This window comes from Labrus bergylta, chromosome 3 (genome assembly GCF_963930695.1).
Source record: "Labrus bergylta chromosome 3, fLabBer1.1, whole genome shotgun sequence".
Taxonomy (NCBI): domain Eukaryota; kingdom Metazoa; phylum Chordata; class Actinopteri; order Labriformes; family Labridae; genus Labrus; species Labrus bergylta.
In genome coordinates this window covers 13,874,094-14,015,784 of record NC_089197.1, presented here as the reverse complement: position 1 = coordinate 14,015,784, position 141,691 = coordinate 13,874,094, and the positions used below count along the sequence as shown (strand labels likewise).

At 39.1% G+C, this 141,691-nt stretch overlaps 3 protein-coding genes across 9 annotated transcripts in view; all 3 read right to left on the bottom strand.

Moving 5' to 3' along the window:
• LOC109986829 (E3 SUMO-protein ligase PIAS1-like) overlaps window positions 1-40,274 on the bottom strand; it is a 52,953-nt gene extending 12,679 nt beyond the window's left edge. The window contains 6 exon segments of the mRNA XM_020637657.3: window positions 88-193; window positions 1,293-1,427; window positions 1,548-1,686; window positions 1,799-1,883; window positions 15,192-15,687; window positions 40,182-40,274. Of these exon segments, the coding sequence (XP_020493313.2) occupies window positions 88-193; window positions 1,293-1,427; window positions 1,548-1,686; window positions 1,799-1,883; window positions 15,192-15,687; window positions 40,182-40,205 (985 nt within the window). The 5' untranslated portion in view covers window positions 40,206-40,274.
• Window positions 40,275-46,707: 6,433 nt separating this feature from the next.
• Window positions 46,708-56,295, bottom strand: skor1a (SKI family transcriptional corepressor 1a). Of its 7 annotated transcripts, none has more exons than XM_065952747.1 (9): window positions 56,006-56,295; window positions 53,059-54,826; window positions 52,371-52,461; window positions 52,202-52,273; window positions 51,949-52,011; window positions 50,876-50,962; window positions 50,646-50,720; window positions 49,997-50,062; window positions 46,708-47,922 (listed from the first exon to the last, which is right to left on the bottom strand). In XM_065952747.1, exons 2-9 carry the CDS (start codon window positions 54,814-54,816, stop codon window positions 47,825-47,827), a joined length of 2,310 nt encoding a protein of 769 aa, XP_065808819.1. In that variant the 5' UTR covers window positions 54,817-54,826; window positions 56,006-56,295; the 3' UTR covers window positions 46,708-47,824. The 7 variants fall into 7 exon arrangements, with proteins under 7 accessions (XP_065808819.1, XP_065808820.1, XP_065808821.1 ...); XM_065952748.1 differs by having other exon boundaries at window positions 46,708-47,919; XM_065952749.1 differs by having other exon boundaries at window positions 50,888-50,962; window positions 56,006-56,294.
• Window positions 56,296-67,425: 11,130 nt separating this feature from the next.
• map2k5 (mitogen-activated protein kinase kinase 5) lies at window positions 67,426-123,850 on the bottom strand. The gene is made up of 22 exons (XM_065952746.1): window positions 123,438-123,850; window positions 122,466-122,514; window positions 120,283-120,350; window positions 115,036-115,105; window positions 114,275-114,315; window positions 112,798-112,865; window positions 112,616-112,664; window positions 110,895-110,959; window positions 103,292-103,331; window positions 103,104-103,172; window positions 101,960-102,041; window positions 100,878-100,939; window positions 99,030-99,078; window positions 98,847-98,920; window positions 97,663-97,704; window positions 97,448-97,519; window positions 95,594-95,623; window positions 90,832-90,858; window positions 90,456-90,488; window positions 84,793-84,854; window positions 83,864-83,909; window positions 67,426-70,987 (listed from the first exon to the last, which is right to left on the bottom strand). The coding sequence occupies exons 1-22, from the start codon at window positions 123,567-123,569 to the stop codon at window positions 70,877-70,879; spliced, it is 1,341 nt and encodes a 446-aa protein (XP_065808818.1). The 5' UTR covers window positions 123,570-123,850; the 3' UTR covers window positions 67,426-70,876.
• Between the last annotated feature and the right edge of the window lie 17,841 nt (window positions 123,851-141,691).

Below are 141,691 nucleotides of genomic sequence, written 5' to 3'. Positions count from 1 at the left end.
ACTTGACTGCGAAATAAGGTCAACATTTATAATGAAATTGATGCAGCGGTTTGGATTTCTGAAAAAGAAGAACTTGGCAGTCCTTACTGAGAGCTCTGGAGTGGTCTGGGTTTCTGATGCCTTTAGCCCGTAGTCTCTGTAAGAGCACTGTGGAGGACTGCTGCTTCACCAAGTACACCGCCATGGAGTAACTCTGTGGACACACAAGACCCCATCAAGAAATGTCATAATAATAATGTGAAAACAAATACTTTAAACTCCACATAGACACACAAACTGTCCTGGGCCAAACATAGAGAGCGTCATCAAAGAAGCTTATTATTCAAGGTGACTTAAGTTAGCAGACCCTCCTGCTCTGGTTTGCATTAACAAAATATCTATTTAAAATAGAAGTACTGTATGTATGCTTATTAAGAAATAGGTCATACATGTATTTTTATTGTTATTCTAGATAGATTAAAGCATTTATTAAAACAAAGGGAACAAATACTCCTTGTGTATGAGCCAAAAGTTATTACACACAAAAAAACTATACGGTAATTGGACCATTTTAAATGTCTGTATAACATTTCATAAACCAAAACAACCACAACAACAGTGTATGAGGTCAAGAAAGAGGAAAAACAAGCCCATTGTTAGATCACAGAAAATTTAAAGAAGCAAGTGTTTCGAGATCTTACTCTGAAGAGACAACGTTTTGGACAGGAATCTGTTTCCTTTTTCAGCATCGCAGTATCATAAGTACAACATATTTAACGAGGACAGTTTTGATTTGAGTCAGAAATGACTTCAGTCTAATGTGGTGTATGTTAAGAGGCACACATGTCTTGAACAAAGGAATGTATCAGGGATTGTGACAACTACTCAACCTTTGAAAATAAAATTAATCATTGGTTCAAACAAACCAATCAAATTATCTGTCTCTGTTCCTCGGGGCTTCTGGCTCTTCTTGCATTTAACCTGCTCACCATATGTGGGTCTTTTATTTGTAATAAATCAAACGTGTCCATTTGTAAGTAAAACTGTTCGTGAGCTTCCTGAGTGTTTCGTCTGGTGGACTGTCCTTTGAGGTGTTCTCTAATTGTTAAAGTTGTTTTAATGTCTTTTTATTATGGAGGAAATTTAGCAATCGTGCTAATTCCAACAGATTTACATCAACGCATGTTGATTAAAGTGCACTGTCATGATTCAATAAATAGAATAAATAAATAGAATAATAATAATATTACATAATTACATTATCAGTCATGTTCAATATCCGCTGTCAGAAACGGTGAAACTTTGGTTCTTACCCGTCCAATCTCAGCGGTCCACGACACCACAATGGTATTAGGAACTGTGGTGGACAATCTGACCAGTGAGGTAATGTTGATGGGCCGGCTGGGCCGCTTCGGCTCGACGCCATTTTTGGTTGGAGGAAGATAACCCTAGATGAAAGACAAGAATAAAAAAAAAATGTTCCTTCTTGTTTTTTAATTCTTTCACTCTTCAAGGAAAACACAAACATGCTGGATGGCTGTCAATGTTGTAAAAGCAGAGCTCCTCACCGGCAGGTTACACGGCTTTCCGTTAACTTTCACACACAGATTGGGTGGGAAATGGTCTTCCTGAGGACAGCTTGTCTCCGACAGGCAAAACCGCAACTGGACTTGAACTGAGAAGTCACATTTGTTCCCCGAGATGTCCCTTTGAGCACAGAAACAAATTGGTCACCACACATCGACAGAAACCATGTACAGTCGTGAATAATTCATGAATGATACAGAGTCCAGCATTGATGGAGCAGTGTGCATCTTACATCGAGCTGCTAATCTGCTGGACTTGCTGTGGCGTTAATGCAAAGGCGAAACACGTCTCCTGAAATCTCTGGCTGTTGTCTGATGCTGCAGAGAGACAGGAACAGAGGGGGAGGGCAGAAATGTTTAATGACTGGGAGACTTGGGCATGCACCAACTTTAAACTGTAGCAGAAGTTGGCTTATACAAAAGAGTCTGTGACTCACAGACAATGATGTAGACACAAAAAACAGTCAAATAAAATCACAGTGAATCAGTTTAAAATTACAGACAAAGCATCTGCATGAAACAAAAAAAGAACGGTGAAGAAATGTGTGCACAGCAGAGTATCAGTGGGTGTCCAGGGGAGAGCTTGCAGACAAATTACAAATAAACTAAAGAACACCTGGATGTCAAAACCAGACCATCTCACATAGGGGTGAAGAAGTAGAACAAAATGAACGTGTGTGTGTGTGTGTGTGTGTGTGTGTGTGTGTGTGTGTGTGTGTGTGTGTTCTATTTTTAGGCCCACAGAGAGGTGCTGGAAATAACTGGTACTACTAACCCAGCCTGTATTAAAGAGACAGCAGATTCGCAAAGACAAGAAAAAGTTTGTGTGTGCACGTTAGAGTGATGTAAGAAATAAAGAAGAATCTGTGAGCGGTGTACAGTCCTGTGTTCTCATTTGACTTTAATTGAAAACTCTGGTAAACTATTTCTTGATGAACTGTTTATAATTTTACAAAAACAGTCTTTGCGAGTTCAAGAACAAACCTCATGACTACTCCATGTGATTACGAAGTTGTACTGCATGACATAATAAATTTATAATAAAGAATAAAGTTCAATACTGTTAATTGTCTTTTGAAAAATAAAATAAAACGTGTGTGTGTGTGTGTGTGTGTGTGTGTGTGTGTGTGTGTGTGTGTGTGTGTGTGTGTGTGTGTGTGTGTGTGTGTGTGTGTGTGTGAGAGAGAGAGAGAGAGTCTGGAATCTGCTTAAAATGATCAAGAATTAAATGGAATGTTAAACAAAGACCTATCACACTTATAGACACCATTATTTTCAACTGAATCACTTCGTTGCTAAACTTGTACAGACTTAACTTTAACTGAAAATGCTATCTATTTATTCCAACTCTGAATGAGGGATACATTCACCTTGTTTCTATTCTTATGGGGGGTAAGGCGATGAGAGGAACAACAACTAAGTACTAACCAGAGGAAAGAAGGCTGGAGACTGGGAATAAACCAAAAATGGAACCATTAATTAACAGACTAAGTAAAAAACAGCTCAGTCCCTGCAGGAAATTGTTCAATTACAAAAATGGAACTAATTAAACTGTTCACCACTGAGTGAAAGCTTTTAGCCTTCATCACAAGAGTGAGCAGAGCACCTTGAGTGTGCATTAGCAGTATAACTATTCTTAAAATAGTAAGAGTGTCTCTTTGTGTATGCACACCACATTTTGTGAAACCTAATTGCTGAATCTCATTGGAAATCTTTTGGCCTGAAGGCTGAGTAAGTGAGGGGGATGATGAGATTCAGAATTACCTGTCATGTATTGTGACTGTTGCTTTAATCAGGCTGAACTGTCAGTGAGTGACAGCTTACAACACCGCCGAGGATCTGTGTGCATGCATGATCACAGCCCTAAACACACACACACACAAACACACGCACGCATGCACACACACACACACACAGTTTCTCTCCATGTAGGGCACTGAGGGAGGTGAATGATTACTGGACCAATCACATCCCTCCTCTCATCAGCCTTTCAAACAGCCATTTATTTTCACAGTTATGACCCATCTAACCACCCACATGGTGTATAATTTGTACAGCATGTATATATAGCATGTTTCTATTCATGCATCTTTTAAGAGGCAGCCTGTACACTGCAGAACAAAATCATAGGCACTGAGTGTGCTTTCGAACAACAGTCTTCCTCCTCTCCGGGCTCACGCGCTATAAATAGAAAGTGCTCTCTCACTCTCTCACTTTGTCCTCTCCTGCTCTCCTCTCACTATCTCTCTCTCTCTTACTCCCCCTCTTCATCTCTCCATCGCTCCATAACTCACTCTCTCTCTCTCTGGTTCTGTCTCTGGTGGTTGGAGTGTTTCTGGGGTTTTCGTGTGTGTGGTGAGGAGAGATATGAGACTGTTGGAAATGAGCTTTGATGGATGTCTTCCTCTCTCTCTCTCTCTCTCACACCCCCACACAAACTTTTTTTTTACCCCTACCAACACCAACCCACTGTGGCTTCTTTAGCGCTTTTATTTTAAGATGCAACTGAAGGTCTAATATCACATTCAGGATGTTTGACAAACTGGGATGATAAAACAAAAGTCGTTTTCCAGAATGTAATTCTAATGACCAATCAGCTATGTGACCTCAGTGGCCAAGACCAATATTTAAGTGCTTCTGGTGTAGCCAATGAATATCTAGATGATTATATGTCTGGGTCAAGTCCTTTTTCCAACTCAAACGGAAAAAGAGCAACAACAACATTTTGTAGTTTATATTTTCAATTACAGGTAGTTTATATTTAATTACACTAAATTCATGCAACACCTAAAATGTTTAAGAATTAAGCCATTATAAGGAATTAAATATGCTGAATCAATGCAGAATTTAGTTTTTATCAAATGAGTCTTTTCAACTTTACTGAAATAAAACTCAAAATTAATGATGCTTTTGGGCAGAGCTATTACTGATATTAAGTACAATTCTGCCACTGCAAGTTATCAACTTCTGCTTCACGATGACTGTGAGAATGTGAACGTGAATAAACACTTTTATACCTACATCGAGACATTGTCAGACACAAAAAAACAAGAGTTTGTTCCGTCTGAACATCAAAGCTGAAACAAGCTCACTTTCTGCAGCCGTTAAAGGGGTGGAGCACAGCTTGTGATGAACTGTGTGTGTGCTGTCACGCTATACATTCATTGCAATGCCATGAAGTAATCGGTCAGAAGTCTAGTGAAATGTGAAAGCTCTGACAAAGAGCTCTGGTACAGCAACTGTATGCCCTGAAAAGCTGAACGACCCCCGATGCACAGACAACTATTGACATTGTCTTATAGTGTGTGAAATGTGTGTGTTGGAGAGACAGATGGTGGGCAGAGTGACAGATGGGAAAATGACCTTCAATGGGATGATGTTTACGATGGAGAGAAATAACCCAAAACAGTCAACTCCCGGTCTATGGTGTTATCTATACTGAGGGGTATATGTATGATTTTGTCCAGTTACTGTTGGCTTAATCAAAAGGGTAATGATAATATCCCCTAGTTGAAGTCCTGGTTTGTATTGATTTTGAATTTTAATGGTTCAATTGGCATAGTTTTTATTTAATTATTTTTTTTATCCTAGGAAAGGGGATGAAAAGCATTTTAAACATCTCAGTAAAAGAAAACACAACATGCATCTACAGTAATCACATAATCACAAAGGAAGCTGTTTTTGACAATGACAACTTTCATGAGACTATTACCAATTTCATTAGACTACTAGTTTTAGCTCGGATGGCAACTGAGAGTGAATTACATATTGTGAAACGAGGCACACTTGAATTAAGTAAGGACGTAAAAAAAGGTGTGACAACTGCACGCATCCTGTTTAGAAGCACGCATATTATATATTATTAAGAGGTAAAAACTTGTTACATACCAGCGGAAAGCAGCAGTGAAGAATAAAAAATAGAGACTTGCAAAGACATTTGCAAACTTAATGTTTGTGGTTTAGAGGATTTGTCGTCATCCTCGCTAGTCGTCATCAGAAGTACTAGTCGCAGTTTAACTGATTATCAATATAATCTATATGTAGGCCCAAGACAGTTAAATATTCTGTCTAAGCCGTATCGCAGCCACTCACCATTCGACAGGACAGCAGCTCCGGATAATGGGCCTGATCTCCCTGCTCTACTGCCAGGATGTAAACCAGCACAGTGGACAAAGGAGCAGCGCAGGTACACTGGCATATAACCACTCAACTGGTGCAATGCATAACCACATTCAGCACAGGTCTATAGACTTAAAGCTGCAAGGAGCATAGAAGGCTGGTGATGCTACCACTGCAAACCAATTTCACAGCATTTACCGATAAGAGTAAGAAACACGTCGCAAAGTGACACACATTTCAGCAAAGTCAGACTTGAACGTGGACAGTCCACTGAGATGACTTTAACCTCCGTACAACGACTTACCACTTGGTCATCTGCGTCCAGTGTTTTCTAACCTTTTAGACTAGACGACTACTCTTTAAATTTCCGTTTAATTGACGGGGAAATCGGTTGCTAGAAACAACCCTAGTAACAATCAATCAAGCACCGCAGTTTAGTATAACTGTAGGGTACTTGTGCTTTATTACTCCACTACATTTTACAAACATATTCCAATTTACAGGAGCAATACGTAACTCATGTAGCCTTTAAAATGGGTACTGCACTCAAAATTCAAAACATTGGAGCCCCCCCCTCCATTTTCAAAAGCACCTTGAATATTTATCCTAGTTTTACCACGTTTCTAGTCGTGAAGCTTTGAAAAATACATTTATGAACTGAAAAATAAATAATGTTCTCATGTGTGCTCTTCAGCCTCACTAAAACCTAGCTCTCTGTATTGTATTTGTATGGGTGATCTTTCAAAAAGCATGGCGAGCATGAGTATTCTCACTATTCAGAACTTACACTCATTGACAGAACTAGAGAACTTGTGGCTCTGGGTTAAGTTCTGGTTTGAAGAGAAAAAGTGTGAGCTAAGTTACAGAGAATGTGCTCAGCTCTATAGTCGAGTCCTCAGCACAACAAAGACCAGCTGGAGTTTATTAACTTGTTAGTGGCTTTGCTACTTTTTCTCTGCCTGGTACACCACAGGCACACGTATGCACATCAACACACTAACACACAAAAACAAGAGCAGCCACTTGTACATGCACAAACAAAAGCACACACACTATTGTTCAAAGGCAGAACAAAAACATACGTCACTCAAATTGAAAACTATGACGCTAAAAGGATCCGCAACAAAAGGTCAGATCTGCATGCTACGCCCACATTCAGGGACAATTGAAAACTTTCCAGAAGTGTAACTTCCTCTCCTCTCACTCTAACAGCAATGATTCCATGTTATTATCTGCATGAGGGTGTTGCACACTTATACATTGACAGGGCTCATTAAGGCATTCCAGTGTGCTTACAGGACAGCCACAACATGCTGCCATTACGTTCTCTCATTTTGGCAGCTGGCCCTGCTATCCCCATTAACTTATATACTTTAGCAGCCATTTCACAATGTCTGAAGAGCTTGGCTTTATGTCACGTACGCCTTGCTTTAGTCTTCAAGAAACAAACTAAAAGCAACAATCATATGGTAGAAAGAACCATGATGCCTATGTGTGACAGCAGCTACAAGAGTGAGAAATGTTAAACGTTAAATCAGGATTTGGTTTGTCAAATCAGGAGACTCTTTAGGATGATGAAAAACCAGCCCAGGCTGAGAAAATAACGCTGCTTTTACGCTATTTCAGAGGAGTGGGAAGCCATTTTGTGCTGTGTGTTTATGGTTCGGAGGAGCCAGGGGCTCCTTTGTTGATATTCATTTGTTGTGAGGAGGCAGACTTGTTTACAGTGAGATAAGGATTTTGCTCGGTACCACGAAGAGCTTTTATGAGTACGAGAATCTCAGGTTGTGTTTTTGCAGGGCGAGTGAAGAGGAGGTGCCTTATTGCTTTCTGTGCGGTGGATGTTTGGGAACATTACCACCCTGACCTGTTGCATAAAGCTGATAATATATGTGATTACTATGTTTACTTATTCCCCGAGCAGACATGTATCTGCTGGCTAATCCGGGGTCAAAACAAGACGCACACAAACACTGATTTATAGTGATACAGCGTGCTTGCTCAAGGACACTACAGCAGGGTGGATAACAGCTCTCCTGGGAACTTGGACTTAGGATTCAGGTTGTTTTGATTTCTCTCTCTCTCTCTCTCTCTCTCTCTCTCTTTCTCTCTCTCTCTCTGTCAACCTGAACTGATTCTTATTTTTGCTGCAGGATAGAGTTGTAGCAAAGACCAATTTAACTGAGATAGAACAGTTTGAGACTAAGGCAGGACCAAAACCACATCAACCCTCCCAGTATCATGACAGAGGCAAGTGACACAAGTTCTGGTGGACCATGTCTTTATATTCTGTCACAAGCGCTCTGGTTTCCATTTTTTATTCAAACCGGAGCATTGTCTAAGTGATGTTTCAGCAGACTTTGATTGTATGCAGTAAAAACAATCTGATTGGAGAGAAAAAGAGGCAGAACACACTCTGCTGTAATGCAGTCCTGGATCCAATTAGCTGTAACCTCTGATGTTAAAGCTCCGGTGAGGAACTTTCGGTTGGTGTCTATTTTGGCAAGCCCTGTGGACAAAGCGGTGCCTCTGATCTCTGATTTTGTCCTGTACATGTGTAGGTAGGGTTTTTTAAGAAAGTCCTACAGAAACATTTCTGAGGGAAATATATAATGATTAAAAAGGCTGTTTGCAGCTAAATGCTGCATCTGACACATACCAGGGAATATACAGCCTCCTGTAAAATAAAGAGTCTATCTATCTATATATAGCCTCCTGCCTCTAAAATTGTAGCCCATGGGTGAAGAGATTGTCAGCCATAGCATAAAAGATCTGAAAACCCCGAAATAGTCAAACTTCATAAATCAGCTGCCAGTGGCTTTCTGCTCGTTTCCCAAACCCCAACTGAGGAATAAGATTTGTTCTCTGCAGCCAGAGCCCACAATCTCTGATCAGACAGAACTCAAAAAGTTTTGCTGAATTTATAAAATTTCCATTCTGAACATTTTGATTTATTCAACTCTAGTTTTATTTTTTCACATCTTTCTCACAGCACTAACAACAGCATTGTGTTACAAGAGCTCATTATTATAACTTATTATATATATATAACACACCTTAATCTTCAAATGCTGACATTTCTCCTTTCCAGTGTTTATTTATCTGTGATTGGCTGAATATTTACTGTTGCCATGGTGATATTAGATAAGTGAGGGATGGCATGGTTGATTGGATCTATTTATTGAACGTCATGTAAAATCTCACATCCTGGTCCGATCTACAACATGCATCATTAGTTACATATTGATTATATGTTACAATATTTGTCTTCTGCTTGCAGTGAATCCCAGCTCATCCCTTAATGGGGAGAGAAGAAGGTGTTTCTGCTCCTGAGAGTGTTTCAGTGTGAAATAACAAATCAGCAAATTAACACCGTGAAGGGAAGCAGATCAGTAAAACAGAAAGTGTTTGCTTTACTGTAAACAGGATCAAATATGTCAAACATTTATGCTTTTTTTGGTCACGAATGGAAAGTAATTTTACATGTTTTATCATTCTGGTGTGGACTATTTGTATGACAAAATAAGCGAAGCGAAATTGAATGATCAACTATTCTAAAAATAAACCTGCAGATTCATTGTTGTACATTTCTATATTGCTGCATTCATCAAAAACACGTGTAGAGAGGAAACATGTTCCTAGAAGGTATCCTAGTTTGATAAGTTATTTTGTTTGCGATGTATCAGACAATATTTAAAACTAAAATGAATTATTCACATCCTGCCATTAAAATTTGCCAACACACACAAACAAGAAATATTCTGTCTATAGTACAGTATATTTAATTTGTCATTTTCCAAGCAGAATGATCAACAGCTGATGATTCCACTGATAAGGATTTCTGCTTCTGTTTTCTACTTGTTTTTATGGTATAAAGAGTGTTTGGGATTTGGCTTTACTTTGGACCAAATAAGAAACATGAAGACTCCACTTTTGGCTCAAGGAAATTGTGATTCAAGATCTTTCTATATGAAAACTAAAATAACCATAACTTGCAGTCCTACTTGGGACAAAAGCAAACTGTATTTCAAGCTTCAGCGGCCTTTAAAAATAAACTGTAGACAATTAAATGACCTACTGGCCTAAATATGCAGTAAAACAATGGAACTCAGACATCTAGATTAGCTTTGTCCAAGATAATATATACCAAAATATCCTCATGGTGGGCTGACTCATCCATGCTCCAAACTCTTGATTAGACTTGGATTTTTTTTTGAATGTGATTCCCTCCATTGTATGAATAGCGGAGCAATCTTCTCATGAAACAAGCCATTATGCACGAAACGCTCATCAAACTAGGAATGGGCTTGCATCCTTTTACCGGAGATGTGGTGATTAAATCATGTATAATGCATGCGAGCCACAGTGAAATCCATAATGAGTACAGAGGCATAGTTCTCAATGGCGGACTGAAAATGACGGAGATGAGACTGGCGTTCGAGCAGCGAGGTCACCATGGTAATAAAGGAGTAGTTGTTGATCAGTTTGGACTGGCGGGGCTAAACTGTGGGCTCACCTTTATCCTAGGAACTGAGCAGACTGAGCAGAGAGCACAAGGCTGTACGGGAGGGAGGGAGGGAGGGAGGGAGGGAAGACGAGGAGGAATAATGACAGGGAGACAGAGAGGGAGGATGGTGTGAGATAGATAATGACTATATTCCCATACACGCAAGAAACCAGGCTACAGTGAGAAATCAGGTACAGGCAGGAAATCTGAATTTACATGCATTTAAATTCCTTATTTAAACATGAATGTAGATGCAGCTGGTCAGAAAACACTTTTTTTCTTATGTCTGGTTTATGATGGCGATGTATGCTACTGCAGCTTGAGGAGTTTGCAGAACTTGGACTGATGTCGCATTGAGGAGGCTCTCTATTGACGGAGCACAGGCTTTAATTATTACTGAGTGATGCTTTCATAAATCCATCTACAACATCCTTATATCTTTATATTACATGTTTCATTGTGTGAAGTGCTAATATTAAAGAAAACCATTTTTCCAATTCAGAAAATATGAAGAACGAAATAAACCACCGCCAATAAAACTAAAGGCTCTAACACTTGGTTGAATAATAGAATAGCACAGATCGAGTATAAAGTAAAACGAAACACAGCATGAGAGCATCCTAAAGTTGCTTACATTGATGGATTTCCAGCAGAAGAGAAATATGCTGTTTTTTTATTCGATTGAAGTTCTGATTTTATATAACAGATGCAGTAGGGAGCTGTTGTGCAAAAGTCTTGGAAGTGTTCATGTCTAAGGATGACCTTATAAACACAGTATTGTATCAGTAGAGTGTAATTTGGAGATATTTAATGGTTACTCTATTCTAAAAATAGCAGCTTCAAACAGCTGCAGCTTCAGCCTACACATTTACAATCAATAAATCTTTAATCTACTCGCATGTTTCGACCTTCAGCTTGTCTGTGGGTTGATCAGCTTTAAAATCCTGCAATTGCTGTAACTCATTCTCTCTTTTCATCCTTCACAATTTTGGTCTTTCATGCTTTTCACATTGCAATGCTTCTGCGTTCCAGGAGTGTGTGTAAAAATGTGCTTTGTTAACATCACATTTTAAGGTTTATCACTTCATGCTCCTCTCTATGATGATGCACATTATTTGTGCTCTGTTACATTTATTTGTCTTGTAGACTTTTGGAGGTCGTGACCTTTTCTCTCTCTCTCTTTTGCATCAAAATACTTTTATGCACCAAAATTATCATACTGCTGCAACCATGCACCCCCTTTTAAAAGCCTTTAAGAAATGTTGAGGACAGACATTGAATAAATGGGCTATCTCCTGCAAAAATAAAATGAATCTCACAAACCAAGAGAGCAAGCCAGCAAGTGGGGGAAGGGAGCCAGTTAACAAAAAAAAAAAAGAGAAAGTGAGAGATAAAGAAATTTGAGGCAACAGGAGGGGCAGCAACAACGGGGGAGAAGAAGAAGAGAGAGGAGGAGAGGGATTGAGCTGTAATCAGAAGATCAGAGAGAAGTAAACATGCAGAGAAGACCGACTGTGGTAGAAACTGAGACCAAAGCTGCTTCAAGTAAGAGATAAAAAAAATATCCCCCAGTCTACCCACAAGCTGAGACATGTAATTAATTAAGTGGATTCATTACTGGCCTTCATTATTATTACCATAAAGAGGGTCGTCACCTCCAAAATGAGTTTCATATAGAAGAATACAATTCCAGCTGAGTTAAACAATGTGCCCCAGTTTCCTCACAGACATCATTTTTCGCGCTCTCTGCTTCTCTGGGAACAATACGATCAGCGTGCATTATTTATTGGAAAGAATGTGTGTGGTTTGAACGGACAGTATATGCAAATGTGTGTGTGTGTGTGTGTGTGTGTGTGAGTGAGAGAGAGAGAGAGAGAGAGAGAGAGAGAGAGAGAGAGAGAGAGAGAGAGAGAGAGAGAGAGAGAGAGAATGAGAGAGAGAATGAGAGAGAGAGAGAGAGAGAATGAGAGATGTGAACATGCGATTCAGATTCAAATGAGAGGAGGGTGTGTTCTGCAGGCACAGGTGTATGCCTGTGGGATTTCATCACTTTGCATGCAAATTTCAACCGAGGATGGCCACGAGACACAGAGTGAGCGTGGAGGAAGATGGAGGGACACCGAAAGGGATGGAACAAGCAGGAAATGGACGGAGTGTGGAAGGGAGAGGGAAAAAGGAGAAAGATGGTGTGATGACAGAGCTGCAGGCTCTGTGTTTGTACACGCGTCTGCAGGCAAATTAATCATGAGATGGTCTCTCTAACTCCATTAAAATGCTAATGTAGGAAAATGTAGACATTTACATATATTTGCAATACAGTCCAGAGCCCAAAGAGAGTTATTATGCTAAATGCAGGCTGGCTGCTGGATGCACAACTGAACACAATCTAATCAAGATAAAGTGAAGATTAAAAGTCTCCAAAGTAGTGAGTAAGAGTGACGACTGGATACAAGACAGGGTGCTTGCTTAAACACTGAAATGTAAACTTATTAGAGCCATGTACAACAATTTTCTCAATCAGTCTTCGTGCGAGAGGGGATCTTACACGAACACCACTTTTGTGTTGTGCTCATTTTATGTGTTAGACTTGTGCATTAGTCTCACTGATTCTAAATGACTTTTTATAACATTTGAATTCAAAATGAATCTCTTAATCTTTGGTGGATCATTCGATAAGTGCCAGTGTCTTTAGCATTTTATCAACACACAGTCAGGTAGTTCTGAAGTAGTACATTAGCAGACATTTAACTACAAACATATGAATCAATAAAAAAGTCTGTTTCATGATAAGAATGTAAACATTTTCAAGATTTGAAACCATGTTTTCAGGTTCTTGACAAAGTTTTAATCAAACATTAAAAATACTTTAACTGTTGCACTCAAGTACAAAGTAAATATTTATCTCTAGTTTTTATTTCATTTCCTTGTTTGACATGACATTATGACGGTTTCTCTTGATGTTTAGTCATGCAATTCAAGTTATTATGGTAATCCTCCAATTACTGTAGGTTTTTTCTGCTGGAGTTGTATAGTAATGAAAACATTTTTTGTACTTGTGATGTCTATGCATAGGTCCTGTGGTCCTTTAAATATTTGCACAACTTATATTGTATATTGATCTTGGTTTTATATCACATGCATGTTGTGTGTGTGTGTGTGTGTGTGTGTGTGTGTGTGTGTGTGTGTGTATATATATGTATATGTGTGTGTGTGTGTGTGTGTGTGTGTGTGTGTGTGTGTGTGTGTGTGTCCATTTCACTTGTTCATGTCTGATAAAGGGCGAGGGTCGGAAATGTTACAGGTAGTAATTTGTCTATTAAATTTAATTTAATCGGAGCAGCTTCTGGAGTGCGGGCTATTCTTTCTACTTTAAAAAATATCTTTTGTACATACAGTAGAATAAGGTGCTGTGCATTACACAAAGTGGTAAACATTGAAATTTAATTTGACGCTTAGATTATAATTAAGAGTTGCCACATGTGGAGTTTAGCTTTGTTCAGTAGCACATGGTTTCATTCAGAGCTATAGCAGAACTGTTCCCTCTGCAGAGCTACAGGATGACGGTTATACTGCCTGAACTGTCATTGCACACTATATATAGTTTCCTCTAGGACATGTGACCCTATGTTAAGATAAATGCAATACACTCAATGTATGTAGCTGATGATCCACATGCAGCCTTTCATTGATATTCAGAGCCCTCACATAGCTGTAAAAACATTCTCACAGCTTGATATATAACATACAGTGAAAGAATAATGACAATTCATCATGGGGGAGGGGGCACTCAATGCTCATACTCAATGTTCAGGCCCACACTGAACAAACTCCAGCAAAGCAATCCATACAAATATGCAAATAGGAGTGATTATTTACCTACAATGCATTCAGAGGCTGAATGTCACTATTAGAGATGGTTAAAGCACCAACTTAATATTTTTTACTATAACGTCTTGGTAACATTTGGGGCCTTCGTCGACTCTCTCTGTCTTTTGGGGGAAATATGCCATTGTATTTCTGAAGTAACAATTCTGTGTCGTGTTATTACGTTAGCAGGCGGCCACAGCATCAGCTCTGTAGACTGCTCTCCAAAGTAAAAGAAGACACAAATGTCAAAGACAGTTTTTAATTTAACTGGATTACTCGTCGTCAGATAGGGGTTAAATATAAACATGATAAAACGTGTTATCTGTGACTGTCATGGTGTAAATAGTTAAGAGATACTGAAAAGATCGCGTTTGACCTTTCTTGTTGTTTTTAAATTCACTGGATTGTTGAAGATACAGATAAGAAACATATGGCGGGGAGAGAGGAGATGACGCGTACAAAACCTCCATGGTTACTATAAATGGTGTGTGTCTTAACCACCTCCACAACCTTCTATGCAGCGTGTATTTTTACATTTCTACATATAGAATTTGGCTGCTGTATACATTCTGTTCTGTATGAAACAACAAACATATTTAATACATTTTTCAGAGGCTTTGTGGAAGCGTCGCTGTTTTCTGACTCGCATAGCTTTTCAGTAGCTTAGCTGTTGCAGTGGTAACATACCAGCCAAGCTACATTTCACCCACAAGAAAGTTGAAGCGCAGCAGAACGCTACTTCTGTATGACAGTGACATCAACTGTCTATTCCTCAATGCCTCCTACTACTACCACAACTACTACTCGTAATAATAATAATAAAGCTTGTTTCATTTCTCCGAGGTGTAGCTTTGGTGTAGTGAAGCTTAATATTAAATGGAGTATGCAGTAGAAGCTTAGCTCACTACATTATACGTGGCTTGCCCAACACGGCTATTCTTGTATACTTAAACCAAATTTGACTCTTCCATATCACTAAACACCAAACTCTTGCTATCAGCTTATCTGACAGACATGCCATAAATCATCCAAACGTGTGTATTTTACCCTTTATTATGTATTTAGCAAAAGGTTGTGCGTCAATGTGTCCATCTACCAACTCTCACACTAAAAACACTCACACCTGTTCTCACCTAGACTGGTGGGCTTGATGAGCTCGTCCAGCATGTCATAGAAGGGCAGCCTCTGCAGTTTGACGTCTGGATGGACCGGATGCAGCGTGGTAGAGTTGGACAGGTGGTGTGTCAGCCCGGTCAATTCGTGTTTCCCTGGCCCGAGCAGTGAGAGGGGCAATAAGGCGGCAGGCGAAGGGGCTCCTCCATTACCGGCATGGCCCTCATATGCCAGCTGTGTCAGGCCAGCGGGCAGGGCAGCGCCGCCCCCTCCGACCATTCCCGCTGAGGCTGGGTGGTGTGGCCCGGGCATGGTGAGCTCTGAGTGGGATATCATTTTTGCGGGGAAGCGTCGTCGGTAGAGCTCTTTCACCTTCATGTGTACTGCAGGGCTGCAGCCGACCTTTAGCAGGTGCAGCGCCTTCGTCAGCAGCTCGTGCTTGCGTCCGTGCTTGTTGCGGCCGGCGTAGCCCAGCAGTACCTGCAGCTCCGACACCCGCAGGCTCATCACCATTTGCTGTAATGGGGGAGATAAAGAGAAAGAGGACGAGAAATTAACTTTTGAGAAGCAACACCAACAGCAAATTAAGGGAGATGTACAAAAGGTATTGATACACGGCCAATATCGTGTTGACATGATACTCAAACCAGTGAGGCTGTTGGCCTCCATTACTTCTTAAAAAAAGCTCATCAGCCAACCAAAGAGTCAACTGGTTTTGTTTATATTATCGTTGACCACAATGAATGACAACAGTGTGACCTGTGACGTTAGAAGAGAGTGTAGTGTTAGTCAAAGGTAGCCCAATTGTCAATAATCAGTGTTAGTCAAATATTGTGTGAAAAAAATGGTATTGGAGCAGATCTAATACAAGAACCTCCTCACCCTACAATCAACAATTATTAATGAGTAAAATCTAAAAGTCGATTTATCATTTTTAAGGTATACTGACATATTTCAAATGAGATATAGGGTACATCAATATACTTGTCTTCAATAGAGCCACCAATTCACCTGTTTCTTTTATCCATTTAGCATTCTCAAATTGATCCTCCTTGATGGGAATGCATATTTTAAGCAGCACCTGGGGCAACAACACCGTATGAAACTTGTATGAAACAGTTTTTCTCTTGAGGCTAAAACTCAAGAGGGTTGAGTAAAGGGCACAGTAATTCAGGGGAATATCTGATACAAACCTCTGCAGGATGAGAAACTATTTTTAGTTTAGTTTTAGATGCTTTTTTTTTAAAATGAGGTGTCCTGTGTGGGTAAGACCGAAAGATCTCAGGACCGAGCCAGGACAAAAAGGTACTGTAGGGACATGTCATACATACAGACTACGAGCTTGTGAAAAGAGACCTGGATATAAAGTCTGCTGCTGCCTGCAGAGCTGTGCAGAGATTTTAAAAAGGCACACAGCAGCATTACAGGGGAAAAGTTGAAAAAGCTGAACTTGATGCAAATTTCCTCTGGTGCAATGTGAGCTTCAATCAGGTGAGAGCAAATCACGCTCGGTTTGATTTCTTCAGAGTAACTACACTGCTGAGTTGGCAGAGAGAGAGTGATGGTCCTTTCCATCACACATGCAAATACGCAATATCGCTCATCTTTGCCCTCCTGTTATCATTATGTCATTCAAAACATTCATAAAGAGCCAAAACAGACACTAAATTTGACCCTGATACTATTTTGTAGAAGCAAACAAACTGCAGCATAAAATTATCAACTTCCTCCAGTTTAACGGCTTTGTCAGAAAACAATCCTTCCTGTCAGAGCACAGTATGTAGTATGGTAATTATGTGCTCATGCAACACGCACAACAGTGTATAGGAGGCCAGAGATTTCCTGCCACTCGTTTTCTGCACTCCCTCCCTCCTCTGCTAACCTATAGGTGTAAAAATACATAGCTGGGTTGAATTTCAAAAGATCTGCACCCGTGGTCTGTCTTTATCTGGCTTGGTTTTTGTATGTTGTACAACCCTTTTTTAAATAATGTGTATTCCATTAAAGTCATAGTTTTAGAAAAGGTTAATCTCCTGATCAGTTTAGTCGAACCTGTCTGCTGGATCAGCACCTTTCCACACAAAACTGGAGGCAGTGCAGACTGGAGCTGCTGCAGCAAGTAGTGTATATGGTAATAAGGCAGCATCCACTGACTTCTGGTACAGGTTCAGGTTTAAGGGAACTGTGCAAATGTATATGTGCCCTCCTTCAGGTGAAACTTAACAAAGAGAAGACAAGGTTACAACCTCAGTGAGTGTAATGCAGCACTTCCTGTAGCTGTAAAAGATTGAGTTCAATAATAAACACATGAAGCCGCTCCCTGCAAGTTGCTGACATTCCTCGGCTGAAGTAATCAAAAAACAAACGCTTAATAGACACCCAGCTTGGATTTCTAAAACTAAACATCACAGTTCATTATTATTGAGGGTTTTCTTAAGATAACTTTTGACACAGCACATCACAGGTTTAAGTTCAATGTGAACCAGAACACTGCTGTTATGACACATTTAAAGTCTTAAAACCTCACTTAAGTCAGGCTGGCTTTGAAGGGAAGAATGTAAGACCAGGAGGAAGTATTAGAAAAGTTCATACTTAAATTCTACCAGAAATAAACACCACGGTAGAACTGAAAGTAGTTCCACTTCCTTTACATAAAAAGGTGATTTTTATTTTATTTTCTGAGAATGAGAACAGTGGCACTGTTGTTTCTTATGATCACCTCTCTACAGCAACGAAAGCAAGAACTGTACAAGTTATAATTAAAGATCCTGACTTTCAGCTAGTAATGACAGATTAACAAGCATCAATGAAGGCAATCTACACTGTTTATGTACGATCAGCTGTGTGTTTCTTCGAGCTAAAACGCACGCACACACACACACACACACACACAGTTAGATACTGCCTGTAAGACTGTCTTTGACAAACCTCCTCCCTTCATCTCTTTTAATGACAGAGCAGGGATAAAAAAAAAAAAGCACAAAGGCACCAACACACATGGCTTCAAAGACAAAGCATGCAGGCTGTCAGTGCTCATTGTGCTGCTTTCATAATCAGTTATTGTAACGCACACTTTTATTGTTATTTACAGCATTTTTGTGCTGTTGTGTCCGTACAAAGGACTAAACCTAAAAGCCTTTGAATATGATTTGTTTCGTCGTCTTCTAATAATAAGACACATTGTTGTAAGCTTTCTCTGGAGTTTTTGCATGTAATTGACATTTACAAAGACATATATGAGCGCTGGGGGCTTTGTTTCCTGACCTCACCATAGCAGTGGCATTTTGATCTGGGTGGGGGGGGGTTTGCATACACATAACAATAGTATAGCATTTCTAATATCTGCAACAGAATTCATGAATGCAAGAATTATCCTTATATGGCCTATTAATTAATGATTAACTGTAAAAAAAAAAAAAAAAAAAAAAGATTTTCTCTTGAGTAAAACAAAAGGATAATGTTACTAGAATGCATATCATATTTGTTTAAAGAACTTACCGAATACATTAAAGAGAAATACTCCTTACCTCACTCTTTAACTTTTGTTACACTTCCATTATTTTACAGAAATGTGACAAAGATGCGAGTGACGTAGATGACCAGACTGAATCTTATTTTACCACTTTCAAACGTTGCTACAAGTCAAAAAAGTGAAACATTGAAGAACCTAAAAACTTTCATTTTGAAGCCTTGGTGTGAACTGTGAAGAAAACCCTCTCACTCTGATGAGTGAGACCAACCACAGAGCTGTACTGTATCATTATGACCGACGCATTGACAACAGGGGGGAAAGGAAGTGAAACTCTCCAAGTCATGCACTTTACTGTAAAGCATGTTCCACTTTTACACTTCTAACTTTCAGTGCCTGCATAGTGCAGAACACCACAATATACTACAAATAAAAGAACTACATTTAATACATCTAAAAATAAAGAAAACATCAATATCAACGAGTGGAAAATGTGCTGCATTTTATTTCCCATTCGATATCTCTAAAAAAAAAAGAATGATCAAGCATGATCAGAAGTCCTAGCAACAAATGGCCCTACAAGATTTCTTATTTGTGGATCCTGACAAAAAACACTACAACTTTATTAGGCCTGCTTATTGCTTAGACTTTACCAAAACACTATTATTCTGACAGATGACACAAAGATTTTAATTTGATCAATTGCAACTAGTTAACTAACTAACTATCCATCATGTTGGGAAATCATCACCTTTTCTATATGCTCAGTTCTTTAAATGGGTTAGACTTAAGGTACATCAACACATAGAAACACAATGTGGAAAGACAATTCCTACAATCTATAAAGCTGGTAAAATGTAATAAAACATGCCTGTGTGATGTCTCCATTATTAGTTGCTGACAATATGTCAGAAAAGAGAAGACAAATTTATGAACTTCCAAAAACCAAGGTGACATCTTTCAACTTCCTGTTTTACCTGGAGCTCAAATACATTCAGGAAAAAGACGAAAAGAAAGCAACCAAATATCTGCATTGAGCTGCTCTAACCACTGATTCATTTATATTTTGATATTTTGCTTAAAATGGGACAATATTGATTCCTATATTATTGTGAATTAATTCTCTGTGAAATCAACTGATGGATGGATGGATTTTTTTTAAGTAGAGGTTAAAAGGCTCACTGTAGTATGTGGTTTTTGGGTTCCTGCATTGAGAGAACCGTTTTGCACCATCTGGGCTAAACCCACGCTCCACACTGCTAAAAGTGACAGAGCAGAGGCTTCTGTTTACAGACCAAACACTGCATCCTGTGTACAGCTGCCACATATGCAGAGCAATGCATACACACACACACAAACCCAAAGAGTCTGATGTATACAACATCAAGACAGAATTACGAGTCAGGACGTAGACCGATTCTTGTCGTTTGTCACTTTAGACAACCTGTAAGCGCACGTATGTATTTATCAAAAAGGAAGCAGACCCAAACTCGTGACTGTGATGTTGATGCCTTCAGTCTGAATCTGAACCACACTGCAGATAAAAAAAAAAAAAAAAAGACATCAGTCCAACACAGGCGGCTCTTCCTGCAGCACGAGGAGCACTGCCACAGGTGCTGCAAACAGCCAGCTGCTGTCCGGTGTGATTTTTGACATTTAGAGATATTCATTGACTGAACAAACATTTAAATAATTCAATCATATTCAGCCTGCACTCTGACAACACACAGGGGGAAAAACACACACACACACACACACACACACACACACACACACACACAGTGGGGTGGCTTGGCCAAGAAACCCTCCTGCTGGCGACATAATGACCGCTTCCATGAAATATGCATGTGGTGGAGAAGACGGGTGTGTGAAAAAATGATGACACTGGCCGCCCACCATTTCTCTCTATCACGCACACAGGGACACACACACACACACACACACACACACACACACACACACACACACACACACACACACACACACACACACACACACACACACACACACACACACACACACACACACACACACACACACACACACACACACACACACACACACACACACACACACACACACACACACACACACACACACACACACACACACACACACACACACACACACACACACACACACACACACACACACACACACACACACACACACACACACACACACACACGGTATCGGCTAGTTTTATCGTAGATATGTATATATAAGGCTCGATTTATTCACCAGTCAAATAGCCTTTCATTTGAGTTTCATTGTATTAAACTAGCAGTTCTCTTTCACACATCTTCCAATAATCGAAAAGACACAAGTAAGACATTGTGCTGGTCGAGTGACTCGTGTTGAATATTGAACATTTGGCGACTGACCAAGCTGATGTACTTGACATATTATGAGTGATTACACGCTGTTATGATGTTGGGCAAACAGTAGCTATGGCCACACGGACACAATAATTGGTTTTAAAAGCTTGATTACAATAAAACATGGTTCTTGTAAACATGTAAATCAGAGGATTATAATCATCATTTGAAGCAAATTGTCATTCCCAACGAGAGAGGTGGCTCATGCCGATCGTTATTCCTATCAATATCAACGTACTCACTTGTTCTGATCGTGTCTTCCTGCATTTCTGTCTCTCTCTTTAACTGTAAATATCTAAAGGTCCTTCTGCAGACATGCACTGTCCCTGTGTTTATCAACTGCAGGACAAGTAGGCTATGTATGAACTGCTGAGCTTGCAGCTTAAGTGGGGAAAACAGCAAAAAAATAAATGCATGAAGAGTTAGCACAAGCTGGCTTAATGATTATTTAAATCAAGTCTTTTAACCATATAACTTTAAATTGACCCATTTTGGTTGTTGGCTCTGAAAGCACAAAAGTCACTCCGTTACCTATTTGACTACAGATAAAGCCAGGTGTGACCAAAGCATGCCTGTGTGAGAATGTGCTCCATTGTACTGTCTTAGTGAAACAACTTGACGTGTAGGTGCAAAGGGAGGCTGAAAGAGGCGAGAAAGGATACAACACGAAGAGAGAGGCTGGTGGTAACAGCTCGCTCTCTCTCTCTCTCTCACACACACACACACGGTTTCTAAAGCCAGTGAGGATGTTTTTGCATTACATTTATCAGCCTATGACATTTTGCACTTTCATACAGATATATCAAAATGTGACATTTGTGGAACCTGAGAAAGAACGAGGATTCAATGTGTGCACCACAGAAATTCCAAAAGACACATTTTAACCAACCACTCGACACTCACTGAAACCCACAAAAACACAGAATGACGACATTTCCTTGTGCAAGTCAACCAAAATAATTTAGAAAAAAAACACTATGAGAAGTGTCCAGATAAAGATAGCATCACACTGCACGACAGAGCAGCAGAAAGCTCCAATGAAAATGTAAAGACACCTTATGATAAGCATAAGTCTACATATTAAGAGGTTCGAGCGGAGATTTCATGTTAAGATGTTAAAAAACTCTAATTATGGCGCTGCACTGACTGCACCGTGTACTCTCCTCATTATTTATTTAGTGCATCTATTCAAACAAATGTTTACATCCTGTAGTCCTAAAGTTAAAGTTGGTAAATGCAAATATTCAAAAATAGAACAAGATAGAAAGTAAGGGATGCATGTTGCCTCAGACTCTTTTTTTAAGACCCAACCTTTTGAGGAACTTGGTGATTTAATCTGCATTTCCCCCGCCGCTTCAGTTTTGGTTCCTAAGCTTGTACTCCCTGATGCCTCAGGAATCATCAAGAAGTTTGACCCTCGGGCTGAGTGCTAAAATACAATTTTCACAAAAGCTAAAAGCTCAACAGAATTTCAGGCTGCAAGCAAGCACTCATCACTACCTTCTGAACCACTTATGAACAACTATACTTGGGACGAGGGTTTTAACCCTTTATAAATATCTTGATTAGAAGTTTGAGCAGAGATATGAGAGCTAGATTAACACACATGAACAACATCAATCCCTGGATTGATACAAACAGGGGATGCTGCAGGGCTTATTTGGCATTTTAACCCATAACTCATGGGCACACACTGAATTAAGACTTTTAACAGAGTTCACTTATTTTTGTTTGCCTAGATAGATATAAGAGAAAGTTTAATAAATATATTCCTAAATTAGAGTCTTGTTTGCATTTTTCCTACCTGTATCAAATGTCTCTTAATAGCTTGGCATGAGAAAGATTAAATAAAACATTATATTTGGGCTTCCTGCAGAAGTCAACTTGTTGATCAGAGGAGCAGGTGCTTTTTGAAACATGGAGGTATATGAAAGCTCCAAATGTTGAATTTCTTATCAAAAGTCAGCGCATCATAACCTTTCCAAAAAGTTCTGAGATCATGTTAACAGACGGAGGGATGAACAGATTGAAGAGGATGCAAATAAAACCTCTGTTCCGTTGGCAGAGCAGTAAACATTTGAACATGAGCTGGTTCTTGCCAAGCATCATTTCTCACAAAGACCAGCGACATATTTCAGAAACAAATTGACTGAACATAAACTTTACATCTTTGTGTGGCAGGCAGATTTATAAAAGGACTTCAAATGATGATTTGTCTTTGTGTTTCTGCCTCATGCTGATTCTCTCTTGATGCTTGCTCAGACACGTTGCTGCTTCCTTTTCCCAGAACATCTGCTCTGCTTCACAAAGTCTTAAAGTGACCCCTCTTCATCCCAAGATTTTAACCAATAGAGATTATCCACCAAAACAGGTTTAATCTTAAAAATCTAAACAAAAAACAAGTTATTTTGATGTCAAAATGACTGGAAACTTCAATTGAGAAGAAATTGAAGTTACCTACAAATGTTTCCAGCAGTTAGACTGTGTTCAGAGAAAATAATCACTCAGGCAGGTCTGCATGTCACTCTCAGGGACGCTAATACATCGGATTTATCCAAATGGAAATATTCATAACAGTCAAATATTCAGCTGAACAGCCAAACCTGATTCGCCCCAAATCAATAAATAAAAAAAGAATCAAGATGTTGTGTTGGTCTAGTCTTATTTTTAGTTGGAATATTGTATACTCATATTTCTAACACCATCTAAATATCCATACAGAGGGACCAAAGATAGATCTTTTTCCAAAGCTTGTTGTCTCCTGTCCCATAATAAGCCGGCATTGCGGCAACCTAAAACAGTGGTGCCCTACCTTGTTTACTTTCCGGACCCAAAGAAGGAAAGCGATCGATGTCCTAGATGTTAGTTTTGGTTCAAACCTTTCGGTGGATAATGTTATGAATAATGGTGGATAATAAGTGATAATGTTGTCATGTCCGTTATATCTCAGAACAGATTGTGAGTCTCTCTCTCTTTCAAACCACATTTCAAATGTCACAACAGCTGATATCAGTAATGTGCTACTTTTCTGTGATAAACAGAACAGAATCATTTTATATACATGCTTCATTGTTTGACAACAGAAACAAAAACATAAATATTGTGAGCTCAGCTGTAATAAAAAGCAGCACAGAGGATAACAAAGGTCAAAATGGGGAGAAAAAAAAAAGTAAATTGGTCGTTTTTGCACTTAAATAAAAATAAAATGGTTTAACAAGCTGAGTCACAACAGAGTCGATCTCACGCTTCATCAGGAAGAGGAAGAAGATAGCTATCTGTCCTGTTTTCTGAGTGTTTCAGTCTGGATATAGATCTTTTAAAAAGTGAACGTGAAATTAAAGTTAATGTCCTTCCTAAACATTGTGTCCAATATTTATCTGGTATACTGTGGACATGGTTTCACTGTTCACTTTGAGCTCGACTTGATTGATGGTAACTACAGTCTCATCTCCTCTCTGTGTTTGGTAGATTCTTGTCAGACTGGAGACTAGTTTGTGTGTGTGTGTGTGTGTGTGTGTGTGTGTGTGTGTGTGTGTGTGTGTGTGTGTGTGTGTGTGTGTGTGTGTGGTAGGGGGTAATAATTTGCTGTGTCCAGAGCTGGTGAGATGACTGATGGAGGGATGAAGAGGAGGGGGATGGGAAGAGAGAAAGAGAGCAGCTGAGCCTCCGAACCAAATGTAATTCTCCACAGCTCAAGTGAAACACAGGAGGGAGGGGGCGTTCAAGATGTAAGGACATTATTAACCATTCAGTTTTATTCCAGTGACACACTGTTCCTCGTCATAGAAACACACGAGTATCTATCATGTACAAACTATTTTAAATTTGAGTTTGGTTTAACTTTGCTCTCCACATACAAACATGGAACATTTGACATTAAAGAAAGGAGTACTGCAGATACAAACACATATTTTCTGTGTTTTCCTCAGTCTATCGTCGGACATTGAAGGGAGACATGAATTTGATCAGCTCATAAATACTAAACCAGCAGTCACTGATATGTTGTTGAGCTGTGGAAGAAGTCATTATCTTATCACAACGTTGTCTGATAAAATGAACAAAAAAGCAGTTTAGCGATGAGATCAGCTGGACAGAATCTGAGATGACGGCTCACAGAGGAACTTGTATATAATGACAGTAAACAGGCAGCAGGTAGGCCTCTTTGAAGAGGAGGGACAGGTTGGAACTGGCGAGTGGCCGAGTCGCTATGAATGTTCCTTTTATCTGTAAGGAGAAACACCGGCCTACACACACACAAACACACACACACGCACACGCACACGCACACAGGCTTACAATGAGATCTAGTTTCTGAGAAAATCTGAATAAGCGCAGGTAACCAAGCCCACTCTCCATTTCACATCTGATATCAGTGTTTCCCCTACCATTATATTAGGGGCGCGGCCCGCCCCCCTTGAAGGCCAAGTTGATTAGAATTTTTTTCATTTTTATTTTTATTTTTTAGATTTACTTTTGGGCTTTTTGTGCCTTTATTGTAGAGATAGAATAGTGGATAGAGTCGGAAATCAGGGAAAGAAGTCATATAAGGATACCTGTCCGAAAGAACAGGACAGCTGTCATTAAAAGTAACGCATGAACACCAAGATTCCTTCAAGTGTTTGTGTCGGCGTCCGTCTCCCCGCATCATGTCATGTTTTGACACCTTTATTTATTGACATTGTTAAAGTATGTAATGTTGTCTTGCAGTATCTCATGGCAGTGCGAGGCAGTTAAGATAAATACATGTTTCATTACTTTCTTAAATTATTCCTTTATTTCCAGAATGTCAAAATATACTCAGTAAAAACAACAACTGTTTTTGTCGGTGCACCTACATTTTCACAACTCCCAACCAGTTGTTCTAAAGGGGTCATGACTGTAAACAAGTGCTAAGAGGGTATTTACTGGTATACAATCTCTCTTCCCACATATGCACCATGCACCAAATATTTCACAGTTATATTATCATGCGAGGTGCTTCAGTTCAGCTGAGCTCACACGCGGGGGGCCATCACAAACACTGAACATGCATGCTAAGACCTGACCCACTAAGAGTTTGCATGCAAAGGGGGGACATGTTCACACACATAAAGCATTAGGACGCATTAGGACGGACGCGCACACACACACACACACACACACACACACACAGCAAAGTAAAAACCCACAAAAGACTGACAGACACGCATGTGTGAGAAACCTCAAATGCACCGTTCAGTCCCATGATTATCATACGACATGCACACAATCACACTTCCTGCCTTAGTGAGTGACTAAATCTGCATGGAGGCTTCATACGTTCCTCTTCACAACAGAGATGCGAGATTAAAGATGTCTAATGATAATGATTAACTCCACCTGACATTGGAAATGTCAAAATGGTCGGGTGGAAAGACAAATTTAGGGTAGTTTTTTTTTTCCATTGCCAGAGGCCACACAGTACTCCATAAATATTTTCTCGCCTCATGACGACATTGAGATGTAATGCATGGAAACAGGAGTCACTAGACCACACCTAGATTCTGACTCTTTCTTGCAATCTTTAGCAATATCAGGATTTTACACTTTAGTTAAAAAAAAAAAAAAATGGTCAAAAAGACATCTTGAGGGTCACTGAACCCGCTATGTTTCTATCACTGATTGAGTACTTCTGGTTCAGGCACAAATAGCTAACAATCAAAATCACATGTAACTTTTAGTCCAACTGCAATTTCTGGCCACTAAATAAACTTAATAAGATTGTCAGTAACACAGTCATAATCAGGAACTTTCAAGGAAGCAAAAATCCAAGAGCACTGAAGCTGTCTTGCATTTTGTATGTACTGGTCATGCCCTTACCTTTACAAATATTGGATGGTGGTATTTCACACACCATGTCCCAGATAATAAACGTAAAGTTAAAACCCAACCCTCTTGTTTGGGGTCACTAGAGGTGCAGCTATCTGCCCAAACACGAGACCTTGTCCTCTGCTTCTCTTTTGGCCAGGTATGATGTCTGCCAAACATGACGCATTACTGCTTAGATGGAGAGACGCTGCCCTGCCCACTAATGTGCAATGGTTGGCAGACCTTATGTCCTGCTTAAAGCTAAAGAACATCAGGCATTCACTCCAAACATTCAAATGAGAGACTTTTCTGAACTGTTTTCTGAAACCTTGATTCAAATGCAGCTTGCCCATATCTTTCTTTAATGTGACTGGGGAAAAGTCTACTCATGTCAACGCTGCTAGTGACTGGGTAAGGATTGTTTTGCAGTGTGTTTGGTTTTATTTGTAATTTTATTATTCTTAAAGGTAAACAAGAACACAGGCTGTTAGTGTAGGTTCATGAGTAACTTCCTTATCATGTGCGTTTTTTGCCTCTGTCTTTTTCTGTTTCTCTATTCTCCGTGTGTGTTGGAGAGATTGTAAACTGCTGCTGGTGTTTATCAAAACTCAGCTTCCTTTGTCAAAGAAAAGTCAGTCAGGAATTTATTACTTCACATAAGCACATACACATTAAATGTAACTTTACATAATGTTGGTGAAAATCCATTTAAGGAACTGATACCAAAACTATTTATGCTTCCTTTATCTGTGGAATGTAAACTATTTCTTCAGAAGACCCAAAGCCAGACTTCTTAAATACCAGGTGTGGACTCCACTAAAGTGCTGTGCATGAGCCCCCCAATATAACATGGTCTGTCTGGTGACATTACTATGTGAATCAAGTACTGAAAATCAGATTTGATACCAGCTTTTAATGGTACTTCATAGTTTTTAGTAACCTGTGTTGGTATGAATACATTTGAAGCTTAAGCACAGATGTACTGACACTTCAAGAACAGCATCCTTCACAGACAAGCACAGACACAATATTTGACATACAGGGGAGGTTTGCCCTGCTTATAAAACACAACCGCTAAGCTTTGGCTGCTAGCTGTGACCGTATAAAGCATTACATGATTTATTTGGTCATGTCAGGACAGACAACTTCTGTATGAATATATTGTGCTGCGATTGCCCACACTTTACCTATGTCACTGGATGATGCTTTGCAATTCTAACACAACAGATACAGGCGGCACACATGTAGAAGAATGACTGGACTAAACTGACCAGCCGAGACAAAAATATCAGCCCTCCAAATGTAGGTTTGGTCTGAACTTGTTTTGACTTTCAAAGTTTGGCATTGACCAGAAAACCAGACTTTTAAATGTATTCAGCTCCCCACAACTGACTTTAACATCACAAACCACTTGTTACCACCTCTTTCTTACTTCAAATCTCAACATGACTTAATTTAAATGCCTGTCCAAAACAGAAATGTGATGTTCACTGAAGGCTGGTAGAGTCTGACCGAAGTTAATTTCAGGTTGAAATCATTGTTATAAACTTCTGTCAGATAACAAATGCTGGCCCAATCAGATCATTTTCACAGCGTTCGAGCTGAAAGGGGATAGAAGAAGTATAAAAATCTTTGCTAGTCTTTCCTCAAGGCAGTGCTGGACAATTAAATCAAACCAAACCAAAGTGTCTGCTTTCAGCGACCGACATGGTTTCTCCTTGAGTTACCAATGTTTGTAAGCAGAGTTTATAAAAATCTGCTGCACTTCATTTGGTTTTGAGGAGGTGAACAGTAATGCAGTTCTATGGAGTCTCAGGAGACCAGGAGATGGTGAGGCTAATAATGTTGTGCCAAGCAGTTTCTGCAAAGGCTCTGCAGGATGTGTATGTTTGTGTGTGTGCAGAGGTTGTGTGTAGGAGGATGAAGGGGGGAGCGCACACACTACCTGGCCATTATATAAAGCTCCCACTCTCGGCTAGAGGTCTCTGTACTGAGTGCCAGCTCCCTCCCGATCCTCCTCCCCTCTCTGTCCTCCCATCCCATCCCCCCACCTCTTAGCCTTCCAGCGACTCTGACTCAGGCTTAACTCTCTGCCTGTTGTTTTCTCTCCCTCCTGCCTCTATGGTATCACAATCTCAGCACGCATTGTGGATCAAACAATAGACGGCGTCTGACACTAAAAAATGGATCAGGCCGTTCCTGTCCCAGAGCAGCTCATGCTTTCAGTTGGACCGAGTTTAGAACGAGTTGTCTTTCAACCATTAGTGCAGGTAATATAGTGCCACCACACCTGAGGCGAAAGAGGTCTAGTCCCAGCTCACCACAGGCACCTAGTGAACCTAAATCTCACCCCCTTCAGCACTCAAAAGGTATAATGCTGCAATAATGGCAAGGTGGTGAAGGTGACGCTGCTGGTAGCAGCAAAACAACGCTGGTTTGATTGCATGTATGAGGATAAAGAAAGCTGGCAAGAAGAACTCTCAACAAATGGGTGTGATGGCAAAGGAAAACATCAACCAAATCCCGGTGTAGAAAGGGAACATGAAAGGCTGAGAAAGCACCTTGTTTGCTATTAACTTCCTAAGCTTTTTATTGAAGCGTAAATAATTCACTATTGTTTCTATCTTGTAACTGTAATTTATAAATGATTAAGTGAATTTCATAACACTATTTTCTTACACACAACAGCATAGTTAAAGGAAATACAAAAACAATTCCTTTGGACAAGAATGTTGCACTCAAATGTGCTGCAAGTGTGCCAGGGTATGCATTTTGTTCTTCACTTAGATCAAAGCCTTGATAAGAAGAAGAAGAACCTTCCTGGAAACTTCATGAAAGAGTTTTAAGAAGAAGTTACTTAAGAAAAACGTTCGGCGACTGAAGCCCAAAGACAATGAACGATAAAACCAATTGCACTGGTCTGGTAGGAAAAGGAAGAGGAGAAGGAAGAGGAGAAGGAAAACTCCAATGAGCTGAACTCGCCCCCTGCACTCTTTCAATCCTGTAGAGTTGGCGGAGCTCAGTTAGATGAAGGAGAATAGCAGGGACAGAAGCCTGAGACTTCTGGCTCTGCAGTAAACATGTTGCTGGTAAAGAAGAGAGCACAGGCGCCTTTTTACTACCAGCGTGTCCTCTCTCTGATGTGGAGCTCAGGACCGCCTGGGAAGTGCAATTACATTAGTACAGTCTTGTCCTGATCTTCATTCAGAGACAGAAGGCATGGGGCGTTCTGTGCTGAATGAAGCCTCTTCAAATTCAATTTATACTCTGCATCCCATCTCACTACAGCGGAGTGATGAAGTCATGTTTAAACATCTGAAAGTGTCACAAATCATTATCTGCAGGTTTACCTAAAATGACATGTTATTTTATTGAGTTATCACCTATGTAAGCTTAAGAGGTATTAAATGACACTGTAGTTAATATTGAATCTTTTCATACTACTTGATGCAGATACAGAACCTGTACTGTATTCCTGAACCTTTATTTCCAATTAAAGAAATGCTTATGAATCTATATTTGACAAGGGATGTGTTTAGACAGAAAGAATATTGAATTTCAATCTTCATGAATTCCTTATTGAAGACTTTTTCCCACATGCACTACTGAAAAATTCTGGCAAAAGGAAGGTGAGAACGTCGTAGGAGCGAGGACATGATGTACAAAAGGACGAGGCAGAACTGGCGGACAAAACAGCAGAGTCCGACGCCATATGACAGTTCTTTGCTTTCATATCAACGCAAGTGTAACTGAATGTTTTCAAGGTATCACGCAGTGGAAAAGAACACAGTGGCGAGCAGAAAACAAGATGAAGCAGCTTCATTATGTACACAACATCGCAGCGGTTGACCACAGGTCGCGGGGGGGGCGTAAACACCTTCAAGTTTGTGTGCTTGCTCGCTGTGAATCTTCCAGAATATTTCCTGCTGTGTTCACACATCGATTAACCTTGATTTCCTGCAGGTATGATTGTACTGGAGGCTGGCTGAAAAGAGTCGGATTGAAAAACTCAGCTGTTTACGTTCACACTTATAATTTTTGCATGTATGAAAACAGCTCGAGTCTTTTAATCTAGTTGGTCTGGCAGGACACAAATAAATGTGTGCAGGAGCTTGATGACAGAAACACATATACTACGATACCTCAGCATCTAAGCCAAGAAGAATCGACTGTGCTGAAAGGCTGTACGGCCACATATTTCAACACATATGTTATCACACCTCTGTGATATCCATTAACCCTGTCCTACCTCACTTCTCCTTTTGCTGGGAGGAAAAACATAATTTCCTTCTCACTGAGGGCTGTGTCAAGAGCAAAGGATACCAAAGTAACACAAAGCACTAAGTGAAACAGTATTCTTTCATTCAGTTCATATAACCTAACATTTCTGTCTGCATGGCATCCTATGCACATCATGTTTTGTGGGGGCTTTTATAACTCTGGTACTGTCAGATGGCAAAGCACTCGCACTCTTATCAAGAATGCCTCAAGTTCCAACTTTTATATGATGGATGGTCGATAAATATTTTACTCCTAAAATGCTGCATGAGGCAAAGGGGATTAGTGTTACAGAGATTGTTGATGAAAGATTCAAAAAGGGATTCCTTTGGCTCAGCAGCTCGATGAGTTTGGGGATTTTATTAACTTGGAACTAGATCAAAAATGGAACCAGCAATGAAAGGTATCCATTCATTTGACATAAGGTGATGTAAATATCTGTTCCACATATTTAGTACATGTAAACCATGTGCAAAACATTATAGCAAGTGACTGATATTTATTTAGTAGAATAAGCCTCTTTACATGTACCCTCCATTTTCATGGGGGTCCCAAAAAAAAAGACAATTCACAACATGATGTGAAAATTGACAACAATTACAAAAGAGGGGAAAAAAGATTAATGATGAGAATCTATCCAGAATTTAGTAAACATACTTACATAGCAATACTCAAAAAAAGAATATATTTGAAACACTTTTTAGTTTACGATTTCTTCTAAACACACCGATCTTCTTTGGTGTACCACTATATTGTCTTAAATTAAATAACATCACATCACTAAAGCCCTATTTCTGTCCACTTGCACAAACTGAACCAAACACTAAATAAGTAGATCAGAAAATAAACTTTGGATTTCTTTCAGTCGGGACATCATTTCTATAACAGGCACTTAAGCTTGTAGAAATATTCCCTCACGGGGACTCAACTAATAATGGTGTGTTGTGTTCCCTTCTTCCCTATAGAAACAATCACATCTAGTTATTTAAAAAATGTCTCCAGAGGTAGGAGGTGACCCGCTGTATCGTCACATTTTCATTTAATTTTATCCTTCAAAGCAAAGTGCACAAAGGATGTTTTCTTTATGAGGCAGGGGGCCTTTCCGCTCACAGCAGGCTGCTTCCCAGAGTACGAAGAGTGTTGGAGAATTAGTGTCTAAAGCTGCAGTCCTTCCGTGTCAAAGGTCATTGGAGAGGTTAAGGCATCTCACGTCTATAATTAGAATGAACCCTTCAAGCTGAATGTTCAGGGCTCAACAGACACATCCTTACCGGGCTGCAGGAGCCACCATCACTTCATCTCCTGAGACGAAAGTCTGCAGGGCTGCAGGTGTCACCGTTTGGCATTTAACAAATATAAGGAAGGATGGTATTTGCCCTGAAGAGGAAACAGCTGGGTATATGCAAGTGACTCCACATTTGTCTTCATTGATGTCAGTCTGATAACAGTTATAATTCTCCTTCATCTTCAGATGCAAGAAAAAAAAAAAACATGATCTAATGTTCATGTGTTCCTCTGCCCAGTCAAGAAGACGCAGTGTACATCCAACAGAGTGAAAGACTGAAAGTGGCAGCGAGGAAGATATAATTGTACATCAAAAATATTTAAAGGTTGGCCATATTTCAAGAATGAGATTGTGAGATTGTAATGAATGCAAAAAGAATCGTTGCCATGAAATGCAATAATAAGAATATTTTGAGAAATCCTGGTTACAAACCTCTCAAACATTACTAAGTAAAGAACATTTTAAATCCCTCTTATGAAACCTGGGGTCAGATTTATCTACAAATACACAACAACATTACCCATCCTGACACTAACCTCTCTTATTTTTCTCTCACATCTTAGCTTCATGATGACTAGATGTACAGATTACTGTTTTGGTTGTTCAGAGACATTTGATTTAACTTGAATATGACGCCTACAGTATGTGTACATATCAACTAATTCTTTCTTATGTATGACTAAGAGTGTGTAAGTATGGGCAGATGTTCAACGGTATAACAGCATTTGATGATCTATGTCTTTGAACATGAATAAGCATAATTTCTATCTTTTTCCCCTCCCTTGTCCACCGCTTGTCCATAAGACTGGTGTAAATCAGTGTAGTGATGAAAGATACAACAGAAAACTCAAAGTACTTGGTCTTTTTCGATTCTCTGATTTTTTTTTAAATTTTCTAAATCCAAAACAAAAACAGCCAACCAGAATTTACATTTTTAGACACTTCAAATCCATTATTACCCCTTTTTCCTTCCCTAAATGCTTTTATAAAAACAGTTGTACTTAACCATCTTATCTTTTCTTTATGTTACTCTTTATGTAAAAAAATAAATAATTCAAACAATGGTAGTAAGTTTTCATTGTACACCAAAGTTGGCACCACAGTCGTCTACAGGAGGGACATAAGAGTGGATAGGTCACTAATGAAAGCTCATGATTTTCTTGCTCTCTCGAATAAATTTAAGAACAGAAACAGAAATCATTAAGGACCCTCAGATGTTGCTGCGATATTTGACGGTGGCCTTTGACCACAAAAATTAAATCAATTCATCCAAATTTGTGCAGAAGGCATTAAAAATTCCTTTTGAGTGTTGCTGACTCATCAAGTCCACTAAAACGAGAGCAGTGTGAGGTCACAGTATGAGGTCACAGTGTGAGGTCACAGTGACCCTCACCTTTGAATGGAAGGATCTAATTTCTAAAAGGAACAACTAAAAGGTGGTAAAAGATTTTTCGTAGGTTTATCTTCAATTCAGAAAATGTTTCCAAAAGTTCATATTGATGTTCCCATTGAATGCAGCTACTTTAAATATACTGTATATGAAGAAAATACAAGTTTTCAAATGCATGTAAGAGGGAGAACCAAATTATTTTCACGTAATATTTTCTTTTTGAGTCATCTGTGGTGCAGCTGCTGTCACTTGTTCTAAACGACATGACAGAATATCCTGCACTGAGGTAGCAGGACATAAAACTCGGGCTTAAGATTGATTAGAAAATGGTTCTAATCTTTATGCATGTCATACACCAAAGCAGCTCACGACACTCTGCTCCAAGTTTTAAGTGAATTATGAGTCACAACTAACTCAAGTGACAGTAAAATTAAAACTCTGCATGCAAGTTACACAAAGCTGCGGGCCTCGGGTGGAGAGATTTAAGAGCTACACGGCGAGGGTCTGACAGAGACACCAGACTGCTGCAGCAGCAGGACATCGAGATTCTCTTAGTTTGAAGACTTTTCATGAGACGCTTTTAATTAATTTATCGCTCCTGATTCACAACAACAATCTCTCGTGATTTTTTTTCCAATATTTTAAAATCTGCAAGGAGGTTGGCAATGGAATCGAAGTCCAGACTGCTACCTACCAATGTCGATCTCAAATGTGACATGTTACCACGGCAACAGGGCCATGTAACAAAATCACCACAGGAGTTAAGAAAAGCTCCGTCTCGCCGGAGCCTTACAGAAGTCGATGGCTGCCGACATTCTGTGCTCTCATGAGGCAAGATAATAGTGGAGAGCTAAAATGTTTGCTTTACTGGACTGAACATAAACATAAACTAAATATGAAGAAGAAGGGTGAATGCGTATGTGGCAGTGATAGACTCCAGTTGATGCTGAGGAAAAGAAAGAAGGCGATAAAGTCCCTGTAAGAGTTTGTTCCAGCTGGGTGAGATACCACTGACTTCTTTTTACCAGATGTGACATGAAACATCCGTAGCATGCTTCACACTGTTAGCTTAAGACTTTGTGCAGTTCACTTGAAAGCAGCTTAAATCCACCTATCTTCATTCAGCATTTACATTTCTTTTGCTCATGCGATAAGACGCTGTGAAATGCCAAAAAAACCTGAGCTGGAAACACCCTCAAATCATCTGCACATGCATTGTAATCTTTAAATACACTCAGAGCTATCATTCACTGTGCTCATTTCCATCCGAACGTCGAGTTCTCCTTCCACTGATAATTAACTGCTGCGATAATGACAATGACAATAAGAGAAAAAGGCAGGTGTTGAAAGGATGTAGGGGAGCAGAGTAGCAGGCCTGTATCATTAGGGATTAACCTAGCCACAGGCTCTACAAATAGACTGTCTCCATCTATAAGCCGCCAGCGCACAGACACTTATTTGTATTGCCAGGTTGCCGCTGCAGCAGCACCACAGAAGAGAGAGAAGACAGTTCAAAGAAGCCGAGGCAGATCGGAGCTCCTGTGAAACAAAATGCGATGCAACAGGACACATTTGGAGGCCTGGCAACATCAGAGGATTTCACACGCACAGATTTTGGCTCCCATCACAGATGTGTGCTCAGATTGCGGTTACACAGCCTGAGGCAACATGAGGCGGACGTGCAGCACCGCAGAACAAACCAAATGTAAAACACAGATAAAGGATTAGCTCAATAATTGATTAGTCAACTGACGGAAAATTTACATGAAACTATTTTGATATGCGATTAATCATCTTGATATTTTTCCAGCAGATAACCGAAATATATATATTTTTTTTGCTGTTTAACCTCAAACTATGGAAAACTGAGTCATTTGGGGTTTTGGACCTTTTGTCAGATGGAACAATCAACTTTCAAGACATCACCTCAGAAACTTCTAGCAAAGACGAGTGTTTGGATTAGTCATTTAAATAAGAAAAATAATCACCAGTCCTGCCAATTTAAATAACTATAGGTAAGATCTCAGAACGTGTTGAATAAGATCATTTTACCCATCGACTGCGCCGTTGGAGGAAACCTGTCAGAATAACACGGCAGGTGACGCCATACGATCATTATCCAGAGCTTCTTATTAGGGATTAGATCGTCTCAAACTTTTGATAACTGATCAACCATTTTAGTAAATGTTCAGCTTCCCATATGAAAGAATCAGCTGCCTTTATAAAATCATAGATTGAATGACCGAACAGCCTAAGAGAGAGACGCATTCATTAAAATAACACATATTTCTATCTCAGGAGTAAACATGCAGCTCAATGTCATGAGGTAGCATAGAAAGTCAAGATTCATTCAAGAGAAACAATATCCTACAGCTGTCTAGTCACTACCATAAAATGATTCATGTTTCTATCTGTTCATCTTAGTAACACAGGAAACTCTGACATTCTGCTTTCAGAATGTGGTTTTTTTTGCATTTTGCATTTTGCACAACTATAGTTCACTAAAAACAAAGATGTGTTGAATATATGACTAACTTTGTTTTAAACAAGGTGAAGTGGCTGCAGGATGTTTTAATGCTTTATAAGCAGATTTTTGATGATTAACAGGATCAATTCTCAGCTTTGCCCAGACATGAAGTTTTAATACTGTCTGAAGCGCACTTTAAAACATAATTCTATGTTCTCATAGCCATGATGGGAAAAAAAGGTGGCATAACAACCTGAGCAGCGTTATTCAAATTTAAAAGCCCGGACAACACTAGACTAGAGAAGTGATGTCACGGAAACCAGACTTTCAAACTTAGATATGATACTAATAAAACTCAAACAATATCGCTACCTGTTTACAAATCCACAGCAACAAAAACAGAAATCCTATTGGGTCATTTCTTTTTTTTCCCAGGCAAACTCGTGAACATCATCTTATTGCACAAATACACTGGTAACATTACAGTACTGAAAGCATTGTATTTGTGAAAAAAAAAGACACGGGTCTCTTTCTGTCACCCTCTACAGATTTTGGTTTAAAATATGACTGAAGATCTGAAGTTTTTCAAAAGATTTGGTTCAAACTATTAATCATTAAAATAACAGGGATTGTATCGTCTCAAAAACTGTGGCATCCAAAACTATGGAACATTTTGATAACTTTACCAGACAGATTCTTCGCTGAGTGTACTGCAAAGTAAAACCAATTAACACAACCATTGAAAAAATGATGTGACTCCCACTGTTGTGGCCCTCTCCTCGTTCTTCTATGTTTTGGTATAAAAGACTAATCCTCTGCTGAGATATTCTATCAGCTCAAGAGTGACAGATTTCCACCTACAACTGAGAGGAAGCCATGTTGCTGTTGACTCATTGAATTCCCAAGAGATGAAAGCTCAGCAACAGCGTTTCAGGTTTCCTGTCTTCTTTTATATAGCTCTCTCACCTGAGCAAAAGTTCAACAGAGGACAGAAAGCATGACAACAACAAGCAAAGAACTATACCAAAGAACAACAAACTAAAACATACAACGAGAATAAAATAACACCACAAAAATCCATTAGCAACAAAGTGTTCACAAGTGTTCTTCTTTTTCAAACACTCACAGCTGTCCGGGATTTTCTAAATGGAATTTCTGAATCAGACAAATTTCCAAAACGATGCCTTTCTTATGAAAGTTTCATCAACATAAATCATCAGTGATTAACACTTTAAATGACACTAAAAGCATGTTATGGTGGGGCGCTGGTGGCACAGTGGTTGGTGCGCGCGCCCCATGTATGGAGGCTGTCGTCTCAAGCGGGCCGCCCGGGTTCACATCCCACCTGTGGCTTCTTTCCCGCATGTCATCCCCCACTCTCTCTCTCCCTGATTTCCGACTCTATCCACTGTCCTATCTCTCCATTAAAAAGGCACAAAAAGCCCAAAAATAAATCTTTAAAAAAAAAAGCATGTTATGGTCATTCACAACAGTTTCTGGATATTTCCAGCAAAAGCCCTCAAATCAGAAGAAAATCTAGACGAGATCTGAGACTTTAGAGATCTGATATTGTTCTGGGATTTTTCCGAGTGAAGTAATGTGTGACCTCCATTCACCAACCACTCATGCTCTGTTCAAACAACAACATCTTTACAGCTCTACAATTCATTTAGCAGACGAATTTGTCAAAAGCAGCGTACATCTGAGAGTAAGTACAACACAAGCAAGCATGTTGACATGTAATGGTGAAAAACACAGCAATCTAATGACTTTAAATGGCATTGAGTCTGTAAGCACCATTAGCAAGTAACAAATCAATTAACAGGAAATCTCTACAGACAAACCTCACCAGAGTCTCCTGGTTGGTTTGTCAGATCCCGCCGCCCCTGTTCACTGTACACATGATGCGTGATGCAGTGAGTGTTAAACTGAAATAAAATAAAGCCTCATTGTCGGACTATGATGAGTGTCATGAGGGGTTCATCCTTAAAGTACAGCACGGCGTGAGGTCAACCTCCTAAAGACCTCCTTTATGTCTGTGCAAAGAAGAAACCTCCACGTCTTTCATTTGAGCTTTTGCACTCAATGAAACAACATCCGTCCTCCTCTCCAGATTCACCGATTTATTGTTACTCAGTCAATGTACTGCATGTCATCTTTTGACCTACAGGAAAATAATCTCACTCAACACAGAAACAATATGTTGTTTAATTGCTTGACAAACAAACTATTTGTACAGTTTTTAAGATCCAGCCACTTGTAAGGTGAGAAAATGCCAGATTCTTTAGCTCTCCCACGAGGTTGTGAAATTTGATATTTGATACTCTCAATACCACGTGTTTTAAAACGTTAAAATGTGTCATTGTAAAGATGATAACTGAAATAACTGAAGTCAGATCGTTAATCATATTTGAATCCAAAAGCTCTACCGTAAGAAAATGACAGTAGAGAAAGAAAGAGAGAATTAGAGAGAGCATTGTATAAATTGTGTATGCTGCATATTTCTCCCAAATACACACAAATTGGCCAATGCAATGTATTTGTGCAATTAAGGGTACAGGAGTTTGCTTACAATTGTTGGTAATTAAAAACCAGAAATGACAGGGGGCCTCCTGGGACTTCTTTTTTATTTTTTTTATTGCTGTTGTATCGAAACAAGCATTGAAATTGTTGGATTTTTAGAATGAAGTTTAAAATAATGGTTTCATGACCGCCCTTGATCATCAATTGTAAGGATTTGCTGCCTTTCTTAATTCCAGTTTAGTTTTCAGGCTGTTATTCTTCTGTCAAAACAATTCATTTGTTCTCAGTACTGGCCTCTTGTATACTCTTAATTGACAATAATTGGCTGACTTGATCAACCATAAAACGAATCAAGAGTTGCAGCCCCCATGAATTAAAATGTAATAAAACAAGAGAGACTCAAACAGATCGTGATGTAGAAGGTGTAGCAGTCTAACTCACAAGGGGCTCTGTAGCAGGACCACATCTGGCTGTTCAAAGAGGCAAGGGAGGGGGGGGGGGGGGTGAAGCTAAACAAAACTGTTCATCATATAGAGTGGGACTGAGCAGCAGCTCACACAAAGGAGCACGCACAGACCCACAGATCACGAGCAGGCGGTGGGCACACCGAAAGGGCTAAAAATAGCGACTAAGACTCAGATCAATAACTGCAAGTTCAATTCAAGCAGCAGCTTTCAGGTCAGACACCAAACAAGAAGGGGAACTTCATGAAAAGCAAAGTCAGTGATAGAAAAAAAACAAAAACTCTGAAGAGTCAGCGTCCCGTTATACGAGGCGAGGTGTGTTTTTTTTTTATTATGTATCAACAGGTAAAAGGGAGTCCCAGCAGGTACTGAGGAACAGGCCAGGTAACGTTACTCCGGCTGCATGCAGACTCAGTCTATGATGCATCATGTAAGACACCGTTATTCACGATTATATCCACACATGTGCACAATCATGGGATTTTGAAAAAGCAGACCCAGCGCGCAGGACGCCGCTGTCATGTTCAAAGTGTCTGACAGGCTGCAGGCGACACGTTTAAATATCAGACAACAAATCACACAGAGGCGGCTATTAAAACAAAAAGAACCAGGAACATTTATGTTTAAAAATAAAAATAAATAAAAAGCACAGAGTATCATAAAAAAGAGCCGCTCTGCCAGCAGCTGGTGTGCTGGTGGAAATGGTCCGTTCAGCCAAACCAGCGCGTCTCAATATCAACATAAACATGCCCGCGCAGCTTTGGCGCTTCAGGATTCAATAAAGTTCCTGTTGTGTTTGGACGCAAAAAACAACCCGCCTGACACCATGTCATCCCCGCGAGGTTTAAATAAGTGACACGCTGTCCCAACTGAATATCAAACGCTCCGGTTACCGAGTAAATTTGTAATGATTTCAGTGCTGCGCCTTACCTTCAGTTCCGCACTCTCCGCCATCTTGTATTTGTTTGCGCAGGCGTGGTGAAGTGTTGTCACATGACTGGGACGCGCAGAGCTGGCTGCGTGAACGCGCACTCAAGCGACAGAGAGAGGTGCGTTCAGGAGCACAAAATGATTGTCGGGGAAAAAAGGCTGCAAAGGTGTGACGGATGACACAGGAGCTTAAATACATTTAAAAAAAAGGGGATAGCGTGCACTTTATGTTATTCATTATTTATTTATAAAAAAACAATCTTACTGTTTGATTATTTTTTACATTACTGTTATTGTGAATACTGTCAACATTTTTTGGATGAATTCTGTATTTATGCAGTTTTTTTCCCCCTTTAAACTTAATGTAAATAAAGCCCTTTAAAGAAATAGAAATATGAAGAGCTGGAGACTGAGATGCAGGCCGGCCTGGGTTCGGGCTCAACCACTGGCTCCTTTCCCACATGTCTCTCAGTACCAGATTTCAGACTCTGTCCACTGTCCTATATCTATAATAAAGGCATGAAAACCTGTTTCTTATTTACATATCTTTCAAACAGACTGACAGTCTGGTGGTGGGTTAAGTTTGCTGAATAATATGCTGAGAAAACTACACTGACTGCTGAGGATCAGGGAGGTTTAATAGAAAGCTCCAGAAAAATAAGTGGCCCTTGACTTTTTCTTTCTTTGTGAAGCAACTTCTTGGAAGGTTATTGAAGGTCACTTTCACGCTGAACTAGTTTAAAATTACAGTAGACATCTGCATAAAAACAGCCAGCATGCAGGTTACTCACATTCAGTTTCTTTACTCAATGAATTAACATTACATTTTAAATGACGCATTGACATCAGTGACCTGTATTTCTATACTGTTATTGATGCTTTTTTTTTAAACACCCACAGTGTATCAGGTGAGTTTTCTTTTAGAATTGAGCTTAAAATATAAAATGCATGTAATGTTATATTTGTGTAGCTCGACTTGCAGCACTTGCTCTTTCATCCGTCTTTAATCCTGCTGTGTTTGTTGTTCTTATCTTATGCCAAGGAGATGTGAAAATCTGTTCAACAATTCACCTTGTTCTGACTCTTTACCTGTTAAAAAATATGATACAAATGATGCAAATCAATTGAGAATTAAGTGCAACCTGATAGGAAATACTTCATTAATCACACAGGCACAGGGGGGGCACTGAGGGGTGAGGACCCTCATACCAGACAAATCAGGAAAATAGGAAAAAGAGGTACTCACATCTCTAAGCAATACTTTGAAAAAGGAGGAGAGCCCTACGCTGTCGTTGTGTAAACTTACTGTCACTGTTCGAGTATATGTTAGTGGATATATATGACACATCAATCCTAAAATTACCACAATCCAAAACACAAACACTGAGTTAGTGATCCACGCCTGAGCTTATCCTCCCTGTCAACACTGACAGCAATAATAACGTTCATTTAAAGTATCAGTAAACAATCATGTGAAATTATTTAATCAACTTATGTTCCTTCAATTCAATTTATTTCACACCTTTGCACAGTATCTAAAACCAACTTAGTTTTTCTGATTCTTCTCCACTGAGGTGTTTCATATTAAATGTCAACATTGACACTTTAAAACGTGTATCATTTCTGAGCATGGTGACCAGACGAGCTTATGCGTAGATGTCCTTCAGTTGTCTGATTAAGATGTCAACTCTTCCAGACACCGTTAGATCTGTTTAAGTCAGTACTTACTTTGTAGCTGAAAATAACAAGGGGGTAAACATGCCCTGGGAAATATGACAGGGTTTTAATGTCTTGAAATATTAACCACAAACAAGCATTAAACCAGCGACATGATTAGTCTTTTTATTGGTACAATAAGGCCAGTTTATTACCTATACTTTCTATAAGGCAATTCAAAGTGCATAGAGTCGCCTGAACATTTAAATCCAGGTAATTATCACCATGATATCTTGAATATTTTTTCAAAAGTGAATCACTGAACACGTTTACCAACAATTGGAGAATTGTCTCCTACGACTATTTTTCTTTTTCTTCTGTACTTTATATTACACACATCAATGTCAGTTCACTGTTGTATTACATCAACACAGGCTCCATATCAGAGAGCATACCAAGGAATCAGCACTTTTTTTTTTTTTTTACAAAATAAACATTTGTTTCTAGTCCTCATGTCAGCTTCAAGGGGACGAGGATCCAGTGTTTCTGAAAGTGTGACCCTTTCTATACTTTTAAAGTCAGATTTAAACCACAGAGGCTGAGATTGTCTGTGTCTTACAAGTCTGTCAGCTTTATGAAGAGGAATATAGAAATGCTGCAGTGCAACTAAAACTAAACCTCTGTTTTAACCAGCCTGTGTGATAATGAGTGTGCAGCTTTAAGTCGATGTGTGAATGTTACTTTTAAGAGGACAGGTGGAGATCTGATCCCTCAGAATACACTTCCAGGTCTAAAGTTTAAGTCTGATTGTTCATGTACAACACAGATGTAAGAGGACATAATCCAGTACTGTCTGTGATTTGTGACATTTTCATTATGTTTAAAGGTAATTAGCTCTTTGATTTGTAAAATGTTTGACAAATGTCAGACATTAAAATAAATAAATCAGGACTGTATTCTGAACAAGATAAAAATCATTTTTAAAAAAGGGCTGAATGCCTTAAACTTAGACTCCTTGCTTCCACAGTGGGGAAATATCTTATTTCAGATGTTTTATTTAATTATAAAAGCACATTTAATTGTACTGGAGTTTCATATGTCAATCTTACACTAATTTATTTTTGTATTTCAATTTGTTTTCAACATTTAGCTCTGATACGAGAATTTGACTTGATGTTTTGGTGCAACACTTTTAAGATAAGCATCTTAGTAAGACTCTATAAACAAAACACAACATGGCTCCTGCTGTCAACTTACATAGAATAAGATGCACTGGAGGCTCTGTGCAGCTGTGCAGGTATGTGCATGATTTACAGTCCAGTGTGTGTTAAAGTGACGCATATAGGTTCAGTTTCAGCCTTCACATGACTGCTCTCTGACTGTGGGGCTGGATGAGAGGCTGTGTTGTGAGGGAGGAGGGAGGGCAGGCATGGTTGTAATATCTTGTAATTATAACTTCATTAGGTTCAATATATTGAATTGTCAAAAAGATTGAATGGATTAATGACATCAGAAATATACTTTAGCCATGTTTTGTAAATCACTGGAAAGAGGTTCCGCAGCCTCCGAAGCAGAACTTCTAGGTTCTGTAACAGCTTCTTCCCACAGGCCATAAGACTTTTGAACACGAAAAAATAATCCCTCCATTCCCCCTCAAACCCCCACACAGGACTACCTCAATGGACTGTAAAATACAATATAACGTGCAATATATTTATCTGTATAGTAATTTTACTCATAGTTTTTCTTTTTATATCTATTTATATCTGCACCTTATTTTTATTTTTTATATGTAAATACATGCTGCTGTTTTTTATCCTGCACTACAACGAGCCAAATGCAACGAAATTTCGTTCTTATCTGCACTGTAAAGTACAAGTTTGAATGACAATAAAGAAAGTCTAAGTCTAAAAAGTCTGTACCTTTAAGAAAATTTGGGGGTCTTTAACAGGATTTCTAAAAGGGGAAAAGTCTGTAGAGGCCTGTCTGCCTTGATAATTTGTAAATTATATAATTGATGTGTTTTTTCTTCTTTATTATGTTGATGTCCTTAACAAATCTAACTTGTATTTTCTTATGGTTTGCTGTATTTCCCTGTCAAAACCTGGCATAGTGCCCTGTGGTGAATGTTCTTAAGTGCACCTTAAGAGTTTGTTCGTCTGATTATCTGTGTTTCTTTGTTATACTGAAATTCTAATGTTAAAAACAAAATCAATAACATCTTGAATAAATATTTGCTCCGTGGATAATGGCTTGAAACAGCAGTCAGATATTTGTACTGGAAAGTGAAACATGGAGAAAATGTATCCCACCTGTAAGTACTGAACATAAAGTAACTTCAAATCATAAAGGACATGTGAATGCTGTGTGAAACAAGCCTTTCATTTTCAATTAAACCATGCATTTCTTTGTGATTATTTGATACTGTTGCATTTTATTGAAAAAAATCAGACGCATGAAAGGGGAACGAAACTGACAGGACAAACTCAAAGGCAGGTTATGAGCGTGTACAGCCAGTAGGTGGCGCCCTTTCATTTCTAATGAAGCTGAATCCAAACCAACATGAAGGATAAATCTTTTGCCTGCTCAGACTATTTGTTCCTGTGCAATCACCTCTATGCTCAGTATAATGGTTTCATACTGAACTAAAAAAAAAAAATCACTATAACATCAAACACATTAAGCTTTATGTCCATTAAAATCCGAGGACGATCGTTCCCTCTGGGTTCATACAAAGAACCTTTAGTAAAAGACTCTCTGCGGCGAGTTTCATACAGAGAGTATCACAGAGGTTTTATTCTATCTTTATGTTTCTCTGCCATCTGTTGTATTGTTGACGGACAGGTGTCCTCTGACCACACGTGTTTATACAAGCAAACAAAGAAGCAGACTGTAAATACTGTGAGACAATATGTCACTGAGGAGGATAAAACATGAGGCTTCTTTAAAATGTTTGGTATTACAGTCAGTGTGTGAAGTTAATGTTGGTCTGTGTTCATACACGCAGAGTGGACTGAACCTGCTGACCCTGAGGGCATGAAGAACAATGAGCCAATGAGCAGAGAGCAATACAATCACTCACAACTGTAAACTATATTTAACTAACATGAAGAATACTGTCATACACATTGGAGGAACATTTACTGTACTTGAGATTTTTAAAATTCTGCTCCTTTCTACGACAAGTGCACTTTCTCCTTTTCTCCAGCACATTCAGTTTACATCTTAAGTTACTTTTTGTTTTACAGATCAACATTCAACACAAACATTACGACTAAAATATTTCTCTATTCCAGATTAACTCACATTAAAGATATGTTTAAAAGGATCTCTACCTCCACCAGCTACAGCTTTAAAATGCTGCTTAAATGTGTTTAAGGATCCTAAACACCTGATTGACTATCAAATACAGGAGACACTACCGTATGAGAAGTTTTTCTACTTTCAGATTATTTGTTGCCAGTATGTCTCTTATTTTAAGTCACATTGAAATGCTCAACTTTGACCTGTTTCTAAATTCACTTCTTCATCCAGCAAAGTAAACGGATTAGAAAATTGTAACAACATCCAATAGTGACACAAAGCCTTCATGGAGATCCACATTTTATACAAAGTAAGTAATCAAGTTACCCGGCCGTAAACACAACACACTCTATGTAAAAATGTGTTTTTGTTTCTGTTATTTTTACTTTGTAATGTGTTATACTGTGTGTACTTTACTCTTTTTTTATGTATTACCGATGCATAACATCCATGCATCAAAAACCATTGAGGGGAAAAAGGTAACATTTTGATGAGTGCCTGGCGTTTGTAGTTTCATAATCATTGCATTTAAATGAAATCATTTTTCATGCAAGTGTTACAGCAGCTTTTAGGCCTCCTGGTTATTCACAGATTCAATTTATAAATCAACATCTAAGAGCTTTTCTTTATCCGGGTCTCCTGGAACAGGTCCTAGGCTGTCACCTCAAAGAGGCACTATTATAGCTTTATATTTTTAAATGCCTACAAAAATTGCTAAAACAACGAGATGCAAAACAACTACATTTTGAGGTCATTCAGAATCTTTGAGAGGACATTTTTGTCTCTCAGTGATCATTTTACACCCTGAGTGGCTGTTCTGTATTTTTGTGTTCCTTCGTAGTGTTTTCTCCTATGGGGATGTAATGTTCGCTTTGTTTTTCTTTTTGTGGTTGTCTTTACTAAGTAGTTGTTTTTTTTTTTGCCTCCTTGCATTTTGTTTTTGAGGTTTCTGTTGTAATTTAACAAAATTTGTGAGGTGCTTTGAGTGTTTTTGTGGCCCAAGATGATTCTAAATCCCCCAACAGTTTGAGGAGTCATTTATATGTCACATCACCCCTCACTGCTTGTCACCACATTTCTATGTCAGGCAGTTTTTCCCGATGTTAAACAGCTAAATAGAAAACACAGTAAAGCAGCCGATCATTCCCTCAGTGGATCAGTTGTGTTCAGGTCTTGTTAGTATTCAAAGAGAACCAGCTTTGCCACGGAGGGCAATTACGCTCAGAGAAAATTAACATTCATTATGTGTCAGTGACATTATGTGAGTATCTGTCTCAGTATGAAGCATCCAGGGAGCGAGAGCCATGTAATCAATATCTATTAGCTGTCCCATCAGAAGAATTAGATTTCACTATTAGATCAGCCTGCTCCCCTGATCTCCGTCAAACATTATAAGTGGACTGGACTTGTCATACGCTGATGAAACTGCCTAATGAAAGAGATCATGTTGAGCTCAAATACAATAAGAAGTAATATGATCTATCAGATGGGGAGTTATTCTGCCTATCTGCCAGCAGGGGGCAGGATCACACCGGTGACAGAGAAAACGAGGCTGTAACGCAGACAGTGGCTTCCACATTTTATTAATATTGACATGGGTACATACATAAATGGGAAACTGAAGGACAGATTGTGTCAGAAACCAGGATTTATTTATTTTTTAAGCTGCTCTGTGTTTTTCTTTTTACCAAACCAAATATAACAAACGAAAGAATAAAGAAATGCAGCCGTGTGTTTTTCATACAGTGTCTCTGTTGTGTTTTATTAAAAAAGACCATCAGATAACAAGAAACATTTTGGTTTTTCTGTAGTGACTCCCAGATAAATTAAGTGACAGAAGGGGGAAAAACAGAAATGATTGAAGGATTGATTCTTCAGTTTAAACTGTACATGAAATCAATAAACTGCAATAAATAACAATAAAGAACTAGTTCAAAGAAAATCATTGAGTGTTAGACGTCAAACCTGTACAGCTGTTGAAGTAAGTGCTCGTAATAATGTGCTCTATTTGAAACATAAAGATCCTCATAGTTTAAGAAATGAATTTGGTATAGGACGGCATGTTCAGATTCAGAAAAAGTTGCCCATTTAAAGTGCTTAACAACATGTACAGTGTTACAAACGCTCTAAACAATAATTTAATGGAAGAAAGACATGTGCAAACTCAAGGGTTTCAAACAAGCAACAAAAGCTTAATTATGAGATGCACTTTGAACTGAATATCACAATTATACAAGCCATTGCACATCGTCACGTGATATATATATGTATGTATATGTTTATAGTGTTTTTTTTTCTTTCAGAGTAGCTATAGATCCATTCAGAGACACTCCTTGGTTTGAGCTCCAGATCAACAATCCTCGAAATTCACAACAAAAACTGAACTTTAAAAAAAAATCCCGATCTCTTTTAGTTGAGAGTTCAGGTTGGTTGTTTTTTTTTGTTTTTTTTTGCAGGAGATGAGGTCGCTGCTGAAATCTTCTGCAAGTCTCAACATTTTCACTCAAGTGCTAAAATCAGAAGTGTGTCTATACAGCAGGGTGGTGATCCTTGAATAACAGGACCTGTGTGTGTGAGTGTGTGTGTGTGTGTGTGTGTGTGTGTGTGTGTGTGTGTGTGTGTGGTGGAGTGAATCTTTTCTATTTTTTGGCTGTGCTGGGGTCGGGTGAGGGCAACGCCGGGCCCTATGGGGGCAGCAGCGGGGGTTTGAAGGTGCAGGCTCCGGTACACTGGCGAGGGGTGAGCATCTTACACGAGAAATGATGAAGGGCGTCGTGAGCTTCTGGGGAGGAACGAGTCCATCAGTGAGAACATGAAGACAAATACAATACTCTCACAAGCTGTGACATTTAAAGGTACCAGTATGTTTTTGTTGTTGTTTTTATACCTACGGATTCACTTTGGGTTTTTTTTTCCCAAGTCTGTCTTCAAACAATCCTCAGATGTCAACATGTTCACTGACACAGTGTTTGGTTGTTGTAATTGTTCCTTCTGTCCGTTAAAGAAAATCTGCTCTCAATGTGAACTGAATGTCAGGAGTCTTTGTGCTGAGCAAAATAACTTGTTAAGTTTGGTTCAAGCTAACTTAAGGCTTTTGTAGTTTGATGTATCCAGTGGGAATCTTTCAGTGATTTATACATTTAAAAAAATCCTATATGAGATTTCATAAGCCAGATTTCCATCCAAATGTAATCACAAATTTAACAAAATTATCAGAAAAATAGTTCAAAAGGAGAATATTTGTGACTATCCATGTACTGAAGCTAAAGGAAGACATGCTCGCACACTAATTCAATGCCACAAAAAGGTTACAGACTTCTTCAGGTGATCCTTTTTTGAAAAATGGCGGCCACACCCTTACACTGTATAGAGTATTAAACTTAAACTTAAAAACCATCCTTCAGTTTCAAAAATGGATCTCTGAAATGATGTCAGCCATACGAATGGAAAAACTCAGGTTCCTGAGGACAAGTTCGAGAAAGCAATTCCTGGACAATCTGGGACCCGTTTCTTGCCCATTTGGACAAAGCTGATGTGGGTTGAAAACTCACCTTGCTAACACAACGGACCTGTTCTTGAGAGACTTAATAAACAGCCTATTTGGGTTTACTGAGTGACTGGCAGCTATGCAAGAAATTTCTGTTCACTTTTCACTTTTTCACCTAATTTTTTAATGTACATGTCTGAGCCGTGTTTGTTTGTTTGTTTGAGTTCCTGTATGTCCTTGTATCATTTGTATTATGCACAAAAGATAAAAACTACAAATAAAATATTGAAAAAAAAAAATCCTTCAGAATTCAAATGTAACTACAAGGAATAGTGAGAGTAAAGTTTGCTGAGTAAATAGTGTTGCACCAGCATGATGTGTTAACTTCCCTCTTCTATCTAAGAGTCAAACGTTTGTTCAGACAGCTGGTGATGTCATTCTCCAGTGTGGTGCTGTTACACTACTGCAGGTAAACTGGCTGCAACCAAGGCCGCTAGTCCAACCTCAAATACAGAAACAAAATGGAAATATTGTTTTTGTTTGTATTCTATGAAGTCGTTTGAAGAAGAATACTGTCTCATGTTGTATGACACTATTTTTAGTCGCCTTAGTTGGCGTTTAAGTCTCATGATTAATTCACTTAGAAGATTCCATTACACGTGGTTGCTTCTTATTTTTGATGAAACACCAACTTCTCCACCTTTGGGCAAGTGAACAAACATTTTGTTTGGTATTTTGCCCCCCCCACCCACCCTCTAAAAAAACGTCAGCCTTTCCCATGTAGAAAGAGACAGATTTAAAGTCAGTGTCCAGCAGACTGAGGGGTTTGTGGAGGGTTTATAATCAAACAAGGATTTTTTTATTCTTTGAATTTGTGTCTCCAACACTTCAGATTCCTTTTTTTAAATTCACTCTCCAGATTCCCCTGACATCTTAAAAAAAAAACATCTTGAGACACATTTTTTTAAACTGGCTTTAGTCTATGTGATGTCATTTTGAACAGTAATAGTTTTCTGTGATATTAGTTCATTTATTTCCTTTAGACTAAAATGTGCTTTATATATATTTTTAACAGAACTGTGCATTTTCTTTTGACTTACTTTTGAAATAGTATGAAAAAGGGATCTATTTAAACCCAATAAGAACAGGAAGAACAAATGAAGTGACCCAGAGTATTTTGATAGTACATTTGTGCATGTGAGGATTGCTTTCAAACAGACTTACAGATCAGTAAATCCATCCTGCTGTGGTGTCCAAATGTTAAAATACATCACACTGACCAATGGAGATGTTTAAAAAAAAAAGTAGCACTTGCATATTTATGTTTGTATGTGTGCATTCCTGTCCCTCTCTTAGACCACAAAATTACCTTTTAGCTTCTGCTGTATTGCATAACGAGCGTTTCTCTCTTGGTCCAACTCGCTGCACAAAGTGTCTATCCAAAAATAAAATGAATCAAGTATGAAACAATGGGTCGAAAAAGGGGAAAAAATATATGAGTTGCTGTGCAGTGTGTGGTGAAGGAGTGTAATGTTTGCCGTTTGCCCCTATGGTATTTAGAGTGACCCCTGTGTGTACTTGAACCCTGTATTTAAACTACTGTAACATTAAACCAATCCTTTAATGCTGGCTTTAGTTGCTGTCTACTGCATGTAACCGATACCGCACTACATAATGATCTGTCTTTTCAATTTTCCAGAGCATGATTTAGGAGAAAATAACCTTTCAAAACAAAACAATATGGTTTCAGTTTCACCTTGTGATATCTTATAATTAAACAAACAGCAGGAGAAATTTGTTTTCTTCAATTTACAGTAAAAAGGTTGCAGATAAATTGCCAATTTTTCAATATGCAAGTGTCACTTTTCATTTCTTTTTCACTTTACATGTTCTGATTGATTTGATGTTACTCAAATATTCCTTTGTGGCAGATTTTTCCCATGAAGTTAAAGAGCACTGATCTACGTCTGCTTTACATTCATAATGTATGGAGGCACAAAGTAAAGAGAGACACCAACCTCGAACAATCTGCAACTGTTGGACCATTTCCTCTCTGTAGGACAGCTCACGCTTCATTTGATCCTGAAAATTATCTGAAGAGTACAGGGCCACGTCAGATGGAAACTTTTAAAGAAACACTACTAGATTCAAATAAGAAAATAACTTATTATCTTCTAACATCTATAAGCGCACGGTTTAATATCCTAAATGCCACTGTGGCTAATTTGTTATATATAATCAGACTTACTTTTTGTCCTACCTTTTAAATGCTGAAATTCTCTCTCCAACTTTTTCCTCAGCTCTACTTGTTCCACAAGCTGCTTCTGTAATTCCTCTGCAAAAACAGAAATGCATCACAAAATGGCACGTCTAAACATTAAGCTATAGCAAAGATAATATCTTTATCAACCCAAAATGACTTCAAACACAATCCTAAAGTGACAGTGCTTCTGAATAAAAAAGCAGGAAAGTGGTGCATTAAAAAAATCATTCACCATAATGACAATAAAAAAACACGGAAATCAGCACAAAAATCTTACAAAAGCATCTACCTCACATCAGTTGTGTCCCACTTATTATTATATATTTTGAATTTGTGCACATAAAGATTAATGTCAGCCCAGTAAAGCGACTTCAGGTGCGTTCACGTCCTCGGTTGCAGCCCTCTGTGCGCTTTGCTGTGCTGACTGCCACAGTAATTGCCGCGCACTGCCTGGAGCCTGAGACGATAATAATGGAGTCCCGGGGTTTTTCCAAGCGTTGTAAAATAATTAGCTGCCGTGCCTCGGGGTTATGGCTCTGTTCGTTAAAATATTAATAGCCTCTAAACGATTTTCCTTTTTACAATAATAAGTCAAAACTCCCACATCTCGTGATTAAGTGGTTAACAACTATGGAAACACTTTAGGCCCACCAAAATGTAAATTCACATTAAGGTTCTGGCACGTCATCGTTAGCAGGCCACGGGCATTTATCTGCATGTAAAATGAGCTCAAATCAATGTTTAACATTAATATAACACACAGTCTTTAATAATTAAACTGCATCGTTTCATTTGGTTCTATATAAAACTGATATTCAAAGTCATTACCAAATTACTAACTCTGTTTAATTAAATGTAATGTCCTACATTTAAAAATAAATATTAGTGTTGATTGAATGTGATGACCTGCTGTAAATCTTTCTTTTTTTCTTCTGATAGCTGGTGATACATGAACCCCAATAACAATCTAAATGGCGTTAATTGTGGATGATAATTAGCATCATCTGCTACATCCATCTCTCTTTTGTTTCCTTTTGATCGTGAAAACAGCCTCTTACCTTTGGCCATGTTCTCCAGATCTCTCTCGTGCACACTGATGTCGATGCGTAAAGCTCCATCGGCTGCACAAAAACAACAAAAGTCATTATTTATCCTAAAAAAAACAAAAAAAAGGAAAACTATGATTCTAATGTTTCGTACAAGGGGTCGTGCACAATAAAATAAAGAATTTAAAAAGATTATACCAGCAGGATTTTTCATTCAAAATAAATAAAACCAATAATAATAATAATAATAATAATAATGAAATACCTTGTCTGTCCTTCTGCTCCTGATATGTTGTATTACGCTGGTTCTGTGTTTCAGACGTGTGATGATGAACACCTGAACAGAAGGACACAGATCTTTCATAAAAACAGGGGAACAAAAACACAATTTGCATCAAAAAAAAAAAAAAAACATTAATTGGTTTAATGATCACCGTTGGATCTGCGGGGGCTGCTCGATTGTTTGGACCCAAACGATGGAGGCTCGTTGAGGAGCACGTGGCCGTCTTTGCCATGAGCGTACACCTGTAAAAGAAAGCACACACTTATGTTTAATAACGTACACCAATTATACGTCATTTAATGCTATTTTTCATGATAATCTAAAAAAAACCCCAAAAAAACAGGAGTCTCATTCGTTGAGAAGATGTTAAAATCGTTCCATAAAGATGGTTTCACTTAAAACACTAATTTGGAGGTGAAAAATGATTAAATAAAGAAAAAAGGCATATTAATAGGAAATAAAGTGTTTTACACTATTTATCAGTTTGAAAACAGAAAAGACATATAAATGCTTCTAAATAAATCTGTCTGCTTGTGATCTTTTTGTTTCATTTGCTTTCAGACATTTAAGAGGTAATCTTCGGCCTTTCTGCCTTGCTCACTGGCACATCAACAGGGCAGTTTCTCCACAAGTGTCAGTCATCCTTTTACTTGGAGTTATATTCATAAAATATACCGATAATAATAAAAACATTAGATTTTTAAATCGTTGTCAATTGATCTTGATGACATCGTATCGGCCTCTTCTCCTCTATAAACTTCTCATCACCAATGTTCTCTATTGTGACAATTCAGCTCACCCTGCGGGGATCATTAAAGTTTCATTTAATCTAATCTTACTTCATGAAGAGGAGAGCCATTACGCATCCGTCTGTCCTCCTCTGATGACCCGGTGTGAACTGAGTCCTCCGGTGATGTTGCTGCTGCTCCGGGGCTGGAGGCGTCAGGCTGCTCCTGACTCTCCTCAGCACCAGATGACACCCTGTCCAGCACGGGGGAGTGACGGTGCACCCCTCCAGGTGAGATCTGAATCGCCTCGTCCTCGTCTTGCCCTCGGTTTGACTCCACATCCACGTCCGGGTCTTCGTCTTCATCACCCACACTTTCTCTGTCCGGGGAGATGGATCTGTAACTAGAGCTCTCGCTGATAAAATCCGGGGACAGGTAGCCAGAGGGACGCGCGCCATAGCCTTCCCGGTTGCCGTAAAGTTTAGCGATGGTCTCCGCGTCTTTGACCACAGGTCTGAAGGCCGAAATGTAGCTGATTTTCCTCTGGTGGGTCTCGTCCCCGGATTTATCCTCATCAGTCCGGGTGGAGGAGGACTGGGAACTGGAGCAGCGCTCTCCGTCCTGTTGATGGAGAGGCTGAAGATTGGTGTCTTTGGGTCTGTGTGTGCCCCGGTCGCTTTGGTCAGATAAGTCGAGCTCGCTCTGTCGGACGCCTGGCAGCTCTGGGGGAGGTTTGGGTGGAGATCCCGGGTAAGGTGGCAAGGGGAGGCCTCCAGCTGTAGGCCAGAACATGGGGAACGCAGGGTAGAGGGTGTCCTTTGCGCCGGGCCAAAACACACCAGACACGTTGGTTTTGCTCGCGTCAGACACTCCGTCGCTCTTCTTCTGACACAGGCCGTAGCTCGGGAAGCCATAGGGGTGGTGGGGGAACAGAGGTGGGGGGATTTTCTGGAGCATGCCAAAGCTCTTGCTGGGCACAGGGATGACCGGGTAGGTCCGCGCGCCGCTCGTCAAACTCAGGTTATTGCTCCCCTGATCGTCGTCGCAGCGTAAACTTTTGTGTGGGACCTCAGGGGAGCTTCTTTGGGCCAGGCTGGACGAGGCCTGAGATTTCATTGAAGAGGACATTCCCGAGCCACTCATTGGCAGAGTCCTCTTTCTGCTCCCTCCATTGAACATGGCCTTTACATCCTCCCACGCGTGGTTAACGTCTTCAGCCTTTTTGTCCGTCAGTTTCAGGTGGCGTCTCCACGAGTTGAAGTTGGCCGCGTCAGGCTGCAGGTATTTGGACTCTGTGGTGCGGTGGGAGTGGAAGATGAATTTATTTGGGGAGAAATACATGTTGCAGAAGCTGCACTTGATGCACTTCGCTCTGGAGCTATTGTATCTGGCGGGGATAAAACTGCCTCTGCAGCCCCACGCGCACTCATGAGTAACATCAAATGCAAAATTCTCCGGAAGCTTCGGGGGGCTGTGCGCTCCCAGGAAGGACTTGCAGAGCCTCTCGGCCTCCCGCTTGGTTATCATGCCGCAGCGCCTGGAGGAGATAGGCATGGCCCCCGCACGCCGCAGGAGTTCTAGCTGCACGGGGGTGCACTGCACACAGGTGATGCCCAAAGCGACCCTGCGGTTGTGGATCTCGTTGTAGCTGTAGTTCTTCAACAGGGTGTTAGAAATCTGCGCCAAGCACAGCCTCTCCTTCCCGTCTATGACCAGACATACGATGGGCACCCCGTACAGGGAGGTCTCGCTCACTTGGTTGGGTCTGAGGGAGCTCGAGCTGGAGAAGCTCTGTGCGTCCTGCTTTGAACTGGGGGGTGAGCTGGCGTCTCGTCCCGCGTCTCGAAGCTGTCCGGGCGTCGACTCCATCCCTGGAAATCTGTCAATCAAACAAACAGCTGGAGTGAGCCTGGGGGTGTTTGACAGCGGTGTGCAAAAGCATTATTATGTTCAATGCATCTTCTTAAAGTTACTCCGATTATTTGTTTATTTTAAACTGATACGCAAAAATAAACACATTCAGACATAAATATCTCCAAGAAATACAGTGTTATTCATAAAATGTGAAACATAGAAAATAAACTTTTTTGACGTGTAAAATTGTGTCGTTTCTGTTCACCTTAGAAATGGAAAGCAAATATACTACAAATGATTAATTAAAATAAAAAATATTATCGTTATTTGATCATCTCTGTATAATTAGCCTAAGTATTAAGCAGCTGTGTCGTTGGTGGGCCTATACATGCCAACCCAATGGGGCATTAGAAGCACGTATAGAACAGTGATTATTGATATTTATACCAACGAAAATATTTTAAATATCACGAAAATAACATAATACGTAAATCATTTAACATAGCTGAACAACTAACAGGCTTTTGCAGGAGTTCATTTGTAAAAGTGAAATCATCGAGACTTCTTGTTTATTATTTCTATCTCGTCATTCCACCATGTGCTCGGCCTCCTCTCTCAGGTAATCCGGGTTCCTGTGCGGAGGTGGATCTGCTGCTGCTCTTATCTCCAAAATCGGCTCAGCACTTACTCGGCAACTGCTTAAGAGTCACATAAGATCCTTACGCGCGGATAAGGACAGAAGGAAAATGCAGCCTGAGCTGCGCCAATGCGCTTAGCAGAGAGGAAAAGAACAATTGTAAGCTGCTTTCCTGGTAATTACACAGATCCACGAGCGCGTCCTGGCATTGTTAATAAAAGACTAGCCCTATATATAATTAAAGCTTCTGCGCAGATCAACCTCGGCCAGTTGTTCGATATGTAGGTGAAGCAGGCCTGTCCCACGGTCACCTGTGCGTACAGACTTTATGCATCATGCTCCTGACTTCACGGAGGCCGATACAAAACTTAACACCTGCAGCGACTTTAATTATAATAATAATAAAAATAATAAATGTATAAAAACAGCTGACATTAATAATTTTTTTTTAATTTGACAGATTAATCCATATTTTAGGAGTAAACCTGCAAATATACAAGAAAAAAAATCCAAGAACAAATGCAAAATGATCACGATTAATAGCAAAATTCTTAATAAAATACATACCTTTCTCTCGTAAAAAGACGACACACTCCAACAGGGTTTGGGGTGAAAAAGTGATGGTAAATATGAATAAATAAGTGGAAATACAGGCCCAGAGAGTCCAGAGAGGGGCAGTCTCACAGACAAGGAGGTCTGTCAGTATAACTTTGAGCTGGAGTCTTTATTTCAGTTTATTTGCGTGCAGCAGCAGACGCAAACAGGACCTCCATCGCGCTGGATCCCAGGGAGGTGAATGGCGTGTAGACAGGAAGCACATGGCACCTCCCTCTCTCTCCCTCTCTCTTTCTCTCTCTCTCTCCCCTCCCTCCCTCAAACATACTCTCTCTCCTGTCATGCTGATGTGTAATAGCTCCCCTCCTCTCTCGCCCTCTCGTTCTTTCTCCCAAAGACGTGCTGAGTGACTACACTACCGTTTTGATAATTCACAATTTTACTGCTCTGACGCACAAAACAGAAACAGGGACAATATCACGCACAATTAGACCCCTGCTGACCCCAAATGGAGGGAAATTTCGGTCCTTAGTCTCATTTATATGAATATCTTTGAATTGTTAATAATTAATAGCGCGCTGCATTGCCTTGGAAACATCTAGGCCATGTAAAGACGCAAACATAGTGAAATTATAACTGTGATAATTGTGACCCCTGGCCCCAGTCAAAGACCCTCGAGGGGCCCTCCGGACTCAGTATTGGAAAACCATTTGCCGGCCCATCTGATCATGCACAGTCTTTAAGCATGAGATCGGTCATCAAGATGCTGTATTATTTCCACCGCAGTGGGAGCGAGCTGGGAAACAAGAGGCAGGGCGCGTGGCAGTCTGGAAGGCAACAAGAATGACAAAAGGCCCGCGCGCGTTTATCAAGTTACACGACCATCTGTTAGGCTTCCACGGCCGCCACGCAAATCAATCTGAGGCCTGGGTGAGAAAAGTGACGTACGAATTGGAGAAATGATGGACACAAGAAGATAACATCGGCTACTTTTTTGAATTTAGAGGCTTTGTTCGCGCGTGGAATCGTTTTGTTGTTCTGCAAATAAAGTGAAATGAAATGAGACGATTATGAGGATGCCTAAGGCAGGACCCCCCTCCCCCCCCCCCTCTCTCTCTTTCTCTCTCTCTCTCTCTCAGACACACACTCACGCACAAACAAAACGTAAATTGAAAAATCTGAAAAAAATTACAGAAATGTCAAAAGTGTCTGTGATGTAATTGGCAACAATCAATCCAATCGGCTGCCCTTAACCCCTTAATTTATTATTAATAACCTGATCGATGGCTGATCGGTTAACCACGCTGATGTCCTGTACAGAGTGGAGAGTCGATACCTGGCGCAGGTGGACGCACGTGCAGAGGGACAGAGTCTGAAAATGACAAGAAGGAAATGTGTTAAGTGAAGAGAGGAAATGTAGAATTATCAAGAATGGAGAAACAATCTGACAAACAGCCATACCTTCACACAAGATCCCACCCTGACCAAATGGATTGTATTATTAAACCCTAAAATAAGTATTTAGCCCCTTCAGTGTTGTCCAGAAGTGTGCCGATAAATCAGGTCAATAAGCTAATTACTGATGCGTGTCGTTGTGGGTCAGCCAATCAGAAGCATTGGTACAAGAAGGAAAGAGAGATCAGAGAGCATGTATAAATTTGCAACTTCAAAATGTACTAATCAGATAATCAGAGTTCCTACAAAAAGAAGACCACCCCCTTAAAAAACGTCCTATATTACATGTTACTGTTAAAATACATTAATCTCACATTAAACTCTAAATAAAGGGTACAATGGCAGCAGTTAAGAGCAATAGTCGTGTGAAATATCAGATTACCCCTGGCTGTAAAAAAGAAAAGAAAAGTAAAATCACCAAAGACTATATCACTGAGAATGATGTCTGTCTCCTGCGAGTTTATGACAGAAACATTGCTTTTAGTGCTCATGTTGTGATGGAGTTGGACATTTTCTTTGAATGGTTTTATTCTCCTTTATACCTGTGTCTGAGATGTGCTTTGATGAGTCAATATTCAGTCTGAGTCACGTTATCTAAAAATTAGAGGCTAAAGCTGGTGATGATTTTCTTATTGTCATTTCTCAATAAATGATAAAAACTGACAAGGAATGCTACTTACAAGTGTTGAATCTTATACTTCCATATGGCTCAAATTGTTTTTCACAATACAAGTAAAGGAGCAAAAAAAAGAGCTCAAACTTCACGCTGACATATTCCTTTACTGAGCAGGCACCCTGAACTTATATTGAGTCATTAACCAAATGCACTGTTGATCTCAGGAAACAGTCTAAAGAACGCATCATGCATGTCTGCATCATTCAATTTTAATAAACACTACAGCACCCAAATTATGAATGATTTACAAAATATGTTTTATTTCTTTTTTTTGATTTCCCCTTTCCATGACACCACATAGATCCATTGAGCACCACATCAGGGTAATATGGAGATACAAAAAGCTCTTCAGTTTTGGGTCTTTTTGTGGGGTTTGATGATAATTAGTAAAGACCAAAAAAAACAAAACAAGCAGAGACTTATTAAATTAAAAAGAATGGAGCTTGTAACTGTGTGTATTTGGCAGGTGGTGAGTTTAGGGGGGGTTCATTGGCCACAGTGGGCCCTATACATTTTCAGACCGGCCCTGCTTCCAAACTAGCATAGAACTGGTAAATATTGTTGTGGAAAAATACTGTTTTCTCCGGCCAAAAATGACTTTTAAAAACAAGCAAATAAATATTTTGAGAAGGGCAGCCAGGAGGAAACAATCAACGCGTTAATAGGCCTACGTTTTTAGGACAGTTAATGGTGAAGGCAGATAAACTAACCACAACACGCTCGGGTTAGTGAGAGAGTGTGATGCATCAGCAACCTTGTGTGTGTGTGTGTGTGTGTGTGTGTGTGTGTGTGTGTGTGTGTGCAGCCTGAGATCGCCAGTTTTACCTCCCTGCAATATTGATGCTGAACCCGATCCTAAGCGCCTGCTCTCCTCTTTCAGCATCAGAGGCTTCCCCCTGCAGCCCCCAACAATAATTACAATTTTATACTGTAATTATTCCTCTCTTTTTAATTATTTACACCGCAGACCTGAATGCAGCCTTTGTCGCTGCTTATTCCGGGGAAACGTGAGCTGACGTGTGCGGATCAGCAGCGAGGAGGTTTTAATTAGACATTTCAGCGGTAATTTTAGGCGAGCTCTTTATTGTTACTGTTGGACACAAATGACTCGGCCCTCATTCATATGCGCTCAATTGTTGAAAAAAAAAAAAAAAACTTTAACCTGAAACGTCCAGGCGGTTCAGGTTTAAGTCATCAGGAGTCCACACTCACCAGGTGAACCAGACCTGATGGATTATTTAACACCATGGTGGATGGGACATTTATGTGAAGGATAAGGAATCCTTCACATAAAGGATGAAGGATCAGGAATACGGTTAATAAGCGTTTGATTTACAACACGTTACATGTATAGCCTACGTGTTTCTGCTGCAAGGAACTGTTAGGACATCTGTGACTTAATTTCCCTTCACAAAAGTTAGTTCAAAATACTATAATCCTTAAATGCTAACATTTCAAATAGGGTATAGACCCATGTATCATTTTCTGCCCCCTGCTTTAAGGCTGCTTTTAATAGACACATTTTCTCTTTCATTTTAGACCATCCTTTTCCCTCGTGCAAAAACAGATAAATAAATTGCCTCTGAATGTTTTACGGATGCTATCAATAGCCTTCTTATTTATATTTACCCAGTTTCACAAACTATTAGTCTGATAAGTAGCACAGGAGTGAAACAAAACGTTACATTGTTGCACAGATTGTTGCTTTTAGAGGGAATAGTCACTTTTTTTTTTTGTCCTGGAGATTATGATATTAATATTTTATTAACTGCCTTATCGGCCTCTGAGGATTAAGTTCAAACCTCTCGACTGTCACATTACAGTCCAATGCAAACATGTATCCTATAAAAAAAAGGGGAGAAATTGTGTTTATTGGCTATTTTCAAAAGTGCAGAACACTCAGGTATCTAAAAACTGAGTCCATTTTAGATTAGGGAGCTTGGAAACGCACAATAACAACTCCAGATGCCACCGATCATTGATTCAAGTCAAAAAGCCCTGCACGTGGCGGTGCAGCTGGATAGTAATGGCTCAGGTTTCATGTTATAATTAGAGATGTATTTCCATTCAGCTATTGCATTTTTGTCATATAAAGAGATAAATCAAGCTTGCTCAATCAGGACAGGTTTAATAACAGCGGCAATTGAGGCCAAATGTTTTATAATTAACAGTTGTATCAGCAGCCTATAAAAGCATGACCCCTATAAATCCCATTTTAGAGAGCGATCAATCCTCCTCGCGGACTAAAGGGCCTATTGATCCCTCACTGCTCGCCTCACCTAAACGCTTTCTCCGCATCCCTTTTTTTTTTTCTTGTTTCCAGTGAAAAGAGCGTTTCGATTGCACTTTTTATTGGAGGAAAAGATTCCGCCGAGAGGAAAGCGATGGCTCGAAAATTAAACGGTGACATTTTAATTACAGGACATTGATAAAGAGATGTGGGTAATGGCTGTGTACAGGGAGGACACTCATTGTCCCGCCTGATGTGCTAATCAAGTGGGACTGCTGTGGGGAAAAAGGTCACCGGCCGATACAAAGCGGAGACGCAATGCTCGCTGGGAATTTGGGAATATGAAGGTCCCGGAGTGGCAGAAATGAAGACGCATCTCCAAACAAAGCGCGGTCAATATCCCGCACAGAGGCCCGCCAGATGAGATCATGGAGCGTCCACATCCTCATCGCAAGACACATTATCACTATAGGTCAGAGCGAGCACAGCCATGGATCATCCGATGACAACATTTACATGCAGCAGGAATCAACTGTGGCAGGAGGAGCTGTCACAACACTGCTGCTCTGACTGATCATCATCTGTGCTCCCAGCAGGCCGCAGGTTGCTTAGAGAAACCCATCTGATCGGCAGGTGTGTTTAAAAAAAAAAAAGCAGGTGATCATTAACACAGACTCACGACGTAATGCAATAATCTTAATATAATTCAGTTTCTAAGCAAGGATTTTAACAATGCCTCACCCAAACCTCCAATCTCCAAGAAGAAATGATTTAAACATTAACCTTTTAGTCAGTCAGCATTCAATTATTTTCTTAAACTATAAGTCCTTTAACCTTTACAGTGTTTTAATTAAGGTGAGGCACGATGCAAATGAGAGGAATTAAAGAAAATCGACTTCATTCCTGTGGTCTAAAACTGGTACTGGGAGTTAAAGAAGTGTCAAACACCCGTTTATAACCCGTGTAACATCCAACTGTAACATATAAACTACATCAGGCCTGAGCTGCTGGCCTCTATTAAAGATTAGGGAGCCATTTTTTGTGAGCTTGTCCACTGGAGACAAGCCCATATGTCATTGTTCCACCTTCTTCATCCAGTCTGTAAAGAAGTCCTTCCTCAGGTTTAGGAGACAGGGCCAGTCTTTTGGTAAATCTGGGATGTTGATCTCATCTCTACAGATAGATTCTCTATAATGCAGAGTCTGTCTGTAGATGACACAGCTTTTGGTGTTTTGGTCTTGTTTGCAGTCTGAATAGTATAATTCACAAGTGTTCCACCTCATACAGTAATCACCTAGATTCTAACAATGATTTAGCGCAAACTCTCTGTAAACAGATAGCCTATATTTATGAAAGTTCAGCAAACAATCCCTTCTTAGACAACAGCACCCGCTCCATCCTCTCTTCTAATCTAAATAAGCGCTGGTTACTCCGGAAGCCCTGGAAATGTGGCCGTTGCTCTCAGAGGTTATGGCATTGTGGTTAGACCGTATAGTTTCTGAGATATGAGTCAGTCAAATCATTGGAGTTCCTTTCAGAGTCACAATTGTAAAGTTACCTCTTTCCCATTGGAAGGTGTTTCCCAGCAGAGCTACAGTGGCGAGATTGTCCACATATTTCACTCAGAATCACCAAGCAGGAACCTGTTGGAGGAGAAGACATTTTTTTTATGTATCTGCTGGTGAACATGAACGTCTGAACTAAATCTTTTTTGCTATGCATTGAACAATTGTTATGGTATCAAAAAAGTAAGGGTGGTGACACCTCCTGAAATCTGAGTTTGAGGGTTTCCTTGGAGAGCGGCAATTACAGACATTCAATCATAAGGAAACTGTTTTGTCACAGCATGCCGATGTTTGCCCTAAATGATTACTGACTGAAAGAGCCTCAAGAAATTAGCATGCTTTAAAACTCGAGCTGTTTTAAAATAAGTGGACAGCTAAGTGACTGTTTGTGGACATCACACAGGTTTGTATTTAGCTGTGATTCAGTGCAAAATACTGCCATAACCTGCAGGTTGACAAACTTGTACTGTACACTGTTAGTCAAGCTATCAGGGTTGATCTCGGGAAGTGACTGTCTGCGCCTAAAGTTTCATCACTTCAGTCCAGACTGAAATATTTCAAATATTGGATTAATGTTCTTTGCCCTAAGAGCAGGAATTATCTTGTACTTGGTGATCATCAAGCAGCAACCTCTGATGTTGAAAAATGAAGCCCATGCAAAAACTGCAGTTCCTTGAGTGTCCACTTGAAGTGGGCTCCAAAATCCTCGGAATCTCAATTAGGTCCTAATTTCAAATGCTATTTTATTTTTTACAGCAGAAATAAACATGTTTACAGCCTGTTTCAAAAATGTTTTGGTCTCGGGCTAGATCGGTATGTTTCAGCAACAAAGATATATATTCAGCCCACCTCAGCTCCACCTATTTGCCTGCTTCTCACTTAGATGGCGTCAGCATTTCTGACGCAGGGACGCCTCTTCAGAAACCAACTGATGACGTCACAGAGACTATGTCCATGTTTTATACAGTCTTGGGTGATCCCATGACTTTGCTTTTAGTTCCATCATGAGCGTTACAATAGTGGCCTTCAGTGAAAAGTCTCAAAAATTCCAAAATTTTAAAATAACCACACCAGACAAGTTTGTAAAATAGTGCCAAGACTCAAGTATTGTCAGTTTGAGAAAGACATAAAAATGTTCAAATGTTTCCTCAAGTGCTATTCAAACCTCTCGAGAGTCTTTCAGTGTTGGCATGCAGACTTTTTAAGATTTGGACTTCAATAAAAAAACATCTAATGAATGATAAATGTATAAAAAAAGCTAAATCATTTCTTCAGTACTCAGTGAAGGTCTGGATAGATGCTGTTTGTGCACTATAGAGTCAACCCTGCTCTTATTGACCTCTTAATCTACTTTCTCACAGATCAAACACGTTATCCTACCCACTGGAGATTTTTGTTTGAAAATATCTTTACAAGGACCAGCAGCATTCTGGGTCTTGGTTGGGTCTTTGTTGTATTTCTGCCTTTGGTGTCCCTCAGAAGGATAATTGGCACTCTGACTGCAGCGTGAAAGAGGTCAAATATCAGAGAAAGTATTTAGTCTTAAGTATTTAGCTTAAACTGGCTTTCATTTAAAGATCAAATAACCAAGAGGAATGAATTCATTTATGATCACATAAGAAAAAACAGCTTGATATAAAATAATTAGTCCTTCTGCTCTCCGAGGCTCCTTTCAAAGAGTTTTTAATTCAGATAATACAACACATTTCCGCCTCTTTACATACTGCTTAGTTGTGTGTCAGGGTCCTCGAATGCCTCATGGCTCCTCTGCTATACAAACAGCTGCATTTTATCAAAACGAGACTGCTCTGCTCTACTGTACATGTCAAGCTGCTCTGAGACTTAAACGTGTATATATAACATGGCCACAAGGTCCCTTTTAAAAAAACAGAGTATGACTAACAGTTATTACCAAAACGAAGATGTGGATGCTGTACAGAAGCCCAGAGGGAACATTTGCTTCTTTGAGATTTGTGTATTTAATTTGAAAGCGAGAGAACATTTTTCAGTGATCTTCACAAAAGTTTGTTTTCTGAACCCACGCCGACCAATAAATGAGAGATTATTAACGAACTGCAGAGAAAACATCTTTCCTTTTGTTAAGACCTCATTGGTTGTGTAACATACATACAGTATATGAGCCGATGGGCTTCTAAAAGTTATGTAGGCTTAAGTACAAAGTCAGTTTTTTATTGATTTATGAAGTTTCACCTTCATATATGAACTTTTCCTAAACTGTGTAAAGGCTTAGGAATCCCTTAACAGCTTTACAATGACATTTTCATTTCAATGACTTTGACAATTGCGTCTTTTTCCAAGGACACCAATTTCAGCTCCTCCAAGAAAGTTAAGCTTGTTTTAAAGCCACTCTCCATGCTCAACAAGCTGTCACATTTTATTTGGGATAACTTTCTGATACAGTCTAAAAGTAAACGTACTTCATTAACATACACGATGACTTTATATCTGGGAGAGCGTCTCTCCATGTTGAATTTATTCACAACACTTCCTATCAAAGAGTGACTGCCATATTTGCAAGTTTGGGCGTACAGTACACAGGGATTAGCTTAGCATAGGTGTAGATGCTTTTGGATGAAGCTGGCATGTCTCTGCAAAGATAATAATATATGACAGAGTTAATATTCTTCTGTTGCTACTGATGCATATTTCTATTACACGTTTACATTTTTCTGCTGTGTTGCCATTGAACAGCAGCTTACACGCAGCAGTCATACAGACACCTCCGCAGTCTTGATGTTCTCATGTTTGTTGTTTGGTTTATCATTGGCTGTTATGTTCACTAGTTTTCTTAGCTCCTGGTCTGTTCATATTTGGCTTTATATCTTTTATCTCAATGAATGAAAATTGAGTAGATGTTACGGCTCGAGCCACACAACTTCTCCTGCGTGTGTGACTGACCTCTGTTTGTGAGTGTTTGTGTGTGTGTCTGTGTGTGTGTGTGTTTGTGTGTGTTAGTGAGTGCATCTTCCAGACCTGATTTCATTCACCTGTGCTGCTGTTGCAGGAGAAGCTTGATTGGTGCACAGGAGTGAAACAATCAACCAATCAGAGGACATCACCCTCCACATCACACTCCTAAGAAGCTTGGACAGCTCGACAGCCCTCGTGCAGCTTCATTTGTTTTCAGCTGCGACTGTGCCTCTCGTCGTCTTTGGTCTATATTTGTAAATGTTCTGAAAAGAACTCGTCTTATGTCTTCAGTTTTTCTCTTCAGCTTTTTAACATTCTCATTAAGAATTCATGTTTGCGTTTCCTCAGTCCCTCAGTACCTGTTTTGATCTAGTTTGTTCTTACCTTGTTTATGGATTGTGTGGGAGGTGGGGGTCATGTCATTCCTGCTTGATTTATGTTTATGTAAAGCACTTTGTGCTTCATCTCTGTATGGAAGGTGTTATACAAATAAAGTTGAATTGATTCGCTGTTCTGAGGAACTGGTCATGTGTTGGACTGGGCCAGGATGTTTATTTTATTAAACACACACATTAGGATCTGTCTTTGTTCAGAACTCTAGGTTTAGGGGTGCTGGTCTTTTCTTGTTTGGTTTGGGTCAGCTTCACCAATTACAAAGTATTTTAAAACCCTACTTTAGAGTCCTTCTGTGTTACCTTGTTATTGATTGAAGCAGCAGTCGTCAGCCCTTTCAGTTCTCCTCACTTTTTTGTTGTTGTATCAAAATGTTTCTTCTGTTTTGATAAATAACTTAATCTACTAAAATCCCCTGGTTACTTTAGTTTCCCCCCAAAAGCCGGGTTGTAACAGTAGATTTGAGTGTGACCCTGAGCAGGTTTGAAGTGTGCCGCAGTCTTTAACAGTTCAGGACATTGGCATGCAGACATTATTTGTCACAAAAATCAGTGGCGATATCTCCACATTCCTAACACTGAACGACTAAATTAACTTATTCAACCTGAAATGATGGCTCAATTTGATAGTTAATTATTGAAAATAATAAACATATCTTCCATTTGGCATTGTGAACTAAAGTTCTCCATGTGAAGCTGCTGAGGGGAAGAAATGTGTGTTGGATTGATGCATGCAAATAACCGCTTGTTGTTAAGCTAAATTCAATATCTGTGCTTTGATAAAGTGACAGTAACATTTATTTACTTACCATTTAGAGGTAATGAGGTTCAACATAAGGCGCTGAAGGTTTTGTACTGATTCATGTTCAGAGTTTTAAAAGACATTTCACGTTCAAGTGTATCAACCTGTGGAGAAAGACATCATGGGATGTTCTTCATGCATTCAGGTAAATACCATATCTCCTTATTGGCCAACATTTTCACAGGTTAATGTTAAAATTAATATACAAGAATGAGGCTGTTGTTAATTAAAGGTTGACTGAGATTAATTATAAAATGCTAATTTGAAGTGAACTGTGGTAGCAAGGTGCTGACAGGTTTGGGTCAAATCACACCAAGACATTAAAAAGTCACATAATTGATGAAGAGACCATCAGTGTTTTTTTGTTTTTACGTCATTAAAGCCTTGTGAGGAGTTTAAATCATGTCCTGAAGGTGTCTTACATCAAGTTAATGAAAAGAGCGGCCGGATGTGTTTTACACCCAGTTTACAATTTATCCACACAAAGGTAAAACAAACGCAGTCTGATACAACAACTTAAAATAAATCCTACCATGTGGTGATGATGTTCACTTTGCTTTAACCTGTTTTAGAAAGAAACCGACTCAACTGTATGAACAGTCTGAGGGGCTTCAGTTAAACTGTTTGGTATAAAACTCAAATGTTTGTCCACACTGATATTAACTGAGGACGGATTAGAGTGAGACGTGAGCTTGTGTTTGATTTTCATGTTCATGTAATTGTCTGGCTTCATCTTTAAAATGTTGCACTGCATTGCTCGAATAAACTATCGTTATAATCTAAGAAATTTAGTATTCATACTTACAGTATACTTAAGTATGTTAGGTTGAAATATACTTAAAAATGGTAGATTTTTAATGTTGTATGTATTCATAACTGTATATTTTGTTTAATGCAATGACAGCCCAACTACGCTCTATACTATGATCGTCAACTTAAAAACATTTGTTGTATTCGATTGCAGTAGTTTGAGCTTGATGTCCCAGTTTATCATTTGCAGTGTGCAGTTTGAGGTGAAGCGGTTTGGAAGGATGTTGCACTTCTCTCATTAGCTCAAAACGTCCTGATATTCAAGCTGATGAATCAAACGAGTGCTTTTAAATGAATTAACACATGAACAACAAATACATCTTTTTCTTCTAGATGCACACAAGTGTTCATTGTTTAGAGGATTTTTACCTTCAGGCTTCTTCTCCTCACCGACCACACACTCCTCTGCAGATGAACACCCAAACGTCAGATGTTTGTCTTTTTGAAAGCAATGAAGTCCCTTTCAAAATAAACTAATCAAGATGTGGATTGAGAAAGTCATTGAATATACTTCAAGATGTAAAGACAAGAATGCTAATGTTATAAGAAAATCTCAAACTTACCCAACGTATTCTGTTTAAATACTTATATTTTATTATGGCTGGAATATGTGCCAACACAGATAATTACAGAAAAAGACCCAAATCAGTGAGTAATATTACAGCACTAAACATAACTGCTGAGTCCCATCATCACTGACTTAATGCTTCATGGTTTAGGATAAAAAAAGACAAAAAAAACAAAACAGACAAGAAACACAGGATGTGAACTCTGTTAGAAAACAAAAGAAAAGGTAAAAAGAAAGAAAGAAAAAGAACAAGCTATTTCCACTCATTCTGCAGATGCATAGTTAAAATCACAGTCAGTGAGTTCATTTCCATCCATAAAAGATGTGTCTGACATTTCAGTTCATCATAAGAAAAAAAATGGTTGTCTTTTTTGGTTTCATTTAAGTCATTGGACATGTCAGCATTTGAAGTGAGTTCATCAGGAGCCATGACAAACTATTCTCACTGCAGGCTGTTTTTTGTTTTTTTTATAGCTTCAGTTATATTTAAGGCCAACTTAATGTAAGGTTGATATCAAACAGATAAATGAACAGTAAAGTAAAAATGATACACACTCAAAATGACAGCAACACGACTATATTTCACAATTATCATGCAGAGAACATCTTCATTCATTGTGCAACTTTTGGCAAACCACGTTGAAGTTATCCTGTGACTGAAACATCTTATTTTTTGTTCTGATTTGAACAATCACCAGAGTAATATTTCTGACATTTTGCACAGACATCCTCCCAGGGTATTTTCTGTAAACACAAAGGAAATAACTGTTTCTAATTTTCAGGTTTCTGAGGCGAGAAGTGGCCTCAAATGATCTCTTAAAGACTCAACTGATAAATTGCACATTGTCACCTATATCCCAGTTTGTTTAAGATTAAGACATCTTTGTACTTAAAGCTGGGGTATGTTGTTTTTGTGGGAAAAGCCCCCCCTCCCTAAGACTGCCTTAATGGAATTATATACGGACCAACCACCACAAAGCATTTCAATATTAAAGGTAAAGGGAGTTTCCAGCTAACCTGTACGCATGGTTAAGTCTCTGATATGCTTTTATTGTGAAAGTTTTTTTTTATTGCACATTGTTGCCTCTTTTTTAAGCTCTATTATCGATACGTCCATCAAATGTCATTGGATTGCTTTGTGTAGGCAAATGTTGCCAATGCTGGGATACATTTTTGAGAAGGAATCTCTGCCTTAAAATCAGGATATGACTTTTACAAGCAGAAGGTACCAGCATGTGAATAAACATTCATCAAACACAGCCAATACAGATGTTGTCTCTGAAAGCAAATGAAGACCGAGAAGTCTTGACTTGTCTCAGAACACTTGAACTAGAAAGGATAATAGAGAATTATTGCCCAGAAAAAACTGCCTGTGACCATTTTTGACAGATTTCGACACTGATTGAACTGCTACATAAACATAAATATTCAGAATTATCAATAGTGTCTAAATGTTTGCCCAAAGAGAAAATGTTCATCAATGAGCTTGTTATTTAACAAACATGCAGCTCACTAGTCTTCATCAAACAGTTCAGTTGGTCTTCCAAGTTTCACAGAAAGTCGATAAAGATGAAAAAGTTGTAAAGTTGGGATTTTTAGACTTTTGTTTTGAAGATTTTTCCAGTGCCACCATAAAGCTGCCTGTAATCATTTTAAAACCTTGACCTGTTGAAACACGGGGTCAGCCGACATGACTTTATTCTTTGGGAATAATCTAGCAAATTTCAATTGGTTGCCAGCATTCTTATTGTATGACGTTTTCAATTCATACACAAGTGAACTTTATAAATAAAAAACCCTGCTTATAATTGATATGGACTTGAGACCTAGGTCATTGTTTCCCTGCACATATGGTAATATGTCGGTATGTAACACTCAATCAAAGCTTAATGAATAGTCTATTCTGAAAATTATAATAAGCGTTCTAATCAGATTGATGAAAACAATTCCTCTGCAGGCCTCGCCATAAAAAATATAAAAACCTTTTTTCCTAAGTGAAATGATGCAGTAAATGTGATTTATAGTCAAAGGACACTGAGAAATATATCAACCTTACATGAAATGTGTCATTGCTGAAGAGGACAAAAGCTAATTTAATGGTGACCTTTAGAAACAAACTCATCATATAGAGAATAAACCGATGCGTTTTGTAGCGCCGATGTACTGCTCTTACATTTGTGTTTGCACTATACAAACCATGCCGCTGATGTCACCTCGCCTTTGTGGCATTTAATTGCACTTAAACGCCACACATTTTCAAAAACTGCACACACAGTCTGTGAGGCAATTAATTTTTTGTGTCACATCCTCATCCAGAGGAAAACTACATTATTCAATATAGCCATCGTCAATCCTCTCTGTGCACTGCATTTATGTTTCCCCTCTTAAGTCCCGCATATCATCTGATTTCTTTTGGCAATGCACTAAAATATATTTCTGTATAGGACATGACACATATATATATATATATATTTCCAAAGTTATGATCTACAGGTAAGAAAGTGGATAAAAAACAACAACTTTACATTCAAAAGTTAGCTTCTAAAAGCTGGTGGAGAAAAGCTACAGCACAGTCTGCTTTTCAGAAGTTGTGGGGTTCAGATTCGGGCATGTCTGTGCAAACAGAAAAACGTTTATCTGAGTTAACGACCTTTTTAAGTGGAGGGAAAGCCTCGTTCCTGGCGACGACTTTGAACAACAAATAATTTGGGAAGTAACCTTCAGAACAGAAAAAAGATGATTGTTGATCCTTCCACTCTGTGACATTGCAGGGCTGCTTCTCACTGATACTGCAGGCTTGTTGTTCACTATATTACCTCAGAAAGAGATTTGTATGAAGCTCACATGGACAAGGCAATAACTGGGTACAAGTACATTTTTTTCTGGGTGGGGGGGGGTTTCATATTTTAAGGACAACCTATGATTGCTGAGGTAATCAAGTGCAACACTGGGACAAAAACAGGCACACACATGGGAAGTTATTCACAGGCTTAAACCTTAACATTCAGTAGACGTCTGTCCACAGTAAAGCACGAGCTGGTATTTGAGATACCATCCTAGCAACAGAAAAAGTCTGCACAGGTACTGCAGTCTTAGGCTTTGAGTTTTTTTTATTGTCCCATTAAATCAGGACTTTTTATGTCAGTTCATCCGAACATACATCTTCATTCTCTATACTCACAAGAATTGTGTGAACTGTGCTGCTGAATGGAGATCATGTGCTGAAGAAAGTGCTGATGTCTCAGCTCACACTGGATGCAGAGTTCAAAAGAAGTGAGCTCCTCAATGTCACATATAAATACTTCATGTGATAGTTACTCACAACAGTATTCAACATCTCGTCCACTTGTACGGTGCCATATGGATGTACTTGACCCTGAAGCCTTTAGTAAGTGTTTTAAGGTTTTGGGGATCAAAACATCTGGGTCCATCATGGGTGGGCGACAAGAGGACGTCAGACGCATCCTTGAGCCTGCTGAGCTCGTCTCTCCTCCAGACAGCGACAGACCCACATGGACACCACCTCAGCGTTTCCATCATTATACTGTGTGATGAAGTAATGTTCCTACAAAGACAGAAAAAAGGAGAAAGACGTGTCAATTGTTTCTATTAAAAAAAGCATCATGCCGTGTAAATTTGAGTTCATAGTGCAGCAAAATAGGCTGATTCAATGTTGTTTCTTAACTGGTGATACTGGTAATAATGGTCTTATTTGTTTTGTTATATTATTATGTAGCTCATTATTGTTGCTGTAATACCTTTTTAATTATTTTCAACTCAAATTAAAAGACGAATGTGCAACTTTTCGATCCAGTAGATGTTGCCGTTGAGCACCAGCATGAAACCAAAACGAACTGCTGTTTTGTAACACCTCCGCTATCCTGAAGCCTCCGCTCTCCTCCAGCGACACACCTCCAACCCCTCTCCACTGGCGTTCGCACGAAGGAGTTATCAATTAGAAAGCATCGTCATTAAGCACCATTACGTACAATGGTACGTAACTCATCGCTTCACATTTCACATACATTGACAAAGAATGACCGAGATCTAAAGACACTTAAATGACATCCAAATAAGCCGTGAGTATGTTATTCTTCTTTTCTCTACTCCTTGGCTTTACACACAAGGCCGTCCTGTCTGTGTAAACATGATGTAAACACAGCTCCGAAAACAACACAGCCAGCAGGATTCACGCTTCTCACTCATTGTAGACAGTCATGACTCAGAGAGACATTTACAGAAGATATTTCTGCTGTATTTATGTGTAAAATGTCGCACATTATTCAAGGTATTGAGCACATTATGATAGCTAAGCGATCACCATTATGACTTACTTGCTTGTTTATGTGCAATGAGAGAATGGTAAACAATGTGTACCTTAATATAAAGAGTTTACATCAGACAACAGATTTAAAGAGGTCATATTATGCCCTTTTTGGGGTTCGTACCTACTAAAGTATGTTCACAATAGCTAAAGCTAATAAAAAGTGTCTGTTTTCATGTACTGCCGCTCCATGCATCGACTCTCTCTCTAAGGCTCTGAAGTGCCCACGTTCAGAGTCCCCACGTGTGCCAAGTCTGATCTGATTGGTCGGCCTGTCGGCTCTGCCGTAATTGGTCAGTTGCGCAGTACGGTTCTCGGAAATGTCACACCCTTTTACCATATTGGGAATGCAGCCGCTTTGGCTCCAAGGAGAGTAAAAACATTAGCACCTTAGCACTACTGTGCTACCACAGGCTGCGGCATATCGTGGGCGTGCTACAGAAGTTAACGGGCGTGCAACATGAGCTGCTGGGCTTGCCACAACGAGCCAATGGGCTTAAATCAGTGATCTCACACTGATGAGACGTCACACTGGCAATTTTTTTTCGAGGGGGGCTAGAACCGAGCGTTACATGCAGCTAATGCTACAGCTAACAGGAGGACGTAGGAGAAGCTGCGTTTCCGTGGACTTTGAATTTTTGCACATAGATGTGCCTAAACATGCACAGGACACATGGAAAACACACTAAAGAGCATATAAAACCAGAAAAAGCATAAGATGACCCCTTTAAGTGTGTACAGCACTGAGAAGCCAAATTAGAAGTCGTATACAAAGGACAATCCTTTCTTTTCTTTTCTTGAAACAAGTCATTACATGCATCTCATACTGTAGTGGAAAAAAAAATCTTTAATTTCTATAACACTTCTTCAAACATCTTTGTCTACTTTACAATTTAACATCACATTTTGATAAAAAAAACAAACCATTTTGCACTTAAAACCCACATCTGCCTTCACTACTTGTAGTCCCACACAACAACTTTAAAATATGGCTTGTGTCCTTTCTCAGGGTCCTCCACAGCTTCTTCACTATTTCTATACAAACATATGACCTTCAGAAGAATGATCATCCACAAGCACCTAACTTCGCCATGACAACAGAAAAAATGACACACTCACATCAAAACCAAAAATGTTTATACCTATTGAGAAATATTATTTTTTTTATTATCCGGCAGATTGGAGCCAGAAAACATAATTACATGTTTATGTGAAGCCGTGGTTTAGTTTGACTTGCATAATTATTCTTAATCACGAATCCTGAAATAATAATAAAATAGAAATAAACAAAAAGAGGAGCATCGTTAAAGCCTCTTAAATATTTATGTCCGACAGATTTGGTTTTAAATGCAAAACATTTCTCTGATGGCTCATCAAGGCATTTTAAAGTAATGTCTTTTATGACGGACATTAATCATCACAGGTTGTAAAATCAGAGACGCAAACCATCTCTGTCAATTATTAGAAATTACTTCAGCAATGCTCTTACATGGATTTAATTTTTTTTTTTTTTTTTTTTTTACAAAGAAATGTCCTGATAGATTTTCATCAACAGCTCCAATAAAGCTGAAACAGACAAACATTCGACCGCTCTTTGTTGATTGGAAGCTCTTTAGATCTGCTAAATGCTGTCAGTCTTAATTGTCACCGCTGCTGGACTGAAACGGAGATGTCACATGTGATATCTCAATGACAACAGTCCCAATCACCAGCCTCATCTGTGGGGACGAGAGCCAGAGGTCAGAGAGGTCACAGCAGGGTCAGAGGTTAAAGGGGAGGACGTTGTAAATGAGACACTTCAACACAGACTGACCATGAGTTTTATTTGCCGTGTCTAGATGTCCAATTAGCCAATCGAGGCTGTGGTCGGTCAGTTTAAATTAACTTGTCAACACTGATTTCAATGATATCTGTCCTTAACAACAACACACTGTCCCTGTTTATAGGAGTTCAGTTCCAACTTGATCTGAGCAGACACAGACATTTTATTTATTAATCTGGTACATTTTGTTAACTCACAGTGCACGCTTTAAATCGACCTCTGCACAAGCACAACCTGAGATTTTAGGCTCTCTCTGTGAGGATCTATTGACAGCTAAGAGATGGAGAACACATTTTACCCTGGTCTGTTAAACAGCTTAAAAAAAAAAGGAAAAAGATGTCATTCACAGTTTTGTTAAAAAAAGAGAAGAAGAGAAGAGAGAAGAATGATTTTTTGGGCAGTTCTACTATGAATGGAAAGTAAAGAAGAAAGAAAAAACACAGTGAGATGTCTGGAAGCCGTGTATATCACAGCAGACAGAGAAGAAGTTGTAGACAATGGAACATTCATTTTGTGATTTTATCTTTTCTAATTGGGGTCTCATTAACATCTAAACTTTTTTATTTAGAGGCATTGTTGATATGAAATTATCAGAGTGAACATACTGTGATTGTTAGCCAAAAAGTGTAAAGAAAGAGCTAAACAGATTTACCATGTTTACATTGAATCAGTATTATGGAGGCCAGAGTATAATGGCCGTGCTTTAAGACCATTTTGATGCAGTCAGATGAAATTTAAATTCAAGCTTTCAGGTACTCTCAGAATAATGGCGATCAATTAAGTGGTGAAAAAATGTCTTTGTCCCAAATACAACTATTGTGACTTAAATTACTAAAAGTCCATTAGAGAACTATATTAAGTTTATTTTAAACAGTAAAATGTCACTCAGTGATCATCTTTCTAATAAATTATATTATTATTATATTATTATTATTATTATTATTATATTATCAGATATTGAACCATCTCCATATTAATGTTCAGATTTCTTGAAATAGTCAAATGCATCATTTCAGGCTCAAAAATCGACCAAACATTGGTCTGGCTTTAGTCACAAGTAATCTTTAAAGCTAGAACAAAGACACACAGCAAATGTTTCACCAACATTCATGAAATCATGAGGAAAGGGCTGAAAGTATGGATGTGAAGAGACAGACATTTCTACATTGGCTCAGATTTGACACTTATCAATTCTAAAGTAAATCTTGTTGATGTCAGCTGTTTTTTTCTGGGGTGGCAGGACATTAAATACCCCCCAGCAACATCCAAACTGGTGCAAGGATGTAAGATTAGGAACAAAGTAGGACAGACTGGTGGTGATGGTCCACTTTGTTCCTCCTGGGAGCCTACTTGTCTATTTGTGGTTACACTGAGATATATATTAAACTGAAGATGATGTATGAAAAAGGAGATTAAAGTCACATAAAGGGTGAATGAAGTCATTTCTTATAGTAAATCAGTTCCTTTATTACAATTACTTAAATCTATTTTTGTGCTTTCTTTTAGACTGTCTTTACTCAGGAGTAATACTTATGACTGTGAACATTACGTTACACATGTGTGTGCAGGTTTATATGTTAAAGTCACACATTCCTGTGTGCCTTAATCCGGCACAAACTGTAGAGATGGTGAAGGACTGGGGGGAAACCCATCAATCCTGTTGTCCTTCTAATGGGCAGCTGGGGTTAACACAGTCTGAGGTTAATTACTCTAATATCAGTGTGAGTGTGAGTATAAGTGTGTGTGTGTGTCAGTATGAGACGGGTGGAGTGGACGCTCCTGGGCGCTCCAATGTGCTGGACACTCATCTCATCAATCATTCTTCTTTGCCTCAGTAGAGAGGGAGTGATACAGAAATAAAAGAGGAAGTCTAGGGTGAGGTTTTTAAAATCCAGCCCTCCACCTCTGCTCCAGAAATTAACCCTGACAGGTCAGAGACATCTGCAGGAATTTGACCTAGATGAAGGTGTGTGACTTGTCACTTCGCTCACACATACACCATTACATGCACACAAACCTAGACACTGTGGAAACTATGATTAACTCGTGCAAAAGCCAAAATGTGAAATGATTCGTCCCAAATGATTTTTCAGTCCTGATCAGACTCTGCATGTTCATTGGAGGTCAAAAAGAGTGAGAGAAGCCGCTCTCACACACTCTCAAAAATATCTAGAAAATTTCAGTTGGACTGCTCCGGATATTCTCCTGACCTGTGTGTTCACATATGCACCGCACAGTGGGAGACTACCCCTGTCAAACAGGGGGGGGGGGGGGGGGGGGGGGTCTCTCCTGAGGTAAGATGTGACTTAAATGAAGTATCAAACCTGTAAAGTAAGTCAAAACTACAGAGTGGATAACCGCTCCTTGGCTGGGTCATTGAAGGTGTTTTGACTTGCTGTTGCCGTGCGTGGACAGAGGAGAGCTTTTTGGGGGAGGGGGCGACGACTCGTTTAAAAGTCACATTAATCACCGCCAGGCCACATCAAAACGGGATAATCACCTGCAACTGCTCTGCTCAAACAGAAGCGGCCTAAACCCAGGGGAAATACTACCTTACTCTTTAATTGTTTGAAGCCTTTGAAGGCTCTGTTTAATCTAAGATTAATTTATGCGATTTTAAATAACTCAATGTATGATTAATACGCTCAGAAGAAATTAAACTGAGTTTGAGGCAATTATAACAAGAGAGTGGTCACCACCTCATTAGAGAAGTGTTAAGAGAAACCGTGAGTTTGCCGGTGAGTGGCTGTGTGTGTGTGTGAGAGAACAGAAAGAAGGCTGAAGAGGTAGATAGAATAACAAGGTCTTTACGGATTTGCTTTTATTTCACTTGACCCATTTGGAAGCTGTCCCTGCTTTGGTTGGCGTCAGTATGAATCAGCGAGTGGGAAAACTTTTGTTGATGTCAGTGCAAAGGGGATGTAAGTGAACTTTGTTAAGGGGTGTTAAAATGCTTCTACCACTAAAACTTAGTGATCCATCATCTGGATATACAACATATCGTCATGCCTCAATGCTAAATGTTAGTCACCCAAAGAGAAGAACATGCGTCATTTCAGGAAAAAAAAAAAGAAAAAAAAATTCTAAGCGGAAATTTCCAAATGGCCACATCAAATGTTCAAGATGTGCATCACAAAAACTAAACAAAAATCATGGCTGGCTGCTTTATCTTTAGTGAGAGTAAACAGAGAAACTCTGAGAAGAATTAAAAATGAGGAGTGGTACAGGAGATCATTTTAATGCAGAGAAGAATCACTGAAGTGTAACCATCTGCTCCCTGACATTCGCCAGGTATCCATGTTATGAATTCATGTGCAGAAGACGTTTAACGCTTTGCCTGTTGGTTAGTAGACGGCCATTTTAAAGCCTTGATTCAGACTTGTGGTTGCCACCATGATGGTATTTCAGAGTAAGGAGTGACCATAGTTGGTCAAAAGGGTGAAGCTGGAGTGGAGCAAAAAGTTAGTAAATGTTAAGGTAGCAAAGCTAAACAATCTATGGCTTTTACTTATTTGCTGGATTATCAGATAGTTAATCCAAGTGTTTGACAAAGAGTGAGACTCTGCTTCTTATGGTGGATATTAGGCGTTGTTTTACATAAAAAAAGCTAAGGGGTATGGAACATGGTGAACTTGCTGCTTACACTCACAAATCTTCATGTAGAGGGGAAGAAGTTCGATCGTAGGAAGATATGATGGCAATATGTGTTTATGTGTTTTTCAGGAGATACATGTAATTTTGACTCTGGCTTTCATTCAAAATGACGTGACTGAAGAGTCCTGTAGCAGGACCACACAGCTGTCCCAGAATGTGCGAATGGATTTTGTGTCAGGGAAGACCCCAGGGGGGAAATGTGAAAACATTTTGGCAGTGAAGGTGCTGACAGAAAAGTTCAGGGAGGAGACATCAGTGATTTAGAACAACTCTGACAAGATACAAAAAGCCCAAAGAGGGGCAAAAGTACGCAAACGAAGCATGTGAAAATCCTTTTCGCACATGTAGAGATGTAAACATTAAAACACCTTTTTTCTTGGGACACTTAAACTTCCTTGAAGTTTGAAGAACAGGATACAAAATAACAGGATGAATGCACATAAAGCACTACCTAAGAGAGCTCATAAAGTGGAATGAAGGTACATGAGTGACTTTGAAACTTTGTAGAACCAACAGGGGAACCCGCAGCGGCGAATCATGAATGAACTCTGCAGCTTTTGAGGCTGCTAAACCTGCACAAATGAGACAAAAGAAATTCTCTACCTCTCAAAGCACCTGCAAAAGGTGAAGTGCACCTACAAATGTGGTATAATGTCATTTAGAGTATTGGAGCTTGAGTGACATATTTATTTTAGAATGCATTTGAGGCAAATTTGACCAATTTCTATATAAGATACTGATTGCAAAAAAAAGAAAATCACAACACACAGTGATTTATTAGTGTTAACAGCTGGAAAGGTGGCAGAAAAAAATCCCTAAATGCTAACCAGAGGCTGTACTAAAGGTGCACCTAAGCTGATCTGTGGAGTCTGAGGCAATAAATAATATCTTTATACTTAAAATATCTTCTTTAAGAGTCTAATTGTGTGCGTTCAAAAACATCAACTGCACAGATTTAGTTCAGGTGATTGATGTTGAATCACAAATGTGGCCTCTTACTGTCATGGTTCAATACTTTGCCTGACGTTTTTAGGAATACATCTGGTACTCAATCGCAAGGACCAAAAAATTATTTGACTCTTGCATTGTAGTGCCAACTGTGTTCTCAGCTTCTTCTTGCAGTCAAACATAAAGTGTGAATTTAACTATTCTGTTAATGTCCAGAAAATACTTGGACATCCTGTGACCTCAAGGCTACTGCATGCCTCATCTTATAAATGTGTGTCTCAAAAACGGGTTGCCATGATGTCGGTACATAAGTGAAAACATCAGTGTGTCTTGATAAGCTTTCTCAGCACTCTGATGGTGCTAATCAAAGAACAAAGCAACAAACAGCCATGCAGGGAAAACAGAAACGTATTTGAAATGTAACTTAAATGAGAGTTTGAGAACATTTTGTCAGTGTGGGTTGTTTATCCATGTGGTGTCTCTACTGAGTGTAGAGAGCGGATCAATTTTGTCAGAGACTTGCCTTGTTTATTCATATCTTAAAGGGTGTTTTGATATTGGGGATATTAGTGGCCAAAACTTGAAGCTACTTATTTTCCATACGTGTGTGCGTGTTTGTGTGTCTCTCAAAAGCTAGCTTTGAGGACAGTCAGAGGCTGGGGAGGGTCTTTTGTGGAACCGAGGGGCTCATCTGGTGTCTCTGGGGTGGTAAGGGGGGCACAAAAATTTGTGTGAGCGCCTATGAATAGAAAAGCAGAATAGGAGGGCTGCATTGACAAGGGTGCTAAAAGGCTGTGTGAAGGCTGCTGGCTGGGGAATGAGGGGTGATGAGGGAGAGGGGGGAGGGAGGAATGAAATGTCCATCAAATCACAATCAAAGAATATAAGGGGGAAGTAAGGGGGGGGCTCATCGGTTTGGTCTTTTTCCTCTCCCATACACACGTTTAATACATGCCAGATGAAAAAGCACATAGACACACATCTTTATGTTGAATTATTTGCATTTGGTAAACTAAATGTAATTAGGCGGTGTACTAATAAATGTAATGTAAACCCCGCTATCTGTTCTGTCTTTCTTGACCTGAAGCTTGATAAATGGGTCAATAGTTGTTACACACAGACGAGCTGTTGTTCAGAGAGAAGGGCAGGTGAAAGATTAAAAATCAAGAAACCTCAGACAGGACAGGTTGTCACTAAGAACCTGCAACCAACAGCCTGGGAGCCAGCCAATGGAGCGTCTCCTCAACTGACCGACGTCTTTAGCTAATGATGACAGGATAGGGTGTCCACAATGAAAGATGCATAGTATAAGGAGGAGAAAAACACGCTCACCCTCCTCTCTGATGGCTCATCATCTCATCACGAGTCACCGTGTAAACCATCTGGGCTCAGATCATCTCAAGGATTCCATGGTTGTTTCAGCTTTTTGGCGAGGTATCAAAATACGAACCAGTGATTTACTTCTTACATAATATATATCACTATAACCCCACAGAGAAAGGACAGCAATGGGCAACTTTAACAGCTAAATACATTATAATGCAGAGCATTTGAAAATGCTTATTTACTCAGATGGTCACTTTAATGTGACTGTCATGATTACATATCATTCATACTGTTTGTGTTGTACAATATGGTGGGAAATGAATTAGTGCAAAAGCATATATTTGTTTCACTGTGTTTGGCTTCAGTTAAAGACTGAAGAAGCCAGTTGAGTTTTACACAGTTGTAATCACAGTTGTGTAATGTGAACAAACGCAAACCAGAGCGTACACATGCCTACGCTTATTCCACATTAAATTGCAAAAAAGGAAGTAAAGACAAGAATAGCAGGCAGTGCATATTTCTGTTTGTCAAGTCGCAAACATATCTGTGTTGTTTGGACACTAAATGTAAAAACAACCCGAGTGTATAAAAAATGAATCCGGTTTATATGTGTTTGAAAGATTTGATGGATTTCAAAAACAAATTTCCTGGGTGTTTGAGGTTGATCATTAAGACTTGTACTTTACAGATTTGAACTATTCACTGAGACATTAGTCAGGAGAACTGTTTCAAAAGTAGGACTGAATAGGATAAAATATTAATACAATGAGTCAAACACCCAGAACAAGTAGTTATAGCACACTGTGTAAAGCTTCAGGGACAGAACCCATCAAGAGCAGGGATGCAATCAAACAGCAGCCCTTTAAAAACCTCTAATAGGATAAAATCCCAGAGAAAATAACGTCAGGAGAAGTTATACCAGTGATTAGAGAAACCACATGCTGAAACCAGATGATCAAACTAGAGCGACTAGGTGAGAATGAATGGTCATAAAACAACATTATTTGCTCAGTGTTTGCACTATTATGTGATTCCCCGCATTATCTTCCAGGAGAAATGAGTTGCAGAGAAAAAAAAAACTGAAGCAAATGGTGGCACTTTTTCTTTACAGCAGAGAGAGAGAGAGAGAGAGAGAGAGAGAGAGAGAGAGAGAGAGAGAGAGAGAGAGGAGAACAGGGGAGCTGTGGGTTGGTGCATTAACATACAGATAGAATAGGTAAAGAGTTTTAATGTACTCAGGAGGCTGTGGGAACAAGGGGGTAGAGCGAGAGGTGGGGAGAAAGAGGGAATGAGAAAAAGGAGAGAAAGACAATCAGCAGGCAGGAGCCACAAAGGCAGGCATCCATGACCTTACATCTCAGTTCATCGAGGCAGAGGAAGAAATCAAAGTCCTACAGGAAAATATAGGTAAAGGAAAAATAAGACCGATGCAAAAAATAAAAAAATAAGTGAGAGAAGAAAAAAAGGGGAGAACTGCGGACATTTGGCACAGCGATCATGATGAATGTGAAGGAAGTGGGTCAAAGTAGGAATGTGGAGGAAATGAAGAGAAAGGAAAGATTTATAGGAACAGTTTTAGTAAATATAATTACACACACCAGCCCACTGATACACTGACTTTTTAAAAATCAAAATACTTTAAGAGGCAGCAAACAAAATTGTCTGTTTAGCATGAATAGAGAGGCTTGTTATTTCTATAACAATGGTTTTTGTTTGATAACGACGACTTTTAAGCTGGTTTCTAGAATAAGAGCTCTCAAGAACTGCCGTCAATGTTGTGCTTTGAGTCCAATCGGACTCAAAGCTGATCGTTTGCACTTACTCACATCGTTTCTTTGACTACAAGCGTCTGCTAAATGAATTGTAGAATTCTTAATTATATCGTTGTAACCATTGACCTTGCATTAGTTGTGTTATAACAAAGCGGTAACCTCCGGTGTTGAAAACTTAAGCCAATGCAGAAGTGCAAAGAACTGCAGTGTCCACTTGAGGCTGGTTGCCAAAGTCAAGGAATGACATTTGGTCCCATATTACAGTAAAATGCCAGTTTTAACTGCAGAAATAAACATGTTTACATAAATAAAAACATTTTTGGTCTCTGTAGCTAATTTCTTAACTTGTAAAAACCGTGTGGGGGTTAATTTTGTATTAATACTCATTCATTTGAATTATAATAATAAGAAAAGTTTAGCATATATTTGCATAATCAGGGGTGCAGCTGATTTTACTGACAGGTAGACATGGTAGCTGTTTTCAAGGAGACTGACAATCCGCCTCAACTCCACCTCTTTGTCTGTCATTAGTTCGACTGAAAGTTAAGAGTCAGCACTTCCAATAAGGTGCCGTTCAACATTCAGAAACCAATAGGTGACGTCACTGAGACTACATCCATGTTTTGTACAGTCCATGGACTTTTGACTAGAAGCAGCATAAACATAAATAAAAATAAATTCATCATATTGTCTCCGACAACCAGTAGAAAAGATACTATTTTACAAAGAACTAGAAAAATCAATAAGTCAGACTAAGACATGGAAGTATAAATATTTGGAGTCAAAGGAAACCCTGAACAAAATGTTTTTAAGTTCAGTTCAAAGCAGCACATCACCAATACAACAAGCCACATGTCCCAGAACTCTTCAGTGCACGGTCTCTACCTCAAGAGAAACACTTTTGTCTGGAGGCACAAATTCCCAGTGAGTGTCTAGACAACATTTCTCTTTACTCCTCCTTTCTGGTGTGAGACTGAGAACATACAATCTGTTAGCAGCTCTGCATTTACACCCTCCAGCCCTCCGTCCCCACAACACAAACCTTCACCACTCCTCTCCCAGTGGACCTCCCTGTCGCTGTCCTTGGTCCTAACAGAAACCGGAGCGTGTTGCAACTCTTAAAAGGCAGTTTGTGCAAACTGCTGGGGCCATGTGTGCTAATGCTAGAACAGATCAAATCATCGTCTACATTAGAGGGGAAGCAGGTAAGTTTTGAATTTACTAATGTAAATAGTGAAGTCCTGCTTTGAATCTAACATAACCTCTCTGTACCACAAACATACTTTGGCATTTTAAAAATGCGTCGTGGGGTAAGTCAAGATTTGTCTTATCTTAATCAACTTGGCGTCTAGCATGATCCGTAGCTATTTCTTTAATGGTTTCCAAAACTAAAAAGGCAGCTAACTTAAACATACAACTGGATGTAATGTTCATGTTCTAGTCACTGAGAAACTGAGAATATAATGGCAAGTTTCAAAGAAAGGCAGCTAGTCTAAGCCTGCCTATTGTATTTATGCAACACCATTTTAGTTTTTTGGTACAGCTTGTTATTCTTAAAACCACTGACTGAGGGAGAATTGAGAAATACAGTTTGTGAAAGTTAAGCATAATAAATGTTATCTTTGGTTTTAAGATTTGACTTTGCTTATTTACCTTATTGACATTTTGAACAATATTACAACTTCATGCCATAATTTGCCACACCGCCTTGTTTGGCTCACAGATGACTGGAGTAGATCATGAAGTATGTACTAATTCAAAAATTGATTTTTGAATCCATGACTCCAGAATCGTTTTGAATCGAAAACAGATTCTCAATCGAATCGTGACCTCAAGAATAAAAATCGAATCGAATTGTGAGACACCCAAAGATTCTCAGCTCTACTTGGCCGTGGTTTTGTATAAATTGAAAAATAACAGTTAACAATAAAAGAGGATTCATAACAAATGGTCAAAGAACCATGCGATGTACATTTCAGATTTTAAAAAAGCAAGGCTCTCTCCCTGTCAGATTAGTATTGAGGTCACTATTGGAGCAAACTTTGAGCATTTTAATGAAATTAATTAATTTGAGTACAAGGAGGGGTGAAAATAAAGAGACTACATGGTGTTGGGCACACATTATTCACATGCACAAATAGAGACAGGCACACACAAGCACTTTAAATAATTTCCTTTTGTCCCTCAATCAAATTTCCATTAGGCTATAAAACTTAATTTTTTAGTCAAATAGAATTCTGAGTCTCTTGTACAACAGCTAGGCGTGAAGCATTTATGCTGGCTCCATTGCAGTGAATTGAACAAATTATCACTGAAGTATGTTTAATTTCCAACTCAAGGTCTTCTTTCTGACACCTTTCATAGCATAAAGTTCATTACTGTTGTTCCCACACAGCAGTACAAACTTCAAGGGTCCTTGACCCAAAACACCCCAATCATTGCCAAAATACAATTGTATACTTCAAAACCTACAAAGATCTTAAAATGATGTTTAATTGAATTTTTATTGGAATTTATGAATATGATTATCCTCTGTGTGCAGTTATTCCAAACGTTTAAGTCCTTGAAGCTGGTTAAAGGGGAGGTTTAACTTACCATGAGGTTATTGGGTGCAGGCCGCTCTTTCGGTTGCCGCCGCATACTGAGAAAGAAAGAAAAAGAGTCAATACCCAGGCTCTTCTCAAACTGTGTTTGAGTGTGCGAGATTGTTTTTGTTCTAACTTCAATTTAAATTACTTAATTTCCAAATAAAAATGAATATGTAAGTGGAGAATTGGAACATGAACTTTCATGCCACAGCAATGAAAACGAAGGTCTTGATAGACAATCAACATTCATTTCAAATAGTGATTTAATTAATATTTCTTATTTTAATAACATTACTTTTTAATCAGAATATCAACATTGGTTCAGTGGATCGATGTAGCTGTCCTCCATGGTATGTAGACGTACACAATCTGTCAAAATGGCCCATATTGGGGACTTTGAGGAATTAGGGCAGGGTCTGAAGTTAGTCATGTCATGTGTTTATTTATCACAATGAATCGGCCCTCAAAACTAGCCTGGGAGAAGATAGTGCCAGTGTTGCAACAAAGCAGGTCAGGACATCATTACCTCAGTATGTCCTGAGAGAGAGGTGCCTTGTTTGAGTAAATAAAGCTGGCGGGTGTTGGGGGGGGCAACAGCTGGTAAAGCAGGCTAGTGAGTGCTGCACGCACACACAAACTACTTGCATGTGGTTTAGGTGTGTATGTTTATGTTTGCTTAACTGTAAAGGCTTCAAGAGGCTAATGAATCAGAGGCAAAGGCAGGGTAAACTTTGGCTTTGTCCAACTGCATTAGACAAAGCAGCCATTCCTTAAAAATAAAAAGATCACTTAAGCCATTTACACCACAATGCATCAAAATACACAAGCTTTTGAAAACAAACACAATTCTATTCAAATCTGAGGTTATCGTTAAATCAATTATGTGTCTGTGTTTCTTAAATCAATTCATATGATGAACAACAGTAAGTGACTCACCACTGAGTGATGAAGTGAACAAACTTTTCACTGAACTGGCTGACTGGAAGAACTGGAGGATCCTGTGAAGAGAGAAAAAAACAATTGAGACAACAAGAAAAATGCATCATCCTGGATAGAAATAAGGATGGATTACAGCAGCATACATTACACTGAGTGTAAAAAAGGCACAGCAATGTGTTGTTAACTGAATGACTACTGAAACATTTCTCAGTAATGCTCCTTAACAGATCCTTGAAATGCTTTTCGCCCTTTTGTACCTGCATCGCAAACATTTATGGAGTTACACATCAACATACCAATTTTTTTCTGAGGTAGGCTATTGTGAAAGGAAGGCAAGAAAAATGTCTTTCTTGAAATAGAGCTAAGGAAACAACAGGATGGTGGAAAAAGTGCATGAGAATTGTAACAACAGGGCTTGGTAGGAGATGGTGGTTATGTGGCTCGTCTTTACTTACAGCATAATGCTGCGCAGGGAGATAGTGTGTGTGCGTTAAAAAACTACAAATCTGAAGTCATGCTTTAGGGTGCACCTCAATAAATATGTGGGGGTGGTTAAAATGTTCAAACCTATGTTGAGTGATTCAGATGAAGGTTACATGTCTGATTGTTGCTAATCATGTATTAAACTTCTTAAATATTGTTAATTTATTAACATCATGTTTTCTCTCTCAGGACAGGACAAAGACCATCTCTTTTTCACTCTTAACAATCATAGGACTCTGTGTAGTCTGCTTTACTGTGTCAGAGGAACATTTTTCGATTAGCACAAGTGGTATTTTTTCATTTGCTGCAGATTTTATCCTTCTTTAAGGTTTGGATTTCGTTCTCTTGAGCTGTGAGTTTGACCAAACTGTGAACCAACCACCTCTTAACGTACAGTGTTTGGAAGGAACCTCTCTGACCAAATGTGATTAAACATGCTTTTCATCCAAAATAATAATAAAAAATTAGCTGCAAATACATAAACAAGTAAGGGGCGTGTATGTGTCAGTCAATGGAGGTGCAATGAGGTGTGTCATGTAGAACAGCTGCTCCCGACTGACCCTCTTTAACTGGCCCTCGCCTCCTTTTAATCCCGACTGTCTCCGCTTGCTCCACTACATTCGACTGTTGGCATTAAAGCTTTTAATAATTATTCTTATTTCTACCTTTAATATCCTTAGGAGGAAGGATAGGGGGGAAATGAGTAACAGGATACAGGATTCAAATCTCCTCTTTCTAGTATATTTACTAAAAAAAACAGTACAAATAAATATTGACTTCATCTTGAACCACAAACAACAGGCAGGTTTCAATAATACGATTATTAGGGTAACTAACAAAATTAAAGCTATGTATCAAAAAAATTTATATATTGAGGAAATGTTTTTCATTTGAAAATAATGTGTATATATAGAGTATACAGGCCAATTTCTTACAAGTGATATCTCGAATATGAAGGATTGTTAAACTCAAAAGCATAAGACACTATCAGAAAATATCAAAAGTAAAAAGATCAGGAGGTAAAAATGCAAGTCCTACACAATTTAAAACATGCCCAGTGACATCCAATGATATCAACAAAGACAATAACACCAATACTTCTATGTGTACAAATATCCCAAAGCTGAGGTACACACCCGGGTATTTATTCTAATGCAGGGAATTACACCTTTCTGCATCTGAAGCCCTGCTGTGCCATTAAAAACACCTCTGGGCAGTGTTCGCCATTCCTTAATGCTCTGATCGGCAGGCTCCCGCAAAGCATGATGCATGAACCCATTTAAATTAACAAAGGAATGGGTTCCCTTCTAATCTCACTGCACTTCACAGTACCGCCGCTGCTTGGATGAGCAATATATCATAGCCCATACACATACACACACAGGCATGCACAAACAAATGCCCTTGAGCACTACACACGGCAAGCCTGAGTGTTCACTCCGTTTAGAGGGAGAGTACCAAATAATTTGCAACCACTGTACTATGGTACACACACACACACACACACACACACACACACACACACACACACACACACACACACACACACACACACACACACACACACACACACACACACACACACACACACACACACACACACACACACACACACACACACACACACACACACACACACACACACACACACACACACACACACACACACACACACACACCCCGCAAAAGTGTTGACTACACAACCAATCCATGTGTTGTGTAAGCTAAATCTGAATGAAATCTCTCTATGCACTTTCCCCACATATTTGCATGCACATGCACCTTTTTGCAGAAATAAACAAACACACATATATACACATACACACACACACACACACACACACACACACACACGCACACATATTAATGCATGTATTCATATCTCCAGCTGAGAGGAACACCGCTGCAGCTTTGATGTGGCAGCAGGCGATGGCACAAAAGACAAGCAGGCTGATGAAAGTGGCTAGTGTGAGTGAATTATTCCTCTGGTTGTCAACGGGCTCCACTATGAGACAGAACACACACTAGGAGGGTACAAGGGTACAAGTAAATATACATGTGATTGCCATGAAGCAATTATTAGGCAAAATTAGATCAGTAATTACAGGCTTGAAAATAAAGTGGGAGTTCTTTATTAGTGGAGCCACTTGCTATTCAACAAATAGAGGAGAGAGGCACATTAATGAGGGTGGACAGCTAACAGATGGTAGGAACGACTACAGAGAGAAAGACACAGGCTCAATAACATGAGCATGTTCGTGTGAGCAACACAAGAACTAGTTTTAGATGATGCACAGGGTAATTTCTAAAGAGGCAAGTTCAAAAGCATACAGTCAAATTGAGTTGAGGTAAATGAAAATAAATGATACATACAGGAGGTAGCTAATAAGCGGTGGCAACACTGTTTATCTTAGAGAAATCTTAATCACCTCTTGGCTGTCTAACTGCTCTAATACAGGTGAAACTGTCATCACAAACTGAGCCCTGGCCCTCTTATTCATAACAAATATTACTTCTCAAATCCCCCCCCAAAAATTCAGTACAAGTTGAAGTTTCTATTACAAGATCGCAGTTATTTTCGTGAGTTTCAAGGCCACTCTCCTTTCAATATGAAAAGTTATTACAGAATCTGTATAGAATCTTTTCACACGTGCAGCCACCTTTGTATTTGAGATGAACTACGATGAATGCCACAGCCTTTTTTCGAAACAGTTTAACCAGCCCTTTTGAACATCTGAATTTAACTTTAATCCATGATTTTATTTGGTCCAAATTCCAAGCCTTAGAATACATTAATCTTTTAGTTTAGTCTTTCTTAGCCATACCTCACTGGGTGTTTATGTGAAACAGAAAAGGAAAGAAAAAAAAGAGAGGCAGACTGACATACTTCATCCCCCACTGAAAACATGCTTGTAGCTACAATAATATAAACGATCCATTCACAAGAGCCTATTTTTCATTCAGTCATTGAAGCAACTTTGCCCAGTGGATTAGTTATACACAAAACCAAAACACCACAACCTAAGAAAATTTAGAGCATTTCGAGCAAATCTGCAATTTACTTACTCAATGTCAGTGAGTAAGGTCAAATTGATCAAACCTGCCTGTATTTTTAAGTCATGTGTTCAGCCCAGTTTCAGGAATCTAAGCATTAAATTAAAAACTTCACAGGACCTTATAGATTCATTCATACCCGTTTTTTTTTTACAAAGGACAGATTAAAAGGTCTAACAGGGCCCGCAATGCATCCTAGTTCAGTTGTACAAGCCTTTACAGATCAAAATCTGACAGTTAACTGTCATAAAAAAAAAAAAAAGCCGTCAGGGCCCTGCCGGAGAGCCTGAGGACATGCGATGGCTACTCCCCTTTTAGGGGACATGCGACTCCCATAAAAGGGGAGTATCTGGTAGCTTAACAGTTACGAGCTTGGAAAGATAATCAGTAGAATCTTAAAATCAAATCTAAAACCTTACTGGTTACTAGTGAAGGAAGCAAAGACAGGGCTGATATGTTATATTTAGGGATTTTTTAGATAGTATTGAGCCTTGTTTGTTATCAGCTAAATGTCTTGGATACTTTTTGCCACCCAGCATATTGAGATCTACAAATCTAAAAACAATATATATAATGTAAGTGACCGGATTGAAAGTAAAAAGACTGGATTTGAGATGCTCCTCATCAGATTAAACATTTTTTAAACATCTTTAGTATCTTGTTTTTCAATTGAAAATTCACTGTAAAATCTTACTCCCTGCTTTCTGGCTGAAAAGACAAGATGTTTTTGTAAAATGGAAATAAACTTTGGAGCACCATCAAGAATTATTAAAAATGTGTTTCAATTTAACTGGAGAAAGTTTTGGAAAATTCAGCACCAATAACGAATGTATCAACTTTTGTACCTTTTTTCTTGTGGCAAGATGCAAACACAGAATGACAAGGGGCCATGAATGGAGCCTTGGGAGACACCACAGGTCAAAAAAGGCCATAATTCTTACTGACATGTATCATTTATATAATCAAGTATCTACGCCTTTCAATAAAAGATTAAAAAAAAAAAACCCCTGATGGTTAAGGCTAAGTCTCATGCAAAGTTAGTGATTTTCTGCTTGCATTGAGAAAGGGAGGAACGAAGCTTCTGGATAAAAGAGCTTTTTCAATGGATGACATGTTTGCTGTTAAAAACGTCCTATAGATTTCTGACAGGCATCTCTGCACAAGAGAACAATGAGCCTTAATGTGACTGACTAAGGCAGAGGGGTTGCAGTGTTCTAGGAATAGAATTGACAAAAAACTAGGAGCATGACGATGAAGCGAATTCTGTAGGTAATCTACTATACGGTTATCCTTTAATTTTCTTTTTACAACTTGATCTATCCACAGACTTCTTATATTCTTGTGTCTTTCTCAATAAAACTGCATTGGCTGGGACAGTGAGGCAGTGCTGGGTCGCTAGGGACCAAAGAAAAATGCTCTCTTGCCTTGAGGGGAGGGACAGGACAAGGCACAGAAAAAAACTAGTTTGAATGATGCCTCCGTCTCGCTGACTAATGAACAGTTCAGCCTGGGTCAATCCATTACAACCAAAAGCATTTAATTATTAATTAAGGCCTATCTATAGGCAGTTAAGGACAAGTGACATTGTATGCTTAATGTGTGATATGGCTGGTTTAGGCTATAGAGCGGACGTTGTGTTTTTGCTCATAGTGTACTATAGTGGTAGTGGTATGGTGTGATATCTGCTTTTATGCTCATTTTTTCTAAATTTTGCTTGTAAATAGTAACATTTAAAAAAGATGCAAGTTTATATATCACTATTAACTAATGTACCATTATCAGACTTTTTATTTGTGTTTTGCCTTTCTATATAGGATTGTAAATACCCATTTAGCTGGGAGAACAGCACTGGTTAAACATACCCTCGCCTGCTCTGGTATTGTCACTGTTGTGTACAAAATTCAAAGCTGTGTTGCTGTGTGTGTCACTCATGACAGGTCCAACCTCTGCAGTAATGTGCGGGTGCATATGTGTATTGCCTGAGGCAGTTGCATAGGGTGAAGGGCTGAGTGAGTGGGGAGCAAAGCCGCCTGAGTGGTTTGCTTCATTAGGAAACAAAATATAAGCTTTCCGGGCCATTAGGACTGACTTTAGATGCAAAAGCACATAAGACGGCGACTCACCTCATCAACGATGCATTGCAGTAACTGGAGAGGCTGGAAGTAGAGAGACACAGATGAAAAAAAAATGTTAGCCTACATGAAATTTCCTGGCAATGAGGAAAATCAATAGTGTGATAAAAAGTATCTACTTAGATTAATCAAATGCAGTGAGCTCAGGCAAAGCCATCCTTCAGCTCCTTAAAGGTTTTTATTATTCCATAATGGCACCTAATGTAATACCAGCAGTTTAAGCATGATCTAATATTTCATCGCAGAAATGCAATTTGAGTCGTTTTTTTCTTCTTCTTTTTTTAAATGAGAAAGCCAACCAAGAGTAACAGACTATAGTGTGGGAGACCTATTTTCTTTTCTGCTACTCTAATGCAATAAAACTTACCATTAAAGATCCTTGGTTTTTCTGAATCTGTAGGGCAAGAAAGAGAAGACGGGACCAGGCAATATGTAATTAGCGTGTCATAATCAAGATGATGCACTTGGACACATTATGATCACTAGGAGAAAATTATTGCTTTCCTGTTGGCAATTTGTGAGTATGCGTTAACACCATTTACATAATGAAAACACACAAATGTTAATGGCCTTGCTCTCATTTGTGGAGAATGGGGGTAAAATCTACTAATGCTTATTTTCAGAGTACTACTTTATTACTGCCCCTGCAGGTTATCCCGATGTGCCGGGCTGTACAATGACGGTTCCAAACAATATGAACAAGCTTTTAATAAACATGCTCAACACCATAGGTCCAAAAATGACAAAAGACAGGTCATACATGATAAGCTACCAAACATTAAACATAAATTAATAACAATTGGACTTTTTAAGTCAGCACTTATATGGTGAAAGCCAAGTCCATAAAAAATTTCTAAAATAGGAACTTTTAAATGAATAAAAATGACCGAGTTTAACAATTAAAAGTGTTTAGGTTTCCCATTTGAAACCTCGAGACCAAATTCCTGATGAAAACCAGTTTAAAACTAAGGAGCCAAATTTATGAGAGAATCATACAGACGATTTAAGGCCTGGAACTCAGGCTCAGCTAAAAGTCTAATAATGTTGGTAAATAAATTGCTCGTTTCTCCACGTCTTTTGACAGTGCATTAGAGCACTTATTGATTCACTCAATTAAATACAGGTTTTCACACTCTGCAAATACCAAGAGGCTCCTAAACTGCCTCTATATCCAGTTTTGCCTGATTCAGACACATTAAAGGCAACTATGGAAAACTAATTTGTTCAGAAATAATTACTAGGACAAAATTGCGTGCTGCTCCAGGGGTTGAAATTGGATAGTGGGAGACAAACTTATTCAAGCATTATTGAGCACTTATTCTTCTTGTACTAGGTAGCTTGACCACATATCAGAAAGACAGGTTTGGTTCTCCCTCCTTATATGTCCCTCTTAAAGGAGTCTCATCACAGTGGGCTGATTATCTGCATGCCTGTGTGCATACCCAATTATTTATTTCATTAAGCCATCTTCTGACACCTGATCTAAGGACAACTAACGAATTGAAGTTTGATGAGCTTCAGAACCATGTTAATAAGAGTCACAACGGCCCTTCAGTCACTATTTGAAAACATTACAGAATGGAAATTAAAAGTCACAAATTTCATTTTGGATGTCTTTAAAGAGCAACTCAATAAACACTTCTAAACCATCAGAGGGCTTTTTCCCTCCACCAATGGGAGTTCAGTATAAGATGAGAGAAAATCAGGCGGTTGTTTTCTCTGTTGTTAGCTTCAGTGCTAGCCATTATAGACAGCTAAAATAAAAATATGATAACTGCAGCTCTAACCTCCTCCAAACTGACACCTTTCATTTTCAGCCAAAAAGCTTCAATATGGCCCAACAAAGATACACTTCAGGTGATCAAACCAACTCTATCATCTACAACTAACAAAGGAAAGCCAACGACAAGGTTCTGAAGACTTGGTAAAAGTTTAGAAGATAATAATTAGCATGGTAAAATAAAGTTGAGATGTAGTGATTTAGTTTCTTGTGATTGAGCAGGATGGGCCAATATTTTTCATGTGCATTTAAAGCAATGTAAGGACTAAATGGGAACCCAATAGACTTTAATAGACCATTTAATAAAGGAGGACATGGAATTAAAAAAGTCTATGATTGGAGCTGGTGTATTTTGCTGTGAAGTTCCAGAAAACCCATACATACGATGCATAGTAGCACAAAACCACTTCATTTCATTTGAAAGGAAAAAAAACAAACAAAGTGAAAGCATCTATTCTGTTTGTGATGGATGCGGTGATGAATAATGGAAGCTCCTGAAACATTCACACGAGAACTGACATGATATTTCATCCAGAGATGAATTCAAATTTGAGAAAATATGACAAAATCAAGAGAAACAAAAACAACTATGGAACAAACAAGAGACAACAAATCAATCAGAAACAATATAGCTAGCGGCTGTATACACATCAAATCAGGTCTGGTGTCTTCAAAGACTTTCAGAGCGAGCCGTGCAAAAAACTCCATTAACTCCTGACAAAGGACGCAAATGAATCCCGACATGTGGTGAAGTGGAATTAAACACACCATCTCTAGTCATGACAAAGAAGAGATGATTCCACTGTGCACGCATACAAACACAAAAAAGAGTGAATGAGATAATGCATCAACTACACACACACAAATACAAACCACAGACAAGCACTGACTCCTACATGATGATAAGATGAACCAAAGACACTAAAAAATGTTTAAATTGTCTTTTTTAAAGTAAAAACACCTTATCCTGTATCTTCCACTATTGGTTGTCGGAACAATACTGTTGTCATTCGATAAACAAGTGGATGATCCCTCCTTACTCCTCTCCTCATCTTCCTGTTCATGACAATTACAAGCTCTACTGAGAAACACACTTATAACAATCCCCTTTCAAATGCACCTGTTGTTGTGATACCTCTCCTGTTTAATGAAGATCTACTTAAACTGTTAGTTTGTAAGTTCAGTAGGTTTGTGCTAATCATCAGTAATAACATCCCCATGCTGTTTTCCACTGTTTTGAAATGCTACACAGTATATGGCTTATCCATCTACTGGTGTGGAAAAAAAAGAATCAATGATGTAAAAATATTAAAAGTAAGCAACTTCATCAAATTTACTGCAGAGGAAAAAAGCCCCTTTGGACACATGGGAAACTAGCATGCCACTGATTTTCTCATATTTTCTCTCATCTCTTCCAACTTCTCCCTCAGTCTGTACTAAAATGTTCTCTGTTAAGTGTAGCAGAGATTTTTTTTGCACGGACAGCTGTGCCAGCGTCTGCAAAAATGACAGCTTAGGCCCGAGGACTTTGGCTGGCTGCGCCTGACGAGCTGGATCCAAGCGCTCTCGCCACACCACTCTGCTACAGCCTGCAGGTGAACTGTCTGCAGTACCATATGGAGTTAGGGGAAAATTAACACCCAGATGAGGAGAGCTGCTGCGTGACAGTGGAGAGCCTAATCTATAAACTAAGAGACGTTTCCAATATTTTGTCTGCCCTATTTATATCACTAAGAGCAGAGTGAATTACCACTCATTTTCAAAATACAGCCACAATTAACATGATAATGGAGGCATTCAATTAAAGAAGCATACTCAGAAATCAGCCACGCCCCAGGCTGTCGTCACACACATGTCGAATAACAGATTGATCATGGTGTGACATTTACATCACTATGTAATGGGAGGGCTGTAGAAACACACCTTTGCTCCCATTCACAAAGGTTTTCAATAGGTTTAGATCGTGGCTCAAGAATCAGTGATCAACATATAAAAAATACATCACGACTCTTGTCACCGTCACAGATGGCTTTTCAGGACAGAAACCAGCTTCTGAATGAATTCTTGAAACAATCATGGGCGTTTCTCCCAGCATCATATTTATAACATTAACAGGAGAATGTTGTAACACACAGGTAATTGACAATAACACCTATGATGTTGTGGAGATTTTAAAAGTCTGTGTGACATCCAGCTCAACTGTTTCATTGACGGGTCCCCTTATTTGTTCCGCCTTGCAAAAAGTAACGCACACAATACCTCACAAGAAAGATAAATGATTACATCCCACTATGCTTCTTCAATCAGCTGCCATCTTGATTTGACTAATGGAGGGACAAACCATAAAAACATGTTTTAACCATATACAAGTTGTATAGTCTATCAGGGGCTTACTACAAATAAAAATGAACCACCTTTGAATCACTTACTGACAGTTTTCAAAGCATGATTGTGACACAATGGCGGTTTAGTTAGAGTACAAACTCTTCAGGAGTTGAAATGCGTGCCTTCACATTTAGTAAAGCAGGGCGGCCAGGAGGTAAACTGAGGTAACCAGATTTAGATGGCTCATCTTGGGATTAGTGAGATAAACCCATCTTAAAAGGGCTAATTAAGACTTGATGGGATTGTGAAGTCACTTCTGTGTTCGGCAATTACATTTGAGCAGGATTCTTACTTAGTGTAATGAGGGGAAAAAATGAATCCAAACAGTACAGTTCCACATTTAAAGGTGTTCATAGTACTGAACATTTAATCAAGGGAGTAATATAGATGAGTGAAAATCATATTTTTAGTTAGACGTCTTTGTCTCATAATGGCCTTGACATGTTAGTGCCTCATGTAACAGAAAAGCTTTTCTAAGAACTGTTACAAGGATTGTTGGACCAATTTGGAATCATTGGAAAATCCTCGTCAATGAAATTATACTATAGACGTATTTTAGTCCAGTGAAAACGTTTTTTTTAAATATAGATAAATCCTTATCCATGATTAATTGTGAAAAAACCCCTCTTTTGCTGCATTAGCTGTATATTTCTAATGGAGAAAGTCTTCACTATAGTCACACAGTTCTCTGCAGCTGGAAACACAACGAGCAAGAAAACGGTTCAGACTGGAAGAGAGCCTGTTTTTCTGCATCTGCTTTATCGTGGTATGGGTTATTTTTGACCTAAGATGTGTCCCCCTCAAAAATGTGATTTACAAAAAAAAAAAATAGACAAAACATTCAAACAAAACAAACTGATAATAAAACCAGTCTATTGAGAGAAACTAATCTGCCTCTGAAGTAACACATTTCTGGAATTCAATCTAAAGAGGTTGAGAAAAAAAGAGAGAGAAAATAACTCACCTGTGGATACGGGAACATGCCTAACGCCAACTGTGTAAAGAAAACAGATTTTTCTTGAGACATTTAAAACTGGTTCATCGAGCAGTCCAGGGAATCCTGATAATATCTAAGAACACTATGATGCACAATGCTTACACTCAGCTATTAAAGAAATACTTGTCTTTTATTTTACTCAAACATTTTGATGGATACCTTGAGTGTACGTGTGTGTGTGTGTGTGTGTGTGTGTGCGTGTAGAAAATATATATCATTAACAATATAAAGAAGTCCATGATGACACAAGAAGAAACTCAATGTTGCAACAATACTTCGACAGATCTGATGCTTCATGAAAGAACATTTTGTAAAGATGCTGAATTTGTCTCCCGTGCAGAGACATCATAAATCAAACATTGTACACATGTATAAATATATATATACTGTTTAATTGCTAGTGCCTTAATGTGATTAAATGTAAGTGTAGAAACGGAAGGACTATTCCGATAAAGCAACTGAAGCATGCAGAGACTTTCTGTCTTTGAGGTGAGCTTACTACCACCTGCTGATAACATTTAGTCATCAAACAACACCAACTATTAGTTAATAACCCCCTATGACTACCACCTGCAAAGAACAAAGTAGGGGAAAAAAGAGAAGGACGAGCGGACTGGGGGACTGTGTTATGTCATGTGTAAATGTGTTATTTTGGTTGACAGCTCTCCCTGACATTTGGAAATTTACTTTGGGTGGGCATTTTTCATCCTGCTCAAGGGCAGCTGCCCAGTTTATTGACAGCATTTCATTATTAAAACGTCAAATCACCACGGTCCCTTTCTTTGACATAAACAGACAAACAAGTAGGCTTAAGATCAATCCAAATTTAAAGGGACTGCAAAGCCATTCCATTTAGCTTAATGCACACATCAACAGCTAAAAATAAAGAGGACAGGCCGGGGGGCTCTGCTGCTATAAAACTTTATCTCTATCATGCAGAGATGATGTCAATAATTCTGACAGCTCTTCTTCCATGTGATGTCATCAATTATGGTTATCATTGAAATGATATTAAACATCATTGACAAACAATGGAGAGGCAGAGAGCCAAATCATTTGTTATACTGCAGAGGGAGAGCGGTAGAAAGAAACAGATGGAGAATCAATAACGTAGGCAGAAGGACAAAAGGGGAGGGTTAGACTGAAATTAAAACCTTATTTGTAATTGTAGGCTGTCAGTCAAGCACTCACTTCATGCTTTGGGAAGAGATGAACAGATATATACTGATGCTTAATTCAAATGTACACACAAACACATGAGCACCTGACACTCTTCACTCTCTGATTTTAAAAGAAACATTTGAATATGTACATCAGTCATGTAGATGTTTTTTTGTTACGCGTTCAGGTAGTTTAGTCCCAAAGACACAACTGAAAAGCAACAACAACATGTGTGCATAAAGACTCTCACAAGTGGGGAATGTCATTAGAAATTGTGAAGAGATGAGGCATTTTTTTGTACAATTACAGATGCACTCTAAATATGTGTAACATTACGATAGATTGACTTAGCATCTAATAAGAGAATTACTGCTGTGGCGTCAGCTTTCAGAAAATGTCCGGTTATGAGGTAGTGAGAACTGCATGAGGGGATTGTTCATACAGACTACGCCGTTCAAGGAAAATAAGACCCTATTTGAAGGCAGCAAATGAGCAACAAGCAGAAATAAAATACAATATAACCCATGTGAGGTGCATGATAGCTAACTTCAAAAAGACACATTTAGTTTGAATTCAGCATCGTTTCCATGAATGAACCTCACTTCTCACTGTAGAAAATGTGTCATTTTCAAGCACTGAGCACGTTGTAAATTGTTGTACCTCCATGAAAGAGATTCCCACACTCCAGACATCTGCATGGATCCCGTACTGTTCCCCTGATATCCTCTCTGGCTGTGAATCAAAAACATAAACATATCTTTAAAGATGTACAGTAATTTACAGTTATATACCGTACTTAATAGTAACACATTATTTCACAAGCGTCCGAACTAAAGGGGTCACTCACCGCCATGTATGCGTTAGTTCCCACGTACGTTGTTAGTTCCCACGTACGTTTTGGCAATGGAATTCACTAACTGTAAGACAGATGAATAAAACATGTACAATAATTATTAAGCATATCAAGGCAAATCAACTGACAATGACACAGCACTTTAAAAGAAATAAATTACTTCAGGAGTCACTACGTCATTGCCCAGCATTTAAGGATGAATAAGACAGGAAGCTAAATTATATTTTTTTCAGGTATCGATATGTCAGGTTGATATTTTAGGCTGCTCTCAACCCTCACAGGGGGACACAAGAGAGACAAGGAGGCATTAGTGTGTCTGTGGATACAATGGCACATGCCGTCAATGAGAGGGCTGTGATAATGAGTGTCTGTTCCCTTATGGTTTTTTTAAGCACAACATGAGAGGGGAAGGGAGTGTGTTTGTGTGAAACAGGGGTAAACAGAAAAATAGAGTTACAAAAACAAAGGGCGAGTCAGTGTGTGTTAAAAGTGTTACACATTCAGGGTGTCAAATTCACCTTGGAGCTTCCGGGAAGTGGAGGTTAAAAATGAATAACAATTTACCACAGAAGGGAAGGTGTGTGTGTGTGTGTGTGTGGGGGTGTAGAGGGGACAGAGTCCTCAGGGTTGATGTTTTGGGGAGCGTTGAAGGTCTGTCCCTGATGATTACATTACAAACACACTCTGTGACACACACACAGTCACACAATGACTGGGCTATTGTCTGCCACCCACGCTTTCCCCACATCCACTGAATACATATCAATGAGGCTTTGCAGTTGTGTGTGCGGGTCATAATTATAACAAGTGATTTTTTTCGGAGGCTGCAGAACAATGGAGGTGGGGTGGGGGGGGAGTTAATGTGAGAGGAAGACCCCTGGGATAGTGCTGATGTGAGTCGAAAATGAATGAAGTGATTGACAGGTTGACCATTTGCGCACACACACACACACACAGAGAGAGAGAGAGATTGCACAGGTCTGTAGTGATGTGTCTCTCCTCTCTCTCTCCCTCTCTCCTCTCTCTCTCTCTCTCTCTCTCCTCTCTCTCTCTCTCTCTCTCTCTCTCTCTCTCTCTCTCTCTCTCTCTCTCTCTCTCTCTTCTCTCTCTCTCTCTCTCTCTCTCTCTCTCTCTCTCTCTCTCTCTCTCTCTCCTCTCTCTCTCTCTCTCTCTCTCATCCTCGCACAAACAAACAAATCAGTGTACCTGTGTACTGACACCAAAGTCACAGAGCTTGACTTGTCCCCGGGTGTTCACCAGCATATTGGAGGGCTTGACGTCTGTGGAGACAAACTGCTTGATAGAACTGCAACTTCAGCACTGTGTGTCCTGTCTTCATCAACTCTGATTTTTTTAAATAACAAATAGCCAGCTAACAACTTTACTCACCTCTGTGAAGTATCTTCAGGCTCCACAGATACGTCAGGCCTTTGACTACCTGGAGACACACGCAGAACAAAATAAGTTGTATTACTTCAGAGACAAGGCAAGGAGTCACCAGCAGAAGTGACTGAATAACTCATCTCATTAATAACTCATTAACGCCCACTGGACTTTAAAAATGTATCTTCCTTACATGCACTCTGTGAGTATGTCCACTGTACAGCTCCTACATTGCACCTTTTGTACATTTTGTGTTTTTTCTTTTTAATATTTAGTATTTTTAAATTATATTTTATATATTGTATAATATATAATATATATATATATACATACATACAGGTACAACAACCCTGTTTACACTTCACAACGCGATTTTTGTTTACATGTCATTGAGGTGGTCAGCGCTTAAATGCTGACAAGTTTGGTTCCTGCTACTGTATGCAGTCAGGGTGGTTCCTGCGTCTCTCTTGATATTATATTGATGTCACTTTTTGAGTTGTAAACCTAGTTCGTTAATCTTTTTTTTTTAAAACGAGGACCAAAGGTTGTGACCACTTCCCGTCATTAATCGTTTTCTTCCTAGCTGGTAAGTTTTTTTTTTGTCCATTTTAAAAACCTTACATTTAGGTGTTCCAGCATAGATAGATATGTACCTGGGTGTGCTCAGATCGCCCAGTTTTCCACATACAGCCTAATTACTGAGGCACTGATTAAGTATTCCGTTATCTTGGACTGCCAACAATACAATGTCATTTTTTCCATTTATGCATTCAGTTTTTTCTCTATTCTGCTGATGGCCTACAATTTGACAACAAACAAATATCCACCATTTATTTATTTGTATTAGTAAAGTATTCCCTCAATCAGAGGATGCAGATGAATTGTCACAAACTTAATAAGACTGCAGACACAAACAACCCAGAGTACTGAAAGAACTCATTGAGTTTGCCAGAGCAAGAAATAAGGGTGTCTTTCTGACTCTCCTGAGAGCTGTTGTGTGTAACACTGAGTGAGAGGAGTCAAGGGGAGTGGCTTCTTGTAACTCTATTGTCAGTTGTACTCATAAGATTCCATTTTGAAGCTGTATTCATACACCAACCAAATAAATAATTTTTCACATTACAAACAGTTGCAATGTGGTGATTTATTTTTTCATTTTTATGGGATATCAAAGCTGATTGTTGTTCCTAGGCTCCTGTCATACATCTCTGAAGAACCACATGCTCTAGAGATAAAATAAGGAAGAAAAAAGCTCTCTGAAGTCCAGCGGCCTCAAAAGGTTGCGGGAAGAGTGTTACAACTGCAAAGTGCAGCTTCACTCACACCCTCTTGGGTGCTTTGCTTTCTGAGATAATTAACAACTGTGACAGTGGAAAAGAGGGAAAGCTGTGAATTACAATTAACACTGACTAAATAGCTGTCATTGTTTGATTACGGACAAAGTTAAAGGGGGGAGACAGACGGAAGGAGGTGGAGACGGGAAGGTTGATGAGTGTGGAAAAGAGACGTACATTTATCAACATCAAGGCCATTTCTTATCAAATTCTAGTTTAAACAGGTAGTAGAAACAGAGAAAGAAAGAGTAAAACATTACTGAGTGTGTCACTTCACCAAGAAGAGGCTAATTGAAAAATTCACACCTGTGATTCTTTTATCTGAATGTCATGACTAAAATAAATACGTTTACTCTTTAGAGCTGCTCAGTATTTAACAAACAAAAACAGTTCAAACGGAAACTGTAATTTATTAAATTACACACATAAATACATTTTCAATAAAACCCCAAGGCACACAAAAGCTTTGTTTAATCTGCAATCCAATAACGGGGACATTTTGAGATGGTTAAATACTCACAGCGACTGCGATCCTCCCCAGCACATGCTCTGGAATTATTTTGTACACATCAAGGGAACCGCCTGCAAAAGAAAAATAACTTATCATTACAGACACATAACATATTTTGAAAAATGAATTTGACTAAAAGGGTGAATGACCTTTGTGCACAACCCAAAGCCACTTGCATGTTGGCCACACAAGTTGTAAAACTACAATATCAGAACAGAAATGTTGCTAGAAATTCTTTCTGGGTCCCAGCTTTTCCCATGAGCCTGTCATTCTCTTCAACAGTAAATTCTCACTATTGTTTAAATAGTTTATAGTTTGAAAGAAAGCCCCCTGGATGCTGCAGAGGAACTTCCAACCACAGAAACAAGCAAACAAATTCAAAGTCTAAATATCTAATCCTAAAACAATTAAAAATATATACAGGCAGAAAAATGTGAATTTGTACATTACCAAAAGGGTGTGCAATATGTTTCAGGAATTATTTAATGTCTTGTTTTGAAAACTCATTCCATGTATTTTAAAACATATCACATTCAACATATTAAATGTTTTTATTATTCCACTACGAGACTTGAATAATTAGACTTGAATTTGTCGAATCAATGAATCAAAACGACAAAGTCTTTGTTGTCTCTGATGCTGTCAAACATGGGCACTTCTTGTTTGCAATAATCGAGTACAAGCGGCCCTGACTGGTCCAAGAAAAGTTTTATGAAGTAAAGAGTGCTGAGAGGTTGGACGGACTTTGATGACAAATGTGTGAAACAGGGGATTCACTGCATTACCACACACATGGACAAACACACACACCTTAAAAAACATAGATAGTCCCTCATCTCACACCATTCCAGATACACACATATACAAACGCATCTACAAATGCACTTAAGTCAAGATTTATCACACCCTTGTAGCTTTTAGCACACGAGGCATGCTAAGCAGCTCACAGCGATAAGCCGCTCTTTTGATCTGCAGAAGTGTAAATGGGTACACAGCAGAGAGACGGAGGACAGTTCCCTAAAGTCTCTCCTGAACAGCTGTGGAGAACAAAGTCAACGCAAATTATGAGCTTTAGCCATGGAGATACTCACCGTCCATAAACTCTGTGCATATGGATATCCTGTTCTCTACAAAAAAGGCACTGAAGAAAGTAATGATGTAAGGTGAATCACACTGAAATCAAGAGAAGAAAGAATGTGATCAACAGAGAGAATTTACGAAGCCATCTGCGATTCAAAACAATTTCTGCAACCATCATCTGCATTAGGAATTTAAAGAAAGGCTTTGCACATTTTAGGGATTCAATTTTTTGTGAGATTTGCTCAAAATATCTTCACACCTCAACAGCTAGAAATACATGAAATGATTTGTTGCACAAGAACAACAAAGAAATCATTTTATTTGAACCAATTAAAATAATTACAAGGCCTACTTTGCCTTCACTACGCTTGAACTATCAAGAAAGTCACACAAAAATGGCGGGGAAAGGTAGTTTGAAATGTTTATCCAATTACAGTGGTGCGCTACTCTTTGTATGCGAACACTCTTTTGTGGACTCATCCTGCACCAAATAAATTAAAGCAAGTTCATGTGTTTTTTTAAGTGGGAGGATTTGACGTTTTGTGGTCGGACACTTCCAAAATCTATCTTTTTCTTGCTGGGGGGGTTTTTCAGTAAGTTGCATGATATATTATACAGCCAAAAGTGATTACATTACCATGCGTTAAGTCATGCTCAAGTGATTTTTGTCAGTGCTCAAGTCCATTCATTGTTTGAGTTTGGAAAGACACATTGACTTGTGATTTCATTCCACACACGCGGCATTGGAAGAAGGCTAGCTGAGTAAAACAGGGCCATGGGCCAACGCATTAATACACACAGCACTCAGGTTACTTGATTTTTCTTCCCTTTCAGGGTCATTAGCTTTTTTCCCCCTAATGTTCAGAATCAAGACACTTACGCTAAGTCTGGGTAGGTATACATTCTCCCATTTAATCAACATTAGCGTGGAAACAAACTCAGACAGTGATCAGTTACCTCACATGGCCGGTCCATGTGTATGTTGTTCAAGTGTCTATGTATCGCTGATCCGACCTCGGCTTAAATTGTAAGACCAGAGGCGATAAATGACACTTCTTTGGTCAGACTCTTGGTTTATTAACAGTGAGGATCAGGGAGGACATCGACATTCAGTAAAGCAGAGATAAATGTCTTTGCTAAAAGGCGCAAACTCACCTTATAGAGAATTTCTAGTTCTGACATGATCTGCTTCTGTAACTCCACTGTGATATCCAGAGGAATGACCTGCAATCAAACATGAGGGGGGGAAATGTGAACAAGTTCTGTTGATATGTGATGGGTTGGACAAGATTGTGTGACACTTATTGAAGAATAAATATCATCATTATGTTAGGAGTTCTTACCTTCACAGCTAAAACCCTCTTGCCAAGAAGATGATACGCTCTGGGGGGGAAAGACACATAATATAAATTAAAACTGTAGTTAGATGTTACTCTTTGCTGCTTAATTTCCCTTTTCAATTGCATCCTGAACATTTGGCTTTTGATTTTCAAAAATCCTCAAAGCTTGGAGCTCTAATATAATTTAAAGTACTGCATATCCCTTCATCAAGAACAGCCACACACTGTAACACACTAAATCACCAAAAAAGATGTCATGTCCCTATTCTGACATGAGCAGTAAATGAATAGGCTTTTAATCAACATGCTCAAACTGTTAGTGTAACAAAGCATGCAAAAAAAACATTGTGATGAAGGTCAATGTAAAGGCAAAGAAAGAATACTACTAACAATGCAGTTAAAGCCCCACAAGTGTCTTAATCTTGTGAGTTCAAGCAGCATCTACTTGTACACAACAACAAAAATATTTCTCCTAGAGGTCAGACGTCACCACCTAAAACCAGAACAAGTTATCCTTATCTCCGTTTGTTCCAGACAGAGTTTTGAGTTGCACGTAGAGCAGCAGCCACAGACCGGCCTTCGTAATGATTTAATTATCAAACTCCTTAATGCCAAACATCGGCTTTAGTTACAGCCCTTGAAGGTTAGTTTACAGCACCAGTGACAATACCTCTAGCCCTCTCAACATACAATCCTCAAGGACAAATTCTGTCCGACAGCTGTCAGGTGAGTGGGATGAGGTGGGGGCCATGTACGTCACACACGCAGGTTAGCTTGCAAGCAGACTGAGTGAATGTGATACCTGGCTACTCACCTGTCAGCGGGTCTTCCAGAGAGAATATGTATGGCGCTAGGTGTGATTATGTGTGTGAGTATCACATTGCTCTTCGGCTAGACACCTTAAAACTGGCCAAGGCTTTTAATTAAAGAGACCTATTAGTGCCACATCAGGTATTCACCTACAGTTAAAACCAACAGTTCTCTGACTGTCGTTGTGCAATGCTGTGCACGTGTCATTTATAACAATATCATTAAGATCAAGATTCACTTTATTGTCTCACAAAGTGAGACATTTGTATCGGGCTCTTCACCCATGCTGCAGCCATAAAAAGACAAAAATCAACATAATTTACATTAAACGTTAAACAATTAACATTATTAAATAATGTCCAGAAAAAAACAAGAATATAAATAACTTCAGGTGCTTAAAATACCAGTTCAAAAACCCAAAGACAAATTATAGTCCAGTGCCTATCCTGTGTTGTTTGCCACTATTTAAAAGCCTTATTTTTCAGTCTACAACGGGGAACTGTGAATGTCTTACCAGAGGGCAGGAACTCGTACTCTGTATGTAGAACATGTCACGGGTAACTGACAATCTTATTGGCTTGCCTTTCAGCAGTCTGTTCAAAAACAGTCTGCAGACGTGTGAAGTTTAGCTCCCATAATTTGCCATATAGGTTGAATCAATCGGATCAGTTTGTAAATTTGTTTTTAACTGCACAGACAAGTTGCCAAACCACGCTGTGACCCCACACTCTTTGAGATTAGACTCTCTAAGACTGCTAAACATACTTTTTCGATCAACACCATGAACTCTCAGACCATGTAAGAAATGTAACCGTTGTTGTAATCTGTTACAGAATGTCTACATGTGTGTCCCAGGTCAGTCCATTGCCAATATCAACGCCAAGGCATTTATACGAGGAGACCCGTTTGATAGTTTTGTCAAACACCATCTCCTCTGTCTTTTTTAAACATTCAGGACGAGATTGTTGTCCTCACACCAAATCACAAACCTTTGAACCGCTAAAAAAGTATTCAGGTACGTCACAGTTCTTTTTCAAGTACTACAGTAAAAAGAAAACGAGTCATTACATTTTTTGAACACAATCTTTTAAATAACTATTTAACATGGTGATAACTTAAGTGAGACTTCTTACACTTCCAACTGCCTAGAAAAACCAAGACATCAGACATATTCAATTATTCCTTAACTTAACAGTTTGTAGCAAGGACAAACATAATTAAGATGATTTTTTTTTTCAACCATTCCTTCTGTTAGATATTACACCTTGGAGGTTCACTATAGTTGGAATAAAAAAAAGACATCGTTCAGCTAAATCAGTTTTAAGACACATGAAAAGTTCTTTCAGCCATCAGGTAGCTAAGATGAATGTAAAACAGAGGAACTACACCGTATGAAATAACAAAAGATACTTAGTATGTTTGACTTCTGGGACCAAGCCCCTTTCTCTGATTTAAGTGGCCAGTGTTATTTTATTTTGCCCCCAAGAATTCAGGTGAGCGTTTTGTATATTTAGAGTAACCTTTTCGAGAACAGCGATCCTTGCACAGAAGGCTGATTGCCTTGTTTCCATTTTGATGTCTGGGTCTTCCTTTAAGCTACAATCAATAGCAGTTAAGCATGACTGCCGCCTGTTAATTAAAATGAAAATGTTAATTGAGGCAAGATCGCAGGGGTAGACATTTTAAGTAGTGACTGGGCAGGTTGTTTGTTTGAAGCAGCTTGAAAAAAAGATAAAAACAAGTCCTATGCTTCATGCTTAACAACTTGTTGTTATCATTCATTGTCTAGACACAAAAGAAAGTGACCCAACAACAGCTTTAACAAGTGACAGTTTCAGTTGATGTACCATCATAGGAAGCCTTAAATCTGTTTGTTAAACCTATTGCTGTATTTCTTCTTTTCTGCATATTTGGGTAAAGATAACATGATCAAAAAAAAGACAACAGCTCAATATTGGATAAACAAGACTTTTAAAAAGTGAATTGTTTTGAGGGCATCTTGAAAGACTGCAGATACGATGTGACTTCTGCAAGGTTAAAGCTTTATACTCAGACTGTCCTTGACCGCTTCAGGGCTGTGCATCCCTGTATGAGTTACAGTGACAGGCTTGTGACAGCAGGAGACATGGGGACAAGGTTACATAGCCCCCACCTTCCCCTATCACACCCTCCACCACTTCCACCTGATCTGACCCCAGTAAATGTGCCCCATTGCCTAGATCTTATTTACACTCCAGCTCGCTCTGTAATAAAAGCTCCATCATGCAGTATTCATAGGGCCTCTCTCTATGTCTCTGAAGTTGGGGCCATGGGTTAGAGAGACTGGCCTCATGGATCAGGGCTAACGTGGTACTTTTACACCGTCACATAGGTGATCACATGGGCGTCCTTTTTTCCCTCCCTGACTCCTTCACCTTATATGGCTACAATGAGTCTCTAAACACAGTCACAGTAAAACACAGATACATAAAAACCCTGCTAATTATTCCCAATTTTTACAGAGCCAGGCTGAAACCCAAATAACAAAGAGTGGCTTAACCATCACTTTTAAGTTCAGGCCTCTTGTGGCCAAGAAAGAAATGACAACGGCACATCTCTTTGGCTGCTTGGTTTGCTTTGTGTCTTTAAATTACTCTACTTCCTCTCTGCTTCTCCCTAAGTTATGTTTAAAAGCACATCATTTCTTGTTGTTGTAGAAAATGGTGTACATGCCATTATGTAGGTAAATATTGATGTCACTCATTATTCTTTGAAGTTGCCCTTATATCTCCAGGTAATGTAACAGCTGTTAAAGTAACTGGTGGCATGACAACAGGCAAGGACATAAACAACTGAAAATGTTGTACATCTTGCAACACCAACTTTGTTGCGTGTCACAGCAGAAGTTCATTCTCTTTCTGCATGTGTTTTTATCATGTCTGTAGTGTTTGTTTCAAGGTTTGCACAATGACCCATTTAAGATGTATAAATTGGAACAATGAGTCAAACTAACCTCGAGTGAATAGTAAATACTCAAACAATCATTTAGAATCATAATCATTTCATAATTATCTCGCTTGAGGCTGTTAAGCACTAAACAGTGGATTTTTTAGACCATAAGGTTTTTTTTCTGACAAGGCTTCACAAGTCATTTGTAGGTTTTAACCATCAGAAAATGTAAGCTTAATTTCCACTGTAAAGTCAAGTATTTCATTTCTATTTAATATGGTAACTGTCCATGTTATGACAGTCGCATTAGTTTTAGAGATGCTTTGATAAGAGACACATGGGTTGATTTTAGTATGCTTTTCACTGTGAACCTACTTAACTATTACTAATTGTAGACTGATGAAGGAAACCTAGGTTTTGACTGAAATTGACAGAACAAATACATTGTGCATGTACATATTGGTGCAGTGCTGATGTATGATATTATAGCTAGTGAAGTACGAAAACATCCTGTTTTGTAAATCTAAATCATGGCTTGTATTTTAATGTATCTTAAGTGATGTACAGGGCGTCTTAATCATCTAACACTTGCTCACAACCAATTAACCAAAGGTGTTTGGTCCTTTAGTATACAGTCTAATCAATACGGTACAAAAACAAAATCAATGGACAAAATGGGCCCAAAGACTAAAGGAGCAACCATGGTTGTCTAAGTACATGTCGCCACAGTAACAACCAGGCAAATGTGCTGGTTTTAATTGGACTGCTGGATCCATGAGTCACGAAAATGGCCTTTTTGTCCTTGTTATTGTATTTATAAGCCATAGAGTCAGTTAGATTGGTGGACAATATGGACCTCTGAGAGAGTGAGTAATAAAAAACAAGGGCCGACATTGATGGATGGCTGGGTCAGCGAGTGGCTATAGAGAGCTGAGGTGTTGGTAACATCCAATTGAGTCTAAATGGCTTTGGGTCATAAATGGGCTAAGAGGTTAAAAGGTGGAGAACGTTTGGTAGTGCTTTTTACACGTGATAAGCCTAATATAAGCTGTACCAAAGGGTAGAGGCTGAGGGGAACGGACAATTGGTTTATGAGCACACAAGAAACAGGCAGGGCCTTCTGTGCTTATGCATTCAATATTATAACAGCTGATACCGTAAATAGTGTTTGGTGAAGCTGACTTAAAGAAATAAATCAAGGTGTTTTGGATGTTTCTTCCATAAAGGTTTTGCTAATCAATTATGTAGAAGCATCCGGACAGTCACATATTGCGGAGCATTTTGGAGATTAGTTTAGTGGAATCAAAGCTGACTTTCTTTGATATATTTGCAGAGGCCGCGAAGAACACAGCTTGAACATACTAAAATACTGCTGACTCTCAGCGAAGGAGCAGAACTAAGGCCAGGAAGGATGTAGCTGTTGGAATTTTGGTGGTAGAATATATAAATTTCATATATAAACATATATTGTAGAATATATGTTTATGATTGGCTTGGAGATTTAATTATGGCAGCCTTGAAGTTACCGAAAAGCATTTGTTGATGCATAGAAAGGATCGCCTTAGCTGTCCTGAAGGATTGCGAAATGTTTGACCTCAACTCTGACATTTCTGGAGGACAAAGTAGCAAATAAAACAGTTCCTTAAATGGACAGTGTCCTTTGTCCAGGAGACACCGTGGCTATCATAAATTCAATACAGACATAGACCTTCTGGTTACTAGAGAAAAAACTTGATAATGATTCAAACATAAATAATGTCAATAAGAAAGAAACTGACTTTGAAAAGACCTTTTGCGCATGTTTCGGTATTTCTGATATTTTAAGTCATGAATCAAAGCTTCTCAAACCTGATGCATCGTCCTCCAATTCGTACACAACAATATTACACGTAATAGTATTTAATGGGGGGGGGAAGTAAAGTGTACTTGCATACATTGAAATGAATCATTTCAGGTTAAGTGAGATCATTTCAGGGTCCTGGTATTGTGTGCGCTGTCTTAAGGTCATGCCCAACTTGGACACTTGGTAAAACCAAGCAATGTCATTCAACTTGTAAACCAAATTTGTCTCAGCTGTGACAAATCAAGATGTTGTTAAAAAGTTTTTTTTAGCACTGTCAGAATGAGTTTTTTGTTTTCAAAGTGACTGTTTTGGGGAGATTTTAAAAGTAAAGACAAGAACAAACTACAACTATAAAAAGTAGAATTAATGTTTATTATGAATTGAGGACACAGCATTTGTTCAAGCTGGTAAAGAAAATGTTTTGGGTATATCAGCTAGTTCACTTAACAAGATATATCTGAGATACAATAGAAATATAATAGAAACTATCTACCACAAAATAGCTTAAACAACTGGGCTGTTTTTTCAAATGTATTTTTTATCTTCTCCATCCAACCATAAAATTTCAGCACCAAAGCGTATGGATTTTTCACTGGGCTAAATTGGCTGAGAAGTTGTTGGGCTTGCATTATTGGCATTCCTTGCTGCAGTGTAACCATTTCTAGGGCCAAACTTATCAGCAATCTTTCTATCCTACATCTATGAGAGATTGGCTCTTTATGTAACCATCTTAAAGTCGTAAAACTGTAAAAAGGTGCGTGGGAAAAGGGATGAATATAAAAAAATACAGTCTTGTGGATTTGCTAGATTGGAAATTTACTGGGTTGCCCAGCAAATGTGTGAGGCAGACCACTCTGTCAAGTCAAGGTTAGTCTGAGCAGTGATCAATACTTCAATCTCAATAAAACAGCTCAATAGCTAAGGATTGATGGGAAGGGGGAAACATAAGGTGGGGAAAAGGAGGATTGAAGGAGCGACACAAATGCCAACCTTGTCATAACGTTAGCAGGCCAGTAATACATTTGTCTAGCCAGAGAGAATGGAGCTCTTCTATCGTGGCAGGTAATGTGCTCCACTATAGACAGATTAGGTCAATTGCTGTCATAGCTTACAGCCCCAAATCAATATCATATATGTTGGCAACCTTCAACCTAGAATAAATAAATGCAGCTACAGACACAAAGCAGCCTGATAGATGTCACAGCAAACACTGAGAGATAAATGGACACATGAAGGAGCAGAGTAAAGATGGTGAACAATGTTGTACCCCACCAGAGCTGAGCACAAGTCTGTTGATCCGTTAATTAATGGCGTTCATTTTCTTACACATTTTTAATGTGGCCATTAATCTGAAAATGATTATCGAAAATGTTCAACTTCCATTCAATTTGGTTTCCGTTAACGTTATTGCCTTTACTTGAATTTACCTTTTTCCGCTAGCTCAAGTCAGTTGACCTCATTTGCTCCTGACTCTCCGAAGAGATGAGACTTCTGTGTGTGTTGTTATCCCTTTATTCAACTGACACATCTGTTTCACGAATATAACGCAGACCATGGAGGCAAGAGGAAGAAAGTCCCATTTTTACTATTACTTGGCTATAGAGGCCTAGGAACTGTGAATGGAAGGGTCTAATTGGTCAAATGACGAGTCAATTGAAAGGTCAGGGATTAGTACAGAGAATACAATTGAATATTGGAAAAAGGGGTAATTTTTTTTGCAGCAATCCAACGTTTTTTAAAGATGCAATGTGTTTAGATCTGATCTAATCTTTTACTGGATTTGGATCGTGGGGACCTTGACTGATAAGTCAAAAAAAAGGCTGAACTATAATTGGAATAGTCAAGAATTCAGGAAATCTCCCTTAATATTTGCACTGTACTGTATAGACGCTTCAATAACCCTGAATACATCCTTCAGACTGTCTCACTTGCTAGACTAGTTATCTCTTTAGTGTCAGTTTTCTGTTATTGTGCTGTGGCCTTGTTATGTTGGCACCTAGATGTGTGAAGTCAGGAAACACTTACTTGTAAACTGTTCCTCCGTTTCCATGGCCAAGCTGCTCTTGATAGTGGATATCTTGGGCATTTATCTGCAGCAAACACATGTATACAATGTTGGTACTTAGATGTTATAACATGACAAGACATGCAACCAGTGGATTTTAGTAAAGAGAGGGGAGCTGGTGGTGGGGGGTTGGAATACAATATTGTCACTGGAGGCTATAAACAAGACGAGCATTCAGGTCACTCCAAGTTCAGCAACATGAGGAGAGAAAAGAGAGGGACACAGGGAGGAGATCAATACAACATTTGCTGTCCAATTTATAAAAGGACACTGTGCTGTGTGAGTGGGGGAGTGACTGATGCAGAGTTAAATGACAATTTGTTGCCGTCGTTGTTCCACTCCACTTTGATAGAAAGGTGTCAAGTACCCTGAAAAAGCCTGACTTAACAGTGAGGTCTATTAGCCTTATGCATGCTGATAGAAACATTATGTACTGTATGTATGAACAGAGAGCCAACATATGCTTGTAGTTCTGATTCAGTTTGAGCCCATGTGAATATTTAAAAGCACTGAAGGATCTGGCATTAAAATTGTAAAAACTCTTAAGTTGTAACTGTAATGCCTGATGATATTGTGTGTATAATCATAAATATAAAAAATAAAAGACAAGACTCCTCAAGTCTTTACCCTTTATAATTTCAATATTTAGTACTCTGCTATGTGTGAATGTATTCTGTTGATTCTGTAATTGAAAGGATAAAGATATATATTGGTCGAAATGTTCCAAAAATATATTCAATTATTTTCTGCCACCAAAACCTTCCATATAAAAATAAAGACATGGGTGATACAATAGACTTTTTCAAATGAAAAGGCACATTATTTTAAATATTTTGGTTAAATAAATAATAATAAGTTATTTTTTTAGTTGATAAAATGATAAATGTTCTGGTGTTCTATAATTTCTCTCATGTCCACAAAGATAACATAAAAAAACTTTCCATGAATTAAACACCTTGTTTTTTTTTCTGCATGCAAAATGGACATCATTTATAGCATCCAGTCAATAATCTGTATATGATAATTGTCCTAATCCATGCTGCACAGGAGCATTGAGGTTAACACATGAATAAATCATTTGTTTATGTAGTATTGAATCTTGTAGCAGACGTACAGCACCCTGTCAGTCCAGTTTGTTTGGAAATATTGTTGTTCACACTGTTGCCGACATAATGGCAAAAAAAAAAAAAAAAAGATATTAAAGCAAGGCTTCCCATACAGAAGATGCACATCGCATCTTACATCTAAACATGAACCCCCCACCTCCTTCACCCCCCCCAAATTCACCTAGCTTGTTTGCTAGCATGAGCGAGGAGGGGAAGTGAAGCGAATGAGAGGAGATAGATGAAGAGCTGGAGGAGAAAGAACAGCTCTATTAGTTCACTGTGTTATAGCAGGAACCTAAAAGGCCACGGCTTAATTGTCTCCCTCACATGCTAGCCACTCTTGTGTGTGTGTGTGTGTGTGTGTGTGTGTGTGTGTGTGTGTGTGTGTGTTTTAGTGAAGAGACAACCACCAAATACACTCTGTCTAACATGCCCACAGTTGGCAGCAGAGAAAATCAATAGAGGAGTCAAACACTGGTGAGAATGTGCTCTAATCAGGTGAAACCAGGTGTGAGAGCAGGAGCAGAAAGATAACAGCGGTCAGATTCTACTTGAAGCCAAAAACACAGACTCACCTGCCCATTTGTCAAGATCCTTTTCAGCTCAGCAGATGACTTCTTTAAACTGGAGGAAGGAACACAACAAGGTTGCACTGAAGCAAGTATAACAAAACATGTTTCTCCTGATCAAACAAACATCCAGTTGTAGTTTATTCCAGGTAACAAAACGTCCTCCCCATGCCCCCCAGCAAGCTCACCTGTTGTTGGCCATTGAGTCTGGGACAGCATGCGTGCCGTCATTGGCTGGGTTAGGTCTTGTATTAACCTGAAGGGGTACAAACACAAACACGAAACTGAGCAAGAACACGCACGACACAGGCACACATTTAGTGGTCAAGGCCAAAAGACAGGCAGACAGACAGACATATGGCTAGACCCCCTAATGAACAAGAACAAAACACAAGCTCTCAGTTCAGCCTGAAGGTTAATTGGCTTCTGCAGGAGCGAAGGGAGGCAGGAGGAGAAAGAAAGAGGTGTCCACATAGAGGAGAGGAAAAGATGACAGGGAGCGGAATAAAATGAGGGAGAGGAAAACACATATTTGCATGACCGTAAAGCTACATGGTTTTACACTAGAAATGCAGCAGATAAAACAGATTTGAGCAAGGAACGGTCTGGAATTTTCAAAATTACATTTCTTGGCTTCACTAGAGATATTTTATTAATTTCCTTTCATCTGCATCTCTGTTTACTCCAAAGATTTCTTTATTCAACCCAGATGCCGTGCATAAAAGAAGGCACAAGGGCCTGAATAGAGGGATACTAAAAATAACTAATTTAATTGAGGTCAAAAGGCCGCTGTGATGGGTCCACCAAGGCACAGGGATTCTCTCTTTAATTAGTGCCCAGGAAGACCTAATTTAAACAGTGCACAAGACTCCCCTAAGCCAATTACTTTTACATTAAAACGGGAGAAAAGAGGGGAAAGATTACAGAAGGACTAGAGGTTTTCAGAAAACATAATTTTCTCAAAACAGACCCTTGACCTTAAAGAAAACTGAAACAGTTCAGTAGTTTTTACCAAAGCTCCTTTGAGGATACATTGAATAAATCACTGAGTATTTGGAGAGGGTAATTTTATTATTGAAATGGAGATGGATCTTATATGGATCATCTGGAGAGATGGAGGGGGTGTCAAGTCATTTAACCCATGGTGATTAGCAATGAGCTTCAATGGCAACATATGCCATACATAAAACAGGAAGGTCTGTGGTAGGCCCTTTGTCAATGGCAGAGGGCGGCTTGTAATGACAATTTCACAGTTGAACAATGACATCTTCGTATTTACTTGGTTTTGGCTTTAACCAACACTGAAGTGCTCCCTATGATGTAGAACGAGGGGATCGTAATACTCTAGAGGGAGGGATCAAGGTTTCAGCTATAACACCTTGTTCTTTAATGACTCTCCCAGCATAAGAAACAAGAACACAGGGAGACGGAGAAGAAAAGAGACAAGCCCTGCGACAGCCACAGCCAGCCATCCCCATACATAAACATAGACAAGGAGCACAAGAAAATGAGTAAAAGCAAAGGAGAGCCTTGACTTCAATTGACATTTCAATAAGTGGAACACAGCGTTACCAATCCATTTGGCTCAACTTTACTCCCTCCCTCCCTCCCTCCTTCCCCGAGCTCTCTGTGTAAGGCAGCTGAAACAATTATTGAGATAGGTACCTTCAGGCCATGTATGTTCCGGATCCCTGGAGTCTTGCCGGCTGAAACAGTAATTGACTAGATTGTAGAACACATCACTTGGCCATTTACAAATGTGCTGAAAAGGAATCAGTTCTTTATAAAGAAAAAAAAAAAAGATGAAATGAAACGAGGGTTACTCTGAAATAAGTTGTAGGGAAAGGAGTGATTGAGATGTTGGGCTCTTGAGACAGGTGGCGGTAGGTAGGAAGAAAGAAAAAAACCTACAGCAATGTGTTGGACAAATAATGAAAAAGAGGCAATAAAATGTTTCGCCACTTTGCCAACAAGGGCTTTTGGAGATTATGTATGCTTTTAAGAGGTGAGAAACTACAGTGTATGAATATGTGAAGGAGCACTCAAGGGAAAAACCGTCTCAAGACAGAAACTACACAATGTGGAATGAAACCTGAACGAGGCTGTGCCTGAATGCGAGTTTGCAGTTTTGATGTCCTTGGAGAAAAATAAATGTAGATTTATAAATGACTGTCAACACAGTAACAGAACGAGCCAATGACTTTTAATTTTGTCCAGAGGCTGCATATTACGTCAAGCTAACGAATGCTTTCATTTTGATATCCTTTAAACATAAGTGATTCAGCCGAACATCTGCAGAAGTTTAAGAATTTGTGTGAATTATATTTCAATGTTGCTTGTTATTCAATGTTACCACATTAATATCGAGGATGTGTTGAGCCTCTCAGCATACCAACTATGAAAAACTGTAAGAAGCCACTGCATACCTCTTGGAAAAATCTGCAGAGGGTCCGGCAGCAGTCCATTCATGCGTTGTTCATTCATTGTATTGAAGTACTTCGGGGGAAAAGAGACACATACAGTTGGGAAAATGATTAAAGTTATCGTTGCAAATACGAGAGCTTACACTTAAGCAAGCCATCAAAAGCTGATCATCAATAAAGGAGGATTTAAAAACTATACACTGATAACAGAATACAAGACAGCATAGATGATGAAAAACACTGCATTTCACTGTGTTTGCTTTAAAGTATCACACACAAAAATGGTTATTTAAATGACGTCAGAATTAATCCACAGTGTTCCCACAAATGTGAGCATGCTGTGCTGAAATCTGTTGCTGATGCGGACCAATGCCCTGTGGGCTTGTTCTGAGGAGTGTAGCATTAACCCTTTTCTCCTCCAGGTCAACAGCTCACCAAACACTCATATCCTACAGGACTAACACGTGCACACACACTCTGGAGTCTCTCACACGCCTGCCAAGGCAATGCAATAATTGATGTTTCAGTTAACCAAACCATCTGTTAAACTGCGAGGTGCAGTGAGTGTTTGTGTTTTGTTTATGCCCCCTTCTTTTCGAGGATTCACACCATCAAAATTAACAGCAACGCTTTACTTCGGACACATTTCTGAAGATGTATGTAGTAAGTCCACATGCAAAGCTTTTTCTTTTAAATCAAGGATAAAATACCAAGTCATCGCTGCAATATGTAAATTTGCTCCCTCATTGTAATGGAGGGAAGGAGGAGGATGGGACTGGCTTGGATGGGAATGGATCAGAATGGCTGCCCAAGTGGCACAGCTGTTATTAAAAGGCCTATTTATCACTGTCAGATCCCTCCTCGCTCCCAGCCCTCTGCCTTTGCCCTCCAGCGTTCTCACTAGGCCACATCTGAACAATGAGTGCAATACCAAAAAATGTGTTGTGTGTGTTTCTGGGGGTGTGTGTGTGTGTGTGTGTGTGTGTGTGTGTGTGTGTGTGTGTGTGGGGGGGTGGGGGTGGTGGGGGGTCCAGCTTCATGTACCTTTAATTTTCCGCTCAGCTAGCTTATTGATTAAGGCTGCAATTACCACCAAATCTGTAGTAGTTGTGTTATTAAAAGACATTCTCCATTGTTGGCCAATAACTAAACAGTGTCCGATCCCAAATACCATCGCTCAGCCTTAAGGGACAAGCTGGAGAGAGAGAGAGAGAGCACAGAGTGGGTCTCATCATCATTAGCAGACTGAGGGGAAATGGGAGTAAGAATGGTGGAATTAGAGCCTCTACCTCCAGGGGGAGCTGAGCGAGGAGCGGATGAGGTCACATGTTTTTTTTAGTACCTGACACAGGCCAGTCTTTAACTTTGAACAGAGGTGTCTGTCTTTCAAGGAGTCGAACAATGATTAGAGATGCCTGCAAGACTTGAGGGTCTCACAGGAACATGTAGCAATCAATGCTGTCAGTGATGGGGGATACTTCTCACAATACATGCCCTCTTGCAGACTGATGTTAATTAACTGCTGAATTTGATCATTAATTTTACTCAGCATCAAGGAGCATGTTTTTTTTTTTTTCTAAAGCAACGTGAAAGTAGAGGTCTTGAATTAGGAAAAAAAATGTTGTGGCAGGCAGCATATTTAAATTCTTGTTATGAATGTGGAATTTTAACTATCCATAAACATAGAAAGAAACACACAAGGGGCAACCACTGAGACTCTAATGAATTATCCCACCTTTCACCTGACATGCTGATTCCGCTTAATTCCTATTAATTTCCCATAATAGCTGTCTGCTCACCTGGAATTAACAACACATAGGCAAAAATCCACTGGGGTCTCTACGGAAGCCAAATGGCAACCACAGCAACAACCACAACAAGAAAAAATCCTCTGAATGAAAATGCAAATGCCTGCTCAGATGTATAACCTTTGCATAATACACATGAAGTACTGGTAGTGTAAATTATATGTTAGTGAGCCACACTTTTTCCTCACAATCAGCAGCTTTTTGTACACTTTCTTCCCCAGTGGGAGTAGAAAGCTATTACAGGACTACTGGATTTCTTTACCAAAAATTCATTGCCAAATTGGCTTTTGAAATTGGTGGACGAAGCAATGCAGTGTTGGCCATATTTAATATTTTTGCTTCGTAAAGCAAGGTGCAGGTTCAGGGTCGTAACTTAATTTAGTTTAAAAAGACTTGTCATGTTATCTGAATTTAAAAAAAGAAAATTACGAGTTTCAAATTGAGATAATACGATACTTTTTTTGTAGCCTGTTCTGCCAAAGAAAGTACAAATAGGAAGTTTTTTGCATATAATGTAAAATATTGGAAAATATCAAGTAATCACACTTTTGGCTGACAAGACACTGATGATGGAAAAAATTACAGCCGCAACAACTAATCTAATTCATTTTCAACTGATTTGATAACTAATAAATCAATTGCAGCTTTTTATATGAATATAATGAAAATATTGTCTGGTTAATTTCAATCAAACAAAACAGTTTGCTGAAAATCTTTGGATCTTGGGGGTCATCTCTCTGACGTGTGAATCACTAAGAATCATTAATGTTTTCACTATTCCTTACATTTTAAATACATAAAAACATATTTAATAATCATATCATAATTGAGAGTGGAAAAATCCTAGATGAAGACGTAGATCAAGTCATTATTATTAACACTGTATTTTCTTGAATAAAATAATTATGCATTCACAAATTTTCTGAAGGAACGGACCAATAGACTCTAAACTCTGATCACCTACTCCAGCAGGCTGCGGCATAACTCTACTTCCAAATGAGGTTGTGAGATAGATTTACAAATCAAAACGCCTTTCAAACGATCAATACACAAAACAATCCCAAAACATCCAAGACAGAAAATCCCTGACACCCAATGGGTTGGCCAGTTCTTAGATTTTCTTATGAAAACACCGCTCTGAACAGGTCACACAGCACAGCAGGGCATAACTGCAAAGGAACCTGAAAGCATGTCTGCTGCATTTGTGAAAAAAAAAAAAAAAAAAGGTTGACTGAGGTCAATACTTTTTCTGTCCATGTTTTAACTGTCACCAGCACAACAGCTGTCTCCTTGTCCTTAATCACCCTGCTACCCTTTGCTACTTAATGATTAAAAAGCAACCACAAGTGAATGCATGATAAAGATGGACAAAAAAACAAGGAGTGTGAATTGTGCCTGTGGCTCTAGTATCATCATTGTGAGCTGATGGGGGGTAAAAGACATCCACAGATGAAAGTAGATTTTGAACAATTCTGCTGCCCAGGGGGGCCGCTCTTTAATGAGGCAAAACTTTAAGTACTGAATAATAAATAATAAAAATTGACAGTTCATTTAGCTTTCAATAATAAATAATAAAAATTGACAGTTCATTTAGCTTTCAGTGTACCTCGTAGAGAAACCCATTACACGCCATTACTCTTACTGTCCGTGGCATGAACAGTAAGTATGGGGGAATATGAAAATGTGTGACATTGGGTGGGGGGAGCTGAATGTGTAGTGCAAGTTTGTGTGTTTGTATGTGTGTTGCTGAAAACCAGCAATAAGATTTTTTTAATTTTTTTTTTTTTTTACCTCGGGTCAGTAAAATACAACTGAATGAAGCTATCAGAGGGGAGAGAGAGAGAGAGAGAGAGAGAGAGAGAGAGAGAGAGAGAGAGAGAGAGGAATGACAAGTCGAAAAAGGAGCCCCAGTTCAGATTCGAACCCTGGCGGTCCCTCTAGAGAAGTTAAGCCTGTGTGATGGGGCGCACACACTAACCACTAGGCTACAGGCACCACAGTGTAGACTTCTGATGAATACCTCCTACAACCCCCTACAGAAACCCCAACTATCCCTTTAGGGTGGAAGCAAAGCATTAAAAAGTTGTTCATCTTATTTTGTCCTCAGTGACTTACTCACTTCTTCTTAAGTTTGTTTTTAAACTGGGGCGCTGGTGGCGCAGTGGTTAGTGTGCGAGGCCAGCGCCCCATGTATGTAGGCTGTAGGCCTTCAAGTGGGCAGCCCAGGTTCCCAAAAATACTCTTCTTTAAAAAAAGAAGTTTGTTTTTAACCTGTTTACTGATGCCTCCTAAACCGGATTTTGACTAGGAGTTATTTCAATTGCAGAATAAACAACTTCTTTCAATGTCTGGATGCAAATTAAATTAAACTTTGGTGTCTCCTCTTCAGCTCTAAGAGTAAGAGGGACAGTGGTGATGGGTGAGGGAGTTAGAAAGGGGAAAATGTTGGCAAGAACAAAGCAGAGGAATACATTTCCATTTTGTGATTGCTTCATTGTGGTCCCAAAGTAACAAACAAATACAAACATTCAATCTTTCACACAATTACTTTTTAAGCTGTCAGGTTTATGTTGGAAAAGTGCACGTCTGAGCATGCCGGCTGTGGCCTCTCTGACAGACAAGACACTAAGACCTTTGTTATGTAATGATTGAATTAAATTCCCCCTCACGGATAAATAAAGTATATCTTCTTATTCTTAATTGACATGGTCAACACACCACTGCCCAAAATTAAAGCCCAGAAACGTCCAGAACTTAGCAACATATTAAAAACACATGACCACAGAGTCTCTGCAGAACAGACTTCATCACATTTTAGTGGGTCATATGTGATGATTGAGAGGGATGTATCCAAACTATTTATTTTAAGTAAATCCTACTCACTCGGGTCTTCACGGTTTAAATTCTTCTCTTTAAAAACAAATCTGTCTCTCTGATAGAAAGCCCTGAGCTACATTTTAAACAACAACATAAGTGTTTGGTAACCTGTTCATTTTAGACAATCTACTGCAGCAAAAACATGCAAGATAAAAAAGTTTGTCAAATTGTTTAACAAGACATTTTCAAACCTGTCTTTTGGGTGATCACTCAAGCTGAGTTTGAGTTGAAAGTACCATGGTTTTAGAAGGTAAATAACACCTAATAACATTGTCCTGTACTCAGTCCACTTGAGTCCAGCGCATTGATTTCTACACTCCAGATCATAATAGTCCCTCAGGTGGCTCTACAATGACTAAAACATACAACACTCTATATTTGAAGTATTGAATTTGGATAAAATGGCATTTAATGACTGAAAAATATTTGACAAAACCCTTAATGGATAATACATGAGTATTCAAGATGTTCAAATATGCATGGACAGAAATGGCAACTACAAGGTCTGGCAGGAAATGGTACTTGTGACTATATGACTAAATCATAATTAAAATCTTATACTCACATATGACAGCATGGCTTTGAGTTCTTCATCACTTCTTACAGTGATTCTGTCCCCCACCTCATCTTCATCTAAAAAACAAAGCAGCATGTTACGACTGAGATGGCAAAATGTTTAACAAATAATAACAACCTTCAACACCATATGCACGACTCAACACCAAACACAGTGTTTAAAAGCAATAAAAACTCAACTGTGTGACAAGTGGGTGCAAAATTAAACTGATTTAAAGGGATACTTCACCCATTTGCATTAAGCTTTGTATCAATAGAAACATGGTAGTATTTTTGAATGGTCGTGCATCCCGCCCTCATTTTCCCCTGAGATGGAAAATCTTTGTATTTCTAAGTCTAAAAAGGAGCTTCCAGTGACGCAAAACGACGATTTTTGCGTCACTGGAAGCTGTTGCGGTTAGCGGGGTGAAACTACAACGCTAGTTCCTCATATTTTCGACCACTGAAGCTACAGACCAATCAGAGATCAGTGGGTGGGAACTCACGCTCAGAATCGAAACTTAACGTCCGCCGTATTGCTTGGAAGCTATGCCGCCGGCCACCGCGACACAAGACCGGCCTGTCGGCAGCAACCGTCTCACAGCTATAATGCTGGCCGCCGCCGGTGTGAACGAGGAGCCCGGGCCGGCTCGAGCTGGGGCGGACTGGTAGTGTCGGTGCTCTCACTGTTTGCCTATGGACACAGACATAGAGTCTGTTTTCTGACAGGAATTTCCAAGATCAATTCTGGAAGAAATCTCTGAATCAGTTGAGGAAATGGCCGTATGTGTTGAAGTAAATATGTCTGTAAATGTTTTTATTACTGTATTTCTACTGCTATATTGTATATTTTGGAGAAACTGTAACTATCGAATTTCCCTCTGGGATTAATAAAGTATTTCTGATTCTGAACTAGAGGACCTTAGTGGGAGTGGCCTGCGGTGCTGTGCATTCTGGGATTTGGTGTCTTTCATCCACATGAGCCAAAAATACACTTTCTGCGTTTTCTCGGTCAAGAAGGCACCAACTTCAAAATGTATTTCACATTTCACATGTCAATACAGAGTCATGTTTCAACGGGTGAAGTATCCCTTTAAGCAATTTGGCAAGTTAAGGTAAGCGTATAACAAAAATGTTGATGCAAAGCATTGTAGATAGTGAAACCCTTTTATTCAAAGTCATCCTGTGTAAATATTTTACACTTCTGATGACAAAGAAGCTGTTTCGCTTGTTTTATCCACTAAAGTACAACTCCTTTTCCGAGTGGAAACATTTTGTCACAGTCTGTCAACTATGTACAACTTAATACTATATCTGATTGAGTTAATGAAAAAATATCACTTAATTGTTTGTCATTGATCTACATCTCTCAGCACGTGTTTCTATTTGTGCCATTCCATTTCTATTACTAAGTCCTCTACCTAGTGACCTGGAAATGGATCTTAACACACCATCTTGACAGAAGACTCAATTCCTAAAATGCATCTCCATGGAAGAGGAGTACGGATATAGGCAGCTTGCCAATTATGGGCATGAGTGCAAAAGGTATCCTATGCAGAAGTCTTAGATGCAAAAGACTAAAATGAGATGAGAGGAGGTGAGGATAGGGTTTAAAAATGTAAGCCCTAAACTCAAGGCTCCTAGTTTTCAGTCTTGTCTTGTTGGAATCAACCTTTTTTTTTCTGATCTTGTCTCGGTCCCGGACAAGGCGGACTCATGATTCAAAATTAAAAATGTAAAGCTTTGTATGCAACCAATAACCTGATTCATAGGCCATCATTTATGGCAACGACAGGATTAAAAGAAAAGAAGAGGATTACGAGTCAGTTTGTGGATGTTTTTATGGGAATTTAGGGTGTGCTTGTTGTCCTCGTCTGCACATCGAACATTTCATTATAAGCATGTCATTCATGACGTGATCGCACTGACTCAGAGTCTTGGTTTTGTCTCAGCCTCTTGTCAAGCACTTGGTCTCAGCATGGATTGCCTTGACTCAAATACTATTATTAATCCTCTCATTAATCACACCAAGATCCTCAAAAGAATCATACAACTGTAAACTGTGGCATTGTTAAGAGATGAAAAAGCTGATGTATCATGAATGTTTACTACTCTCCAAATGGTCGTGAAGGCTCTGGTAGTAGTGTCGTCGTTTCAGCTGTAAAGAAATACTATGAAGAAACAAACACTTACATTCAAAGGCTGTAACAGTGGCTTCAGGCATGACATCTCTGATGGCAACCTAAAAAGAAGAAAGTCAAGTTTTGAACTGTAGACGGATGAAAATTACAATACTGCCCTACAAAGGCAAAAGGCAGTAACTTGAAAATGAGTTTTTGTCATTTTTGGAGCATTACAGATGTGCTTTATTATGAGGACAGATATTTTGAGTCAATTGTGCTGTTCTTTTGAGAAAATAGTCAGTTGTGTTTGCCTTAACTTCCAAAAGCCCTCGAGAAACCAAGGCGGAGTGCAGTAGCTTCACTCATAAGGGTCTTTGAACTGCAGCAATCCTGAATGCTCAAACTGAGTTAAGGTCTTCTGCCTTTGTTTTGCTGCAGATCAAAGTGAAGTTACTGTTTCACTGCAGTGGAGTTAAGGTGTTGTGCCTTTGTTTTAATATCTGTCATCAAGCACTTAACTGTGCCATGATCACTAGATTTCACGTGTATGTTATCATTATTTATCATACACTGATTTAATATAGTGATCAGCAACCAAGGGAGCTAACAAATGGAAGTGAATGCCTCTTGCCTTGGCACGACCCCTTATTATTGTACAGGCAATGCAAAAGGCAGAGTACCTTAACTTCCAAATAAAGGGTCAAAGGTCATGTTTAAACTCAATATTTTTATGTACATTAATAACCTCAAGAATTGCCACATTTTCCAATATTCTGCCTGCAACTCATTTGGCTGGACAACAAAAAGACTTTAAAAGTCATGTTTCTCAGTTCTACACTGTGGCTGAGTTAAGAGCAGAATAAAGGAATAACACAACAGACCAACACGATCAGTTTCCACAGGTGAACATATCAGTGAGATTAACAAACAACAACAGTTTAGCAGGTTGACTTTAGCAGAGCTCAGTCACATTCAATAGGGAAACCTGTTTGTAATAGAAAACTGCATCAACATGAAAAGATGCTCATCAGCTAGCTCTCACCAGCAAGTCATTGAAGTTCAGAAGAGATGGACAGTCGACGGACGAGTCCATATCCCCGGACGGCGTTTTTATTCGAATAACTATTGCCTCGGTGTCCATTGCATAGAGGTTATTTAAATCTAGTATGAGCATAAAGAAGAACAAATACACCTCATAGTAACACTAGGCTGACAAGCTAATTTCCTGCAGCGGCTTGCTAACGACACATGCTAGCATCCTGCTAAGTCCAGACACTTAGATGTAAACAACATTAACTGTGACTGTGATCTCCATCAAACGTAGAGCTGTACACATGTGTTCAATTAGTCTCCGGTGTAAAGTTTGTTTTGTCGGAGGTGTTTAGCCTTGCAGCTAGTTTAGAGGAAATCACAACTCCTGCGTTATCAACATCCGGTCTAGGCTCTTCAAAATAAAAGACGGCCACCCCCCCACTGTCCCTTCAAAATATTAATCTAAGTGTCAAAAGGGTTGATGTACAGTAGGTCCTAAAGATCGGCTGTGTGGAGCCAGGTTATAGTCAAGGCAAGTGAATTCATATAACTATATAATTCATATGGCAAAGGGAAAAATAAACATTAAAATAGAAATTTAAAACATCATTAACAAAATCCATTAACAATCACAGAGAAGATTCAATATGAAAATATGTTTTAAAAAAAAAAAATGAAAATCCAAAAGAAATGCAGAAAATGACATCAAGTGAATATAAGACATTCAAATACAAAATGTATACATCAGTTTGTTATCAAAGAATTGTGTTGGGTCTGTCAATATGAGTGAAGGATTATAATAAGTAATCAACTCGGACTCATAAGAATCTGGTGCTCTGAAGTCGCTGACCACAGAGTCTTACACATTCACCAGCTGGTCTTGCCTAATGGAATTGGATTCTGTTTAAAAATCCACCTCTGAACGTCTTCCCGATCATTTATAGGCTCACAGTTTGTTCTGTCTGTGTCGAGTCACAGCTCGCAAGCTGGCTCAGACTTCCAGATACCCCCCCCCCCCCCAACAGAGGCACCCTACACAGTCAAAACCTCACCACTTAGAATGCCTAAAATTTATTATATTGATTCATATAAATAAAAATTGATAGAAATGAAATAAGAACAAAATGAAATTAAAACAGAAGCCAAAATAAAATATTTATATGAAAAAACTAGTATAAAAATGTACGGTTCATAGTTTATCAGAAGGTCACTAATGTTTTTTGGCCCTAAACCATTCAGTGCTTTATAAACCAGCAGCAGTATTTCTAAGTATATTCTCTGACAGACTGGGAGCCAGTGTAAAGACCTCAGAACTGGACTGATGTGATCCACTTTCTTGGTCTTGGTGAGGACTCTAGCAGCAGCATTCCAAAACAGCTGCATTTGTCGGACTGATGTTTTAGGCAGACCTGAAAGACATTGTAACAACAATCAAGTTAACTGAAGATAGAAGTCCTCTAATGATATTCATACTGTATTGTGAAAAGTCCCAGTGATATTGTTCTCGTTTATCGTCACTCATGGGATGCCTCTGGTCAGAAATAACTATTGCAGCACATAAACAACTTCATAGGACCTAATTTATACAGGCTGACATGTCAGTTTCTGCTGTCAGCATTGAGCAGCCTGATAACAGAAGGACTAAAAGAGAAAGAGCTTGAATATCTGTTTGTATTTCTAACTCTACAGAAAAAAAAGTTTTAATGTGCAGTCAATTCAGACTGTTGCCACACAAGAACTGGCCTGTATTCAAATCTAACGATAGCAAGGTTAGCAAGGATTTCTATCAAAACTAAACTTCCAAGGTACAGTACTTTGTGTTGCATGACATTGACAAACAACCTATAAGCCCAAAAATGTAATAACCAACTTGATTTCAGAACTTTCAAGTCAGCTAAATGTGAATATATCAGAATATTGCATTGTGAACAATCTGATATAACCCAGATGTCATTCTAGCTTTGAATGTGCTTTGAATAAGAGTCTGACTGAAAAGCTTTGTAAAGAGTCTTGCATGAAGGCAACACTGGGTGACACACTTTCAGTGTGTGTATAACAGAGTCTTTTATAGTGAATTGGAATAATTGAATTCTCCATCAAAAGATATTGTTGCCATTGTTGCCTCAGACTGCTTGGCATGGCATTGATGTGAAATCAAGTTTTATAGGAGAGTACACTTTTGAGCACACAATGGTTTTTTGGAGGATAAATATGTGAGAATCTTAGGGGGGCATTTTTTTCCCCCTAGAATTGACCTTAAACCATTATTATTAATGTTCTATCTATATTTGGATTTTGTGTGAATGGTCTTCATGTTCACATAAACTCACACCAAGTAAAAAAAAACAAGGCTCTATATTCATATTTACAATTGTGACAATTTTTGTAATTCCACTCAGACAATGAGTCTGAGACACTTTTCACTCCCTTCTCTCAGCAACATCATTATCTTGCTTTGCTCCCATGAACAATATTTTGCAATTTCAATTTCTAACAGTCAAAAGTTAGCTAAACTTCTTTCTATCATGAACTCAAGCTCAGACCCATCTTGAAACATCTTGAAAGAATTAGGTAACTTCTATAGAAACACTGCAACTTTGTTCTTTCTGTTCAGTGTGTCATACTGTATGTTCATGCAGTAAGCCTCCTCTCAGTGTAGAGCCCCTGTGAGGAGTTTTCAGCTGCTTGTAATGTAAAGCATAATCATTGTATAAAAAGTGTGATACAATTAAAGTTTGATTAATTGATCTGCATTAAATGTAATTATTTCTATATATCTATTTTTAATGCCTGATACTGCACAGTGTATAAAAAGCAGTTTTTTTTTTTAAATTTTCCACACTAAATGAGAAATCATTTGACTTTTAAAAGGGAGCAGTAAGAGATTTTTTTTTTGTGGGGGGGATACCTTTCTTACACATGTACAGTACAAAATCAGCAAAGAGATCAGAGGTACCACTTTGTCCACAGGGGGCGCCACATTTGACACAGACTAAAAAGCGTCGGGACATTCAACGTAATAGAAATTAAGCATTTTATGCTATTCAAATGTAAATGTACTTACAACATTCTCAAATAATTATACCTGCAATATATCTATTTTTCCTCAAATAATCCACTTACTCTTTTCTTGTTTTAAAAAAAGGTGTAAAGAGGAGCCCCAAGACCTTTTTTCATGTTTTCAAAGAGTTTTTGCTTCCTCACTCCATAATTACACAGCATTAGTATTTAAAGTGTTTCACTCGGCATGAGTCATTAGCAAATAATTGAATGTAAAACAAAGGGGCACTTAAAGCTGTTGTTGATTACGGCCTTATGATCGAGGAGCCGCATCAGCCTCTCTGATTGCAGTTCCAAGAACAAGACATTGATCTCTGGGCAAAATGAAGTCTCCTGCTCTGTTAATTTACAGCACTCTGCTCACACAGCTGATCCCCAAGTCTGTTGACAGCAGTTCAGTGTAATGATCAGAACTAGTTAGAGCTCGCTCTGTCTGGACATGTGCTACTTGAAAATAATATCAATGAGACATGCGCTGTGCCAGCCCCTGCTGTAGGTTGGGTTTCACTGGTTGCAAAAACAAAGCCTCTACTTCTGGTGGCCTGGGGCTGAACTTCTTTATCAGTTGTTACCATCTTGTTCAAAAGGTTAGAGAATCATTTTGAGGGAACGCTTGTATCTCTGCAGCCGGTAGTAGTGTAGCTGCAGTCTGTTAATTTATTACATATCATATTGTTACACCACATTTTAATGTAACCTGTAAAGTTACAAAAAGCGTAATTTCAAAATCTGGAGTAAAACGAAACACTTCCCTCCCCATCGGAGTTGCGATGTAAAAAAGGTATTTAAGCTCACCTATAACTCCCCAACCTTCCCTCTTTATTTATTACAAAAGGTTTAAAGGTAAGAGGAGAAAACAAATAATACACTATGAATACAAAAAAGGATATAAGTGCAGTATTAATATATTTTACATCAAAGACTTTATATTAAGGTAGAAAGAGAAGAAATTAAGGATTTAGTACCAGTACCCAATTCAAGAGTATACTTCACAGTAGTATTTCATATATAAATGGTTTCCACATCTTTTCATACAAATTCAGTTTCCAGTGTGTCCAGAGTGTGGAAGGAATGTTTCCCATAGTCACACAATGAGCCATATAAACCACACCTTCGTATACTTTTTTTCTGTTTTCTTCCAGTCTTCAATAAACATTTTGCAACAAATCCATCCATCCATCCATCTCAATTGTCCACTGTCTAACCCACTCACACATCCTGTAAAACACATGGAGGTTACAAGTTCATTGTATTGACCTGCATCTACATGAATCCCATCTCTTACACCTGTACAAACAGCTGGGTTAAAGACCCATTGATTTCTATGTAATGCCTGAAATTATGACTCTGTCTAATTGTTACAAGAGGGTAAAGAAGAAAACAAAGCGGGGCTATCAGGCGCTCTGATTAATGCCTCCACCAGCACTGCCCTCTGATGAAAAGCAGAGGATCTATATGGCACTTTGTCAAACTTACTCTCCTAGGATTTGACGTTAGGTCCTTCTGCTAGAGGGGCAACTAGGATGAAGCCCAGTCAGCAATCCTCATTATCAGAAATCAAAGTCCTGACTTGGCTGGGAGGAGAAAGTGGAAAAGGAAGGCCAGCATTCACTGTCTGGTAATTAAAAGCCATTTTATCAGACAGCCTCTCTTACCTTGTACCTCCTCTCTCGCTATTGACAAGCTGCTTAGCGCCAAGTGAGTTCAGTTTGACTCTAAATATATGAGGCACACTTATTTAACTTTCTCAGCAAAGAGGGAAAAGCAAGTAAACAAGACAGCAACAAAATTGTCCAGCAAGATTGCATACTTCTTCTTTGTCGTGGTTTTATTTTCATTTTGACTGCTGTTTTGTGTGTGCAATTAAGTGTCTGAATGCAGCATGTGTTTTCTTTTTTTTTTTCCAGTCTTCCTCATCATCCTCTGATGATTATTATTTCATTAGTCTCTGTCAAATGTATTGGTTGGCTTGTTGTGTTTATTGATTAATGACCCCGACACTGTCTTCCTTCACTGTAATGCTGATATAGAAGATCTTGAAATACTATTTGTCTTGTGGTTAAGCATTGATCGTCCTCTCAGATATTGACTGTTACTTGGTAGCTTTCCATTTACAATACCCTTTAACATTAATGGTAATTATTCAAAGTTAAAATGTGTGAGCCTGTGCTTTAAGGCCTTATTTATCTGGAAAGAAGCAACAGTAGGGATGTTATCACTGACTTTGGTCTTACAGAGGATCTGAACCTGCTGTTAGTTCAGCAAGAAAACATGTCCCACCATCTGTCCAGGGCCACGTCCCAACTCGGGTATCCAGATGCGAAACCCTCCGGCTGAAATAGAGATGCGTCTCCTCAGCCTTGAAGCCTGTTGTTTATTGATGCTGCCAGCGTCCCCTGCTCAGATCGATACCATCTCCCTCAGATGGGCCTTCAACACACACACACTCCAAATTGAGGTCAGGATATGTAGAGGGTTATGGCACTTCAGTGGATATGAATTGCTGGAGAGGCTGAGCTCATTTGTTACATCTTCCTTTAAAGTTCATCTCCAAGTTGACCTGTGATGAAGCATGTAGGATTTCAGAGTCACTGCACTGAGAGTTATGAGGAAAATGCACGACTATATGGACGAGCAGGTATGTCAGGAAATGGATTGTGTGACTACCTCTCAGGTCTCGGAGCAGCATGCTTTTCCTGCTGTTCCCTGTGTTCCCGATTCCCCTCCGAGGTCCCCTTTATGGCTGCATGTTGTTTCTGTTGTTTCTAATAAAAAGGAAATATTGGTGCCTTCCTGACCTGCTCATAGGGGCCATAGAAAAATTTATGAGGCGTGTCTCTTACATAGAGGCTGCTTTTGAACTGAACCTGACATAAATAACACATCACCAGTTCACGAGGGCTCTATTGGCTCCTCTTTCGTGCTGTGGTCAAGTGGCTTTATTGAGTGCAAAATGTAACTATAAGATGGGGGTTTTCACACGATAACAGTGAAAACTAAATCCTTAGAGCCATTGGCTATTTCTCTTAGTGTACTTTTCTTTATCATAATCAGAACACAAATGCAGAACACAAAGCGTTTCCGCCCTGAAATCTGTGAAAATAATATCGATTAATTCCACAATGTATGCTTTTTTTTTTTTTTCAAGCAGGCTTTCTACATCAATACTTCCACAGGCTGAGATGTTCCACTATAACCAGCTTCTTTTCTGACATGTTCGTTTGGCAGCTGAAGTAGCTAAAAAGGCTGGAAGTATTTGATTAAAATTGGCTTTTGCTTCATGCAATGAGTATTTTGTTCTGGACAGACAGATCCATTATTGGATATTTAAAACACATTAAAGTTTTTTGTGTAGGAAATGCAAACGCAGAATGATGATGAATGATGAAGATCATAAATCGTGCTAGCTGGGACTAAAGAACTTGTAAAGCAATGTTCATGTTGGTCGAAACATAAAGTCAAAGATAAAGTCAGTGTTTAAAAAACTGTAATTAAAACATTTAGAACAACTACAACACTGTAACTGTATATACATGTGCATGCATATGTGCATACCTGTGACCAAGATGAGCGACCTCTCCCTAACCACACTTTGCTTTGGTGCAGAGTGTCAGGTGGCCTGTTTGTCACCTGAAATATTCATCAAACAGATCAACGGAAAGTCTGGCCGGCTTTTCAACTGACAACTACATGTCAATAATTGATCAGGTATGAGCTGAATGACTTACTGAGTGTTTGGGGGGGTCCTTCTCTTTCTGTAAGCGATGCCTCCGACCTTTGGTGTGTGAAAGGACTCATCATGGTCAGTGCTTGCGTGTCATATAGCCCAACACAATGATGGGAACAGTGAAAGTCATAAAGAAAGGAAAACCGAATACCGAAAGATCTTTTCCTTTTTGTGCTTTCATTTATTTTCCTCAGTGTGTTTAAACGGTGCTTTCCATTAAACGTTTTTTAATTCAAAGATTAAGATTAATCTTAATCTTGTGCTTTCCATTACACATTTTTTTTTAATTCAAAGAGATATATTTAAAGAAATTGTTTATTCTTACAGAGTAAAATATGATGGCAGGATGCTCTATATTACTGTCCCATTTAAAACATTTAAATATATTTAAAAGATAGGTTTCTAATATACATATTCATAATAAAACATGCTTAATTATAATAAAATAATCCTTGTCTTAACGAGAACTTCTTGTTTCTGGTTCACACAACATTTCATATAAGTATGTTATTCTGATGTGTCATGGATAACAAATGATGTTAATGTTGTGGTTAATCAGGTAGGCCTTTAGCACCTCTGTATGTTTGCTAATTAATGGCAGACATGTACCTGATACTGTGCTGAGTCAGTGGAAAGTTGTAGTGGAGTTGGTGTGTAGGTCGTTTTTGCCAACATTTAAATCTTTCGCCATTTGTCTGCTGTCTGACCTTCTGTCTGACAAAACAGAATGTTTCTAAGCTACACGATCAGCAGAAAAGATGGATTTTTCTACACAGACTTGAAAAAACAGATACTTACCTAATATTTACGTGTTATCAAAGGATCAAACATGTAAACAGCGGATTACGTCTACAGATTATAGCCAACAAGCAACAGGTATCTGTTACTTAATATGATACAGTTCATCTGATAATAAAGTTATAAGCAAATTATTTTCAGCAGACTAAATATAAATAATAAAATATATTACAAAACATATGATCAAAAGATCAGATGGGGACACTGGGTGCTGGTTAAGCTTCATTGTTTGAGCAGAAGCTTCACTGTCCTTGTCTCACTGGTCGAAGCAACCAACAAGCAAGCAAGTAAAATTTCAAGGACATCTGCTTGATTCTGCTGATAATTTACAAAAAGTTAAATTCCATACCAGCCGCCTCTCACATCTACAGATCTTTTATCCCTCTCTAAACAATTACAGCATTGCAGACTTAAAAGTTTAAAAAGCCATTTACGAGCAGATTTTAGATGACCATGTTACGCCCTCGTGTCCAACCTTATACTGGAACAAATGTCACAGTGTCACAGTAGTTTGTAGAAAACAAATATTGAATTTGGGTTTATTTTAAACTGAACACTCTACATTAATTCGACATTTTAGAAATAACACCCAAAGACTTTTGTTTAAATCTAATGAGAGTCAATTCTGGTACCACCATGTAATTCTATGAAAAAGGAACGTTTGCAGGCAGCTGACATAAAACAAGTTACATATTAATAAAAAAAAAATACTTTGGCAGAAAATGTTGAAGAATCTGAACTAAAAGTAATACAACTGAGCAAGTCTGGCCGTTAAAGATGATATTCAAAGTGTAAAAATGTTGTGGAATTTGCTAGGATTTCATAATCCTTCTTTATACACTTAACTAATGGTTGTTCCAGATTCTCTTAAATTATCAAAGATCATGCAACACTTTCCTTTGTGTATAATGAGCCACTTCTGTAGCTATCAGCGTCTGGTAAAACCTCTCTCTGTGCGTGGACATTGGTGTATGCATGAGGGTGTGAGTGTGTGTGTGTGTGTGTGTGTGTGTGTGTGTGTGTGTGTGTGTGTGTGTGTGTGTGTGTGTGTCTGTTTGTGTGTGTGTGTGCGTCCACACCGCCTCATTGTGGAACATAACAAAGCCCTGGAAATACAACCTCCAGGGGTCTTACCTGGACGTGGCTGCCCCCACTTTTTCATTAAAAACTGCAATCCTGCAGCTGAGGCTCTGTTACACCACAATGTGACAATGCTACACAAGGGCAAATATATGCGACCCAGACCCAACCTTCGAATGCGCCCCATAGATAGATCTTTTGCTCCTCTCTATTTTATAACAAGTTTGAATGCAAATTGATGCAGACCATTTCAAAGAATAAGAGTCAGGCATTGTTGTTGGCCTTGCTGTGCTGTTTCCTCAAGCTTTCTTTATTTAAGAATTAAAATGTTTGCATATTAATATGTTTGTGAACATTGACGAGCCTGTCTGTGGGGATGCCTGACGTTTTGGGTGTTATTTTCCATTTTTGTATCCAAGTATTCAAATCACTTGTTATAGTGATAACTTGTTTCTTGGTGCCATGTTGTAGTCTCTTGGTGATTTATTTGCAATGTTAGCTGTGACCCATGTAGTAAAATTTCAGCAAATCCATTCCCTGGACCATCATCATGATTTTGTTGGGCATGTGAGAGCAACAGAGGGACTGAAAGGCTGTAATTGAAGTGTGTAAGACCAACCTGGTCCGGTGAGATGTGAGAGCAAAGTAATAATGTAATTACAGGTCATAAGTTGACCACCTCAGAACCACAGCAGGTGCAGGGAGAGTTGGAGCTTGTCAAACGATCTGACATGCACATTCACATTCACACGCACACACAGACACACACTCACACGCACGCACATAAACACACAAACAAACACATACACAAATGTTTTCCACAAAACAGCCCCATAATAATAACATTTGACCTTATGTTAACTGTCCTCTCTCTCTCTCTCTCTCTCTCTCTCTCTCTCTCTATATATATATATATATATATATATATATATATATATATATATATATATCTCTCTCTCTCTCTCTCTCTCTCTCTCTCTCTCTCTCTCTCATTGATAACCATGTTCATTCGTTTACTATAATATTACCCCCTAGTGGTTACACAAGAAATTGCAAAGACTGGGAATGTAATAACACTAAATAAAGAAGGAGCTGCTGTTTACTAACATGTTAGTATAGAGAAGTAAAAATACAAACGAAATCCCCAGAAAAGTTTGCATTTTATGAGTGAATCTATGTTGTAGTGAAACTTGGGTACTGGTACAAAGATAAACAATCGGGTCTGAAAGTGAGGGATATTTTGTAATTGATTTGGACATGTCCTTTACCTGGTGAAGTGGTGTAGCTGCTTCAGCGTGAGTCCAGCGTGGCTCCCTCCTCCCTTGGCTGACTCATTTGTTATCACCTCCTGGCTGCTCCAATGCTCTCTGCAATTGGCCGAGCTCCTGCGGGGTGAAGGGTCAAGCCTTTAAAAGGGAATTACTTCATTGACACAATAAGAGATGACAGTTTATTTGACGTCTTACCACCACCTCACTCCCCTCCTACATCTAGCCCTGCCCTGCATCCTAACTGCTCCCCAGGGAGAACTAGATTTGTGTGTGTGTGTTGGTGCGGGTGCATCCATGTACTTATCTGTGTGTGAGTGTGTGTGTGTGTGTGTGTGTGTGTGTGTGTGTGTGTGTGTGTGTGTGTGGGTGTGTGTGTGTGTGTGTGTGTGTGTGTGTGTGTGTGTGTGTGTGTGTGTGTGTGTGTGTGTGCAAAAAAGAGGCACTGAGTGAGTGAGTGAGTGACATCAGACATGTGTGTCACACTTCAGATGTACCGGGAGAGGCCATGCAGCCAGTCTGGCAGGTCATTATCAGTGTGTCACATGAATGCATGACGGCTACTTCCTCTGAGACAAAACACAACCAACAGAAACACACATGTGCCCCCCCCGCCCACCACCACACAAACACATACACAACAACTCTTCCCTGAGTCATTGAGGAATGCCTATCCAAGCCAATCAATTGGGAGATCAATTGGAGACCAACTGGCAATCCCCTGCAATCAATACAGCCCTTGTTGCATGGCTCCAGAAGAGCCACAATGGCTGTGGCACTTAATTAAGTTGTTAATTGCTGCGTTAAGCTTTCTCAGGTACCCTCCCTAGACGGTAATTGAGAGTGGCTGGACAATTCGGCTATCGGCAGCACTTTGCTAAATTTAATCACAAATCCAAGTAATGGCAAAGGCTGTAGTACAACGAGCCAAACAACAGCTACAGTGTCAGTTTAGGGAATGAGAGACTGATGGCTGTTGTAGTATTCTGACTTATCTTTTAAATGTCCCTTATGTGACCCACACAAGCACCAGGTGAGAGCTTTTTGTTTGTATGCTCCTAAACTGGGGAACTCATTGCCCCTGGACATGGAAATAGAGAGCTCTATGCATGTTTAAGAAAATAGTTATCTGAAGACCCATCATTTTAATCTGGCTTTAATTAGGAGTAACCTTACAGTGTTTGTTTCTAAGCATTGTGTTTACATTTGTTATATTTGTTTTGGTCTTGGACACATTAATATTAATTTTATATTGTCTGTTTACATGTTTAATTTTGATGATTAATAAAAAAAAAATTGTAATCTTAAGTATTTTATTACCTTCCTCCTTTTTAAATCTATTTCTTGTTTTAATGTCTCGGTAATTTTAGTATTGCTATCATTTTCTCTTCTTTCCAGTCTGTTATTTTTGAAGCACTTTAGGCCGCATGTTTTTATTTATGAAAGGTGCTATATAAATAAAGCTGAGCTGAGCTGATCTGAGCAGAATTGAGTTGAGAGTAGATGTAATGCAGAATATTGTTTCTGTTTATGGCATCATGGTTATGTTTACATCTGGATGACATCACACAGCTGTGCCAGCCATTCACAGATTTAAAGTAACTTCAAACAGCATTTTTAAAAGATGATGGGGTTTGAATTGAGCACAATTTCTAATCATTATTTTTACCTGTGAAGTTTATTAAGCTTCTAAACACGAGCAGTGCACAGGGAGGAAGATATGGGTTCTTGTGACGGTTCTAGTGATGGTTCTTGTTATCTGTTCTTGTGATGGTTCTTGTGATGGATCTTGTTATCTATTCTTGTGGTGGTTCTTGTGATGGATCTTGTGACGGTTTTTGTTATCTGTTCTTGTGATGGTTCTTGTGATGGTTCTTGTGATGGTTCTTGTGATGGTCCTTGTGATGGTTTTTGTTATCTGTTCTTGTGATGGTTCTTGTGATGGTTCTTGTGATGGTTCTTGTTACCTGTTCTTATGATGGTTCTTGTTATCTGTTCTTCTGATGGATCTTGTGATGTTCTTGTGATCGTTCTTGTGATGGTCCTTGTGATGGGTCTTGTGATGGTTCTTGTGATGGTTCTTGTTATCTGTTCTTGTGATGGTTCTTGTGACGGTTCTAGTGATGGTTCTTGTTATCTGTTCTTGTGATGGTTCTTGTGATGGTTCTTGTTATGGTTCTTGTGATGGTCCTTGTGATGGTTTTTGTTATCTGTTCTTGTGATGGTTCTTGTGATGGTTCTTGTTACCTGTTCTTATGATGGTTCTTGTTATCTGTTCTTCTGATGGATCTTGTGATGTTCTTGTGATCGTTCTTGTGATGGTCCTTGTGATGGGTCTTGTGATGGCTCTTGTGATGGTTCTTGTGATGGTTCTTGTTATCTGTTCTTGTGAAGGATCTTGTGATGGTTCTTGTGATGGTTCTTGTGATGGTTCTTGTTATCTGTTCCTGTGATGGTTCTTATGATGGTCCTTGTGGTGGTTCTTGTGATGGACTTGTGCTGGTTCTTGTTATCTGTTCTTGTGATGGTTCTTGTGATGGTTCTTGTGATGGATCTTGTGATGGACTTGTGCTGGTTCTTGTTATCTGTTCTTGTGATGGTTCTTGTAATGGTTCTTGTTGTTGAGATGGTTCTTGTGATGGTTCTTTTAATCTGTTGTTGTGATGGATCTTGTGATAGTTTTGTGATGGGTCTTGAAATGGTTCTTGTGATGGTTCTTGTTATCTGTTCTTGTGATGGATCTTGTGATGGCTCTTTTGATGGTTCTTATGATGGTTCTTGTTCTTGTTTTTAAAGGTGCTATACAAATGAAGTCATTATTATCAGTAGTATTATTAGACACTGTTGTTTATCGTATGACAGTTGTTACTGACCTGAACCGTTTGTGTAATCCACATTAAGACACTTGTTCTTCTGTGATAAACTCTTTCTGTTTTTGTGATGACATCCCTTCAGTTTCTTAACTTATAAAATTAATCACTATAAGGTCTCGGGGCTGTGTCATATTTTGTGTCTGGAAAAAAAGTGAAATGTGTAGTAAAGGACTAATTAAAATAAACAGTGCAATGTCAACAGCTTGGAGGTTTTCCATGTTCTCAATAAACAGAAACATCGTCGTCTGTATGATGCACCCAGACTCATGAGTACACACTCTCTCAGCTTGTCTCAGTAAAATCACTGAGGAGTTTTATTTTTCTGGATATTTGTATTCTGCGACCTTACACAGTATATTCTGATTTATAGGGTTGCACTAAATCATAACAAGCAACATGATTCAGTATTTTAATGGATTTGCGCTTAAAGTCTCATTATGTACTATCAGTTGAATGTACTATAGCACCTCACGGTCTCATTGCTGTTCGTTTCTGCATGTCGGAGATGTTGCCTATGCCATGGAATTAAAACAGCAGGTCAGCCATTACAAACAGGTAGCTTCACCCGTTCTTAACAAAATGGGTCTAATTTAATGAAATATTGATGTTTCTGTAAGAGTTCTTTGATAAAATCAAACACTCAACCTCCCACAAAGCCAAGGCCTCCTCAACACGGTACTTGTTCTGAGGGGGGTGATTACCACAACTGCCTCCACCAGGGTGGGGTTACAAGGGAGTTCGACCCCAGCTGGCTGGCACTTTTATGGTGTTATTAGCACACATCTATGCTTCTCGGTGTTAACATGCTTTTTGTCGCCTAATCGCATTATTTTCAACACTGAAATGGAATTCAGATGTAATGGTGTCCCCCATTTTAAGAAACGACTCCAAACTCAGCAGGAGGCTACGTTCTTATTCCCGCTTTGCAGGGAAATTAGAGGAGCGCAGGCAGGAGCCAAAAGCGTATCAAATCATCATTACAAAACAGGAGCTGTTACCTCGCACAAAGCACACACACAGTCACACACACAAATGTTTTCATCACAGCACTTGTACTTCTCCGGCTCCTAGAGAAGCCTGAAAGTGCTGCACAGCTCTTCAGAGATTTGGTAAGAGGTGTTGGGGTGTAGTGGAGCAGGAAAAGTGGAAGTAGCAGTGAGACAATGAGAAACAACCACTGCTGCTCTAGGCTCTGTGAACAGGCTTGCCATTGATTAAAACAGCAAGGTGTGCAATAAAGCGCAAGGCAAAGTGTTGCCTTCCATATGGACCCCCGAACCCTAAGGCTCTGGCCACCAATTGGGCTTTTCAGTCTGCCGCTGTTCCCCCTTTCCCCTCTGTGTGTCCCCTTCTCACTCCCCCGGTCCCCAGATGGTAAAAACAATTTTCCAGCCCTCTGTCTCTCCCAGCCGCTGCCTGCCACTCTGCAGCCACAGAAGGGCCCTGGCCGTGATTCAACCGTTTACTCCAGTAATTAACAGCACCCATACCACAACAATTACAGTTAGGCCACTACTCTCCAAAATATACACCCAGACACACACACACTCAAACAAACACACACACACACACACACACTGTTTTAGCAGTGCCACAGTGTGAATTAGAAAAGAAGGTAATAGCCAGAAGCTGTAAAATAAAACAATAATAGTATTAACAAAAAGGTGAAAACAACATGTAGGCACTCTAGCAATGATTACCTCATAATTAGACGAGACAAAGCTCTCTCCCTATCTAGTGGCAAAACACTGTAATTACTGCCGTGACAGAAAATCAAAGGCTACTTTGTAAGCAGCAGGAAAAATTAACATTTCAGGCCCTGAAGCTGTATGTCCTGATTAGAAACGTATTAAATCAATGCATTGCTAACTGCTGGGCATAAATACGTCCCCTCCTGAAGGGGCCTATAATTGCAAGCACAGAAAAAAAGGGGTTTCAATTTCACAAGGAAGTGGCATTAGTCGTAATGGCAGTATTATGTGGCAAACGAACACTCCTTTTGTTATAAGATGATGCTCTTAAAGCAGCACTTTTAAAAAAAATTGTTTTTGCTTGGAGTGGAGATCAAAGTGTAATTTACATAAATTGTTATAAATGTGCCTCTCAGAACGTAGCAATGCACCAAAGCAACAGCATTTTGTATAAACTCCATTAAAACAGGACCTTAAGCATAATACGCATTTCTTGTAAAGGACGGAAGGGGGGGGGCATGCATTTAATGAGCTATTTGATATTAAAGTACAGAAAGAAGCAGAAGGCACAGTCAATACACAAGTTAGTTTTTCAGATTTTTTCTGCTTTGCTACCTTTTATCATGTTTTTTTTTTTTCTCCTTTTCAACAGTTCCACTAATTAAGATTCAATTTGGAGGACGTCATTGTAAATAAGAATTTGCACGTTGGTTGGAGCAGGGTTAAATGAAAAGCAGATTAATAACGACAGACATCCCCTGCAAAAACAAATCCAGAAATACAAAAAGCTGCTGCTGAACTATCAAAGAGTCATGGCTAAGTATAATATAAAACCATTTTTAGCAACCAGAGGTGCATTAACTTTACAAATAGTTATTTAATTTAACACAAATTGGTTAGTGTCTCTGAAAGAAGAAGCCAGTTTATTGTTGATCACAAAAGTCTGCCTCTAATTAAATTTTCAAGCACTGCAGACATTTCACCTTGTCTAATTTTCAGGCCTGTATGTTTAACACATGACTCATGAAAAGCCACATGGGTTATGACCCACCTAGTTTCTGTTTCTGTTTAAATTGATAAAAGCTGCTAGTGGGAGAGCCAGCTGATCCCTGGCATCTTTAACATGCCCAAAATAGGCTCCTTGGGAATACGACTAATTACTTCACATCTGTATTTATTTGATCCGCGTGGAATTCTCCCTTCTGTCACCAGTGCAGAGCTATGCCAGCTTGGACTAACAGTGATTTATCTAAGTGACACTTCTGGCACCGATTCACATCCAAGCAGCGCCAAAATCAATAGGGGAAACATGGGGAATATGGGGCGGAGGAACTTTTTTTTCCCCTCAGCAAAACTGTCATGCATAAAACCCACCAGCATAAATAAAGCACGCCTGTGCTCGCAGGTTTGCTGAATCAGAAAGGGTGGAAATAAGATACAAGCTGTTTGTTAATAATAGCTCAAAGAAAGACTTTCACAGCTACAGCGGTTTTGTGGGAACTTCAGTCCACCGCACTCAGTACAGAGCAGCTCTGATGGAGACGATGTGCCAACTTCATGCTAGAGCAGCTTCTAGTGACCTCTGTTGTACACTGAGTAAACTGCAAACATATCTCCTGGTTGTGGACTGATGGGGCCTTGTAAGGCCTTTCAAGACAACCAAGAACATTAAATACCTGAAGGAAATATTCTCACAAAACCATGCTCGTGTCACCCCCTGATCAGAAATACTAATAAAGGTTGAAGTTTATAAAATGATCTTGGCAGCCTGTAGTTAATTGGTTTGCTAATTCTTCTCATTATCAGCTTGAGCACTTAAGCAATATTTACTGCTAGCCCCTTGGACCTAGGGATGCACTTATCTGACTTTTTTAGTCCAGATACTGGTACTTATACTTGGCAGTGGGACCAGGTAACAGTCTGACACATGTTTTGTATAACTATAAATGAGTGGAGGAGACTGGGATTATCCTTTTATGTGTGAGGCAATTTTGGGTTAGAACAAAAGGTTACCGAACAGTGTATTTAAAAAAAAAAAAAAATAATATATATATATATATATATATATATATATATGTGCATAGGTGCTTTTTTACTGAATGGATGATTCAATATCAAAATAATGATCTTAAACATAACAGGAATGTTATATTTTGTAGCACCGACGCCCCCCCCCCCCATAAAAGAATAGCTTTACAGATTCCATAAGCAGCAGTATAACTTGGTGTCACAAGATTGAAATAGTTCAAAACAGCTGACACCTCAGCTCCTGTCAAGTGGACATGATGGATCCTTCCTTCTTCTTCAGGTTAAATGGTCATCTGGTGACACATGGATGTGGAACAGAACTGATTAGCTCGACCCTGTTTGTCACAATACCTAATCAAACTTTTTTAGTCTGTTATCAGACTGACCTGTTCTCTGTACCCCTTTGGTTCATCCATACTTGGAGCTGATAGTAGACCTGAGGATGGCAAAGGACTGGAAAACAATTTAATATTAGATAAAACTCTTGAATGTGGCTGGTAAATTTCATATTATCCTATTTATAGGATTTTGCAGGACGTTGTCCGAGTGTGGTGAAAATGAGCCAGAAAAAGTTATCATCATTGAAAGTTTTATACAGGGGCACAAATACAGAAGGTAACCTTCTTTAAATGATGAAAACAAGTACATGTATTGTTTTTAAAAGTTATGTATATACCTTTTGAATTTTTCGACATCTTTTGACCCCTCACATTTGTCTTGAGACCCCTTTGGGAGTCTCAACTAACCCAAATTGGGAAATGACTACTTGCACAACATGTTTCTTCTCACCTTTTAAGAAACAAAAGAAACAGTATCCATGGTATAGTGTGTACCAGGGGAAATGTGGTACTAATGCAGATAGCATTGTTCGACTCACATGACGAGTTACAGTCTCTCCAATGAGCCCTCGGGTATTGTGAAACATCTCAGCATGAGGCACTGCAGACTTAACACGCTGCTTCCCTCCAGAGAAGAAACAAACGGAAGTCTCAATAAATAAATTAAAAAGTATCTGCCTCCTCACAACCTCAAGGCTCGAAGGTGATGGCTGCCCCTGGCAAAGCATTCCTATAACTATATAGCTAATTTAAAACAAATTTACATCATAGTGTTGATTATTTAAACACAAGTTGGAAAAAAAACAGGACTTTAACTTCTTAATTATTCTTGTTCACACTGCATTTCCCATGCACACAGTCGCCTTAAGTGCAAATAAAGCCTCCCATCTGTTTGTAATTACTACTACATAATTTCCGTCATTGTGGCTAATCATTTTGACTGCACATTCGATTAAAACTAGTGCAGCAATGGTGCAGTTCTGAATTTGTGTGTTGAACCTTTTGTGTTGCATCATGATGATAGCAGAAAATATAACTGTTCTATTTAAGGTCTCTCCGCAAAAGTATAAAAGCTTGTGTCGGCCAAATGGCTTAATACCACATTTCCAAAGTCAATTTTCTATGATCATTTGAAATTATACGACTTCAGAAAGGTTTTCCTGTGAGCTTCTGTAATGTTTTTTATTTGCCTAATCCCCAAATTAAATGATGTTTGACGTAGGAAATTCTCGTATCATCAAGCCTCTGCTCCTATCATGTTTATTTCCCTGTGGTGCCCATAGAATAGGGCAGGCATGCTGCATGGCAGGCTAGTCCAATAAAAGGAGTTGAGAAACGTCATGTAACAACACTTTACTGCGTCTCTATGTAGGCTAACGACAATATGAACCCCGGGGCAAT

Excerpts from the sequence above, each read along its gene's own strand:
- skor1a (XM_065952747.1), bottom strand. The coding sequence starts at position 54,816 with ATGGAGTCGACGCCCGGACAGCTTCGAGACGCGGGACGAGACGCCAGC. Across the intron at positions 52,462-53,058 it reads ATGGCTCTCCTCTTCATGAA|GTGTACGCTCATGGCAAAGA; the intron begins GTAAGATTAGAT and ends TTTCTTTTACAG. Across the intron at positions 47,923-49,996 it reads AATACAGCAGAAGCTAAAAG|AAGCTCACGACGCCCTTCAT; the intron begins GTAATTTTGTGG and ends GTTCCTCCCCAG.
- map2k5 (XM_065952746.1), bottom strand. The coding sequence starts at position 123,569 with ATGCTCATACTAGATTTAAATAACCTCTATGCAATGGACACCGAGGCA. Across the intron at positions 112,866-114,274 it reads GGAACATACATGGCCTGAAG|GTTAATACAAGACCTAACCC; the intron begins GTACCTATCTCA and ends GTACCCCTTCAG. Across the intron at positions 95,624-97,447 it reads TGGGAATCTCTTTCATGGAG|TTGGCGTTAGGCATGTTCCC; the intron begins GTACAACAATTT and ends TTCTTTACACAG.